This window comes from Canis lupus, chromosome 3, assembly GCF_011100685.1.
Source record: "Canis lupus familiaris isolate Mischka breed German Shepherd chromosome 3, alternate assembly UU_Cfam_GSD_1.0, whole genome shotgun sequence".
Lineage (NCBI taxonomy): Eukaryota > Metazoa > Chordata > Mammalia > Carnivora > Canidae > Canis > Canis lupus.
The window spans coordinates 73,995,201-74,133,167 of NC_049224.1; the positions used below are offsets into that span (position 1 = coordinate 73,995,201).

At 40.5% G+C, this 137,967-nt stretch overlaps 3 protein-coding genes and 1 non-coding gene across 14 annotated transcripts; 2 read left to right on the forward strand and 2 right to left on the reverse strand.

The window, feature by feature from the left end:
- Positions 1–2,489: 2,489 nt before the first annotated feature.
- On the reverse strand, positions 2,490–72,675 carry FAM114A1 (family with sequence similarity 114 member A1). Of its 4 annotated transcripts, none has more exons than XM_038533481.1 (14): positions 72,595–72,675; positions 63,105–63,460; positions 51,073–51,160; positions 38,883–38,996; positions 38,657–38,754; positions 36,024–36,158; positions 30,282–30,434; positions 23,800–23,920; positions 18,241–18,332; positions 16,376–16,537; positions 14,870–15,009; positions 12,177–12,249; positions 7,863–7,916; positions 2,490–6,144 (listed from the first exon to the last, which is right to left on the reverse strand). In XM_038533481.1, exons 2-14 carry the CDS (start codon positions 63,450–63,452, stop codon positions 6,043–6,045), a joined length of 1,680 nt encoding a protein of 559 aa, XP_038389409.1. In that variant the 5' UTR covers positions 63,453–63,460; positions 72,595–72,675; the 3' UTR covers positions 2,490–6,042. The 4 variants fall into 4 exon arrangements, with proteins under 4 accessions (XP_038389409.1, XP_038389407.1, XP_038389408.1 ...); XM_038533479.1 differs by having other exon boundaries at positions 38,657–38,757; XM_038533480.1 differs by lacking the exon at positions 72,595–72,675 and adding an exon at positions 71,549–71,862 and having other exon boundaries at positions 38,657–38,757.
- Positions 72,314–72,371, reverse strand: MIR574 (microRNA mir-574). Its single transcript, NR_049307.1, has one exon. It is a non-coding gene; the product is annotated as a microRNA mir-574 (primary transcript).
- Positions 72,676–82,570: 9,895 nt separating the features above from the next.
- Positions 82,571–101,790, forward strand: LOC119876150 (toll-like receptor 6). 8 transcript variants are annotated; one of them, XM_038533484.1, is made up of 3 exons: positions 82,571–82,673; positions 88,376–88,433; positions 98,454–101,790. In XM_038533484.1, the coding sequence occupies exon 3, from the start codon at positions 98,523–98,525 to the stop codon at positions 100,914–100,916; it is 2,394 nt and encodes a 797-aa protein (XP_038389412.1). In that variant the 5' UTR covers positions 82,571–82,673; positions 88,376–88,433; positions 98,454–98,522; the 3' UTR covers positions 100,917–101,790. The 8 variants fall into 8 exon arrangements, with proteins under 8 accessions (XP_038389412.1, XP_038389417.1, XP_038389414.1 ...); XM_038533489.1 differs by having other exon boundaries at positions 82,583–82,673; positions 99,860–101,790; XM_038533483.1 differs by having other exon boundaries at positions 82,625–82,762.
- Positions 101,791–120,077: 18,287 nt separating this feature from the next.
- Positions 120,078–122,447, forward strand: TLR1 (toll like receptor 1). Its single transcript, NM_001146143.1, is given in 1 exon segment — positions 120,078–122,447. A coding segment is annotated over 1 exon segment (2,370 nt).
- The last annotated feature ends 15,520 nt before the right edge of the window (positions 122,448–137,967 follow it).

The window sequence follows — 137,967 nt, forward strand, 5'->3', positions numbered from 1 at the left end:
ATATCCTAGTGCAAGAGGCAGATAATAGACAAGTAAGATACAAAGGATGTTAGCTAGTGATACATCTGAAGGAGAAAAAGACAAAGCCAGGAAAGGGAATATGAAATATTGGGAAGGTTGCAATTTGACCTGGAGAGACCTCACTGACAAGGTGGCTTTTGAATGAAGACCCAGGAGAAGTGAGGGAGGGAGCTGTGAGTCTGCCAGGAACAAAACTATCCCACACACCGGTGACAGAGGTGCCCTCTAGGACTAAATCATTCTTTCTGACAGAAATGGCCAAAGTCTTTCAGCCCTGCAGTTCATCATTTGGTTTCTTGTCCTTTATCACATTTCCTAGCCATGGGATTTTTTTTGCAAAGATGGCGGACTAGAGTTTTCCTGCAGAGGTGTCAAAAAAGGCAATCAGTGTTTTCAGTGAGAAATGGATCATCCAATGTGAGGTTTATAACATGAGGGAGAATGGGATGTATAGGTTGCCCACCTTCTCTTGGGATTGGAGGTGTCTGCAGGAAAAATGTGGTTAGACTTCTGACAAGGAGATTTGTGGAACAATTTCTCTCTGCCTGAAGCCACAGGATAGGAAGAGGAGAACCCAGATATTAGCTGGAGGAGGACTCAACCCAAATGAAAATGTCCTTTTTAGGACCAGGTCTTTGCTTGTCTGTGGGCTCTATTATTTTACTGCCTGGACATAAATCCTAGCTCTTCCAATTATTAGTTGGATAAACATAGAGATTATTCGATCTGAGCTTCATTTTTCACCTGTAAAATGGGTATAATAAAAGCTATCTCATAAAATTGACATTGGGGATTAAATGAGATCCTGGAGATAAAGAGTCTGGAACATAGTAAGTACTCAATAACTAAGAATGCCGCCGCCACCACCACCACTACCACCACCATCATTTCTTGGGCTTCCTAGGGAACAGCACCAAGGCCAAGACAAGAAGGTATGATGTAGCACATCTTTAAAACATTTATGAGGATCTCACAGCACCTGGTACTGAAGATCCAGCTAAACGGCTGCCTAGATAAACCGATAATCTTCAAGACAACAGGAAAACATCCTGGTGCTCCAGGCAGGCAGGAGAGGGTTAAGGATTTTCAGGAAGGTGGTGATTTACAAATGGGTTTCCCTGGCACCTGGGAAGGGGATTGGTGAGGAGAAGGAAATGAAGCCATTTTAGGCATTTCAAAGGCACCCGTGAGACAGGATGCTGTGTTGATGGCCAGGAAGCTGCTTGACGTAAATGTCTGTGAAGCAGTGTTGTGGCCAGCCTGGAGTGAGAATAATCCAGGGGTGACCTTGCATGGCTTCATTTTGTGTCTCTTTAGTCCCCAGTTTGTTCTCAGTTGCATGGAAACAACCAAAGCTGACAACAGAGTCTTTCAGCTACAAATCCACCTCATGGTGTAAAAGAGAGCTAAACATATAAGGTTCAGATGTCTCTAAAAATAGCATTACGTTTCTTTTTGTTTGGAGGCTGTGTATGGTGCATTAAAATGCTAGCTTGTCCGGTCAAACTGCCCTGGGTTTGAATCCTGGCTCTGTTTTACTAGTTGTGTAATGTTGGATGAATTATATAATTTCTCTGGGTCTCGGTGTTCTCATTTGGGCAGTGGAGATTGTAATAATAATTATCCAATAGAGTAATTACGGAGATGAGATGGGACAATGCTTATAAAACACTCAGCCCGGTGTCCGGCACATAGTAAACACGTATTAATTATTATTATTATTGAAATCTTTTGGATGGATTGTTTTCTGATGAGATCAACAGGGAAAGGGTCATATAATCTTAAAGAAAGGGGAAGGAGTGATGCGGAACACAGAAGCAGGACTGTACAAGCTGATCCCGGGAAGGAGGCACTTATTGTCAAAAAAAAGAAAAAAATCCTGAGAGAGAAAAAGGATAAAGATGGCAGAGGCTCAAAGGCAGAGGCTTAGCTTTGCTTTTTGCCAAGGTTCCATCCATCTGGCCTTGGCTTCAACGCGGGCTTTTTGCTCCAAATGACAGCTCTAGAAGCCCAGTGGTGAAACCCAGGGCAGGGAGATAGATCATCTCTGAAGCACCCTAAATTCTGTAGTCAGGAAAGGCATATAAAAATGTACATATTATTCTTTTGAAGTATAGAAGTCCCCTGAGACCAATAGGAGAGACAGGCCTGTCAAGTGAGTCAGCAGTGACCACAGGCAGACATAATCCCATTGCTTTCTGGTTGACAGCTCATGCAGAGGAAAATATTCTCTGATCCACACAAAGGTAAATGTGGCTTCAATCCCAACACAAAATTCTAACTGTAATCATCTTCTATGCCCAGTCGATGATGAATGAACCCAGATGCCAGAAATATCAGGACCACCACCAATACATTTCTTACCATTGGGTTGTAATAGCTTAATCATCGCTAATGGTAAGATGCTCAAAGGGCAGGATAACTCAGGTTACCTTCAGATCTAAGCAAAACAAAACAAAACAACAGAATGACATCTTTCCTCACATTTGTTTAATAGTGGATATTGCAGCAGAGCATCTATTATGGGTGAACATACAGAAAATGAGAACCAACCCGAATAAGTCATAAGAGATCTAGAAAAATAAAACACATGGTGAGCCACATGATTTTTTCTTCTTTAATGTGAAAGAAGGGTGGCTGGTCTGAACCCACTCCTCTAGCTTTTTGAATTCTAATCAACTGTAAAAACAAGGAAAAGCTGCAGCTCTAAAACGGATTTTCGGTATGATCTCTTCTGATGTGTCTTCACAAACACAATAATTTAAGAAACCGAGTTGAAGCCTGGATCTGAGTTTTCAGAATGTGGGGCATGCTTCAGAGGAAGATCAAAGGGCAATTTTTACATTACAAAAATTAGCTTGATGCAGAAGAATAACTGCTCTTATAAAATGAAACATGGATTGAAAACATGTATTATGATCCTCACCATCTGTTCAGCATATACTTTATCATCTGTCTGTCTATCTATCATCTTTCTCTCTATATATGTATATTTTTTAAGGAGAGAAATCTGTTTATTTTACTTTTTTGCTAAATTACTTCTCTAAGCCATTATTCCTAGACCTCTGGGATGGCTTTGATTGAAATCTGCCTGCTTTCATTTCTGATTTAAGTGCAGCATGGCCAGTCTACGCAGAAGGTGACTTTCCAGACAGGTGAGCTCCTGGGTCAGCTGATTTCTACAAAGCACAGGAAATGCTCTCATTTCTGTGTTCAGACTTCCACCCTATAGTTAGCACTTTCCTTTAGCCCACCCGAGGCCAGCGCTTCTCCAGCCCCTTGGAGCCCTGCTGCCAGAGGTCCATGGCTCCTTAGCTGGTGTTGCTGAGGCTCCTGCATCCTGCACCCCCACCCCCACTCCTGCCACCACCTCAGCTCATCCCACTATTCATTTAATCATGAGCTTGATGTGCAGCCCAGTGTGAGACCCAGAGAGAAGATGGAATTCTGTTCTCGGTGGGATAGAATATTTAAGCCTAGGCCTCTGCTTTAAGATTTGGGACTCAATTTTACCCTTTAGAGCTGTATGTATCAATACCCCAAAGCAATTTTTCTTGGATGCATTTTGCTTTGAATTGGAAATATGCTTTTGATGTTTTTATATTTAATAAGGCACAGGCATAGGACTACATTCATTATTTAGACTAGAACTTATTTTGCACTTGATGTAAGAGAAAAAACTGGTACATTTGTTCAGGGTAATTGCATAGAGTGAAATGAACCCAATTTATGTAAAGGATTATTGAAGGGATACAAAACATCCCAAGTAAGCCTGCTAAATCATTCATTCAGAAACTGATTGACGTTTGCCCAGACCTGGATCCCGCACTTTGCTAGGTTTTAAAGCAAAGCAAAGAAGCAATTATTTAAAAGTGATGATGAGAAACAGCATTCTTGAAAGAGCAGTCCTGGAGGGTGGATATATTTTAAGTGATTATTCTCTCTTAAATAATGTAATTCATAGACCATTGAGGAAGGCCCCTGGAATCAGCTCTCAGCCTATGTTTCTACCTGGCAACCTTTGATATTCTATCATTGAAAGATATGTAAGTGCAATGTAAATAATGTCAACTACGTTTTTAAAGGATAATTATCTCTTTTATTCTGCAGATTACTGTTTCATTTTGTGATTTAAAATGTTGCTATAAACTAAATGGGTGCAGTTGGGCTTAAAGTCTATTTTTGGGATTCTAGCTCCTTTGAAACTACTTGGTCCTATTACATTTCCAGTTAACATCTATAAATTCGTCTGATGCTAAAAAATCTCATGTGAAGAAACTGTAAATCTAAGTAAGTTCTTTCGTCTGCTCTATACACGTTACGTCCAAAATTTACAGAGGTAAAATCAACATTTTCATTAGTTAATTGTTCTCTCGACTTACTATCAGAAACATTTCAGGCAATCAGGAAGCAAGAGGGGGGAAGAAAGAATCTTTAATTGATTCCTCAGAGAATTCTTTTCCAAATTGTAAATAATTGTTTTTATGTTTTCTATTTGGCTGGTTCAGGAGATACACAAACAAATGCAGACAAATAAAATGCTAATAAGACACAGGAAAATATTAAAATAGTCCCACCTTGCCTATATGGGAAAAAGGCTGTCCACTCCATCAGGAGAATTAAAGCAAATGTGAATGAAGGATTTTTACCCTTCTAAGAGTACAAGCTTCCTCTGCCTTGGAGAGAGCCATGGAGCAAAACATCTTGTGATGATTGATTCCTGTAGGGTTGCTGATGGGGCTCTGAAATAGGAGGAGTATATGAACCCCCACTGGCAATGAACTTAGGGAGCTCAGGAGAAGTGGCCACTGACAGTCAATGCCTCCCCTGGCTGCAGGGTCTTCTGGGCAGCCTTTCATGGATCAATACACCAGTCAGTCAGTCCATGCATTGGTATTTTCTGCCCTTTAGAAACAATGATGGTATTTACCATTGGTGAGTGTGATCTGTGTATTTATAGAATATCTTGCCTCAGATTTAAAAAATGCAGTCTAAGGGTCTCCTGTGTTGAAATCTCTTTAATTTTCTATTTGGATATTTCCAAGCTTTGTAATTATGCTATCATGCACTTATGCTCATAAAAAGTCAAGTTTAAATGGAATACTCTTTAGTACCCCTTTTTTCAGATATATTTTCACCCCAAATCTAAAGTTTGGGATCAAAAAGTCAAGGCAATGTGGAAAAATTCAATAATACGCTGAAAGAACATTAAAAAAAAAAACCACTAGTTTACTTTGTTCTTCAAATTTTTTTAAGGTTTAGAATATACATTAGTATTTTTAAGCATTTTAAGAATTATTAAAAACCCTCTTTTAGAGCATCTATCTAGAGGTCCCTGGCTGGCTCAGTCTGTAGAGCATGCAACTCTTGATCTCAGAGTTGTAAGTCTGAGCCCCAGGTTCGGTGTAGAGATACTTACAGTGTTTGTCTCTACTGGGTTGAGATCATGATCCTCTATTATGAGCACACAGTAGGAGCTCAAAGAAAGCTTGTTTTCAGAATGAGTTACTATAAAGAGATACTTACTGTTTTTCTTTTACCATAATAGGTAATATCTATAAGTAGTGTTATCTTTGCCTATGATATTTATGTGACAAAACTAGGTTCAGTATAATTGATTTAAAATAATACTATCAGAATGGGAAATTGAGAGGCGGGTATTTAAAGGATTAAAAAAAAAGTCTAAGATCTGCTCACGAATTTCAAAACATAGCATGCTTGACCAGGAAAATGGAAATGAATACTGGCGACCGAACTCCAAATCAAAGGAAATTATTAAGATAAAGCCATGTACATTTAAATTAATATAAAGAAAACACAATTATTTGTGAAAACCGCCATATACATTAAGAGAAATGATATTCCCTCTATTGCATTCTTCATACTGTCCGTGCAAAAATTGCGTGTAGAGTCCTCAATGGGGCGTGTGGGGCCAGAGGTGTCGAAAACATCCCCTGAAATGGTATGTATCAAAGCACTGTGACCTGCCTGCTTTTTTAACTAGACGGAGTCTAGGCCAGGTTACGGCTGTGCTTCTGAACAACTGGTCTGGATGTGTGACACCTGCAGGACAGGCAGCAGCAGCTGGAAGGCGTCCTGTATGTACGTGGTGCTGTTGCAGCCCTGGGGAGAGGGAGAAAGGTGGTTGAAGGGTTGTTTCACAGGTCAGTCTTGACAGTTCTTCCAATTTGATAACGGCCCCTCTCTTCAAACTTCACAACATCTCGCCCTTAATGCTGGTGCTTAAACCAAATGTAAACCCGCTCCTTTGGATGGACTGATTGTACTTAGCTCTTAATTATCTATATTAACGAGGGGAAGAATGCACTCAACACGAGGCAAGTCCTTCCCATAGACACAGGGGCCACATCGATAGGCGTATTTTCATGACCCAATAGGTCTGGTCTTCCCCATCCTTCTCCCAGACCAAACCCACTGTCCTGAAATAACATGCAAGCCCAGGGTGAAGGCAACTCTAGTGTGTCCCAGCCTAGAGATGAGTAAACAAGAATGCGCCACATAAAGGTAACTGGAGGTATCATTCATTGTGCAGTTATCCGTGGCAAATCCTTGGGTGCTGTCATCCTCCTGTGCACACGTGTTGCTACCCTCTACTTGGTTTGGATATTTGATGTTGCCATTTGTGTTCTCGGGCAGAGAGAACAGTGGGCAGAGAGGCCATTTGATGTTCAGGTCACTAAATCATAAGAACCCCCCCATCCTGGGGAAATGAATAAACATTTGACCTCATATTCTTCATGACTGACATAGTAAATTAATCTGCTGATGCCTCCTGGGTGGCCAGGGAGACATTTTCTTATTCCACGTTCTGTCCTGACTACCTGGCTTTCTTTGTAGCTGTGGCCTCCAGACCTTACCCCTACTGCTCCTCACCCCTTCCAGGTGACTTCATCCCACCGTGCGGCTGTGTCCTAAACAGTAACCCTTGATGCCAACACTGTGTTACTTTCGTACCTTCATAGTTTTCCGTAACAGCAAGGCAAATTTCCCACAAACATATATATATGAATGAATTTGGTAAAATTTCCAAACCCTGCACTCAGCAGCTACTTTAGACAGCAAAAAACTACGGTGGATGTGTTGCCCATGTTCAAAACTTAACCTGTGGCTTCAGCTGCATGCCCCGGGGCTACAGATGTGCCAGTTCCTTATAGTTAGGCCCCCCATGGAAAGTTTTCCTCCACTGGCCACAGATAGAACACAGCAAGAATGAAGCCTCTCAGGCTTATTTTCTTCTCTCTTATGGCCCTGCTTCTGGCAAAATCACAGCAACAGGGGGAGGCTTCAAGCAGTGTTACAGAGTCCTGGTGAGCTAGCAGGCCAGAGAGTGAGTGGTCTCTGAGGACAGAGCCTCTGGTCATTGACCTGGCCGAGGCTAAACAGACAGCTTGTCACCATTGCTAGTCCTAAACTTAGACCCAGCAGAACCAAAGGTTATCGGGAATGGAGAGAAGCACCCATTTTTACAAAAATCACCACGGAGCAAGAATCCCTCATTGCAGCCAATAATCACAGTGTTAAATCTGGTGTCAAACTTGGCAGCAGAAATGTGCTTCTGCCGGAGGAAACAGCAACAGAAATAACGTGCAAGCTTAGCATTTCTCTTTATAATCAGGGATTCTTGAAAATTAGGTATTGTTGCTTCACGCAAGGGTTTACAGCTGGTTGGGCTATACAACTGTACTCAAAAAACACTGTTGATGATAAGATTTAGAATTGCAACAACACTTGCTGCCTGGGAAAGATACAAAAAAAAAAAAAAAAGTAGCTCTAAGATTTGCTTTGATTCAGAAGCACTTTCTCCCTTGGGGGCTACTTACCTCTAACAATACACTGTTGATCATGGGGTTAAGGACCTCAGCCTTCTTGTTGCTCTGTGGAATCAAAAGGATGAGATTGACTGATTAGGTGCTCATACTATAAGGCTTGTCACATAAAATGTCATGCTGGCTTTGAAAGAGGAGGGAGAGGAGTGGAGTGCTTATTATAGACCAGGTTTCACATTTGGTGCTTCTTCTATATAGTCTTATTTAATTTTGACAGCAATCCTGGTAGGTAGGTACCATGATAACCTTAATTTAAAGATGAGAAACTAGGAATCAGGAAGGTGGAGTAACTTGTTTAAGGTCACACAGCTAGACATTTAAACACAGACGTTTTTAACTATTGACAGCTTGTAGCATGTCTGGGATTATGGGGGCGGGGGAGTGTGAGGCTGAGTTGTACAAGTACAGGATTGAGTCCTGTCTCTACTTGAAATGTTGATGTTTTGTTCATCATGATCTTTTTGCGTTCATTTTCATTTTTAAAATTTTTACATTAAAATATCTATCTAGATGACTGATGTTTCTTTGTCTTTTTGGGGAGCCTGGGAGCAGCGTAAACTCTTAAATTTTGTGGGTGAGTTAAGTCCCTTACTTGCCCACCCTAGTTAGACCCAGCCCTGGTCAGTAGCCTTATTTTCTTTCTTGTTTTAAATGCAAATATAGGTACTTGGTTATAGGGCATGTCTTCTAGATTAGCAGCAGAAATAACACAGTCTTTTTTTTAAAGACCTTTTTAAATTCTTTTTTAAAGATTTAATTATTTATTTTAGAGACAGAGGGAGAGAAGCATGTGCTTTCTCTTGCATGCCAGGGGCAGGGAGGGGCAGAGGGAGTGGGAGAAAGAAAATCCTCAAACTGACTCCCTGCTGAGTGCAGAGCCAGTGTAGGGCTTAATCCCAGGACCCTGAGATCATGACCTGAGCCGAAATCAAGAGTCTGATGCCTAACCAAATGAATCAACCAGGTGTCCCCAAATCAACACATTCTTAAATAGAACTTATAGTCAGATCTGCAGATTCCAGTTTGTAACACATGAATATACGTAAAGCACAGAAATACAGAGCCTGATATTAAGTAGGTCTTCAAAAAGTGAGAGTTAGTGTTAGTATCATTATTATTATTTCCACTACTAGTCTATCAATCAACACTCTTCTCCAAGTGTTCACTTTACTCTTAGACAATAAATAATTAAAGGGACTGGAAAGAGAGAGGGCAAGTTTAATGGGCTGGTTTTCTTTACTGTACCCAGAAGACTTTATGGTAAACAGAAGTATATAGATGAAATACATCTTTCCCGAGCGGCACACTTTCAATGACACCACTCTACTGAGGGCAGAGTAATGTCTTATGAGGGAAACCATAATGGAGTCTTGGGGAAAAACTCTTTAAAAACCCAGTCATTTTAGTAACTAACCAGAAAATCCATTATGGTATTTGCTTTCATGTTTATTTGATTATCAAAAAACCTCTAAAATATAATCAATATGAGGGCAATAAAATGACATTGGTTTTCAGAATCAATGAGATGTGCAAGCAATTTAAATGGAGTCTGGAGAGTAATATGCACTCATTAACTTCAAGTTATGAATAATGGCTGTTTTAGAGAACAGCAACTCAACATAAATGATTCATCCTAGCACAGGATCAGGGGTATTGCTGTGATGGGACGGCATTTCAGTAAACTCTGTTCAGCTTTAGCTCTTTTTTTCTCCAACGTGGTAACTTGTGTCTTTTGGATTTTGTGTACACAAACATTTGCACACAATATATATGTGTGTACGCAAGTGTAAGTCCAAGTGTACACCCAATTGCTAGAACCTTGCTACTCAGAATGTACACCGTGGATCAGGAACATTGTTCTCATCTGGGAGCTTATTAGATATACAGAATCTCAGTCCTCATCTCCAGCCTACAGACTCAGAACCTGCCTTTAACAAGGTCTCCAGGAGATGTGCCTTCACATTGAGATTTGAGAAGCACTGCGCCAGAAGACAATATGTCAAAAGAAATGGGAAGCAATACTGTGAATATTACCCATGAATATAAATAAATGAATGTTCAACATGAATCATATATAACATATGACACACACACATCCTCATCACTAGATAGCCGTAGAGAAACAAAAAGTTGGCCATCTGTCTTCTGGGCAGCTGCCTGGGAGGTGAGAGATCAATGGAGAGGCCTGGGGGAGTCGGTCGCCCCTCTAGGTCTCAGTTTCCCACCTAGTGAACTGGGGAAAGAATGAGAAGAGGGTCCAGAGAGCCTTGGGCAGCTGGGTGGCTGAGGCTGTCTCATCCTGATTAAAATCTCACACCTCTCTGTAAACCTGGCAGTTACACCAAAGTCCACAGGGGTGGGTTACCCAGACAACACTGAGCACATAAATGTATTTTATCAAGCCTATCATATCAATGAACTTCTATCTCCCCCTTCACTCTGCCTACATATAGTGAAGCTCTTATTGCTGAAGCCCCCAAATTATACAAGTATGAAAGCTCATGCTTTACAAAATAGGAGAAGCAAACTAGATTCCTTGACAACAGAATGAGTAAGTGGTATGTAGTTCATCCCTAATTAATTGAGTCGCTTATCTGCTGACAGGCAGGTCTGCAATCATTTCCACTTCTTTTGAGAACTGCCCTTAGCGAGTGGGGGCGGGGGAAGTGCAGCCTCACAGTCAGGTAGGTCTGTATGATATGATCCTGTCCCCAAGTCACTACAGGTGACCCACACTGATGAGCCTTTCAACCTTCTCACCCAGGAACCCAGAATCTGAATGGAAAGACATGGGGTCCGGGAACTGCTACAACTGAGTCACATTAACGGTAACACTTTGGCGAGAGAGGGTATATGTATTCTGGTGCTGGGTCCCACAGCTTCTCCCATTCCTCCACTGCCTTTAGTAAAGTCCCTTTTCTGCATAGATTACATAGATTTCTCCATAGATTATGGGCTGAATGGTGTCATCCCAGAGAGATACACTGCAGTTCTCACCTCCATGACACCAGAATGTGACCTTACTTGGAGATAGGGTCAGTCATTGCACATGTGATTATAAGATGAGGTCACACTGGTCAGACCTGAATCCAATACAAATGGTGTCCTCAGAAGAGAAATATGGACACACATAGGCCTAGAGGGAGGATGATGTGAAGACAGATAAAGAGATTACAGTTAGGCTGCCACGAGCCAAAGAATGCCTGGAGCTCCAGTGGCCAGAAGAGGCGAGAAATGATCCTCCTCTAGAGGCTCCTTGGGAGAGTGTTGGCCTGCCCATGCCCTGACTTCAGACTTCCAGCCTCTAGAAGTTTCTGTTTCTGCTGCCAGTTCATGAGACCTGTCATGGCAGCCCCAGCAAACTAACACATTCGCAACCCCCAAAGGCCAGAACTCAAACAGGAAATAAAACCTGCTGTTCCTCATGGCAAGGATCATCTCTACCTGCCCTTGCATTGAGGGCCTTAAAAGAAAAAGTAGAAAGGTTAAAAAGGAATATTTTCCACTTGTCTTCCCGATCCCACTAAAGGGGACTTTCTGAAGAAACTGTGACTGGTTTCTGAAGAAAATAATAATCAGAAGTCACACCTCCAAACCAACGCGAAACCTTTCAAAGTTGTTCCCTTGAGAAGAGAGCCGCTTACGCTAATTGGTAAATTTTTTTCTTTTCGTTAAAGCTGAAGTGTAATAATCAAGGAAAGAAACCTCTCACCTCGGGGAGCCCACAGGACAGGCTCTGAGGGCAATAGTGAATGTGAATATTCAAAATTATTTTAATAGGGATTCTTGAATTATGTATCACAGATATTAAGTAACGAAAGGAACTTCTATTTGACTTTTTAAAATCACTTATTCAATATTTTGTAAAAGATTTTATTTATTTATTTTTGTGGGGGAGAAAAGGGGTAAAGAGCTGAGGGGAGAGGGAGAAGCAGATTCCTCTGCTGAGCAGAGCAGGGAGCCAGAGGGCAGGGCTCAATCCCAGGACCCTGGGATCACCACCTGCCCTGAAGGCAGACGCTTAACTGGCTGAGCCACCCAGGTATCCTTTACTTCTTTTTAAACAAATAAAATGAGGCCCAGAAATGTTCCAAAACCCACCTAATATCTTGTAAGTCAGAGATGGCAGTGTCAGAACTAGAACCCTCGGCTGTCCATCCTGACACAAAGCTCCTGGCCTGCTTTTAGTGGACATCATGGCACAGCTTCTGTTTATGGAGCCATCAAAGAAGGCATTGCATCCTGCCCTGCTCCTCACAGTTCCTCACAGACCCATCTTCCATAAAAGAATCAGTATTATAAACTTACCCCAACAGTGGTTAAAGAATTCATAAACTTCTTTGATAAGGAGGCCACTTCTTTACACATCGCAGTAGTTAATCTGAAAGGAAAAAAAAGGGGTTGGGAATTTTCCATCAGATCAAATAATTGAACCATCAAGACAATTACTGATATTGATACCATATTCCATTTAAAAGAACACACACAAGTTTTAGGATGCTCTGTAGAAATGTGTTCCTCAACAATCTTCCAAGATTCACAATCACAGTTGAATTGAATCCTCGTTTTCTCGGCATGTATAATTAACGAATAATCACCTAATTCACCCTACTTCCTTTTAGAATCAAAAGTGTATGCAGGAAAATTTGAGCCTTGAGCTCCATACATTTAGAGGTATAAGCCTCTTGCCAAGTAGCTTTTCTCTAGCTTTTGGTCATTTTGAAATAATAAGGAGCATTCACTGGGGTACTATGTTAAGTACTTTTATATGCACAATCATATATAATCCTCATAGTGACTTTATGGATTACATTAATATCTCCATTTTATAGATGATAAAACTGGCATTTAAGAAAGTTATGTAACTTTTTTTTTTTTTTAAGTAGGCCCCACACCCAACATGGGGCTTGAACTCATGACCATGAGATAGAGCCACATGTTTACTGACTGAACCATCCAGGCACCTTAAGAAGGTTAAGTAACTTGCTTAGGACACCCTGGGACAGAGCTGGGATTTAAACTCAGATGTCTCTTGATTTCTTGATTATGTTTTTATTAGATGCCTCGTAATAAAGATCCTGTAAAATCTGTTTGAAGACTTAAATCAAAACTTCAAGTTTATTCTAGCCATTTGACTTGTAGGACTTTACCCCAAGAAAAGAATGCAAGACCGGTACAAATATTTAACAAAGCAGTGTCTGTTATGACATCATAGGTGATGACAAAAACCAAAAACAACCCAGTTAATGTAACAATGTATTGTTTTCTTTTATAGTTAGTATATATGACTTTTATGAATAGTGGTTAAAATGCTACTAGAAAAACAGTAACTCCTAATCAAGAAAAAGATCTAGTAAAATCAGTAGAAGTAAGCTTTCTTTTGATAAATACGGGTTCTAAGTTATGTATTTAGATTTATTGAGTTCTATCTGTCCACCATTCCATCCATCCATCCAATCATGCACCTAAAACTTAGCTGTAGAAAGAGTCAGGAGTAAGGTCCAGGGATAGCCCAGAGCCATTTTTGTCTATGTCCTTGGGCAGGTGGGTGGAAAGGCACTTATTATACAGACAAATGTGAGGTCTTGTTACCTTTTGCTCGTGGCAACTTGGTAAGGTTGAGACAATCTGGACTGGAAATCAGAGGTGCTAAGAGTAAGGTCCTGCTATATACATGCTTAGAGACTTCTTAACATTCTCCCTTTACAAACAAGTGCCACATACATAAAAGAGCACTTAGGTGTTTTCCTCAATACTTTAAACTTTTCCTTCTTTTCCTTTTCTTCTTCCTTTTACACACTGAAGTAAGTACATATTCTTCCTAAGTCCATTAAGTGCAGGATTGTACGGTTTTTATAATACCTTTCATTTTGGGGATGCCTGGGTGGCTCAGCGATTGAGCACCTGCCTTTGGCTCAGGTCGTGATCCTGGGGTCCTGGGATCTAGTCTCACACCAGGCTCCCTGCAGGGAGCCTGCTTCTCTCTCTGTCTGTGTCTCTGCTTCACTCTTTGTCTCTCATGAATACATAAAATCTTTAAAAAAATATCTTTCATCTTCACATAGGGAAATCTAGACTTGTAAGACATCCTTACAAGTGAGGAGAAGTGCTACCAGTAGGACAAAGATGCTAACATTGACTTTTTGGAAGGTTCTTTGACTAAACATTTGCTCCCCAATCTACAAGGCCAAATGCAGTAATAAGCAAAGACTAGTTAGCTAGCAAAGCAAATGGGTGTATTGAGATGTGTGTGCCTGTACTCATATATTTTTAGGAGGCTCTATTTTGACTTCTGTGTCTGTGTAGTAACGAGAAGGTACTTGGATCTGTGCTAATTTTCTATACCACGGCATACAGTCATGCGCGTAAAGTTAACAGCTTGTTTTTCAGCTCCATACCAACTATTTTAATATATGCTTCATACCAACTATTTTCATGTATATAAGGTTACACTGATACACATGACTATTTCACTAGATAAACTAATAATAATGGCTACTATTTGTTGAAGAATATAACATATGACAGCACATATGCACACACATGCAATCCACAGGGAACTGGCTTACATCAACAACCATCACTGCCAGAATTCAGAATACGCAAAGCGGTATAAGTCGCATCCAGGTGTTCTTTCTCTATTCTTGTAGTACGTTAAAAATGCGATTTCCCTTAAAGGTCCGTGCTTCTAAGACTTCGATCTACGAAAATAAACACTTACCTTTGAAATGATGTAGTGTGTCTTTCCTTAAATCTCTTCATAAATCCTAGTTAATTATTATTATTCTTGCTAACATGATTCAGCTAAGAATCTTATGACTCCTAAGAGACTCTATTTCCTAAGATGACCACAGAACAACATTATGCAAATTCAGAACTTGTAATTTAAATCTTTAGTAGCCCCAGGTGTGTGGGTGCATGGGTGTGCTTGTGTGTGTGTGTGCATTTGAATGGCTTGTGTACATAAAACTGGAAAAATAAGAATTAAAAGTAACATTTACTTTATCAGCACTCTTGCTTGGTCCTGCGCTGGTTTTTCCTCTTCTTGTCCGTGAAGAATCAATTCTGCTACTTTATGAAGCTGCTCGATACAGCGTGCTGTTACTTCTGCCAGACTTTCGATGGATAGCATATATACTTCCTGAAATAGATAAATGCAAGTAAGACAATTATTCACCGAGCAGAAGCTTTTTTTAAAAGAAAAAAACCTGTGACGCAAGGCACCTGGCTGGTTCGGTCGGTAGAGCATGTGACTCTTGACCTCTGAGTTGTGAGTTCAAGTTCCACATTGGGGATAGAGTTTACTTAACAACAACAACAACAACAACAACAACCCTATAATGTCAAAAAAAAAAAAAAGATGTAATTCTTGAAAAAAATGTCCTGAAAAGTTTACCCAAAGATTAACTGAGTGTATCTGAGACTCTTCTAAGTAAAAATGCTGCCATCAAATGCCAGTGCTTCCAGGTCCCAGGTGACATGCAAGCCTTACAGCTGTGTCCCTACTTCTCAGAGCAGTTCTGCACACACTACAGGGAGGTGCTCAGAAGGGCAACCGAATAAATAAACCTCAATGGCCATTTGTCTTTAAAGTGACAGGATTTAAAAAGTTACTTTCATGGGGCACCGGGTGGCTCAGTCGGTTTAGCATCTGACTCCTAGTTTTGGCTCAGGTCATGATCTCACAGTTGTGGGACTGAACCCCTCATTGGGCTCTACGCTCAGCGCAGGGTCTCCTTCAGATTCTCTATCCCTCTCCCTCCACTCACTCTCTCTCACAAATACATAAATAAAATCTTAAAGAAAAAAAATAAAAAGTTACTTTCTCTAAAATGGAAATTCAATGTAGAGATGAAGTTATTGCAAACTCATTTGTGAACACAGGCAGGCTATAAATTATGCACACATAAATTTATTAAATTACAGATTAAAAACTACGGCCGTGAAATTTTTTGGAAAAAAGCTTCAATTACCTCATTAGTTTATGGGGCATAAAGACATTTTATAGTTACACATTTGCATATCAGATGGAATTTTATCCTAATGATAAATCAACTATGTTCTTAAAGATCTTTTTTTTTTTCCTTTCAATTATCATCGTGAAGCTCTGGAGAAAAACTACAATATCTATGCTAAGTCCCGAATTGTCTTGGCACTGAGAAATTTTAGTGTTTATCACGTTAATCCTCATATTTCTATACTGTTTGAAACAGGGTACAAACGAAAATGAAATGGTTTCTGCTCACTTGAAATTCAGCTAACAAAACTAAAGTAATATTACCGCTCTTTAGGGGCACCTTGGTGGCTCAGTGGTTGAGCGTCTACCTTTGGCTCTGGTCATGATCCCGGGGTCCTGGGATCAAGACCCACGTCGGGCTCCCCATAGGGAGCCTGCTTCTCCCTCTGCCTGTGTCTCTGCCTCTCTCTGTGTCTCTCGGGAATAAATAAATAAAATCTTTAAAAAACATATTAGTGCTCTTTAGGTGGCTAATCTCCAATAAATTTACCTCAACTGTCTTAGTTTTCGTTTCTTCTTTTTTATCTTCTTTGGGATTTTCTGGTCTCTCTTCCTTTTCTTCCTCTTTAGTGTTCTCCTCCGACTCTTCCATCATATCTACTGACACTGTAGCTTGATTTTCTTCCACCCAGTCATGAGCCTTCTTCATGGCCTGTGAAGCACCCCCAACCAAAGCAACTCATTTGTTATGCAAATTTGGAGACTAAGAAATTCCAATTCCCAGACTAGAATCCAGTTGCCCTACACCTTCCACAGTGGTTCTCTGTACATTCAAAAAGCGATGGGGCATTTCCCTAGGCTCCTTAAAAACACCATGTTGGTGCCTTCTGGTGAATCTAAAGTAAGGAAGGGGGACAGAAAAGAAAGGAAGTATGGAGAGAACCTTGCAGGACCTGTTTAAGGAGCACTGTAAAATGCTACACAGATAGGCATAAAAAATGACTGTCACCTTGAAAGAGCAATAGTATATTTTTCACTTTTCATGACCAACTATAAAAGAATAACAGTACTTTTTTTATATATATGGGTTAGAGATTTAGCCAGGGTCATTGCTAAAGCAAATTTCCTCATTTGATATGTCTCATGAAGCCCTTAATGTATCATGAACCTAATAATGTATCAAGCAGGGAAGATGAAGGATGGCTCTGCTCTTCCCCAGTCATGTCAGGGGAGGAGAGAGGCTGTTGGAAAGACCTGGAGCTGCTCTGTGACTAGTTTAATCTCACACAAGTGCCGCTGGAGACACCTGTAGCCGAAAAAATTATGGCTAACTTGAACAGGCATAGCAGCTTCTCTGTTATTCCCTGAATTTACAAAGGGCAGACTCCTCCAGCTTTGATCCTTGGAGTTTAAAGCTGTTTGCTTAAGTGCAAGTCGTATCTGAGCTTATGTTAGACTTTCTTCTCATCTTAGAGCTCACCTATATCAACAGGCCCATGGGATGTTGGAGGCACCACACACACACACACACACACACACACACACACACACTCTCTCGCGCTCTCTCTCTCTCCGCCCTGGAGCAGGGGCAGGTGCTGCACAGAGATGAATGAGGCAATTTCCCACTGTGTTCAAGTCACTGACCTGTCAGAATCAGTGACCTCTATCTGAGATAAAGAAATTACTCATGTCTCCCCCTCACTGCCTCATCCTGCCCTTTTCTCACCCACCTTGATAAGTGAGGGCCTGCGTCACCTACTGCTTGCTAAAGAGGAGGAGGAAAAAAGAGAGAGAGAATAGGGAAAAAAAATACACAGTTTTAAGTAATTAATAATGAGTGTCCTTATTAAGAATCTCCACCGCAAGACCATATACTAACTTGCAGAACATACAATTAGAAGCAGCCAGACCAACAGCTGGATCGTGCTTGGGCACCACGTGGCACCAGCATTGGGGTAGGGGTAGGGCTGGGATACGGGGCGTGTGGCTGACCTGCCCGATGGGCTTCTCTCTGCCGTATTCTCACATGGCACCCCAGGCAGGGAGTGGAGGTGGAATCTGAAAAAGCTCTTACAGTGATTCTGCACCCCTCTTCCTTCCCCTGCGCTGAAGATACCTACTGCTCTGATATACAGTCCTACTTCGAGGAGAAGTGACTTGTCCAAGGTCACAGAGTAATTACGAGGGGGCTGCAACTAAAATGCCTGGTTTGTGGCACAGTCTTGCACGTTCTCTCCTGTCACACCTCATTATGTTGCCTCCTGGGATCTTAATTACAGACCTCAGACTCTCCTCCCCTCCTGTGCCATTTGGGGTTTGGGGTTTTTCCATTTTGGGTGGATCACTTGAATTTTATAAGCAATACCTTTAAAAAGAACACCAACAAATAAAAACTCAGACTTGGACAGCGCTGACCTTATTGAGTTTGTCAGGTGTGGCTGCAACATGTAATTCAAAGAGAAGTTCTGTGAGCCTGCTAGCAAATTCTTCTCCCTTTTCTTCTAAGGCTGGAAATAGAAAATGACAGAAGTAAGAAGCATGATTTATTTTTCATCCTTCAAAATGTGGCAGCTGACCTGACCTGATGGCCTGCAGTCAGAGTAGAAGTGGGGGCTGCAGTGGCCTGCCCCCTAACCCCCATCCCCACCCCGGCTGCAGAGGGCAGCTTAGGAGCTGCCCACTTACAAGCGTGACAGTCAAGCAGGCAGCTGCTGCAGTGTGAGGGGCTGCCCTAGCCCTGTTGCTCGATGTTCTAGCTGGGGTGTCCCAGGCTGGCCTGAAGGCAGCATGAGGATGGGGAGGGGACTTATCTGTCTTATTTACAGCTATAGGTGATCAGCAGCTATTTGTTGAAGGAATGACTGAATGAACAAATGAATGCTGTATCTCGGGTCTAGAAGACCTGGACCACACTGTATTTACACCCTGGAGGATTGCTATGCTGAGCACTGCAACCCTAATAATACCCAGGGCACCCTTTTATGTCCACAGAGCCCCAGTGCTGGGCAAGCAGAACCAGTCTCCATGGGCCATACACTATCTGATGTAACTACACTGTGTCTCTGGAGAAACAAGGTTTCCGAGGACACCTGTTGGTCCTATAATATTTCTTAATAGCCTTCCCTCCAGAATGGGAGCTATCTAAGGATGGACATGGTATTTGTTTCTGCTTATTCTTGAATCCAGAGCATCTAACACAGTGCCTGGAACATAGTGGGTACTAACATGAGTATTTATTAAATAAATTGTTGATAAATTATAGAGAATAACATACAGACCCCATATATCATGTTATGCATAATATGTCATCAAATAAAAATAAGTTGATGTCATTGGTGGGCCGGAAAGAGGGATTTTTAAGTTACAATCTTACTTCTTTTCCTCATTTATATCTATGGGTTGAAGCCATTTTTAGAGTTTCAAAGTGCTAAAGAGTTGTTTCCACAATGGGTTAACCACCAGTTTGGGGGGAAATAAAAGCATCATTAATCTGCCCTGATTACACGATCTCAAAACACTCTGGCTCACATCAGTGGGTGAAGGCAGTAGCTTCAGCAAAAGCTAAGCCACGTGAGAAAAACTGTATCTAACACTTGTGTGCATGTGCTCTTTCCTGTTTTACAGACAAAAGGCTAATTAGCAGCCTGTGAAGATAGCCAGGGTAACCTGTAGGTCTTTGTTCAAAACATTTGGCTTAATCCGTTTATTATCACCTTGAATCCATATAACCTCAGGGGGGAAGGCAGATTAATAAATAGAATAGAGAAGTAAGACATATATGTCAGGTGATACGTTTTGTGGAGAAGCATAAGCCAAGGAAGAGGAACAGGGATGGGTTTGGAAAGCAAGTGGGCAACTGACAAGGTGCCATTTGAGTAATGACCTGATGAAGGAGAGAGGTGAGCAACACCGGATGGGGTGCAGGAAGAGATTTCCAGCCAGAGGCTTCACCAGTGCAAAGTCCAGGAGGCTGTGTTCCTGGGCTTGCTCAGGGGGGCAGTGGGGGGGAGAGAGGTGTGTGCCTTGGGGGTGGAGGGAGAGAGATGGCTGTCTTTGTTCAGGATGAAGGGGACACTAGCAAATCATTATAATCCAAAGAGGTAAGTGCACTGATTGAGGAGGCTTTTCCAGTATTGAATCTTGTCCTCAGAGGGGTGTTAAGAAGGCTTCCTGGAGACGATGATACCTGAACCTAGTCTTCAAGAATGAGAAGGCATTAGCTACTTGTAAAAGAAGTAGAGATGGAGGACTAGAGAGAGACACACACACACAAAGCTGAGACACTCTCTCTGCTGGGCAGAGGTCTTAGTCTCTTCCTCTCTAAGCAGGCAAAGTAAGAGGGGGCAGGGACATATCTGGGCAGCATGGCCTAGGTCTCATTCCCAAACTGCTTGGTCCTTCTCATTCTGTATGAGGCAACGCTGCAGGGCAGAAAGAGCCCTGGCTTAGGTGTGGGTTTTAACCCCAGCTCCTGTATTCAGAGACTCTGTGGCCTGGAGGGGCTACTCATGGGTCTTCGCAGCTTCCACACCCTCCTGTAAATTTAGGCTAATAAAACCCACCCATCTCAGTTGTAGCACTGTTGTAAGGATCAAATCATACAACAAATGTGAAAGTATTTTGTCAACACTAGTTTTATCTAACTATATTGTTATGTGCTACAAAGATATAAACACTGAGAGATTAAAAATATTGGGGAATCATCACCAATAAATTAGGATGCCAGGACTCTGTATAGCTCCAGCTTTTGAATGTGCATTTGGGGGGCACCTGGATGGCTCAATGGCTGAGTGTCTGCCTTCAGCGCAGACTGTGATCCCGGGGTCCTGGGATCGAATCTTGCATCGGGCTCGCCGCAGGGAGCCTGCTTCCCCCTCTGTCTATGTCTCTGCCTCTCTGTGTGTCTCTCATGAATAAATAAATATTTTAAAAATGTACATTCTATAAAACAGAAAGGTTTTAACTTTTAGCAAACTTTTAGCAAAGATTTTAGGGAAAAAAGTCACAGGAAAAAAATGGAAGTGGATAAGAACAGATGATAAACAAAGTTGCAATAAAGAATACCTATAACTACAGCTCTTGGTTCGTACATATGGTCCAGATCTTCACCAAGGCAATAAAAATAGAAAATAGCCTCTTAAAATCTCTTCACAACAGTGGTAAACCAAATTAGAGACCCATGGCAGTGTGATAAAATTACATGCTGCTGGAAAGACAAACCTGCAGATCATTAGCTAACGCTATCAAATGCAGAGGAGCCCGATATGGAGTTTATCTAAAAATGACAGTTTGTTGCATTTTTCCAACACTTGCAAATGAATTATTAAGGTGTTAAGAGGCTTTTAGAAAGGTAAATGCTTACAAGAAAAAACAATGGATGAAAATGCTCTGGTTTCTCCCCGAGTTTTCCTCCTGGCTTGTCTGCTCACCCCCACTGATGAGATTCCTCTTTATAGCTTTTAGATAATCCCTCCACCTCTGGAGTTGTCACACTATCCTAATTGGATTGATTTAATGACAACCCTGCTATTCTTCCCTCCCAGTTTTTCTTTACGTGTTTGACATTTATTTATTAAACTAAGCTAATTAAAATTAATAGTGTTTTGATAATCTGGAGATGCCCTTTGGGAAAATGGAAATGTTCTGGGAGATAACAGGGTACTGTCACTTAAGAAAAGACCAGTCTACCATTTAAGCATGCTGTTCACAACTTCAATTTTTTTTTTTTTGTCATATGAAAAAAAAAAATCCCAATTTACTGAGGCTCTATATTAAGACTGGAACACATCAGATGTAGTAACATTTTCTATTTAGAAGTATTGAATCAAGGTTCCTCTCTAAGAAATTGTGCTAGCTGGGGATGACTTGCACTGGCAACACTATTGCTTGGATGTTAGGAGAAATCTGGGATCTTTTTACCCTTTCTGAATGACACACCCTATAGGATCAAGGTCTCCCTTAAAAATCAGGAAACCAAAGAAAAATTACCTGGATCTTTTTGGGTGATCATTACTCTGGAAAACAGGCAGCTCTACTGGTTCACCATGGGCCCATAATAATACCTGTATGAACTCTGGTGGCTGGCGTCTTAGTTTCTCATTATTAAAACAGAGGCTGTCATCCGTTGTGACTCTTGTGAAACACACAAATGCCCCAAAACATTATTCTCCAACAGCCTCTTTGCTATTGGCCTCTGTCTATTCTTCAGTATAATTGAGTCTTCTATTTTGATGCAATGAGCATAAATCTCATTACACTGAAGGCACATAAGGTCAGTATGGGAGACTAAAGCCGGAGATGGTATTTAAATAACAGTTTGCAAATGCTTAGAATAATTTTGCCCTGAGCGTTGAGGCTGAAGCACTTGGCTCTCCAGGTTGAGCTTCGATTAAAGGGATGCAACACACCTGGACACAAAGACACTTCCAGCTACTCAACTGGGATGAATGAGCATGATCGGTACTCTGCGTGTGGTTAACAGCAAGTACAATCGTAAATAAAAGCTATGGTTTATCGTACTTTTGCTATTTTCCCCACCTTGTTTTAGCACTTGAAATAACAATACCAGCTCACATTTTTGAGCAGTTCTGTGTGCCAAGCTCTGTACAATATACCTTTACATACGTTATCTAATCTGAGCCCCACAATAGCCTTGGGGAATATGCATCAGTGTCTCTGTTTTATAGGTGCAGATAATGAGTTTCGGAAAGGTTATATAACTTGCTCTAGGCCAATGCAGCCAATTAGTGGTGAAAATGTTTCAAATGGACCTTTGAGACAGTCCTAGGAGAAGCCAGCCTTGTGTGTCCATGGTTGACCTGTGTGTCAGCATGATTCAAACAATTGTGGTTGCAGGGGTAGGTGATAATACCAGTAAGAAATCACTCTCCTTGTACACAGCAAAGGTTTTGCTATCTTCTGTTCCTAAATGGGCAACCTCAAATAACTCTTTTTTTGTAAAAATTTATTTATTCATAAGAGACAGAGAGAGAAGCATAGAGATAGGCAGAGGGAGAAGCAGGCTCCCTATAGGGAGCCTGATGCGGACCTCGATCCCAGGACCCCAGGATCATGATCTGCACTGAAGGCAGATGCTCAACCACTGAGCCAGCTAGGTGCCCAACCTCAAGTAAGTCTTAAGCATGTCTAACTTTGAAAACTCTTTTTCCCCTCTCAGGGAAGACAAAACAGGTCCTGGTCTCCTTGGGGTCCGGCCATTGGGTGGCTGGAGGATTCTCAGGGGCATGCACCTGGCTCAATGCAGTGTCTGACAATCTGACACATCACACCCCAAGGCCCTGGGTGCCATTGTCAGAACCCCACTTTCTAGGTGGACAGCAGGCCACTTACAAATACACCTTAATTCCTACGCATATAAGTGAAACATAGTAAGAAGAATGTAACAAGAAATCCATTGAGAGGGACGCCTGGGTGGCTCAGCGGTTGAGCAATGCCTTGGCCCGGGGTGTGATCCTGGAGTCCCAAGATCGAGTCCCGCATTGGGTTCCCTGCATGGAGCCTGCTTCTCCCTCTCCCTGTGTCCCTGCCTCTCTGTGTGTGTGTGTGTGTCTCTCATGAGTAAGTAAATAACATCTTTAAAAAAAAAAAAAAAAACATAAAAAGAAATCCATTGAGAGACCTGCTCACCGCATGCAGATAAAAAACTTAGATCTCAGAGCATAAGCTCTAGTCATCAGGGCCTGGCTCGGCCCACCGCAATCTCGGTTCGTTCGACCCTCTGTGTGTACTGCACGCCTGTGATGTGCCAGGAACTGTGCCACCCACCACAGCAATAAAGATGCTTCTGTCAGGAGAGAGGATGATAGATCTACGTGGCCTGCTCCTGTCACGAGAGCAGGTGCACAGAGTGTGGGGAGGAGAGGAGGAGGAGCACTTGAATGAAATCCTGCCCTGTTCAGAGGGCGATCTTTATTAACAGCTTGTTTGGCTGTTTCACTGCTTATTTTCCTTTACCTTGTTCTTGAGTGTCTTCATTCTCTAATTCTTTGGCTGCAAAGATGTCTTTAATGGAAATTAGGTCAGTTTTTAAGAGTTCCAGCTTCTCTCCATCGAGTGATGCTAAAAATGACTGAACCTGAAAAAAGAAATAGGTCAGCATCACTGTCATCATTTCTTCCTGTTAATCATGTTTACGTCCAGCTGTCCCCGGTTCTCCCAGGACTGAGGCGATCGGTGGGGGACGGTGGGGGGGCGGGGCGAGGCCGGGTTGAATGGGCTGAGTTCCATAAGCTCCCTGGGCCTCAGTTTTTAAAATTTTCAAGTGCGATCTACTCTTCATTGTGATCCTCTGTGAGGAAAATCAAACAGCGAACATGAGACACATTCCACAGGTGCACACAGCAGAGGCTGAATAAATAGTGGTGGTGGCCCTTCTGGCCTCGTGGTTAAAAACATGCGGGCTGTCAACTCTGAATTCAAATAGGAGCCCCTCACTTGTGACTTGTGTGCCCTCGGGTAATTTATTGACCTTTCCTTCCTTATCTGTAAAATGAGGACTAACAGCATAGCATCTACCCTGTAAGGTTATTTTGAGGGTTAAATGAAATAATGTACTTAAAAGTACTTGTAGGCATGCCTGGCCGGCTCAAGGGGAAGAGCATGAAACTCTTGATCTCGGGGTGGTGAGTTCAAGCCCCACGTTGGCTGCAGAGATTACTAAGAAAAAAATAAACTTAAAGAAAAGTGCTTGTAGTGAAGGTCAAGAAATTACATACATATTATGTATATATATAATAATGTGAACATATGCGTATATATAATACATATACGTGTAAACAAACACATAGAGAAATGTTTTATGTATACAGATACGCATACATATACACTTGCTACATGTGGGTTCTGGAACCGGGGTCACAAAAACACACGAGACACATTTTTCTCCTCAGAGATCTTGCAGGCGGGAGGTGGGAGGCCCAGGGTAGCTGCTAACCGCCGTGTCAGGGGTGAGTGGAGTGGTAACGGGGCACCAGGAGGGAACCTCAGTTCTCCTTAGGGGGGCGACAGGGCGGGCAGGGAGAGTCCTCAGAGGGTAAGGTGTGAACTGACATCCTTGCTGCTTATGGTCTTCAGAGCCCTTCTCTGGAAACTGTCCTCTGTAAACACTTAAAAATTACTTGCACGCCTGGCCAGTCATCCTCTGTGAATCTAAAGACTGATATGAATTTCCAAGGTGGCCAGAGCACATGGAGAACCATATAAAAAGTGAAGTTGGACTCTACATAGGAGTGCCAGGGTGGTTCACTCGGTTAAGCAGCTGCCTTTCGGCTCAGGTCATGATCCCCGGGTCCTGGGATCAAGTCCCGCCATTGGGCTCCCTGCTCAGCGGAGAGCCTGCTTCTCCCTCTCCCTCTGCCTGCCACTCCCTCTGCTTGTGCTCTCATGTACTCTCTGTCAAATAAATAAATAAACTCTTTAAAAAAATCCGTAAAGTAGTAAGGTTTTTATGTTTTCATTCTGCAGGTCAAACACCTGCTCTGGAGGGAGAGCCAGCAGAGGAGCCGCATGCTCTTTGGAATATGTTTTAATATTCATTATGGTACTAGATTCACACATCAGGACAAGGAGAGAGTCAGAGAGGGAATCAGGGATGCCAGGCACCATTTTCCTAAAAATTGTAATGAATATCACCAGGGCATAATGCAATCGGCAAGGAGGCTCAGGAGAAGCTTAGCAGGAAGTCATCAACACAAAACCCATTAGTTATAGAGTTCAGCAGATGCAAGCTAATGCTCTCAGCCTGATGGCTGCCACCGTGCCTTTTTGCTCTGACCCTTCCAGAACCTTCTTTTCAGCTCATATACTCATGATTAGGTCTCAGTGTCCTAGATAGGCCCACAGCAGAGTCCTACACTTTATTACTATTTTTAAACATTCATAATGACTAGTTTTTAAGATTTTATTTGACAGAGAGAGAACACAAGCAGGGGGAACAGCAGGCAGAGGGAGAGGGAGAAGCAGACTCCTCACCGAGCAGGGAGCCCAATGTGGGCTCAATCCCAGGACCTCGGGATCATGACTTGAGCTAAAAGCAGATGCTTAGGAACACCTGGGTGGCTCAGTGGTTGAGCGTCTGCCTTTGGCTCAGGGTGTGATCCTGGGGTCCTGGGATCCAGTCCCGCAGTGGGCTCCCCACGGAGAGCCTGCTTCTCCCTCTGCCTGTGTCTGTGTCTCTCATGAATAAATAAAATCTTTAAAAAAAAAGAACTTCTTAAAAAAAAAAAAGACTTAACTGACTGAGCCACCCAGGTGCTCAGATTCCAATACTTCAGATATATTTTCTAAACATTAGTTTTCTAAGAGTAAAATTAAAAGGTAATTATTGAACACATGCTTGAGCACAAAACTAGTGAAAATGTATATACACATGTGGGATATTATGATTTCCCCATGTCTTCTGGAGGGTAGCCACCCTCTGGGAGGGAATGCACTGGGGTTTTATGCTTTGGGCATCCACTGGGTGGGGTTCTTTTTAGCACAGGACTCTATTGTCAGCATCTTTCTGCCACAGTATCTCTTTTGCTTCCTTCTAGATCACTGCATTAATGCCAAGGTAATGAGCAATGAGTCTTTACTTCATCCAATAATAAATAATCATGCACTCCTCAATAAATATTCATAGAATGCTGACTAGATGCTTGGCACAGTGCTAAGTGTTGCCGGGAACACAAGGATAGACAGTCTGCCTTGTCAATCTTTTCCCTGAAATGGAGCATGGGGCGCCATTTTGAAGACTCTTGTTTACTTTTTTTGTTAGCTATTGAGTATAATAGCAATAAAAATTATCAGGTGTTTTCTTAAGAGTTATAGTGTACCACATTGCCATGCCTGTTCCTAGAATCAATCTCCTAGAATAGCAATGATAGTAATTCCTTATATTTCCATACAGTGTGTCAGTTTTAGCCAATGAAATGTCAACAGAGGTGATGTGTATCATTTTTGGGCCAAAGCTCTTAAAAACTGGGACTGAGCCCACATCGGGCTCCCTGCATGGAGCCTGCTTCTCCCTCTGCCTGTGTCTCTGCCTCTCTCTCTCTCTCTGTGTATCTCATGAATAAATAAATAAAAATTTAAAAAATGGGACTGAGGAGCACCTAGGTGGTGCATTGATTGAGTGTCCAACTCTTGGTAGGTCATGATCTCAAGGTTGTGAGATCGGGCCCCGCAACAGGCTTCACACTAGGTGGGGCATCTGCTTGGGATTCTCTCTCCCTCTCCCTTTGCCCCTCCTGCTCATGCTCTATTTCTTTCTAAAACTAAACAAATATTTTTAAAAAATGGGAGTGTACCCTCTACACTTTCTGTCCTTACGCTGGTAGGATAAAGATGAATAAAGATGACAAGGAGGCTCTAGAGGATGGTGACCCAGACATACGGGAGGCCACAGGCCCAAAGGGATGTGCCCAGTACTAATGTTACTAAAGTTACCCTTCCATAGCCTGTATGGATCTCTTGCCAGGCTGTGCTCCTTGTGTTGGGACCATCCACTGGAGGGTGCATCCCTAGGTCTAAAGGATGGCTAAGAGGTGGCTGTTTGCAGGGCTGCAGGTACAGCTTAAACCAGGGCATCCTCACATGTGCACATAAAGCTCCTTGAAGTGAGAGCAGCTGGAAATAAAGGGATAAGAGCAGGAGGAGGGTGGCATGGAAACGTGAGGAGTTTGAGAATTCTAGATGGGAATCTGATTTTCAAAGTCATTATAATATATTCTTTAACAGCTTGTTTCAAAAGTCCTCTTAACTTTTTTAAAAAAGATTTTTATTTAGTTATTTAACAGAGAGATTGAGAGAGAGAGAGAGAGAGAGAGAGAGAGAGAGAGAGAGCATGTGAGCACAAGCAGGGGGAGTGCCAGAGGGAGAGGGAGAAGCAGCAGACTCTTCCCTGAGCAGGGATCCAATGCAGGGTTTGATCCCAGGACCCCGGGATCATGACCTGAGCCGAAGGGACACTTAACTGAGTCACCCAGGTACCCCAAAAGTCCTTTAACTTGAAAGTATTTGGTATGTATAGGAGGTCTAGTTAAATTTTAATTCTAGATAAACAATTCTAGATAAAAAAATGAATATTATCTTAGTATGAGAGTGTGTCCCAAATATTGCACAGGACATATTTACACTAAAAAAGTATGTAATGTTTATAAATAGTTGAAGTTTCACTTGGCATCCTGTGTTTTTATTTGCTAAATCTGACAACCCCAGCAGGAGTCTCCATTTGTATTCTGGCCAGGAGCCTGTGAACATCTGGATGAGTCGAGGGGAGACATAAAATGGACAGAGCCTGGCCCCTGAATCCCTAAGGCAAGAAAGCCTTCTGATGACCAGGCAATCCCATCTTGGACTGTTACAGAACTGAGGATAACTCCTACTGGTTTTGACCCATACATTTTTAGGACTTGTTTATTATAGCACCCGGTAACTATCGTTACTAATCCAAGAAAACATTCTGCATTCCTTACCATGAATACTACAAAAATCTCCAGGCTGGGGGAAAGGAAGCAAAGCTTGCAGGAGCAGTGTGCAGACAGAGGGGAATGCATCCCTCCAGGGACCCAACCCCCTTCCTAGCAACATCAGTCCTTTGGGGCTCTTTTCCAGGAACCTGGAACTCTCCCAGATGAGACCTGTAACAGACCCCACCAGAGTGGAATCGCTCTACCAGCATGATAACTTCAAGGCACCATGCATGCCTGTCATGTTTTTAATAATAACAACACACACACACACATATAAAACATAAGGATGCATGTAAAAATAAGATGTCATCGACATTATTCATTGCATATACATATATGTATAAAAAGGTAGCTAACATTTGTTGAGAATTTATGTACTAAGCAAGCTGCAACTGGCTTCACATGGATTACCTCATTGAATTCTTTTAATATTCCTACGAGACAGGTTTTATTATTATTCCCATTTCCTGGATAAGGAGATTGAAGTGAGAGGGGTCCAAAATCATGCAGCTACTGAGGAATATTTGATCACATAATGTCTGACTCAAAACCCAGCTTTTGGAGGAACAATTTACGCTTCCGTGGAAAACTGCATTTTTTAGAGCATACGTTACCGATTATCTGAGTCTATGGGAGCAATTTCACAACTCTTTAGATTGTAGCTAGCTGATAGCAGTGCAAAATAATTCTTGTCCACAGACATGTGAATAGATTCCGGAGGCAGAGGGGCAACCTCACCTCCTGTGGAAAAACGAGGTTTATGCCCATTTGCACATGCACTGCAAAATTGCACTACTCCATACAAATGTGCGCATTGGCTTTTTCCCTTGAACCACTTGTAACATCTGCTTGGTTCCTTCATTTAATGAAGGGGCTAAACAAATTCTTTAATTCATGTGCATTTTGTATCTGTATATGAGGTATGATTTTGTTTTTAAAAAAATTACCCTTTAACAGTTTAACTGGAAGACTGTCACTGATGACTCCAGGATAACACGAGGAAATAAACACAGATAGTAACTCAGTAATCTGGAGGGAGGGGGATTTCCATCCTGTTTGGTTCTTAGTTGCCTGTTGCATGGCAGATGCCATTTTTCCCTGCCTAGGTGGGCATCAAGAATGTTTCAACCCTTTAAAGTCCAAACTTAGAGGATGTGGCCGAGAGAGAGTAAAAAATCACTTCTCTGTTCTAAAGCTCACTTCCAATTTCCTCTTCTCACCGGAGGGCTTGCTTCCCTCCAGCGATGTCACCAAGATGACCCAGAGCCTCTCCCAGAAGGCTCAGAGGGTGCTGGCCTGTGGTTTCTACTGGAAAAATACCCCAGAGTATAGTCAGCCTGACATTCACACAGAAGAGCTGTATATACAGGAATAATAGTTTTAAACTGCTTACAAGAGTGACTATATAAGTACCATGTGAGTATTTGCTAAATAACCCTCCCTCCCACATAGATACTTGAAAAAAAAAATCTCCAAACTCTGCTGATTTCTGTTATTTCTGTTCTGCTTCTTGAGATCCCAATGGGGGAATGTGAATGGTCAGGGCTGTTAGGAAATTCCCAGGTTTCTGTTTAGGAACAGTCTCAAAAAGAACTTTAACTCCCAGTAAGATGATCCTGCTCTTTGTGCAGGCAATTTAACAAACAGGTGAATAAATCATTACCTAGTCCATAAAACCCCAAAACTTTGCAGTCTGGAAGAAACCTCGATGCTTTGTTTTCACTGGGTGGAAGTGGTGACCTGGCCTGGGGGTAAGGATCACTCTTATTTTGCTGGCCCTCTTCGGGGCTGGGGCGGGGTCATAGCACAGGACAGAGAGGAAATAATATGGAGCATGTGGGAGTCATCAGGCTTTATAATATTTGTGACCCTAGCACAATACTCATGAGGTCCTAAAAATGAGATATTTTAATGGCAGATTTTCTTGTTTCTTTTGTGTGTAAGAAAACACATTGGTGAACATGGTATTTCAAGTGACCATACCTTGCTTTCACTTTCATTGGATAGAATTTCCAGGGCTTCCAGGTGTGACAAACCTTGATACTCATCAAACAGCATCCCATAGTGTGCAGTCCTCTCAGCCGTGAGCTGCTGGGCCAGTCTCTGTTTCTCTTTCTCTTTGGCTTCCCTTAACATCTGCAGAAATACACACAATGTTTGTGCACTAGATCGTGCTCGTAATGAGCGCTTACTCATTTCCTGTGTAAGACGTAGGAGGAGATGAGGGCTGGCTTTGTATTTGTGAAGAGTAGGTTTTAGTCGCTTGGGAATTTCTAACAAAATGACTCTTTCATTGACTCTACCGACAATTTTTACATAATATTCCACTTCAAATTTTACATGTTCATTATGTATGCAACAAAACAAAGCAAAAATTCTCTGCCTGGGAACAGGATTGGAAAGAAGCAACACAGAAGCTGAGCGAACAATGCTTTCCGCCAAAGTGTTTTCCATGTGTGTGATTTTCTTATCTTCTAAAATACCCAAATTTTCCATAATGAGCAAATTGATGTGCACCGGGAAAGTCTCATCTATTGTGACAGGGTTCATTGCAACTTCTGCACCCAGGACGACCTCAGAGCAGCCACATGCTGGTCTGCTTTGATCTGAGTTAACATTATTTTGAAAATTTTATGTGCGTGGTTATTAACCATCTTTGATGAAAAAAATTAATAAAATATAAACTCATCATGCATTCCTCATCAGGTACTGAGTATAAACAAGAATAGGAGCTTATCAGTTCTTGAGAAGGATGACTGTGAACGGCATCCCTCTCCATGCTGATCAAAATTTTTCTCCAGTTTTCTTTTTTGTTGATGACATAAAGAGAACAAAATGAACACGAGTCCCTCAGTCAATCCCAATTTCCTGCCTTTGCTTTCTGTGATTCTAAGCATCTTTTATTTGGTTCCTCATTAAGTTTACTGGGCATTGTGTTTATAGGGTTCTTTAGTATCTAAGGAGAACGCCATAAACACAGTGGCCGCCACAAGTTCACAAGGGAAAGATCAATGGGAGAACAGACTGTGGTTTTTACTGTGGGTCAATAAAACAATCAAGCTCCTTCTCCTTTTGGGTTCCTGAGGCTGGTAGCCAAAAACTCCCTGGGCTGCAGAAAGAATTCTCCCCTCTGTCGGTCTTTAAGACTAAATACGCACAAGCTCTGAATTTTAAAGTTTTCAAAACAACCTCGTCAAATTACCACTGGGGTTTTTTAACACTTAGCAATAAAACCCCACTGTTCCCACTGATCTTTCTGGCTCCGCGATGGTGGTAAAAACGAGACAACTGGACACTGAAATCGCTTCCTTTCCCTATGACAACTCCCATCTCTAAACCTGGGCTTTGGGACTGAGGGGAAGGGATGAAGCGAAGGGGGAAGAAAGGTCGCTCTGCAGTGATTCTGATGCCCTTGAAAAAGCTGCAGGGAAATTAAGGTTGCCTGGAGAAGAACCGTCTTTCCAGGGGAGATGGGCTGAGCACAGGAGCGGCTCTGGCGTGGGAGTCTTCCCGCCTCTGGGCAGCTCTGCAGACTTGCACCTGTGGGCCCCTCCGGGGGGGGCGGGGACCCTGTGCCACGGGGACAGGACAAGGGGCCAGTTCCGGGAGCTGGTGTAGGAACACCTCGGGTGCCCCTGGTTATGTCGTGTGGATGCGGAAAATCCCAGCAGAGCTCCCGAAGTCAGGGGTGACAGCTTCGTCCCGCCAGGGCTCGGGCTGATGACCCAGGAGGCGCTCTTGCTGCCTCCGTATGTCACACCCCGCGTTCCCTCCATTGGGCAGTCTGGGGGGACCTTCCAGAATCTCCCCGGAATTTGCATTCGCCACGGCTTCCTCCTGCTCAGGTAATAGCCCTGGCCCCGAGGATGCGGGGGGATGCCCGGGGTCTGGATGCTCCACCAGCACCAGGGCGCGCTCCCTGATCCAGTCCCAGGGCAGCGGGGACACTGCGGGGAGCCGTCCTGGCAGATGGGGACCCCTCTGTCAGCGCCTTCAGCTCACGGACTGTCCCAGGGCTCTGCTGGGCCTTCCTGAGGACACGGGCACCTTGGGCGCTTCCATCTCATCTCCTGCCCTCTGCCCCTCTCTGGGGCCAGGCTAGCATCTTGATCTGAGGGACCCCCCGACCTTCTTACCCCCCACCTCCATTTCCTTTCTTTGCATTTCCCCTAATGAAATCCTCACGCGTTAAGGCCACCTTGGCCTCTACTTCTGGGAGAGCCTGGGCTGGGACACCCTCTCTCCACCTGGTCTCCTTGCCCTGGGCCCTTCCCACACCCAGTCTGTCCTCAACACAGTAACTAGAATGATCCTGTTACAGTCAGAGCTCATCACTCCTCTTTCGGAAATGCTGTAACGTGTTCCCCATTTCATTAACAGCAAAACCCAAAGTCCCTACAAATGCCCTCCAGGATCTGCCATGACCTGTTCTCCATTACCACTCTAGCCTCATCTGTAACAGCTCTCCTCCCGGCTCACTCCTCTCCCACCATGTAGCGTCCTTGTTCCTTGTCCACACTAGACAGTCTTGCCTCAGGGCCTTTGCACAAGCTGTTCTCATGGCATGGAATGTGCATCACTCAGATTTCAACATGGTCAAGCCCCTGATCTCCTTCAATTATTTGCTCAAATGTTATCTCCATGACATCCTCTCACAATCCAATTTAATACTTAACCTGCCTCCTCACTCCCACATTCCTGCTCTAGTTTTTCTTTTTTTTTCCACAGCACTCAATCATGTTTTAAAATACTAGATAATGTTGATGGTCTGTTTGTCTCTCCTAGCTGTAATGAAAACTCCTTAAGGACAGGGATTTTAATCTATTTTGGCTCCTGATGTATCTCAAGTGCTTGGAACAGTGCCTGGCACGGAGTGGACATTCGAAATGCATCTGTGGAATGAATGAATGAATAAATGAATGAAAACTTACTGTTTGGAAGGAGAATGGAGTCAGTAGTATTGTGGTGATCCAGTTTCAGCAAGGCAGGGGAATTAGAGATGCCATGCTCAAGTGTGCCCCAGAATGTATATCATACTCGTTGCACTTTTCCAATGTGTGATGGGAATAAACACTGCAGATGGCTAGTGTGGATTCTCAGGTGACGTATTTACATGAGTGTTGCTACTTAGTTTTTAGCAATAGCCTGATAAAAATTGTGAAAGTGGCCCCAAACCTACAGTTATCTGGGAAGCTGACCACATCCAATTCTCCATTTTACAGGTGTATAGATTGAAACCAAAGAAGAGTACAGTTAGCCAGTCTCTGGACTAGGTCACATTTTTCCCATACAGCTTCTCAACTAGAATCAAATTTATACATATTCACATATACTTATTTATGTATACATATGAATGCTTATATGTTCATACATGTGATATATAATATATCGTATATATGTATATATAAATTTTATGTAAATATAAAGTCTGTGACAAAAAATATTCCTACAAGCTCACCAAATACCCTCTTCCTCCTAGACACATGGCTAAACTATATTTCTCAGCCCGCCTGAGTTGAATTAGGTAGATCATGTGATAAGTTTTGGCCAAAGGAATGAGGGTAAAGTCCTCCATTGTCCCATCTAGCCCTCTCCATCCTACCTTCCCCTCTTTGTGAGAGTAGAAGTAAAAAATTTTAGGATGGAGGAGCCACAGGATAGGAGTTCAGAAAAAAGGCTGCCTAGAGAGTCCCTGAATAGGAACACTCACATCGTAGGAGCAAAAGATAGACCTTTTTTTGGTCTCAGTCACACTGATCCTCGGGGGTTAGTTTTTTTGTTTTGCTTTTGGTTTTTTGCAACATCTACTATTAATGACCTGATTCATATAAATCTGTTTTCTTTTTAAGGATCAGTAGGGTAGTGGTTTAGATGATCCCGCCAAGTTCTGACCTGAGCTATAATATCAGAGTGGTTATGTGAGTGTTTTTCCGGAAGAGACAAGAGGAAACAGTTTAAGACCAAACCCTTTCAGGAACTGCCACTAACATGATGTCAGTGATAGCTCCTTAGTGGCTTCTTGGGACTGAGCCGTGAGAAGATGTGTTTGTCCGGCCTGTAAAATTTACAAAATCCAGGGCCATATCAGCTGCTCTTGATTTTAGGAAGGCAAGGACTGAGGTGTATCTGACCGCTAGGGAGGAAGGGGATGGGTGGTGTGCTTGTACTCTGGAATATGAACAGGGCATGTGCCGTCTATAAAAGTAAGTTCAGTATTAGGGTTTTATACTTAAAAAATAAGAGAAATACTATTTTTAATTTACTTGACTACTATAAGTAAGGAAAACACAGATTAAATCCTTTTCTATTTTTTTAAGTAAGCCCTACATTTGATGTAGGGCTTCAACTCATGACCCCAAGATCAAGAATCGCATGCTCTACTGACTGAGCCAGCCAGGCGCCCCATAGATTCAATTCCTCATATCATATTTCTCAAGGAGGGCTGGAAAACTTTAAAGCTGGACTTGTGAGAACCTCATCCTTGTACATAGTAAGAGGACTATGAATTAAAATTCCAATGAGATACCATTTCCAACTATTATATTGACGTGTAATGACAATAACAATAACAAGCACTCCTGAGTGTTTGCTAAGAGTCAGGTACTATGTGAACTTATTTAATCCTTACCTCAAAGCTATCAGTAGGTATTGATGTTATAACCACTGTATAGATGAACAAACCAGGACACAGAAGGGTTAAGTAACCAGCACAAGGTCATGTAACTAGAAAGTGGTAGAGTGGGAATACACACAATAGTGTTTTATATATATGTGTGTGTGTGTGTGTGTGTGTGTGTATTTAAGATTTAATTTATTTATTCATGATAGACACAGAGAGAGAGTCCGAAACATAGGCAGAGGAAGAAGCAGGTCCCCCACAAGAAGCCCAATGCAGGACTTGATCTCAGGACCTGGGGATCATGACCTGAGCCAAAGGCAGATGCTCAACCATTTAGCCACCCAGGTGTTCCTACAATAGTGTTATAAACTGAAGGCTTGTGTCTCCCCCGAAGTCTTATGTTGAGATCTAACCGCCATGATGGTATTTGGAGGTGGGGTCTTTGGGAGGGGATTAGGTCGAGAGTGAAGCCCTCATGAATGGGATTAGTGTCCTGATAAAAGAAACCCCCGCAGAGCTCCTTGCCCCTTCTACCATGTGAGGACATAGCAAGAAGACAGCTGTCTATGAACCAGAATGGGCCACCACCAGACACGGAATCGGCCAGTACCTTGATTTTGGGTTTCCCAGCCTCCAGAACTGTGAGAAATCAGTGTTTGTTGCTTGTAAGACACCCAGTCTATAGTACTCTGTTAAAGCAGCCTGGGTGGACTGAGACAAATGGCAAAAACGTAATAATCTTCAAGAAATCATTAAATAAATAAAGCAAGGTACAAAAGAGTGTGGTTAGTATGCTACCGTTTGTCTGAAAAGGTAGATATGTGTGTATCTGTACCTCTATTGCATGAACACACGTACGCATGCCCGTATCTATAGTTTTATGATAATTTCAACAGAATCCATAAGAAGCTCTTAACAGTGTTTATCTCCCATGAGAAACCAAGTGGCTGGGGAAAGAGGTGTATTAGAAACTCAATTTTCATTCTCTACTATCCTATGTTATTTGAATTTAAGTCATGTGCTTTAAAATACCTATTTAAAAAGATGAATAAAATATATTTATTTTACAGACTGAAAGAAAACGTTGCAAAAGTATATAATCCCACCTGTGATAAGGAAACGGTTCTCTCCATGAGTGTCTTGGTCCGCTTAAAGCCTGGGTCACTCTCCGCAAGGACATTCATGGTTTTCTTACCGATAAATTCCAAAGCGTCAAGACCGCCCGTTAAGACACTTTTACCCTGCAGATGAGATAATTGCAGGAGATTAGTTTTTGCCTTTTGCTATTCCACAGCAGTCAGCAACTCCTAAATGGCACCGTCTTCAAATATTAAAATCAATATAAAGTCACAATTTTTTCTTATCAGGGATTTAATATTCGCTTAATCCTATTTTCTTTTACTTGGAAAAGCATAAATCATATAATTTCTAGGATATATGATATTATTTAAAAAGGATGCTTAGGAAAAGCCAAAGCAAATTTGGGATTAATTTTGCTGGCTCTGTGTGTATGAGTAGATATGTATCTAAGACAAAAAATTAATAGGTGATCCCATTACTGTTTTTGTTTGAAAAAATGTTAACCCAAGTAACAGAATTATTTGGAGCAGTCTATTAAAATGTCAGATACTCTTGCCAATTACTGAATTTAATCTAGGGCCTCGGAGTGTAAGACCCTTAGGCTGTTTCAGATGGCTCTTGCATACTTTCAGAAAATAGTAATAACCGCCCATAATTAGTATATTCATGAAATAAGACAGGTTGATTTCCATATACCACTGGCTTTGGAAACTGTTCTATCATACAGTTATCCTGTTGCAAATCCTCTTGTCAGTCATTGTTTTTCTTAAAAAAGAAAGATTAAAACAACCAAGGTTTACTCACATAAACTGTTCATATAAATAGAACTGCTTACATTTCTTTGCAACTTCTGTCCAGATACTCCCACTGGACAACTACAATTATAGTATGTGTACATCTGTGTTTTTTCCACCTTACATGAATTGATATACATTATTATATCATTGCCTATATATATTTCTAATCTTCTTAATTAATGCTTCATTAGCAATATTAGACTTCACTGAATATGCTTTAGTAGTCATTTCCATCTCAGACACTTAGCCTTTGTTTTCAGATTTGGGAGCCAATCAATTAGTCACACTATAAAACAGATTTTAACACACACATATTGTAGAAGGACTATGGGATACATCAGCAATTTATATTTTTGCCTAATTTGGTTTATTTTAACATCCTATGAGGGAGTACGCTGGTAAAGCATAAAATGGGAGAAGGAAGGACATAGGGACTTTGATTAAGGGACTTTGGTGGGAGCGTCTGGAGCTTTGGAAAAGGAAGTATCGGAAGGTAGAAGGAAACACAGAAAGGAAATGAGGTACTAAAGACAAACTCAGAGGGCCCTGCCTTGTTGCTCAGGGAGACGATGAATGCATGTCTCACAACCAGGGATAAGGAAGGTGCTCCTCCCCATCCCTGACCATATCCACCCCACACTGTAGACATGTACTCCTGAAACATATTTGCTGCTTTTCATTCACCCTACTTAGTCTAGAGGACCTCAAGTTTCAAGAAGAGCAGGTATTTTCTAATTGTGGGTAAGATACCCTCACATGTGTGTCCACATCCTTCTCTTCTTCCTGCATTGCACTGTACTTGCCTGTTGAGTTGTCTCTGTCTTCCAGAATGTTATGCCGTCTTATTTGTCAACATATGCCCAGCATCTAGCATAGCTCCTGGTACACAGTGACAGCTGACCACTTTTCTTTTTAAATGAATGAATGAATAAGTTGGACATCAACTATATTTCTAGAAAAACTAGTTGGTTGGTCTTACACAGCAGAAAATAAACCTTTTCTTCTTGGCACTGAAGACCAGCTAGTTGTGTCATCTCAGTTGGAGTGACTCCCCCTTTCTGCATTATTCATCAGTGTGCTGTTTTTTTTTAAAGATTTATTCATTCATTCATTCATTCATTCATTCATGAGAGATACAGAGAGAGAGGTAGAGACATAGGCAGAGGGAGAAGCAGACTCCATGCTGGGAGCCAGATGCAGGACTTGATCCCAGGACCCCAGGATCACACCCTGAGCTGAAGGCAGATGCTCAACCGCTGAGCCACCCAGGCATCTCTGTTCATCAGTGTTATGTTGCTTCTTCAGGACGCAGGCAAGGGTCTGGGGTGGGGGATAAATTCAGGCTTACCTAAGGTAGGGGGAGAGTAGGAATTGGGAGGTAGGGGTGGGGTAAGAATGTTGGTCTTAGTTATCTGGAAACACTTCAGAAACATCTCAGGATGTTGTTCCCAATTCCCTACCAGCATTTTTAAAAAAAATTTGAATGGCTTTATCATTTTCAAATTGTTAAGAGACACAGACCACCTAGGAAAAACAGCTGTCTCAGCTCTAAGAAAGAGGCCTCCCTACTCCCCGAGCCGGGGGCTGTCCTTGCAGCTGTTGGAAAGGACACCGTCACATCAGACAGAAAACATTCCTTCTAAGCAGCTCTTTGCTTTGAAACATAAAATATTTTTTTTTGCCCTTATTCTTTTAGTGCCAAGGTTACGCCCACTCTGTAGGAGAAAGCAAAACAAAACCCTAATCCAAAGTTATGAGCAAGGCCATCTTCTCTCTGATGTTTCTAGGTCACTGGTAAATACAGATATCAAAAGGAGGCGCTGGGAGACGCAGGGCAAACAGAGAAGCAGCTAACAACTCACTGTGTTTTGAACCACGTTGGTGATGGTTGACAGCACACCCCGAGACCCGGAGGCAGAAGCGGGTGGGCTTTCTGCAGGGCTCTGATCTGCGGCCACATCTGCTGGTAAGGAGAAAAAAATCCTCATAGAGCTCATCCTGCTGGTCTGAAATCAGAAATCTCCCATTTGTGCACATAACACACTACAGCCCAAGCCCAACATGCCCCCAAATAAATGCACCACTCACTCCGAGGGCCTCCACTTCCAGCATCAGATTGGGCCCCTTCGGAAGAGCTGGAGTTTCCGCTATGAATCCGCAGGGTGGCCCCTGCTTTTTCCTTGACTGCTGTCAATCCGTGACCTGTCAGGAAACAAAAATATGGTTCACGAATACTCTAGAAATCTGCAGTCTGCCAATTCAATAGCTCATGTTCCAGAGCTGTTGCAGGCTGTAGGTGTACACCCCGGTTGTAAGAGTGTGGCGGTGAACAGCGTGGCCTTCTCCTCTTTCCTAAACTCCTCAAAACCCGGGCACGCATCATCCATTCTTGGATTCCTTGCAGGCCCAGCCTGTCACAGACACTCAGTTAATGTTTGTTGAATTGAAATCAGAGGCTCAATACGCTCTCTCAAACTGTTGGGTGCTCTTTTGGTGCAGAGGGTGCAAGGTCTGGAGCTGACAGGTCAAAATTAAAAGGCAGATCAATGAGAAGACCCGGAAGGGCACCCACTGGCTCTGACAGTCATCGGAAGCAGTCACAGTGGGGACACGAGCTCTAACTGGTCAGCCAGGATGAGGGACACTGGCTTTACCCCATCTGAGCAGGGCCAGTATACCCATATTCTCCACAGCCCAGCACAGTGGGTGTTTGATAACTATTTGGTAAACACAGAGCTGCCCTCCTCATCCCAGCACCCCCTGCCACTCACACAAGCAACCCCTGGCCTGACAGATAAATACTCTTGTCTGCATTTTATTCTGGAGCAATTCTTTTTTTCTCCTTAGAGTCCCCCATGATGAGCTGTAGCTTTTCTCAAGTTCCCAAACAGAACAGCAAAATTAATAGTCTACTGACAGTGCTAGGTGGCTGTGTGAGTTCTTGAAGGAGAAATAGCCCGGCATGCCATTGTCCCCTTAGCCTGCAGGGAGAAAGGAAAAGATTTCCTCGGGAACCCAGGCAACATCAGGTTGTTAAAACCCAAGACGGCAGCAATATTAATACATGGGGTGGGGGGAACCCCAAATCATGGCAGGGTTTGAGAGCCAAAGAGAACCACCTACTCTTAGAAAGCACTGCTAAAATGACCAATTATTCATCTCCTAAATAAGAGAAATGGATGAATCCCAAACCTAAATAGTAGTATTTTACCAGTTGTAACTTTATTTATCAGAGTGATCTTAATATAATCAGGGCACTGATATTTACCAAACAGAGGGCTAATTATATCCAGTGGAAATCACCTGTCATTACACACAATCTAGGAAAGAGGGAAATTTAAGAAACAGTATTTACAATGTTTACAACATTAATTTCATAGAGACGTAGGTCTATATTCATGTGTAGCTCATTAGATACAGTTCAAATTATTACTGAGTTACTTGGAAAAAACATGCCCTGTAACTGCTAAAACTGAGCCTTGAATTCATGTGCCCTACCTTCCAATAAATTCCAAGCATTTCAATGGAAACTTCCTGGAGTTTCAGTAACACACTGAAGTTATAGGATATCATCGCACTTATTTACACACCGAGTCCATACTCCTTGCCATATTTTAAAAACACATATATTTTTTAATTAAAACATTTTTTTGACATTTTTTGTTACATTTATTTTCCAAAAGGAAATAATGTATGTCCAAGCCACAACCCTGATTCTCATTGAGATTTCTGTGGGCTAAAATAAGGGAATAAATGAGTTTGAGAAGGCTGGGAGGTGTCTGCTACACTTTCTTTGTGAAAGCCATGCAGGAAAGATGATTCCACATCCTTCCTTGAGAACAGGCAGGGTTTAGCGAAGTTCACTGCCGTCATCATCTCCTCCTTCATCTTCTATATCCTTCTCATGTGAGGGCCACGTCTGATTCATTAACGAGGGAAAACCAGCTTCTCACCATCTCAGAACACAAATGATCAGAGTATGTCTGCATTCACTGCCTCTAGAAGTTACTTTGTTTTTGGAGGGAAATACTACCTCTGTGTTCATATAAATGGGATGTGCCTGTTTATTACACATGATACTATGTTGAAACTCCAGACACACAGACACGCACACACACTCACGGTTTTAGTGAGGCGTAACTGAGATTTAAACATTTTTGAAAAAAAGATAAATAAAAATAAAAAAATTTGTACATGTTTAAGTTTGCTCCACTTGGATCTTCTGATGAACAATTCTCTTTTCTGAATTCTTTTGCTAGTTAAAGTACATCTTCACTGCATTCTGCTAGAAAGAGAAAGCTAAAACCTTCACAGAGAAGGTTTAGAGGATACCACACCCTACTTTGAAGAATAACTTCTAAAACTTTACTAAGTGTGACATCTAGTGCCCAGAACAAGGAAGTAATAATATGGAGTCTGTTGCCTTTTGATTGTGATTCATGCTCAGAGATATTGATCAGATTTTACCAATAATAGGAAAAAAACCCAACCAACAAATACAAATAATGCTATAGTGTAGTATAGCATGGATTCTTCACATGTTATCCTGAACTCTTCCTCAAAGAAATGAAACTCCTCCAAATTCTATGGAGGAGTTTCAATATAGAATATCCTCTCTGCCTTGACTTACTGCAGCAAAAATTGGTGAATATTGCAAAGAAGATAAGGATGTTGTGCAAATGCTGTGATACTGTATCATTTTAAAGCAAACGTTCAATGACTGGCTGGCGTTTCTCACCTATACTCTAGTGGAAAGCATCCTAAACTTTGGAGTCAGGAGACTCGTGGAGGAATTTGGTTTCCATCACATACTAGGTGTGTGGTCTTCGGGAGTTACTTAACCTCTCTGAGTATCTACTGTTGTGTCTTCCCTGAAAGGAGGATGATAACATCTATTTCCCAGGGTTCTACAAGGTCGGGAAGGAGAAATACGTGAAATCCTTGGTCCTGGCCAACAGTTACTGATCACTTACTCTGTCCCAGGCACTGAACTAAGTATTTTTAGTATAGTGAATTATCTCATTTAGCCTTCTCCATATGAGGAAAGGGATATTATTATACTCATTTTACAACGGAGAAAACTGAGATCTGGTGACATGAAATCATTTGCCCAAGGTCCCAAAGCCAATAAGGGGCGGAGGCAGGATTTGAACCCAGTTCCAACTCTAGAACTTACATACTTAATCACTATATTATATTGAGAAAGTTTTATATGTCATTTACAGTTTATTAAATATCATTTTAGTCCCATTTCTTTTTTTTAAGATTTTATTTATTTATTCATGAGAGTCACAGAGAGAGGGGCAGAGACACAGGCATAGGGAGAAGCAGGCTCCCTGCAGGGAGCCCGATGTGGGACTCGATCCCAGGATCCCAGGATCATGCCCCGAGCCAAAGGCAGATGCTCAACCACTGAGCCATCCAGGCGTCCCTTAGTCCCATTTCTATAACTGCTTGGAAATCATATCCTTGATCAGGAGCTTTCTTATTTTGAAAACACTGGCTTAGGTTTAAATTACTTGACTTACCTAACTTTGACCAGACAGCAAGGTGAAGGTCACCTCTGGAATGGAACCTTTCTCTAATCCTGCCCCTTTCAGCCAGGTCTTGGGTTGACCTACAACCCTGGGTTGGTGATATTTTTAGAACCATCCTCTGCTGTACAGGCACAGATCCTAAGACATAATCACTTTCCTGATATATCTTATACATCCAGCTTATTTTTTTTTCTTAAAAGGCACTGTGCTATCACCAAGCCATTATCTTGTGAATTCCACCAAGATCAAAACAAATAAAAAAAAAAGTGTTGGGGTTGAGAGGGTCTCTCTGGCAAAGTGGTAACTTATGGAAGCAATAGCAGTTCCCTGCACCACCCTGGATGACCGACTAGCTCTAGGGGTACTTTCTAGTGGTTCCCTATAGTAAAGCACCTGTAAATAGGGCATCAACTAACTCATTCAGAGGGCTCCCTCCATGCTTTAATTTTTAATGTGATGTTTCTTTTTTTTTCCATTTCTTTTCCTTTAAAAATGGATACGTAAAAAATAAACTTTTTAAAAATCTCATAATCTCATTTTCCTGATATATCTGTTTGATTTTGATTTAAAAATTTTTTATTTATTTTTAAAGATTTTATCCATTTGTTTAGAGAGAGACAGAGAGAGTAGAAGCAGGGGGAAGGGCAGAAGAAGACAGAGAGAGCCCCAAACAGACTACAGGCTGAATATGGAGACTGAGGCAGGGCTTGATCCCATGACCCTGAGCCGAAATCAAGAGTCCGACGCTTAAAAGACTGAGCCACCTGGCACCCTTCTGGTTGGTTTTTAAAACAAAAAATGTACATATTATCAAATTCAAAGAGTTTAAAAACACAGACTACAGAGAGTGGACCAGTCTCTCTCTCCCTCAACCACTTCTGACTTACTAACATAATAGGCAATAGAGTCCATGAACTTATAAGGGCCTATGGGAGCTGAGCTGAGATCAAGAGTCAGACCCTCAACCTACTGAGCCACCCAGGCACACCCTATGGAAATACTTAAGCCCTGAAAAAAAAATATTGCTTCTAAAAGACAAAAAAAAAAAAAAAAAAAAAAAAAAGGAAAATTTGCCAATTGGAAATAGAAACTATTCAATATTTACTTCAATGTATTCAAAATGTGATATAAGGTCAACTGGATCAACTGTAGTTAAATGAATCCAACTCTTACATAGTTATATGTAAATTATGTATTTAATGAGGCATGTGGCTATATTTCATTGCATTTGCTGTGATATGAGGGACTTCAAATAGAAATGTGCTTGGCGCTCTTAAAAGACTGTGACTCTGCCTTCCTCCTCACCACCCCACCCCCCATTTCCCTCTAAAGATAACAGCTGTTTGTTTCTTGTTATTTCTTTCATAAAAAATCTTAAAAAGTATACCTACTTCGAAGTGTTCTGGACTTGGCTTCTCCCACTTCAAAATATACAGCAGAGGTCTCAGCACATGCAAGTGCTCCTCTGCATCAATGCAAGACATCTTTGAGGAGTCATCCTGACCCCCAACCCCCTCAGCTCCCTAGGGCTGAGGCAGGCAGAGGCCTCAGACACAACTGCATTATAGTTCAGCTTCTCCTATGGCCCAGTTCTGCTTCCCAATTCACTTTCCTACAAGGCTTCCTCCTGACAGCACTTCACACAGAAACTCCCACAGCCTAATTTCTGCTTGTGTCTCTCCTGGGCATCTGATCTAGAACACTGATCTATCTGCTTCCTTCTTTTTAATGGTTGCACAGATTATTCTTCCAAATGGCCATGTCACATTTTAACATTCTCTGTGGGTGCATACTTGGGGTGTTTCAAGTTTTTCACATCTGCTGGGTGAACGCCCTCACTTCCTTTAGGTCTGCTCAAATATCACTTCCTTGAGGACTATCCTTCACCATCATTTTAAAACCTTAACTCCATTTTATGTTTTTCGTGGACTTGCCAGTTTCTAGCCATCTTTGTTGTTTTACTGTTCACTCTAATGCATTGTTTATTGTCTGTCTCCTCCCACTTGTATGTAAGGCCTACAAGGGTGAGGATCTTTGTGTCATTTGTCACTGCTTATCTCAAGTGCCTACAATAGCATCTGGCACAGTAAGTATTTGCTGGGTGAATTCAACATTGAACATCTTTATATATATTAAAGAATTTTTGCAACAGATCAACAGAACTGTTGGGTTAGAAGTTATGTGCATATCAAATTTTAAGGACAGTGCTAACTGCTTTTCTGAAAGTTGCATCAATTTACACTCTGGGTGAGTTTTTGAGAAATACGATAGTTTGGAAATACCTGCTTCATCTCAGACTCCTATCAAGGAATTGAAGATAGTATAAAAAGTTGTGAGGAGTCATTGTTTAGAAAAACACACTGATGATGTTGCTTCACTCAGCTAAAGCAAACGTCAGTGCAGCAAAAAGAGGAGGCATTCAAACTTTCTTCTGGAAAAATCTTCTCTCTCCATAATGAGGGTTGGTGTCCACTCTGTAATCAGATAGTCACTTTTTTTTAGGTTCAAAATTGATGGGGTGCCTGGGTGGCTCAGCGGTTGAGCATCAGCCTTTGGCTCAGGGCATAATTCCGGAGTCCTGGGATCGAGTCCCATATTGGGCTCCCTGCAGGGAGCCTGCTTCTCCCTCTGCCTGTGTCTCTGCCTCTGTTTCATTGTGTCTCTCATGAATAAATAAATAAAATTTTAAAAAATTTGACAAGAGTCTCTGAACTGAGAGCGTATGCCTGGCCATCAGAGATTCATTAACTAAAAAAAAAAAAAAAAAAAAAAAAGAGAGAGAGAGATTCACTAACTCCTGGGTCTTATTCATAGATTATAAATGATCGTGAACAAATTCCATGCACCAACCTATAATCCTGTAATCTTTTGTATTGACAATTCTTGAGAATTTTCACATCATCAGTGATGTCACCTTCAAAAATGAATCCATAAAAAAAAAAATGAATCCATGTGATATCGATAGTGATTTGTCCCTTTAAGAGTTCTCATTGTAGTATGATTTTGACAAGTTTGCCATTCTCTGGAATAAAATGCTGTCATTATTTCTGACAGTGCTGGTAGAAGGGTTTCATTAAAATGTGCAGAAGGGGAAAACTGTGTAACTTGGAAGAGGGTGGGAAACAGGAAGACTGGTAATTTTGAAAAGATAAATATAGACATCAGATACACCTCTCCCCTCTCAGGTAGTCCTATATAGGGTGTTTAGACTTATAAAACTGTCAAAACTAGAATTAAAAACAACAAACAAACTGGGATGCCTGGGTGGCTCAGCAGTTGAGCGTCTGCCTTCAGGCCCAGGGTGTGATCCTGGAGTCCCGGGATCGAGTCCCACCATCAGGTTCCCTGATGGAGCCTGCTTCTCCCTCTGCTTGTGTCTGCCCCACCCCCCCTCTGTCTCTCATGAATAAATAAAATCTTTACAAAAGAAATTTAAAAATTAAAAAAAAACTAAACATTCAGGACATTTGTGGTATCTAGAAAGAACTTGCTCTATTCTTCTATAGAAGAATCTTTACCTTGGTATATTCATGTATGTTTCAGCATTGTCGACTTTCACGTTGATTGTCAGGTTATCTATCCCTTAGCTTAGCAATATAGTCTAGGAATAAGTCAGGTCTCTAAGATGCTGGCAGGAAATCACATCTGGTTCTCACAGTATCATTTTGAAATGATTGTGAAAATAATAATTTTTTTTACGCTTTCTGCCTGGATCTAAAATAATAACCATTTTAATTTCATTTTATGAACTTGTCTAAAGGCAGGGGTGGCAGGTGATCAAGTTTTCTTAGAATGTGATGACAGTGTAGCTGCAGATGAAGCTAATGCAAGAGTTACAGTATCTCCAAAAATAGTTGTTGGCTGAGAACTCTTTGATTTTATATAAGCATTGGGGAGGTCACTTTTTCTTGTTTTTCCCTTAACCTTTGGGTCAAAGTAGTGAGGCAAAAGACAAAATATAAAAGGAGTAGCAAGAAGTCAATCAGCTTCTTGTATTTTCCCACTTAGTATGGGGTTATAAATATCTTTCTCCTCCTATATATAGCCATAGACTATGGAATCATCACATTACGGAAATTGGAAGGAATCTTAGAATTTCTCAAGTTCCCCCACCCACACTTTTCCAAATAAGGAATCTGAGTCTGAGAGAGGTTAGGTGCATGGTGTTGCTAGTTAGTGACCAACCTCTGTGATCACAGGTTAGTAGCAGTGAGGACCGGGGCTCAGGTCTTTGTGACTCCTTGGGTCCAGTGCCCTTTCCAAGAGAGAACCACTCTCCAAATGTTTCAATTCCAAGTACTCTCTTGCTAACTATGCACAGTTCAAACTACTGTGACTGCAGTTTTTCAACAAGTGTAAGAAGTATTGGTTTCTGTTTCTAGTGTTCAATGACAGCTCTGTGTTTTGTTACCGACTATGTGTTTTGCACTCCTGTCTGCAACTGGATTTACCCTGGGGGTGACAAGAGGTTTCCAAGTGGGAATCAATTGCAATGGAATATGCAGTTATTTTCTTTCTTTACTTTCCACAGGCAATTTATAAACTTTCAAGAGCTCATCTATCGCTGTGAGTGCTCTGTTTTCCAATATGTTTCTTTGCCCTGTGATAATAACCTATTAGCACTGCAAAGTCTTAGGCAGATATTATGGTTGTACATAAAAGTGTGTCTGGCTTGCTTCTCTCAATCCCTAGGCAGCAGCTTGATGTAGATGACAATCCAGGATGGCACCCATAGCTTTTTAAGCCCTATTCCGACCCTCTGTTTCAGACCGTGAGCCTAGCTATGGCACCCCTCCATTTGTGGGATGCTAGTGATCCCTATTATGTTTTGGGAGTCAAATTCCCAGCCATTACGATTGCCCATTTCCAGCCTCGGAACCCATAACTTCAGCCTTTCCCGATGCTACATGTTGTAGTTCTCTCTCATGTCCACAGAGAAATACTTACCCAGTGTTAAAGTACATATTACTATTAATTTAGTTACTGTTACCATGGATAGGCATGATACCATGTCTTTACCAGAAATCTCCAAAATATGCCTTCAGAGCAACTTAGGGATGGTATTCAGGATTATTGCTTTGGCATTCATTGGGGTTGTGACAACCAGGAACAGGTTTCAGCTCTGCTTTTCTATTTTTCTTTTTTAAAAAAATATTTTATTTACTTATTCATGAGAGACACAGAGAGAGGCAGAGACATAAGCAGAGGTAGAAGCAGGTTCCCCGCAGGGAGTGTGATGTGGGACTCGATCCCAGGACCCCGGGATCACAACGACCCGAGCCAAAGGCAGACACTCAACCACTGAGCCACCCAGGTGCCCCCTGGCTCTGCTTTTCTAAAGATAGCTCCAATTTGTCTAATAGGATTCTTAGAATAGGCATCAGCATTTCAAAATGTCTTTGAGCCCCTTTATGTGACCTTTGTACCTTGTGGATGCAAACAAGATTTAAATGCATCTAAACACCCCAGCATGTAGCTAGAGCCATAAAAAATAATAGGTTTCCGGACTTAGTCATATAACTGAGGAAGACTTCGAACAGAAAACAGAAGTGTGCTAGGTAGTTTCAAGAGAGTGACCTACAGTTTCTGGGTCATTCCCCTCCCTCTTTGAGCATGGGCAAAACTGTGGAAAAGATGAGATTTCACTCCCGGGATTAGGTGACGTTATATGGCAAAGGTGAAGGGACTTTTCAGTTAAGTAAGGTCCTTAATCCGTTGAATTTGAGTTCATCAAAGGAGATCATCCTAGGTGGGGCTGATTTATCAAACAATCTTTCAAAGGGCTGAGGCTCTTCCTGAAGGGAGAGATTGGAAACCTGGGTGACATTACCCTGTTGGCTTTGAATAAGGCAGCTTGTAGGAGCTGAGAGTGACCCCTGGCCAATAACCAGCAAGAAAATGGGGGTGTCAACCCTACAACCTCAAGGAATTGAATTTCGCCAACAACTTGGATAACTTCAAAAGATAACCCTGGATATCACACGAGGACACAGCCAGCTGACTGATTTCAGCCCGGCAAGGTCACTCAGCAAACAGCCCAGCTACCCCCTCCCTGAGCTCCTGACCCACAGAAACTGAGATAATCAACGCATATCATTTTAAGCCTCTTAATTTGTGGCAATTAATACTGTGTACAGCAGTAGCAATGAATATAAGAGGTTATATTGAACTTCATTCTGATAGTTTATGGGGTGATGTGCAAATGTCATATAGTCTCAGAAAAACTGTATCTGCACCAACCACAGAAGGGAAAGTGGCAACAGTGAGCGGCACAAGGATCCTGCTGGTCCACGACAATTCTCTCTCTCTAGGCTTTTCCAGATCAATTACTGCACAAAGCCAGAAGAGAATCACCAGAGATTTTAAGCGGCTGCAACATTAACAAGGTCCAAGCATTTCTCATCTTCATGGTGCCTTAGACACAGGGAAACTTCAAGAGTAACAGCAAATACAAGCCCAGGCTACAGGTTAAATACACTGACTTCAGATCAGATTAAAAGATGAAATGTCCCACCAGTATGAGGTGGGACCTGCCACAGGAATCACAGCCTGCTTTTTAAGCACTAAAGCAAGCATCATCTACTGGTTGCACTTGAACCAGGTAACAAAACCCAGAGGCCCTGGAACGCAGTCCACTGGACCACAGCTGCACTCAGCTCTATTTGTGCAAAGGTCAGATTACAACAGGACACCTAAGAAGATAATGGACGGTAAATTTAACAGGCAAGCTGTCCATCGGTGGGTGGAAAACTCTGTAAGGATCCAGTGAAGCTCAAAGTCAAAGGAGTAGACATAGCTGCTGACTGGCAAGACACAACAGCAAACACACCAGCTGGCAGCAGAACAGGTACAGGTAGGGGCACCTGTACGCGTAGCAAAAACACCCGAACTGCTACCCACGGGGCAGCTGGTTTCAGAGTCTACTGTGGAAGGAGCTTATATTTAAAATTTTAATGAGAAAGTAAATCCTTCCTATAATAGAAACTTTCAAAGCACCGAATTCATTATAAGGGCAGGGCAGCTCTGGACATGATTTGTACTGCTAGAAGCCCCCAGAATACTTGATGTTTTATGACCTAAACCATGAGGAGAGCTGTATAATTTGGTAACCATATTATTTACTGTTCTATGGCTTATCAAGTGTCAAAAACTTTTGGAACCCCGCAGTTTTAGCTTTGGGGTCAGAAAGCATGTCACTTTTATATGCCGTCCTGGGGCAAGATCCATGTGAGAGCCATTAAAAGCTCAAATGTTTTCCTTAGGAAGCAAGATGCCTCCAGGCACCTGTCTTCAGTCTCCTGAAGAGACTCTATCCTGATCAGAAAACAAAACAGGCCCCTCTACTTTAACTTGGCTGGTTTTTCCATCTGCGTATGTAGTATCCACAGCACACCTGGCCCCTTCAATAAGCAACAGAAAGAATCTGCTCTCCAGGGTCTCCTCAAAGACCAACATTTATCTGACCACCATCTCCTTCTTGCCAGAGTTCCCTGATATTCCAGTCATGAGGTAGAGGAATGTAGTCTACCTATTCTTGTAGGCAGTCTAAGTTCTATCAGATTAGACATCTGGCCCTTAAACTGGAACCACAGTCCATTGGAGTGGGGCAAAGGACCTTTGGCTTCCTATCCCTTCCGCTTTTAGGACTAACAGCCATGGGCTACACCGTGAGAACACCTGACTCAGATGACCTGACAGCTATGTTACCCGGGGCTTCCCCTGTCCTGCTCCTTGCTCTCCACCTTCAAGATGAAATGCCTTTGCTAAATTAGCTTAGACATGTTGATGTTACACCTTCAGTTCTTAAAAAGAATGCACATGAGAAATCGTCACACGATGAATATTTTGACAAACCCATACCGATGAAGACATTGTCCAATATATTTTCTCTTTGTATATACAGAGACAATACAAGAAATGACTCCAAAAATTTAACACCAGGAAAAGCAATTTATCTAGATAAACTAAGTTTTGGGCTATCATTCCATGAAAAATTGATTATCTACTGGCAGCCAAGAAGCTCAGAGTCAAGGTCAATGCTCAATTATAGTAACTCTATCGGCCTTGGGATATATATGCTATATCCTTCATACCTGCATATGTTATTGAAATACCTCAAATCCTTTCAAGAAGTGGGTTAGTTGTATATTTTTAAACATTCAGGGGGGGAGGATAAATACAAAACTTTAAGGATAGAAGAGCCCAAATCTTATATTTTAAGATGCAATATAATATAGTGGTTAAATCTATATTACTTGGTTCAAATCTCAGCCCAGCTACTTTTTTTTTTAATATTTTATTTATTCATGAGACAGAGAGAGAGGGAGAGAGGCAGAGACACAGGAGAGGGAAAAGCAGGCTCCATGCAGGGAGCCTGACGTGGGACTGGATCCCTGGTCTCCAGGATCTGGCCCCAAGCTGAAGGCGGCGCTAAACCGCTAAGCTACCGGGGCTGCCCAGCCCAGCTACTTCTGACTTTGGACAAAGTCTTACCCTCTCTGTGATTCACCTTCTTTACCTCTAAAATGGACAAAACAAAAATACCTCTTTCTAGGGATATTTTGAGGAACAAATGTATCAATATATGTGAAGCACTTGGAATGGCAAGCACTAAAAATGATTGCTCTTCTTATCTCACAGGCTAATGGTAAGCTCTATCAGTACATGGTATGATCAAAATGTCAAATGCTATTATTAGGCTTTTGAACTTCATCCACTCAAATGCAACATATAATTCTTACCGACTGTAGCAGATGCTGATGAGAGCAGAGATTTGCCCCAGGAGCCCCAGCCTGCCCATCCCCCTCCAGGTGAAGGTGAATCCACAGTCTGTAGGAAAACAGATTAGCAGAAGGTTAGCAATTCAGTACATGCAGGAATGAAAAAACACTCATTGGTTCGAAACAAAAAGGTTTTTAAAGAAGTTACCAGTAACCATATCTCCCTGGCTTAAAGTTTATAAGGGCCATAAAAGAATACACCAACCCACGTTTCAATGTGTACTTTGGAACAAAATTGTTTAGTAGTGGTGTTGGCTTCAACTGGCTCAGCTTGAAGTGAGAGGAAGGGAGTTTGATGTTAAAAAGACCCATATGTCCCCTTGTCTGGAAGAGAGGGACCAGGCTCCAGGGGGAAACCATTTAATACATTAGGGCACAAAGTGATTTGAAGAAGTTCAAAACTCTGGCAACTCTGACACAACTAAACAAATATTCTCTTCCAGGTAGAGGTAACTTTCAGATCTCTGAGGTGATAGGAGGGAGCTCTGGGATGTCAGGTAAAGAAGTGTCTAGAAAAGCACCAATGAGCTGGGGGATGGGGAGAGCAAAACAGGTACACTTTTGAGGTAGACATTTTTTTTTAAGGTTTATTTACTTCTTTGAGAGGGGTTGGGGAGGGAGCAGAGGGATAGTTTTAAACAGACTCCACGCTGAGTGTGGAGCCTGACACTGGGCTTCATCTCATGACCCTGAGATCATGACCTGAGCCGAAATCAAGAGTCAGATGCTCAACCGACTGAGCCACCCAGGTGCCCTGAGGCAGACACCGTTCAAGGTGTCCACTCCACTCACAATGACCCCTGTAACTGTCTCTCTCACTGTCCCTGGGCTCCGTGGATTCAAATTCTTCTGCCTAAGTATTTGGATGGAGATTGAGAGACCAGTTCAGCTTAAGCTGGTTGCCTGACTAGAAGATGAAAACTCAGGCAATGTAGGGTGACCATATTCAATCCAACATGCCAACTAAGGATGAAGAGAAATCAGAGTGAGTAGAATGAAAGGTGTACGCTCAGAGAAGCTGCTAAATCCCTGACAGCTTCTCAGCCCCTGCTTCCTGTCCTTCTTAAGGCCCTACTGCCTTCCTATCTTTGGGTTCCATAAGATTGCTGCAGAGTCTGTTTCTTTTTTAAATATTTTGTTCCCTGATGTATCTCCAGAGCCTAGACAAGGACATGGCACATAATGAGTGCTTAGTACATTTATTTGTTGAATAAATGATTGAAATTCATCCATTTTCTTAAGTATATAATAGTTTCTGTTACTTGCAACTGCTGAGCCCTGACTCAGTTAGTGGAACTATAGCTTTCCCTTATTATCTAGGAATATAGTCTAGAAAATGAGGCAACCCGATGTTTCTAGCAGCAATGTCCACAATAGCCAAACTGTGGAAGGAGCCTCGGTGTCCATCAAAAGATGAAAGGATAAAGAAGATGTGGTCTATGTATACAATGGAATATTCCTCAGCCATTAGAAATGACAAATACCCACCATTTGCTTCGACATGGATGGAACTGGAGGGTATTATGCTGAGTGAAATAAGTCAATCGGAGAAGGACAAACATATGGTCTCATTCATTTGGGGAATATAAAAAATAGTGAAAGGGAATAAAGGGGAAAGGAGAAAAAATGAGTGGGAAATATCAGAAAGGGAGACAGAACATGAAAGACTCTTAACTCTGGGAAGCTAACTAGGGGTGGTGGAAGGGGAGGTGGGCGGGGTTTGGGGGTGACTAGGTGACAGGCACTGAGGTGGGCACTTGACGGGATGAGCACTGGGTGTTATTCTATATGTTGGCAGATTGAATACCAATAAAAAAAATTATAAAAATAAAAAAAGAAAGAAAATGAGGCAAGATTACATTAGGAGTAATACATTAGGTACTGGAAAATCACAGCTCTTTCCTCCAAAAACAGAAAGAAGTTCAGTGAAATATTCCTACAGAGTTTGTAGCTTCTATAACTTTTGACCCAAGGTTGTCTATCAGTCAGACCCCCCCCTACTCCCTGCTGCCTTCTGCCTTTGCAGATGAGGGTGGTCATGTCAAAGAGTTTGGGCCAATGAGAAATAAATGAGAAGGCTTTTGCTTTCATGATAAACTATACACTTATGGCCAGTACCAACTCTTCCCACCATCCTTTTTTTCTGCCCTGAATGTGAATATGATGCTTGAAAATGAAGCAGCCATTTTTGTGGCCATGAGGGAAAGGCCAAGGAAGCATAGAGTCACTGGTCCTGCTACTGTTGAGCTACTAAAGCAATGTTTGAGTAGTTGACTGTCTTCATTCTTTCTGTTAAGTGAGAAAAAATAAGTTGCTATTTGGTAAGCTAGTCTATGTTGGATTCTAGTTATTTGTGCCCAAATTCTTAACTGATTCACCTATTAAATATCAAACACCAACCATCAGTGTAGAATACTGTCAAGAGAAAAGGTTATGGAATTAAATCACCTGGGCTTGACTCCAGGCTCTGTCATTTGGGGTAAGTTATTTAAGTCTTTCAAGCCATCATTTACTCATTACAAAATGAGACAAATGGTAGTATAAGAACCATAAATTTAAGAACCAATAACTTCACACAATTATTGTGAATTTAAAAAAAAATAATTCATATAAAGCTTTGAGCATAGTGTCTGGCACATAATAAATACTTCACCAATGTTAACTAGTACTAATAATAATTATTAATATTAATAATAAAACTTTTTTTAACACTAAGAAGCAAAAAGCTTTGAAAGTTGGCTGACATTTATTTCTATCTGGAAACAATGAGGAGCTTGTTAACATGAATGGAAATACTCATGATTCATGACTGTCTGCTTTCATTTTTGGTGTCTACGTTGATTTACTTCACTTCTGCAATGGAAGCCAGTGGCAATTTTATACCATCATGAAGACAGATGTAAGTTGGTGATTAATATCATTCTTTCACAGGACAAATCACTACCTATGTGACTAGGGAAAGTTAATACACTTAGGGGTGACAGCTTCTGACTCAAATTTATAATACTTAATATGCTCTGACAGCTGGTAATTGACTAGCAAATGAAAATAAATGTTAAATGAGTCTAGAACTTTTCTGCAGTATAAATGACTACTTCAATTGCTTTATTAATAAAACTCCTTTGACATTGAGCTGTGACCTCGTGATCAGCTGCAAAGAATATTTGCTATCAATGGCAAATACTCAAATGACTAAATGTGTACATTTAATATAAAAACCATCTAAACTGTTCAACATGAATTCTCATCTTGAGTAGTCTCCACTTTATTTTTTTAAAAGGTTTTATTTATTTTTTAGAGGGAGAGAGAAAGTGTACAAGTAGGGGGAGCAGTAGGCAGAGGGAGAGATGTGGGGCTCAAACCTAGGACTCCAGGATCATGACCTGAGCTGTGAACAGACACTTAACTGACTGAGCCACCCAGGATCCCCTTATCTCCACTTTAAATGGCTTTAATGTCACACACTTATGAGTCTATAAAGTAGGCAGCATGATCTATTCAGATCTTTCATGATCAAGTATGATTATTTTAAAACTTTTTTTCTCATCCTCATCCCATGTAACCCCCACCGCCTTTAACAGCTTCACATACTAATTTGCAGAGAAAACAGGGGCCACTGGATGGGAACTCTCTTAACTTCCCATCCCCCCTCATAAACTCTCAGAAGGATGAACTCATTTCACAAGAGTGAATCAGACTTGGGTTGATGAAGAAGGGTAGCCAGAACTCAATTGAAGATCATAAACATCTGCAATTGTTGTGTGGTCCCAAGAATATGAAGAATGCAGGATTCCATAAAGTTCAAATTTCTTTAAATAGAAAATATATGTACGTATCTGGCATCCCATTTAAAGGTCTTTAACATTAGATGGAAAATACATTTATTTTAGCCTATCGTCTTTACATGTATCATTAGATAGAAAAGGAATGTACAAATGTTAGCATTCCATAGAATTTGAAGGTCTTTAACATTCAAATGGAAACATAAGTACCTGTTGTAAAAGAGCAAAGATCCACCTGGTTGTCTTATTTTCTTGAGTAGATCAAGAAACAGGTACTGTCCATTGCTCATATCTGTGAGATCAAACTCATTTTTAAGTTTTGTTACTCATGACAGAGCTGCTCTAAAAAGGGGCTCAGTGTGATGTTCAAGAAGATGGAAATTGCTCTGGCTGCCTGCAGTTCTGTCAAAATACTTGCTTGAAAATAGCTTCAGTTATTTCCCAGTAATTTTCTCCTTGGTGAAGTATGCATTATTCCATTCTGGGAATATTTAAAATTAAATGTACAAAGATTTAAAGCGTCAAAATCATGCTATTAATATTTTAATGCATATTTTGTCTTTTCTGCACTAAGAGAGTGAAACTTTAAAAAAAAAACTAAGTGAATAATTGAATGATTAGATTTCTGATTTTAAGTTGAAATCATCCTATGTTTATACATTGTATTATAACATCCAACAGGTCCTCAGTTTCACTCTATAATTTAATTTAATAGGTTTATAATACTTCCTATACACTCAGCAAGGTTTTGTTTGAGTAGACAAATGAGGTGCTTAAAAAAGAAAACAGAATATATTGCATTTATATAGACACAGTTTTAAAATATTTGAACATATTTATGTTGGTAAAAAGGACCGACCATCCATCAAAAACCTCTTGAAAGTGCCTGTTCAATTTTGCTAGACTCAAATAGAGTAAGATTTGTGAAATGGATATAAAGTCTAGGAAATTGCATTTTTGAATTTATAACCTTAATACATTGAACAGTAATTATTTAAACCGAATTAAAAGTCTGAGTAGTCCTTTTTATTTTTAATATTTTTAAAGATTTATCTATTTATTTATTTGAGACAGATACAGAGTGAGAGAGAGAGAGAGAGAATAAGCAGGGGGAGAGACAGAGACAGAGAAGGGAGAAGTAGGCTCCCCACTGAGCCAGGAGCCCACTGTAGGGCTCCATCTCAGGACCAGGAGATTACAACCTGAGATGAAGGTAGATGCTTAACCATCTGAGCCACCCGGGTGCCCCTGTATCTAAATTTTTTATAAAAGATTTATTTATTTTAGAGAGAGCGAGAAGGAGAGAGAGATGGAGGGAGGGGCAAAAGGAGAGAGAGAGAATCTAGAGCAGACTCCCACTGAGTATGAAGCCTCATGCGGGGCTTGATCCCAGGACCCCAAGATCACAACCTGAACTGAAATCAAGAGTCAGATGCTCAACCAACCGAGCCACCCAGGCACCTTACGAGTAATCCCTTTTATGTCCAAAACACACACTAGCCTATACCAAAAACCCATCTAAACACAAATTTAACATAATTGCACCACCACTCACAATTATCTCCTTCCCTTCTAAAGCATTATGGAAGTGATATCTTCCTCTTAGTTAAAATTATCACCTCCACCAGAACCCTCCTGGGCCTGAATAGGTTGGTCTTCCCTTCTCTCCTGGCTTTTCAACCTTTCTCTATCTGCTACTTCCCAATTTAATCATGCACATGATTCCTCCACCTTAAAAATCAACAAGTGAAAATCACAATGACAAAATATTTCTTTAAAACCAGTCTGGTTTCTGCTCTACATCCTGCTTCTTCACCTCTTACAAAAAGTGCCCACTGTCCATACCCGCCCCCCTCCATTCTCCCACCTGCCACAGTACTCTCCCATGGCCATCAGTACTGCATAAAACCATTCTCATCAACGTCACAGCAGCTTCCTTTAGTAATTTTATTTCATGACCTTTCACTAGCATCTGAAGCTTAACCACTTCTATATATATATATATATATATATATATATATATATATATATTTTTTTTTTTTTATTCATGAGAGACACACACAGAGAGAGGCAGAGACACAGGCAGAAGGAGAAGCAGGTTCCTTGAGGGGAGCCCGATGCAGGACTTGAACCCAGGACCCCAGGATCATAACCTGAGTCACAGGCAGATGCTCAACCACTGAATCACCTAAGTGCCCCTTACCTGTGTTTAAAAAAAAAAAATTCAACTGAGTAGATTTTAAAGATCTTCTTGACTTTATTCACTGATTTATGAACTGACCAGCATAACTGCCCCCACTTCATATTCTTAAACTACTCTATTTTCATGGCTCTGTCTTCTGACTCTTACTTTTTTGGCCCAACTTTTATCTTTATGATTTCAGTTTACTTTAGAAGTTTCTAAATGCATATTTAGATATTATGGGGAGTGCTTAATTAAGCTATATAATCCAAGTGCTTCCAGCATTCCAATAAAATATGCATAGTTCAGGGTGGTCAGCTGATATCCTAATCAGGAAAGCCATATTCCAGAGGCATCTATAATGAGCATTTCTATTATCTGTCACTTAATTAACACTGGATGCTTTGCTAATTAGCATACTAAATTGCAGAAGTGGGTTTTAACTGGGAGACATGGTGAACTATTAACAAGCATTCTGAATATCTGAAAGGGGGTCTATCTGGTGAAATTAAACATATTCAAGAGTTACTGATGGCTAAATTTATTTTAGAGCCTCTTTCGATCTTTTTATTTTAAAAAATATTTATTTATTTACGAGAGACACACAGAAAGAGAAAGAGGCAGAGACACAGGCAGAGGGAGAAGCAGGCTCCATGCAGGGAACCCGATGCGGGACTCGATCCTGGGTCTCCAGGATCAGGCCCTGGACTGTAGGCAGCACTAAACTGCTGAGCCACCCAGGCTGCCCTTGATTTTTTTATGATCAGGGCATAAGAATGTTTTTGCCCTGTGCTAAACGGGGTTCTATCCAGCTCTGAACTCTGGGGAATTCCAGTTTTTGCTGCCAGCTCAAAAGGAAGAAAACCCTGCCTCTAGAATCCTAGGCATTTGTCTCGAGTGAAACTCATTCTGGGTAGTGGTCAAAGCACCTAAAAGGACAAATCACTGGGACATTCTCAAGCCTCCATGAAAAACAGTAATCATGAACTGTTTTTAATTTTCTGGTTAATTAATGTTCAATTTTAAAATATCAGCATGGTACAGTGTGATTTGTGGTTTGATTTCCCTTGTAGAACGTGACGATAAGATAGTGCAGAGAAGAGGTAACCCTCACCATCTCAGCTTCTGGCTGCCACAACTTATCAAAAAGAATCTAAGAGCCAAATTGGCCTGGAGACAGGAACCTTCCAGGGCCCACGCCTTGGCCTCTGTGCTTCTTTAATAAACATATAACACTGGAGGTAATCTCAACCACTCCCATTTCTTAAATAACACCCAAGTATTAACAACCTCCAAATCTCCCTCCTGGACTTTAGGCTATTATAACTAAGTGCCCACAAAATGCCTTCACTTGGACCCATGGCATGTTCAATACTGAATTCACCATCTTCTTAGTCTCATCTGATGCCCTGATTATCTCTTTCTGTGTCCTAGTATTAGTAGTTCCCAAACACCAGCCCATAGATTGACTGCAAGAGTATTACTTATGGGAACTTATTAAAAATACAGAGTCTTAGCTCCCATTGTGATCTTTTTGAAAAAGAATCTCAATGTAGAGTTTAGGAATCTGAATTTTTAACAATCTCCCTGGGTTAGTCCAATACACCACCAGATTTAGGAAGTACTGCCCTATATGGCCAAATTGCACCAGTATCCACCAAAGCCAAACACCGAGTGCCATCATGTAGAGTAGGCTTGAAGGGGGAAATACTCCAAAAGAAGAGGAGCAAACGCTACTTATTCATTTAAGAGGCAAAAATCTGCCATCGTGTATCCTGGTCTACATTCGCTCTTTTTCGTCTCCCTTAACAGCAATTTCATGGCTCTTATCCATTCTGATTTTCTTTTTCTAGGGAGAGAACTAACCAGTGGTAGTCTATGTTTTCCTTTGTGAGTACCTTTAGTGAAAACGTTGAAATTCTCTACTTTCATAATTGGCCTTGTATATTGGTGTTGAACAGTAGAGATGACTTTTTTCCCCACTCTGGGTAACATTTCTTGGTATTAAGAACTTAAGAGAAATTTGATTTAGATTGGATCTTGTAGGGTCTGAAATTCCGTATATAATGAAGTCCCAAGAAATCTCTGGAAATAAATGTCACTCCTGCCTAGCACTTAAGACAAACATCTCTAAATTGAGGCTGAAGATGTCCCCGACTCCTGAAGATTGATCTAATTGCCCTATCTAAGGCTTCCCTTGTGTCTGCCCTGTCTAGTACTATAGGATATGCTATCATTACTTTTATACAACACTCCCTTCTCCAACTAGACTGTAGGCATCCTGAAGATAGTTCCACCGCTTAGATTCCTGGGCACGACACATGGTGTCATGGGGCATGTAGAGGCCCTTGAGAGTCTAATCTAACCTCCAATGTTCAAATGAGTTTGAGGGTCATCTCTCATGGATGTTGTAGAGTAGATCCTGCACGAAGTCTCAACTCAATGGCCTCTAGTCTGTACATCATAATGGATGAGAAAAAAAAGGAGCACCAAAGACAGAGGTAGCTTCTTGAGAGCATAAACTGTGAGTGGTATGATCCTTCAAAGCAGAGGTGCCAGCTGAGCAGCTGCCAGAACCACTGGCCTCTTTCTCTTCTCCAGGCCTCTCCTAGTCACACCCCTATACCTGCCAGGTTACAGCCACTGGGCTGACTCAGGCAAAGCGTAGCTAATAAAGTGGATTTTGAGGGGACCCAGACCCAAAGTCACCATGCAGATTCAAGTCACTTAAAGAAAAAATATATATATATATACATCTAAGCACATTATCACAAAATGTAGTGTATCCTCGAAGATACCGGTTTATACTTTCTCAAAGGCTACTTGGCCAGTTTGTTGTTATTTACAAAACAGGCATTTTCCCCACAGAAGCTTGTTTAAAAGGATAATGAGGTACTTTTAGGCTCAGACAGACCTGGGATCAAGTAGGCTTTTGAGCTTGGCTGTTTTTCTATTGGACCTGCCACTCCTTAGGGAACCTATGTTCAAGTTCCAAACAGACAATGTGTCAATGAACTTTTGATTCAAGGTTTTCTGTAGAATTAATTCTCTTCTGGACCAAGAGAAAAATAGTTGTTTTCATCATTGCAAAAGGATTTTTCATAAGTATCCAGCAAGGCAATAACACAGAGCAAATGAACAATGCTTGAAGACAAGGCACAAAATTGATTTCTTGCATTAACTTAAAAGGATAAGTTACCAAGAGAGAAAGTAGAACCCCCTTCTCTGGGTAATCCTTAAAAAAAAAAAAAAAAAAAAAAAAGGACAAAATTTGCATCTACTTAGAAGGGTTTAAATATGACCTGGGTGGAAGAGATATCCTCCTCCTGCAAGGCCCTTCCACCAGCCGTATCGGTTTTCTATCTTCTTAGAACAAACATACAGATGGGCACTCCTCCCACATCTTGGTTTCATCTGAGCTCCTGGTGCAATGCCACACACATACACCCAGAGCCACAGTCCCAACCCTGTGGCCAATATTTGTACTTCAATCCAGATAGTTTTGTGATACTTCATTATGAAGAAATACTCCTTTTCAAGTCCTTGAAAACTCTCAGTGTTATGCAGGGAGAAGAGGGAAGTATCTGTCTACTAATTGGCTCTAACCCTGTAGCATTAAGGTGTGTGTGTGTGTGTGTGTGTGTGTGTGTGTTTAAAGATTTATTTATTTATTTATTCATGAGAGACAGAAAGAGAGGCAGAGACATAGGTAGAAGGAGAAGCAGGCTCCCCAAGGGGACCCCGATGCAGGACTTGATCCCAGGATCGTGAGATCAGGACCTGAGCCAAAGGCGGATGCTCAATCACTGAGCAAACCAGGCAACCTGCGTTAAGGAAGTTTATTTATTTTTTTTATCTGTATATTTTTTTATTGGAGTTCGATTTGCCAATATATAGTGTAACACCCAGTGCTCATCCCATCAAGTGCCCCCTCAGTGCCCGTCACCCTATCACCCTGTCCCCCTTCCCCTTCCACTACCCCTTGATCATTTCCCAGAGTTAGGAGTCTCTCATGTTTTGTCACCCTCTCTAATTTTTCCCACTCATTTTCTCTGCTTTCCCCTGTAATCCCTTTCACTATTTTTTATATTCCCCATATGAGTGAAACCATATAATGATTGTTTAAGGAGATTTATAAAGAGCTTTAAAGGCAGGATTCATTCAGTTTGCTCAAAAAATTAAGAAGGCAGATATGTAGGAGCATACTAACTTTCTGTAGTGCTATCTTTATTAGAAATCTCATTTTCATTACTAGAAATCTGGAATTGGAATGTATAACCTATCTATCAGGAGCATATATATTTTGAATTAGTGGAGCTTGTGTAGTTTCTTTAGGTCACAATGCTGTAGTCAAACTATGGTTTTCTTAATGTACAAAGATATTTATTAACAGTAGCACTTATAATAAGAATTGAGAATCAATGATTCTCACAATAGAAAGATAGTGTGCAGGGCAAACAGGTTCCAGTGTCATGTATCTGGGTATGAATAGCGATAGGATTTTTAAATATATAACCTATTGGCTCTGTTTCTCTACAGAACTGACTAATACAGTATCAGCATTTTCTAAAGCTTTCCCAGTGGTTGAAATGTTCAGCTCGAGTTGAGAACCTCCGGTCTAAAAGTGCTTAATCCCTTAGGGGGTGCATAGATGGCTTTGAAGAGTCCGTGAACCCTTGGAACTCACACATGACATTTTGCCTGTATGTTTACCATATCTCATTCCAACTCTCAGCTGGTCCTCAGAGCCGCTCCCTGACATCGCTGCAAAACCACTGTTTGCTTTTGTTTAAACATCTCTGGTCATGAGGAACACCCTCCTCCCTGAGGCAGTCCATCTCCTCTCAGAACAGTTCTAAAAGTCAAACCCCTTGAGGAAACTGAGGCACAAAGAGCCTAATTTCAAATGAAAGAACCACAAAACATTAGTCAGACGACTACCTAGTGCAAACTCTTCATTTTATAAAGGGAAAAATTAAGGCTCGGAGAAATTAGGTGCCTTGCCCGAATTAATAGTGTTACTATTGGGTATGAGGGGGAAAGCTAGGCCCCCTGGTTCCCTGATAAGTTTCCTCCCTTCATTACATGCAGTAGAGTCCCTTCAAGTAGGTAACCTGTGGTGGTACACTTCAGATGAGTCAGGGCTGGGGCCTGACTGAGGGGAAACCCCGATTCTCCATCTGGTGCCATCACTCTGGAAGGCAGGATTAGAAGGGAGTGGCCTGCTTCCTTCTTTCATGCTGAGCGCCTCTCCATCTCCACCAGCCCCCACATGACTGAAGGTGAAGATCCCAAGAAAACCCAGCTCAATGGTCATACTGATGTTGTACCAGGTACCAACTGGGAGACACTGGCCTATCTTATCCCCCAGAAAGATAGGTACAGGTATCAAAGGGAAAGGGCAATGAACCTGCTCTGCCTCTGGTTCTCTGGAAGGTGGTGTGTGATGATAAAATAGTGATCTGAAGGTTTGAGATCCCCACAGTGGATTTGTAAATATGTGTTAAAACGTAAGTGATACTAAAGAAACACTGACTTGTTTAGGGTAGAATCAGGTTCATTAATAACCTGGACTCGTTATATTCAATATTTCAATATCTTCCATTTGTTACCAGTGGTGTAATATCTTACTAGGTTGCTTACTATCTCTGAGCCGGATTGCCTTGTCTATAAATTAAGATTAATAATATCCAGCTTAGAACCGCAAAGAACTGTTGTATGGAGGGAATTACATCACATATAAAGTGGCTAGTGGGGTGCCTGGCATACAGGACGTAGCCAGTCAGTCAGTGGTGGCTGTTACTATTATTAGAACTATCAAAATGCAAATATTATAATAACCAGTTATTCTCATGTACGCCTTTTCTCACCACACAGCACCCTTTTGATGACAGAGGTGATGTCACAGTATCTGAATCCCCACCCCCTGCTGCCCCCAGTCCCTGTAAGCATAGAAAATACCCCAAACTGTGCCCATGGGGGCTATCCATAAGAATGTAGTTAAACTGAATCGAATGAACCACACCTACCGGATTACTCTGGTCTTTCAGGGGTATTTCAGATCCAAGTTCTGCCTCAAAGCTGACAGAGTCAATGCATTCAACAAGTGCATCCTCAGTCACTTCTCCATTGAGGGGGAGCTCCATGGCACTGGTGTGTTGGGGCTGCTCATGCTGCCCAGTGTCAGTAGTCTCTGCACCCTGAACAGTGGCATTTTCATGCCCATCTTCTCTGCCATCAGCTGTTGTCGGCTCATCTGAAATCATAGCTGAATCACAGTGTGCTTCTGTGTCTTCGGGCACAAACTCATTCTTGGGCATCTTGGCAATTTCTGCTTTGTCTCCAGTGGCTGAAGGGTCACCAGCATCGTCAGACATTTTAATATCTGTCAACATGATTACAAACAAACACTTTCTGCTTTAATCTGAGTTGTTAAACTTAAATCCAAAGCCCCAAGTACTTAAATATGGTAGGGGAAAACTTTCTTCTACCAGTAAGAAACTTTATGTAACCTTGGGGTAGGCTGAAATACGGCCCCCAAAGGGATTTCCTGAATCCTAGGAATCTGTGAATGTTACCTTTTACAGCAAAAAGGATTTTGCATATATGGTTGAATCAAGGCTCTTGGGATGGGGAGATTATCCTGGATTATCTGGGTGGGTCTTAAATGAAACTGTAGGTGATTTGACAGAAAGGCAGAAGATTTGTTGGGTTTTAAAAAAGACTTTCATTTATTTACTCATGAGAGACACAGACAGAGGCAGAGACATAGGCAGAAGGAGAAGCAGGCTCCCTTGGGGGAGCCTGATGCGGAACTCAATCCTAGGACCCCAGAATCATGACCTAAGCCAAAGGCAGATGCTCAAACACTGAGCGACCCCGGTGCCCAGGAGAATTGATTACAAAGAGGGGAAGGGGATAAGAAGACAAGAGTAGAGCTTGGGGTGATGAAGATGAAGGAGGGGCCATGAGTAAGGGAATATGGGTGGCCACTAGAAGCTACAAAAGTCAAGGAAACCATTCTCCCCTCAGAGATGCCCAAGGAACCAGACCTACTAACACCTTGACTTTAGCTCAGTGAAACTGGTTTTGGACTTCTGACCTCCATAACTATAAGAGAGTAACTTTGTGTAGTTAGAAGCCACTAAGTTTGTTGTAATTTGTTATAGCAGCCATAGGAAACTAATACAACCCTACAGTGCTATCTCTAAACTCTCATTGATCTCTTACTTGGTATTCAGGGATATGTGTGTGGAAACTAAGAGTAAGAGTATTAGCTATATCTGTGAAGTTATTTAACATCACTTTATTAGTTATAATCATAGCAATAATGAGAATAAGCATAGAAAATACCTGAGAGCTTATCAAAAACTACTTGACATTTAGCTTCACATCGCTATCAGAGATTCACATGGAGAAAGAGACACATATACACATAAATGTGCTTTGTTGGACACCAGCTGGTGAAGGCCTGTTGGACCACAGTTTACACAGGGAAACACAGGAGGAGTTGGAAGGGAAAGAAGCAGTATTAAGTCAGATGAGGAATGTCACCATTATGAAATTACCTGTAAAGCTGAAAGCTCTTTACAAAGCTTGCAAGTTATTGTATTATGTAAGACAGAATGATTCAATAGAAGTTTCTGTGATCATGAAAATGTTCTATGTCCATACTGTCCAATGTTGTAGTTAATAGCCACACGTGCCCCTTGAGCATGTGCAGTGTGGCTGGTGCAACAAGCAACTACATTTTTTGTTAAAGATTTTATTAATTTATTCGTGAGAGACAGAGAGAGAGAGAGAGAGAGAGAGAGAGGCAGAGACACAGGCAGAGGGAGAAGCAGGCTCCATGCAGGGAGCCCGATGTGGAACTCGATCCCAGGACTCCAGGATCACACCCTGGGCCGAAGGCAGGCACCAAACCGCTGAACCTCCCAGGGATCCCCAGCAACTACATTTTTTGAAAAAAGATTTATTTGAGAGAGAGAGAAAGCAGGGGTGAGGGGAGAGGGACAGAGAGGGAATCTCAAATAGACTGCCTGCAGAGCATGGAGCCTGATGTGGGGCTTGATACCATGACTCTGAGATCACGACCTGAGGCAAAATCAAGAGTCGGATGCTTAATTGACTGAGCAACTCAGCCTCCCTCCACCCCACTTTTTACAAGTAGGTTCCACACTCAGCGTGGTACCCAATGTGGGGCTTAAATTCATGACCCTGAGATCAAGACCTGAGGGTCAGATGATTATTCGACTGAGCCACCCAGGTGCCCCAGAAACTACATTTTAAATTTTATGTAATTTTATGTAATCATTTTTATGTAATCATTTGATTTAAGTTTACATTTTACATAGGCATGTGTAGCTACTGGCTACCTTACTGGATAGCACTGATCTAGAAGGCTTGTTTGAGGTGATAATTTTCTTAGGCTAACATGAAAACAGTGTTCTCACTATAACAGAAGCCAAGTCTCAGTGAAATCAGCTGGTATTTTTGTTGAGCTGTGTTTACTAGTTGGTCAAACATCAAGTTGCCATTAGAGCCATGGTAGGTAAGTAGCCACTTAACATATTGGCTACATGGAATCCAGGCTTAGAATCACATGCACATGAAACTCTCTGGTCCCCTCATGTAGCCATCCCCAAGGTCCTCTGGCTATTGTCTCTGCTCATGCAACATTCTCTCCCTTGGTGAATCACATCCCTTTCTCAGGGTTTCATACACCACTCTCATGTTGTGAGTTTTGAATATCTATCTCATTCCATTGAGATGGAAGGTGAATTAGTCGTTTCCAGGAGCTGAAGGGAATAAGGAGGGACGACTAATGGGTACAGACTCCTTTCTTTGGTGTATGATGAAAACGTTCTAAAGTTAGATAGTGATAATGGGTGCACAACTGTGCAAATATTTTGAAGACCACTGAACTGCACACAAAGAGTAAATTTTGAGGCACGTGAATTATATCTCAATATATTAAGAGTATCTGTAACACATATAACCTAGTGCTTCATGTTAATAATGCTGTTATTAGAAAAAATTCTACTTCTGTATAAGTAGTTCCAATGGCCAGTTGGTCATCTGTTCCCATCCAAAATGGAGTCTGTTGTTTTATTGTTAATACTAGTTCTTCTTCTTGACTTTTGAGTTTCCTTTAATGGTGCCTAGATTTCCCCTCAATAACCCAGGCTTAACACCTCAGGGCTGTCATTAACTAAACCTTCACCCTCTCAAGAATATATAACATCAATAGCTATCATTTATGGAGTGCCTGTCAAGTGCAGGCTCCTTAAATGTATTATCTCCTATTAGATATTATGAGCTCCATTTTACAGGTGAGACAACTGAAGCTCAGAAGTCACACTTTCAGCAAGTTGTTAGATTTGAGATTTGTACCCACATCTAACTTTGAAATTGAACCATATCAGAACTGTATCTGCAATGCCACCAGCCTCTGCTCTCACATTCAACCAGTGGCCAAATCCTAGAAGCTCTTTATTCAGAATTCATGTCTTTTTTTTTTTTTTTTTTTTTTTTTTTTTTTTTTTTACCTCTTCTCACTGCCACCACTCCAGCTCAGGCTCTCATTATGGTTCACACTGATGATTTCAACATTGGATTCAGCCCTTCCCTGTTGCTCTCCCTTTCACTTCCCCATACCTCCCCATCCTGTTCATACATCCCCAGGGTTTTCCCATTTACTATGGAGATGAGGCCACCAGCTTTAGTTGGCATTCAAGCACCTCTGCACATCGATGCCACTAGCTTTACTCCACAGGTCCCTCCCAAAACCTAGAATGAGACCATGTAAGCATGTGTGCAATGTCTGACATTCACAGAAGATCCTCACATGGCTGTTGGTTCAAAATGTTGTCTTTCACACATTTAAAACCCAGTTAAAATAACCACTGCCTCCACTGTTTGTTCTTCCCAACTGGATATATTTTTTCTTCCTCTGAAGTGCCGAGTGCTTTGTGTCTGTCTCACCTTGGTGAGAGCTGCTTCAGTGTTTTCCTTGTACAGTATGTTGGAAATACTATGAAGACAAGGATCTTCCTTGTCTAGTTTTCATGTTTTATGTGGCACTTAACCTGGTTTCTTGAACATATTGGGGAGCTCAACAAATATGTGTGTTGTTATATTAATATATTTGGAGACTTAAAATTAAAATGTAATTTGGATTACTGTTTTTGTATTTCTTGGGTAAATACTCAGTAGTACAATTACTGGATTGTAGGCACACCTCTGTTTATAGCAGTGTTATTTACAATAGCCAAACTGAGGAAGCAGCCCATGTCCATCAGATCAACGGAAAAAGAAGATGTGAAATATATATATATATTTAAGTATATATATAAAAATATATAAGTATATATATATTATTCAGCCAGCAAAAAAGAATGAAATCTTGTCATCTGCAATGATGCGTGGAACTAGAGTATAATGCTAAATAAGTCAGCGAGATAAAGACAAATATCACATGATTTCATTCATATGTAGAATTTAAGAAATATAACCAACAAGCAAATTAAAAAAAAAAAAAACAGAGAGCAAGAGCAAGAGAGCGAGACACACCAAGAAACAGGCTCTTGACTATAGAGAACAAACTGATGGTTACCAGAGGGGAGGAGGGTGCGGGTTGGGGGAGACAGGTGATAGGGATTAAGGAATACACTTGTGATAATCACCAGTGGATGTATAGAACTGTTGAATCACTATATTGTACACCTAAAACTAATATAACCCTGTATGCTAATTATATTGGAGTTAAAAAAATTTTTAATGTAATTTGAAATGAAAACTAGCAGAAAATGCCTTTACCCTATTTACTACTCAAGAGCTACTTTACAGCAAATGGTTCCAAATGATCCATATTGTCTTTCCTTGGTTCCTTCAACGTCTAACGTCTCCTTTTAAATAAAAATCCTTGAATTTAGTAATAACACTCCTGTAAACAAGTCTATGAGTGGGAAAGGCAAAAAATGCATACTTCCTTTTAGCTGGCATATAAAGAAAATCTCTGAGTCAGAACCAGGTTAGGACAGGGGGTTGGCAAATTGCAGCCTTCTGGCCAGATCTTGCCCTCTGCCTGCTTCGGTAAATAAGATTTTGTTGGGACACAAACACATTCATTTGTTGATGTACTGTCTATGGCTTTTCTAGCACTGCAGCACCTGAGTTGGGTATTAGAAAAGACCATATGGCTCACGAAGTCGCAAAGCCTAAAATGTTTACTATCTGGCCCTTGACAAAAATGTTTGCTGACCCATGGTCTAGAAGATTGCCTGGTTGCCATGACCTAAATATTGTTTTAATTTATCCTATGAGTCCTAGGGGCATAAGGAGAATGGGTTTGTGAATAAATGATGCTTTGACATCACTTTTGTTCCCAGTTTTTATTCATCAATAGCTGGTTCCTGGTATTGTCTGATATTTTTGTGTAAGGTAATTTGAAAATCGTATTATTAATCTGATTTAGGCACTTAATCAGTGCCAAACTATTTCACTTTTCTGTAAGTAGGGACATGGGACTAAACCTGGCTATAATAAACATTCATGGGCAAATAAAAAACATTTTGGACACTTTGTCGATTATGCTTTGCCCTAAATGTGTCGCCAGGCTATTCATCATGTACTCTAAAATCCTTCAGCATATATCGTGGGACATACATGCCGGTTAGTTGTAATTTACAGCCTGGGGTGGTTGGTTAACATCCCAAGTGCCCTATTCAGGAATATACTCTCTGGAGGACTTCAGTTGGCATTCAAAATCTATAGTTGTCCACCTCTAGAGAGGGTTTCCCAATCACCCTTTTGAGTCAGTACCCCCAAGATGTGCTAATTAGAAATTCCACTGGTGAAACGGAAAATGCTGAAGATATGTGGACTGGCAAGCAATAATGGACAGGTCAGTCTGCCCTTCTATCACCAGGGCAGAAGATATTATTGGATATTATTGAGTTCAGCAGCTTAGCCCTCTTTGAGATATTTTCTAGTTGCGCTTGAATTGCAGGAGAACCCCAAAGCCTGATTGGGTTAGCTGAGCCCTGCCTCTAGAGCAGTCCTCACCAAAGGCCAGAGAGGACGGAGAACACAGGTTTCATCAAGCTTGTAAAAACAAGCTGAGGGCCAACCTGCCTTAGGTCCGTTCACCTCAATTGCAGAGAAATGGCTGTGACAAAAACCTCCTTCCCTGCAACTGCTCTGCATGTTCAACCAGCAGTAGGAAGCCACCCCTTCAGAAATACCCCACATCAGCTGTAAGGTGTTGAACCCACACCGTTAAAAATATTTACGGATGACTTCTATGTTTCAAGACATTTTCACATCAGTTTGGATAATAAAAATGGTCACTATAGTTTTCAGCCCTACTTTAATTTCTTATATATATCTTTAATCTCTATTTCCTTCTACCTGCTACAGGTCTGTATTTTCTCTAAACCAAAACCAAAACCAGAAATCTTTTTCCTTTGTTCTCGTAGATCTTTATCTCCTCTGGGTGTTATGACAGGAAAGACGGAGTTAGTTTTAGACTGTGCCCTTTTCTCTGAGGCCATCAGAAAGTATCGCATCCTAAAGACACAGCTGCTTGGGGCCAGTGACTGTCGGAGTCCACCAGGACTACAGCTGTGACACATGCTGTTTCCTAGGACAGTCCCCATCTCGGCCTGGGTGCCCCAGAAGCAGTCAGACTTATAAATCTCTCCTGATTTATGGTTTGGAACGTTGATCACTGCAGCCATGTCTTGTGGCTTTGATGCTAGTGAAACTCAACCCACAGAAACAAGGAGGCTTCTTTAGAAAAACTCAAGGAGAGGAAGAGTAGCATATAAAGGAGCCTTTGTGGGCTGGGAATAAGTTAGTTTTTCATGAGTAAATTCATTCATCACCTAAAACGCTCCCAGAACTATGCTAGGTATTGGAGCAGCAACATCATAGGCTCCAAAAATAAGTTTAAAACGGAAGACACGGCTACTATCCTTCAGAAAATGAATAATCTGTTTTCATTTTAGCTCTGGTCAATGAAGGTCCACGAAACTACTTCAGCAAACATGAGATGGTTAAACGATGATACAAAACAGCACACCGAATGAGGGAAAGATGTGCCTGAATTAGACTGACCTTGTGCAAAGGAGAACCTTGAAAATAGCTTTGATAGGATTACTTGGGCCTGATGGGAAAAGAGTATGTGCAAATGCCCTGCATCAGGAACGAATTCTAGATAATCAGGATGAACATCTGTGTGGCCCAACCAGGAGGCAGTCTAGAGGAACAGTGAGGGCAGGTCAGTGGTAGGAGTGGAGGGGGGGTGGGTACTCTGAGGCAGAAAGAGTGTTCTCTGGTCCCACCATCTCTTTGTGGGCACACAACTCACTCCTGTTGGGCTTCCTCACTTCCTCCTCTGTAAAGACTGGACAAAATGACCTGGATATTTGGTTCCCAAACACCAAAGACTGCGGGACTGGGACCAGTCCATGATGATAGAGAAAAATGAGGACAAGATAGCAAGTTTTTCATCCATCTAAATTTATTAAAGGGCTGCCTTCATCTTGCAAGTTTAGCCTTCATGCTTTTCTTGGTATTAAATGTCTTTAATTTTACCGCATAGTAGTGCAGTGGATGGATTTTTTTTAAAAGGCCACTTTCGGCAAAATATGAATTTGGTAATGCAATACCCTGGATAAGATCACTGCCCCCAATTTTAAAAAGGGCTGGTCAATGAGGACCAGGAACAAAAACTCTGGGTGAGAGGTTAATCAGCAGCTAAGGTTCCCTCCTATGAAGCTCAACATGTGCCCCAGCCCAAGCTCCCCCTGCACCCAGCCTGTTTCCTCCCCTCTCCACCTGTCTCCTATGTTTTTTTTTCTGAAACACAGATGGGACCTATTTGCTCCCCTGTTTAAAACCACCAGGATTAAACACCTTTGCATGACACCTGTGGCCCCACACGGTTCTGCTCCGATCTCTTCATCCACCTCTTGTAACTCTTGGTACACCGAGCACTGTCGCCTGGCCAGACTCCCTCAGTGACCGCAGCCTGCAAATGTGCCCCCCTTGCCTTTGCCTCCCTGCTTTCTCCGCCCCTGGGGCTGCCCTGCCTGTAACTGCCGGGCAAACTCCCATTTGTCTCTTTCCACATCTAGCATCACTTTTTACTCTATCATTGTCCTTAATTTCCTCCACCCTTTTCTCGCATTAACTGCTTTCCCTTCCACGTCCTGTGTGTGTCCGTGTGATCCTCTGCACTGACTTCTATGGCATTTATAAGGAGTCTGCATCTGTGTCATTTCCTCCTCCTGGACTGTGACCAACACGCACTCAGCTCGGGTTCTGATCCTCAGATGTTTACAGAACTGAACTATATAATTGTCTGATATTGATCCAAGAGAAAGAATATTTGACATAAGTCAGACCTATAAATACACGGCTACTTATATGGGCTGAATCCTTGGTATTCTAGAAGGCTCCCTCTCACCCTCCAATTCCTTCTGCACTGGCTCCGTTGTGCTTCTGACACCACCCTGGAAGTTTCATGCCTTCGCTTAAAGCTTACAGGGTCAGGAGCTGTCAGTCTTCCCTGAGCTCGGGTTCTGAGGGAGGAAAGGGAGGAGGGCGCAGGGGGTGAATATGGGTGAGGTTGGGAGGGGCCTCCGAGGAGAGAGACTGTCTCTCCGGTGACCTCGGGGTGGAGGTCGAGAGACGCGGATTTCAGAAGCCACCTGCTCGTACCCTTAATGTTCGGGATGGGATGGGATGGCGTGAATGGGGCCAGATCCTGCCCTGAGCCCACACTGAGAGGTCTCCGGACTCTAGGAGAGGGCAGCGCAGCTCAGGCGCCCGAGCGGAGGCGGCGGGAAATACTCACCCGATTCCGGGGCCCAAAGGGAGACAGTGGGTGAGCGGGTGGGGCCTGGGAGCTGGGGGGCTTGCAGCCAGGGCGCGCTGGCTCTTCGGGCGCTGGCTGGGGCGCTGGCTGGGGCGCACGCGAGGCCGCCGAGGGAGGGAGGACCCAGGCGGGTGGGGGTCACGGCCAGAGCCCCCCGGCTCTCCCACGGCGGGCCAGCCGGGGAGGGAGGCCTCTGCCTTACGGGGACCCGCTCCCCCTGTGTCGCCGGCGGACCCGGGACACCGGGGAAACTTCTCCAGCCTCGCTCGGGGCCGGGACCCGAGACCTGGAGAGCTCGGGGCAGGCTCCGCGGGGGCTGACGGCGGCCGAGGGCGCAGACCCCGAGCGCGGGCGTGTGGGTGTGTGCATGAGCGTGGACCCGGAGCGACACACACTCACACACACACACTCACACGCCCGCACCCACGCAGGGCCCTGGGCCGCGCCGCCCGCGCCCCCCGGACCTCCAGCCCTGAGCCCGCTCCTCCCGGTCCCGGCCGACGGCTTCCCCGGAACGCGCCGGGCGGGATGCGGGCCCAGGACGAGGAGCGCCGGCAGGGCCCCCCCGCGCCCCCCCGCGCCCCCCCGCGCCCGCCCGGGGAAGGGGATGCGGAGACGGCGCCCCGGGCTCTTACCGCTCCGGCGGCCGAGTGCGCGCGGGAGCGCCCGGCGGGTCCCGCCCCGCCACGTCGGCAGGGCCGGCGGGGACGCGGCCGGAGGGCGGGCCGGGGGGCGGGGGGGACCGCGCGGCCGGCCCAGGAGGAGCCCCGCCCCGCCCCGCCCCGCCCCCGAACCCGAACCCGAACCCGCCCCGCGCCCCGCGCCCCGCACCGAGGGGGCCCACTGGGAGCCTCCCGCGCCGGCCGGCGCCACCCCACCTGGGGAGGACCTCGGGGTTCCCCGCCACCGTTCCCTTCCTCTCAAGGCGCCCGGAAAACCCCGCAGCGTCCCCGGGAAAGGCTCGCTTCGACTTGAGCAAGAGTTTTCCATGCGCCGATTGTGCGTTCAGCAGCTTTCCCTTCCTTCCCTGGCTTCAGGGAGCGCCATCCGATGCAAAACCAACTAAACACGAGCACTCTCTACAAGGCCAGTTCGGAAATGTAGGTCAGGATGCAAAAGCCCTGGGGCGCCCCGGTGGCTCCGCGGGGCAGCGGCTGCGCGGCTCAGGTCAGGAGCCCGGGGTCCCGGGATCGAGTCCCACAGGAGGCTCCCCGCGGGGAGCCTGCTTCTCCCTCTGCCCGCGTCTCTGCCTCTCTCTGTGTGTCTCTCATGAATGAATAAATAAAATCTTAAAAAAAAAAAGATTCAAAAACATTAGCTGTGGCCTGGGAATTCCACATTTGCAAGTTTGTCTCAAATAGTCAAATGTAAGAATATGTATGTACAAGGATATTTACTGTGGTTGTTTATGCCCGGGAAGACGCATACATAGTCCATCCCACAATAAAGGATTGTTTTTTTAAGATTTTATTTATTTATTCATGAGAGACACAGAGAGAGAGGCAGAGACACAGGCAGAGGGAGAAGCAGGCCCCATGCAGGGAGCCTGACGTGGGACTCGACCCTGGGTCTCCGCCGAGCCACCGGGGCTGCCCCAAAGGATTGTTTAAAGAGTAGCAGCTTCGAACAGTCTCATATGCTGTGGCCATTAAAAATTATAACTATCCATCCGACTTGTTGACATGCAAAGAAAGCAGGCCGTAGCCAAATTTCAAGTCGAGGCCTGGGGAAGTTTACCAAAGTGTATGTACGGTGTAACTCTTTTCCTGTAAATACATCTATATGTGTATATATTTTATATGAGTTAGGGAAAATACAATTTTAAAAAACAGTGATTCTTTCCGAGTTCTGTAATTCTGAGTGTTGGCAAATTTTGTTCAAAAGGCGTGACAGGTGTGTTTTGGTGTTACCATGGACACAAACACTGTGCCTGTGACTTCTGCACCCGCCTACTAGGGACAGCAGGTACTTTTGCCACACCTGTCCTCCCTCTGCACTGAACGGCAAGAGCACAATCAGACCTGCCTTGTAAGGGCTGGCTGGTTTCCTTTTCTCCTTTGACCCAAACCACACCTTTCCAATAAAAGAATATCACACAAGGAACCCTAGCCACAAGGGTTTTGTTGATGACTGCAGATTATGCCCTGCTACTCAACTGCTGCTGCTTCCAAGCCCACCAGGTTTTAGTTCAAAACCTGTTATTTTTTGCAACTTAGAAATTCTTTATTCATTTAAAAAATTCCAGAGTCTTAAAACATATTGAAAAGCAGAGAATAATATGACAAATACTTATTTAAGAAAAAAAGTGGAGAATGACAATAGGTAGATTGAACAACTTTTTTGTCATATTTATTTTAGAACCTTCTTTTAAAAGAAAATAATGTTAAAGATATTTGGAAATCCTTTCCCTTCCATTCTCCACCTTCCCTGGAGGTAACCATTGTCCTGAGGTGGTTGTAAACTCTTCCCACCCTTATTTCTATATTTTACGGCACATACCTTTATCCACAGATACTATATAGGATTCTTTTTCCAGCAGCCTGGGTGGCTCAGCGGTTTAGCGCCGCCTTCAGCCCAGGGGTGATCCTGGAGATCCGGGATCCAGTCCCACATCGGGCTCCCTGCATGGAGCCTGCTTCTCCCTCTGCCTGTGTCTCTGACTTTCTCTCTGTTGTCTCTCATGAATAAATAAATAAAATCTCTCTAAAAAAAAAAAAAAAAAGAATTATTTTTCAATGTTTTAAAATTTTATTTTTTTTAAAGATTTTATTTATTTATTTATTCATGATAGTCACACAGAGAGAGACAGAGAGGCAGAGACACAGGCAGAGGGAGAAGCAGGCTCCATGCAGGAAGCCCGATGTGGGATTTGATCCCGAGTCTCCAGGATCGTGCCCCGGGCCAAAGGCAGGCGCCAAACCGCTGTGCCACCCAGGGATCCCCCTGTTTTAAAATTTTATAAGTAACATCCTATACATTTGTTTACTCAACATTATATTTTTGAGAATCATTTATGTTCATATGTGTAGATCTAATACATTAATTTCGGTCTTTATAGGATTCCACTGTATGAATATCCACAATTTATCTATTTCCCAGTTGATGGAAATTTGGGGCATTTCATGTTTCACTATTACACATAGTGCTGCAATGGCCATCTTTGTATATGCTTTCTGGTATCCCAGGCTAGACATGGAATAGCCAGGCCGCCTTTCCTAGATTTTTGAAACTGTCCTTCAGTGTGGTCCAACTGAGATGAGGAAACTGAAGGGACTCCATAAAAATCTACTTTTTGTTCCCTTTCCTACTTCTATTCATGCTATGACCTGCACCCCCACCTTACACATGCCTCATAGTACAAATAATACATGTCCTCCTGTTAAGGGACAAGGAGTTAATGACTTCTTTATTTTTCCAGTACAATAGATAACATCTAAGAAAGGACTGGTTGAGAATGACCAGACAAACCATATTCCGGATCATAGGCTCTAGACATCTCAGTGCCAAGACCCCCTGGCTCCAAGGAATAAATGACTTATAGAGGATACCTGGACCCTTGTCTTTGTTCTGACCAGTTCTTGGATGCCTGAGAGGACACATATACTAGACCACAATCTTCAATAAAAACTCCAGACCCCAAACAAAAACCACAGTAGGGACTTTGGCTTATACTTTGAATGAGAAGAGGATCTTTACAGATTTTGAGTAGGCATGTGTGATGATTCTAGTGTCTGATTCTCACTGGGTTGGAGTGGGATAGGGTGAAGGTGGGTGGGTGGAGGAAAGAGCAGAGGCAAACAGACCAGTTTGGAGGCCATTGCAATTATCCATGTAAGAGATGACTATGGTTTGGCCACCATGGGAGCAGTGGAGGGCATGAGAGGTATTTTGCTTTTGGAGATATTTCCAAGAAAAACCCAATGAAATTTGCTCAAGGATTGGATGTGAGGTTTGAGGAAAAGAAAGAAGTCACACATTAGTCCAAGGATTTTGACCCGAATGACTACAAGAATAGAAGTATCATGGGGCACCTGGGTGGCATAGTCAGTTAAGCCGCGGACTCTTGGTTTCTGCTCAGGTTATGATCTCGGGGTCACGCGATCCAGCCCCATGTCAGGTACTGTGCTAAGTGCAGAGTCTGCTTGAGATTCTTTCTCCTTCTCCCTCTGCCCCTCCCTCTTGTGCTCACTCTCTCTTTCTCTTTCTTTTTCTCTCTCTCTAAAAATCAATAAATAAATCTTAAAAAAAGAATAGAAATATCACTTATTGAAATTAGGAAGAATGCAAAAGGGACAGGTTTGGGGTCTGAGGTAGTAAGGATTCAGGCATTTGATTTTCAACAAGAAATGTTTAGCAAATGCTTAGCAGGCAGTTGGATATAAGAATCTGGGGTTCGGGGGAGAAGTCTAGGCTAGAGATAGTAACTGGGGAATCTTCAGCAAATTGATTGTTTTTTTTTTTTAAAGATTTAATTTATTTATTCATGAGACAGAGAGAGAGAGGCAGAGACATAGGCAGAGGGAGAAGCAGGCTCCATGCAGGGAGCCCGATGTGGGGCTTGATCCTAGGTCTCCAGGATCAGGCCCTGGGCTGAAGGCTGAGCTAAACCGCTGAGCCACCCGGGCTGCCCAAATTGATTGTTTTGAAGCCACAAACCATGATGAGAATTCATGAATTGCAGAAGAGGTCCAAGACTGAGTTTTAGCTGTGCCAAATCAGATAAGGAGGACCCAGAAGAAGACTGGGAAGGAATGTAGTGATATAGTACGAAGTTGGGAGGGAGGTGTGTGTGTGGAGGGGTGGGAATGCAGTATGGGGTTCCAGAAGCCAAGTAAGGAAACTTTTCAAAGACTTTTAACTGTGTTAAATCCTGCTGATAGTTCTGATGAACATTGAGAATTGACCCTTGGATTTGTCAATGTGGAGGTCATTGGTGACTTTAACAAGAATGATTTCTCTGGAGTGGTGGAGAAAGAAACCTGATTGGAGTGGGTTTGAGAGAATAGAAGAATATTTAGAGACAGTGAGTAAGATGACTTTTTCAAGGAGTTCTGGCATAAAGAGGAGCAGAGATTAAGAGATTGGGGGTTCAAATATGAGAGAAGTTGTAGCATCATATGCTATTTAGGACCATACATTAGAGCAAAAAATGACGATGTAGTAGAAAAAAAGATAATTGCTAGAGTGAGAGAGTGCTTTTCTTGAGTAGACAAGCAGGAATGGTGTTCAGTACTCAATGGGGAGGAATTGGCTCTGGACAGAGTTCATTCAGGAGAACAGAGGGAAGTACAGCTAGACAGCTACAAGTAGGCTAGGGAGTTTTGGGGGGAGGATGTGGAAATGCTCTTCTGGTCACATTTATTGTCTGCATGAAAAATGAAGCATCATTAGCTGAGAGAGAGTAAGGAAGAAGGTATTGGAAGCACAAGAGAGGGAAAGAGGTATAAGAATGAATGGGCTTGGGAAGGGGAGTAGAAGGGGTAGTAGAATTGCAGTTCTGTCTTGAGGTTGGGATCCAGCCATGGATTTCAAGTAAAACAAGTCAACATGGATGTGTATTTTCTCCAATTGCAACCAGCGGCTCAGGCTTAGTATAGTCAGTCCAGTAGTAATCAGTGGGATTTAACCTGGGAAGAGGAGACAGGAGGAAGGGAGCTGAGGGTGAATGCAGAGGGATGATCAAAAGGATAGATCATGACCTTTCAGTCCAGTGCAGTGGAGCTGAGGAATTGTTGGCAGCAGAGGGAAAGAGTGGGAGGTGATAGCTGGAGAGTGAGATGTCGGCAACCGAGATTACGGAAAGGGTGCAGCCATTGGTAGTAATAATATCCAGGATGTCATGAGGGAATACATGGCTGAGGTAGGTTGCAGTGTGAGATCATTAAAGGAGAGACTATCAAAGAACTAAGAAGCTGCCGGAATGAAAGAATCTCTACATAGCTATTAAAACCACTAGATTTAAAAAAATAATCAAAAAATAAAATCATTAGACTTATGGCAGGGATAGTGTTGCACTGGGACGGTGAGCAGAGCTGAAATACTCAGTGAGTAAGGAAGTGACTGCCACCGGGAGGGGTGGGTTTCAAGGGCTGATGGGAGGATGGGTGACCTGGAAGTAGCAGCAAGAGTTAGGACGCCTCCACCACCTCCAGGCACTGAGAGGTGAGGGGTGCAGTTGAGGGAGTCTAGTGACCACTAGAGGGGGATGTGTTCAGGATGGTGTTTAGATCTCAGAGTGTCCTGGTCCTTTGGAACTAGATCACCTGAAGAGCTTTTATTTTCATTTCATTTCATTTTTTTAAGAGATTTTAAAATAATACAGATGTCTGGTGCCATCCCAGACCATTTAAGTAGGAATCTCTGAACATGTACGAGAGTCCCTGTTTCCTCACATCTGTCCAACGTTTGGTGTTATTAGATGTTTTGATTTTTGTACATCCCAGGTGTGGACAATGGTATCTCCTGGTTGTCTAAATCTGTATTTTCCCATATCCTAATGAGGATCCATTCCTTATATGTTTGATATATTTACTTTCCTGTTGTCCATCTCTTTATATCCTTTGCTAATCTCCCCGCATTGAGTTTGTTAGTCATTTTCCTATTGATTTGTAAGAACTCATTATATACTTTAGATATTAATCCTTTTGTAGTTATATGTGTTGCAAATATCTTTTCCCTGAATGCAGCTAGTCTTTTTTTTTGTTCAGCAGATTTAGATTTTAATATAAATATTTAAGTTATCAATTTTATTTCTAGCAGTTTGTATATTTTATGATATAATTTTCATATAAATTGTTTTAAAGCTCTTGCTAGACACAAATATTTATTGATTGATTTTCCAGGGAAAGAGAAAGGCAGTATGTTAAAAAGTAAAAAGCATCAAAATAATGTTTTGCTTCTGTCTGTATTGGGATGGTACATTTGCCATCCTTAGACTGTTATTTTACTTACCCCACTATGACATTTTTAAAAAGATTTTATTTATTTATTTGAGAGAGGGAGAGAAAGAGAGAGAGCAGGGGAAGAAGCAGAGGGAGAGGGATAAGCAGATTCTGCATGGAACATAGAGCCTGATGTGGGGCTCAATCCCACAACTCTGAGATCATGACCTGAGCAGAAATCACGAGTCAGATGCTTAACCAACTGTGCCACCCAGGCACCTCGACACTGTTATATTTTTTAAAAATAAGACCAATGCATATACACATTAAAAAATTAAAGGACATTAAAAAGGACAAAAGAGCATAAAATGGTGCAAAAAATTTCTCTCTTTTGGTTCTGCTCAAAGTATACATAATAAAAAACTATGCATATAGCAGCATACTATGTAGACCCTTGTGTCAGTGTCCTGTGGCTGTCATAACAAATTCCCATAAACTGGTGGCTTACAATAACAGAGAGAGATTCATTCTCTCACAGTTCTGGAGGCCAGATGTCCAAAATCAAGGTGCTGGCAGGGCTGTTGGCCTCTGATGGTCCCAGACATTCCTTGGCTTGTAGCTGCTGTGCTCCAATCTCTGCTGGTTTCCCAGCCTGTCCTCTCTCTCTCTGTCTCTCCTGCGGGTGTGTGTCTTGTAGAGACACACGGTGTCTTCCAAGGTGGCCTGGTGGAGTGCTGAAGCACACAGATGCTGGGGACAGATCTTATCTGGGTTAAGGCCCCAGGCCTGGTACGCACAACCTAGGGCACTTACCTGTTGCTCCTTCTGCAGTTTAAGTGGAGATAATGATAGTACATATCTCACAGCACCTTTATGAGGGTTAAGTGAATTAATATTTGTAAAGTACTCAGAACAATGCCTGGCAAGAAGATAACCTAAGTAAATATCTCACAGATATTTACACAGATATTTATTGATTTACAATCAATTATATTGATTTTATGCAAATAATATCATGCTTTCCACACATTTCTGCTCTTTTTTTTTTTTTCCACTTAAAAGTACATTTTGGGACCCCTGGGTGGCTCAGCGGTTGAGCATCTGCCTTTGGCTCAGGTCAGGATCCCGGGGTCCTGGGATCGAGTCCCACATCGGGCTCCTGTGGGGAGCCTGCTTCTCCCTCTGCCTATGTCTCTGCCTCTCTCTCTGTGTGTCTCTCATGAATGAATGAATGAATGAATGAATGAATAAATAAAATCTTTTTTAAAAAAAGGACACCCTGACATCTTTCTACCTCAACATGTAAAAATGTAAGGCTTGTCTAGAATTCCAAAGCTCCTCACTATAATAACTTCTCTTCTGTGTCAAGCACTATTTTAGTCACTTTATATTCATCATCTTCCCTAAAAGTCACAAGTACTCCCAGTTTGGAGAAACGGAGACTCTCTGAGGTTAAGCAATTTGCCCAAGACCGCACAGCTGGAACTTGGTATTGTGAGTTCAGTCTAGTACTGTCTGTTCCACTGCCATCCTGTCTCTGTATAACCTGAATCCTGTGGGTTTTATCACCTCCCTAAGGACATTTCTCAGAATTATAACAGCCTCAACAGGAATAGTCAGTCGCCTTGTTCTCGAAAGCCAGCATTATGAAATGTCCTTATGAGCAGTTGTTAAATCATTCTACGATGTGACCAAATCTGCAGTGATGTGTCTGTGTGTGTGTGTGTGTGTGTGCACGTGTGTTGTGTATGTAAATATGTGTGCGTGTTGTCTTAAAGACTTCGGTCCAGTGTTGCTGAGATTCCCTTAAAACCCCAGCTGGCCCCTTTCTCCTCTGCCTGGTTCACAAAGCTGGTTTCCCAGAGTCACAGATACCTGCTGCTCCCTAGCTGTTGCTTTTGCTGGCCCACCAGATCCCTCCACCCCTTGCTGGCCCTCCCCAGGCCGGAGAAGACTTCCTGTTATGGTCAATGAGTAAGAATGAATAGTAAGAAAGCTAGCCTTTCCCTTCCTCCAGAAAGCAGAAGTGATTCTTACCCAAACATCTCACTTTATTACAGGCCAAAGTATAGGTTTTTTTTTTTTTAAGATTTTATTTATTCATGAGAGACACAGAGGGAGAGGCAGAGACATAGGCAGAGGGAGAAGCAGGCTCCCCAAAGGGAGCCTGATGCAGGACTCAATCTTGGGACCCCAGGATCATGACCTGAGCCAAAGGCAGATGTTCAGCCGCTGAGCCACCCAGGTGCCCCCAAACTGCAAGGTCTTAACTTGTTTTTTGGAAAGATGAGGTAATGCTAGACAGCAGGATTGATTATAGAATGATTGTTCAACTAATATGTTCAGTTCTTTACAGGCTCTTGATTAAGTGGAAAGTCTTGGGTATCCTGGCTGCCTGAAGTGTCTGGTTAGCTGGACACTTTCTTTTTGTATCAACCTTTGTTGATTGTTCTAAAATTATTCTAAATGGCCTTTAGAAAATTGATTTTCATTTAGTCCTGCAGCATGTCAGTGTCATTTATTATTCTAGAATTAAGAATTAATGCATCTCAGGGTCCCTGAGTGGCTCAGTCAGTTAAGCATCAGCCTTCAACTCAGGTCATGATCTCAGGGTCCTGGGATCGAGTCCCACACTGGGCTTTCTGCTCAGCAGGGAGTCTGCTTCTGCCTCTCCATCTGCCCCCTATTCATGCTCGCTCTCTCTTTCTCATATAAATCAACAAAAATCTTCTTAAAAACAAAAAAAGAATTAATGCATCTCTTGACCCTTACTAGCTCTGTGACTTTGGGCAAATTCTGCAGCCTTTAATGCTTTGTTTCCTCATCTACAAAATGGGCACAATCATAATATCTACTTCGAAGACTCGTTATCACCATCAAATGCAATAATGGCATATAAAGCCAATAACACAGTGTGTGACACACAATGAAAGCCCAATCAACGTGATTAATAGTAAATAATAATAATAATAATAATAATAATTATTATTATTATTATTATTAGTGGATCTGGGCTGCTGAAGTGGCTCAGTGGTTGAGTGTCTGCCTTTGGCTCAGGGCATGATCCTGGGGTCCAGGGATCGAGTCCTGCATTGGGCTCCCTGCAGGCAGCCTGCTTCTCCCCCTGCTTGTGTCTCTGCCTCTGTCTCTGTGTCTCTCATGAATAAATAAATAAAATCTTTTTTAAAAAAAAAGAATTAATGGATCTAATAATACCAAACGTTGGTCAGAACATGGGGGGGGGGAAGAACATGGGGAAAGAGGATGCAACTTCCCCCAGGTGTGGCTATGTACACACATATCAACTACTAAAATCTCCTTGAAAGTTGATTTTTCCAAAAAACAAATCCTGGACCTAAGCTTATTTTACTTGGAGGCATGGCACCTCATCCAGCTAAAAGCATGCTCCAAAATTGCTTGATAGGGGTGGTTGCAATTCTTTTGGAAATGTTAAATCCGCTGCCAATAGAAAACAGGCAATGTTCATTCAATAACTACCCTGGTGACAATGTAACATTCCTGCTGCAAACTCTTACAGATCAGTCTCACCTTAGAAAAACCATTTTTCTTCACCTGGTCCTAACCTGTGCGCTCCTACGAGTTTAAAAACTGGTCCGCAGCCGCTCAAACCTTGCTGACCCACCTGCGTTTCAGGGGACCTTTGAAAAGGAAATCCCTACGCAGGGGTAATTCCAGGAAGGCTCAACAGATGGCACAAAACCATCTCTGTGGTGTCACTTCCCCGAAACCCAGGACTTGGCCTTTTGTCATGCACTTACTTCCCCGGGGGCCTGTGGCTTACTTTCTCTTTCTTCTAAGCAGGAGACGTCTAGGTAAGTAAACTGGCTTTTGTGGCCCTTCCAGATTACGGCTCCCACACTTCAACTATGCGAGAAAATGCCAAAGGCGACACCGGAGGCAGGTAACGCTTCTTTGACATTTTTGCCGGATGAGTTTAAGTGCCCTTTTAGAGGGGCCGTGGATGTCCTTTGCAATTACAAGGACAAAAAAGCAGGTGGCTCGGGGCTGTCTTGAGAAGACGGTAAAGAGACGGAGCCCTTGCAGCCGCAGCTCCGCGGAAACCCCGAGCGGTGTTCCTGCCTGGGTTTGGGGCTGCGCTCCCCAGCCCCCTGCAGCGCCGCGGCTGGGCGGCCGCCCCGGGGCAGCCAGCACCCGGCGTGGGGGTCCCAGCAGACGCGAGCGGGAGATCGCCCCCGTCTCAGGGGACCCTAAGTTGTCCTTGGATAGCTGTCGCTAATGCAGAAGCATCCTGGAGATGCTGTGGGCGCTGTTCCTCTCGCTGTGCCCGGCTCCCCACGCGGGGACAAGCCCGTCCTAAGCCGAGGGAGTGGCGGGGAAGGGTCTCGAACCGCCTGCTTCCAGGTCTGGCCCTGGCCTCGGACCAACACGGCAGAGCCTTTCTTGCACAGCGGGTGACCTGACTGTGCCCTCGCGCTCCCTCACCTCAGTGTTTTGTCCATCGTGTCTTTTTGGTGGTTTTTAATTTTCATAGATCCTATCCACCCAAGGTTTTTTTTTTTTTTTTTTTTTTCTCCTCCCCCTTGAAGTAGAGCCTCTTCTGTCTTTTTCTCCCTCCCTTTCTTTGATGCAATAAAGGAAAAAAAAAAACAAAAACACCTTTTACCTTTTATCTCTGCTTACTTCCTTTGAAAACAAATTATGAACTCTCTGGCCGACTGCTTCCCCCCCCCACCCCCCTTTTTTCCCCTGCTACTTTCTTTTGCTTAAATAGAAAAGCTCCTGGCCGGCTTGTTAAGAGGAGACACTAGGGACTGCTTGAGGATATAAAAGCCCTTGGAGGAGTATTGTGTGTGTGTGTGTGTGTGTGTGTGTGCATGTGTGTGCACGTGTGTGCGTGTGTGTGCATGTGTTGGGGGGGCAGGCTGTTCTCAGGCACCTGGTCAGCCTTCCTACACGGTGGCTACGTTTCAGTCCCCCATCACCGCACCGTGGAGGGACCTCGCGGGGCTTCTCATCCACGAGTGTCAACTACCTAGTACCCCGGGGAAGCAGTGCTCCGGAGTTATCAATATTCCAAATGATATAGACATGTTTCTTTAAATATAAAATATTTTTGCATTAGCTATATTTTGAGACAAATCTTTCGAGTTAAAAAAATGTTCAAGGGACGCCTGGGTGGCTCAGCGGTTGGGCGCCTGCCTTGGGCTCAGGTCGTGATCCTGGTCCTGGGATCGAGTCCCGCATCGGGCTCCTGCATGGAGCCCACTTCTCCTCCTTCTGCGTCTCTGCCTCTCTGTGTCTCTCATGAAGAAATTAATAAAATCTTTTTTAAAAAAGTTCAAAATTAGAAATTTTGCAAATACATATAAAAATGTAAGAAAGAAAATGAAATTTATTTATGATTCAGAGATAACCACGATTAGCATTTGGTGTATTTATTTCTTCCCGTTCTCTTTTTCCCGAGGCTTGTGTATTTTGTCAGGTTTTAATCATATTTTACAAAATTACAGTTCAACTACATATACGATTTTGTGTTCTTTTACTCATTATATTAGTTATAAATTACAAATATAAATTAATATAAATATAAATTATATTTACATAACATTATATTACTTCAAAAGTACAATATTTGAGGCTGCATGCTATCCCTTGTTATAGGTATATAATAGCTGACTAAACCATTTTCTACACTAGATATTATCATTTTTTTCAATTTTTCTTCATGTCACAAGCATTTTTCATAGTAATATTTTTATGTGTATTTCTGATAATTCCTTTTGGATAGAATCCTGAGAAATGGAATTGTTAAAATAAGGATAAGCATGTTTTTTAAGGAATTTACATTTTGTACTAATTTTTCATTTCTGCCAGTAGTAAACAAGAGTTCTTATTTTACTCACACCTACCAATACTATATTTTTTAATTCTTCCAACTTAGTAGGTAAAAATAATCATACTTTGGGATCCCTGGGTGGCGCAGTGGTTTAGCGCCTGCCTTTGGCCCAGGGCGCAATCCTGGAGACCTGGGATCGAATCCCACGTCGGGCTCCCGGTGCATGGAGCCTGCTTCTCCCTCTGCCTATGTCTCTGCCTCTCTCTCTCTCTCTCTCTCTCTCTGTGTGTGTGACTATCATAAATAAATAAAAATTAAAAAAAATCATACTTTTTTTAATCTTTAAGAAACAATTCCCATTTGATTCACTTTCTTTTATGCTTAAATATATTAAATTATAGCCATCCTAATATTCCCTTTGTAAATGCTTCATCCTATATCTCCAAAAGAAGTATGTTTTCCTACATGGCCAAAGAACATTATCAAAAATTAACATTTATAATTTTTTAATAGAACCTAATGCTAATCCATCTTTTTTTTTTTTTTTTTTTTTAATTCATGAGAGATACACACAGAGAGAGGCAGAGACATAGGCAGAGGGAGACTGATACAGGACTTGATCCCAGGATCTGGGATCACCACCTGAGCCAAAGGCAGACAGTCAACTACTGAGCTACCCAGAGCCCCCTGGTGGGTCCATCTTAAAATTCCTTCTCCCCTTATTATTCAAGTAACTTCTTTGCTGGGTCTGTCTAAACTGAGATCCAATCCAAAAACATGATTTATCTAGATGCTATGTCCTGTTTTATTTTAATATGCATTTTTAAAAATTCAAGTATGGTTGACATGCAATGTTACATTAGTTTTAATACGTTAGTATCAGTTCACAACATAATGATTCAACACGTCTAAATGTTATGCTGTGCTCACCACAAGTGTTGTTACCATCTGTCACCATATGACACTATTACAATAACATTGACTATATTCCCTTTGATATACCTTTTATCACCTTGACCTATTCATTCCATAACTGGAAGCCTGTACCTCCCACTCCCCTTTACCCATTTTGCCCATCTTCTCAACCCTTCTCCCTTCGGCAACCTCCAGGTTGTTCTCTGTATTTATGGGTCTGTTTTCTACTTTTTTTTTGTTTATTGATTTATTTTGCTTTTTGAATTCCACATATAAGTGAAATCATATGGTATTTGTCATTCTCTGACTTAACTTCACTTAACATTATAGGTCTGTGCCTGTTGTTGCAAATGGCAAGTAATAATTATGGTTGAGTAACATTCTATTGTATAGCTATACCACATCTTCTTTCTCCATTCACCTATGGATAGACTCTTGAGTTGCTTCTATAATCTTGACTTTTATAAATAATGCTGCAGTAAACATAGGGAGCATTTTTATTTTATGTGATATTGGACATAATTCATATTATTAACTATTGATTTTTATTAAGCTCATAATGTGCTCTTCGTTTAAATATTTATTGTTATTTTTTAATTAATTAATTGCTTTTTTATAGACAGCAAGCACGAGTAGGGGGAGGGGCAGAGGGAAAAAGAGAGAATCTTAAGCAGGCTTCACATCTAGTGTAGAGCCCAATGGGAGGGCTCTGTCTCATGACTCTGAAATCAGGACCTGAGCTGAAATCAAGAGTCAGATGTTTAAGTGACTGAGCACCCAGGCACCCCAATAATGTGATCTTCTTAATTTTGAATCTAGAAATTTGAAGAATACAGATAACAGCTAAGAGGAAAATAAAACTCCCTTATAATCTTACCAGGTAGAGATAATTACTTAGTATCTTGATATGTATCTTAATTTTCCCACATATATCTATACATATTTATTGCTGTACATTCAAAAAATAAACTTTTTGTCACTTACACATAGTGTACAGTTTCCCATGGAATTAGGTTTTCACTATTTCTAAAGGCCACACTGTAATATTTACTTATATGGAGATAATTATAATTTGCTTGACAACCCAGTAATTTTCGATGATTAGATTTCTTTTTCAAAAATTTTGTGCTGACCACTTTATTGTACTCTTTTACTGGTCCTAACAGTTTTTCCCTTACTTCTCTTGGATCTCCCACACTAACAATCATATAATCTAAAAATAGTGATAATTTTATTTTCTGCATTCCAATATTTCTGTCTCTCATTCCCCTCCTACATCTTAATTATAATGGCTAGAACTTCTAGAACAATGTTAAATAATAGTGGACATTCTTGACATTGAATTTAACAGAAATGCCTTGGGAGTGTGATATTTAAGTTAGACACTTTATATATTTTATATGAAGCTTTCAAAGTATCTTTTCAATATCTACTTTATTTAAAGTCGTATTTTTAGTCAAAGGTGAATGCTGGAATCTAGCGAGTGAATTTTTAGCATCTGTGGAGATGCTCATCTGTTTTTCTTAGTTTATCTATTGATGTATTATCATCATAGATTTGCTAATAATAACAAGCCATTCTTACAATATAAAAACATCCTAATCAATCATTACATGTTATCCCTTCAGTAAAGAGCTAGATGGATTTCTTCATTCTGAGCTTTTCCCCACCACCAAATGATTGGAATTTATCTCTTTTATTTGTATTTTCAAGTAACTATTCTTAATTTTATAATATACGTACTTAAAGTTGCATTTTTCTAATATCTTCAATTAATTGGTATCTATCTGTAGATTCTCCCCAGTCAGGCAAGGATCATAGCATGCTTTTTGTTCACTCTGTCCATCTCCCCCACTGTCTACTAATTTCCCTTGTGATTGTTGGCAATTTTAATTCCACGTTGTTATTAAAATTTTTGTCATCAATATTTATTGGAATTTAGCACTGAATTTTCCTACCTTTTTTTGCAAAGTATTGCTTCTTGCATTCTCTTTATTGCTTTTTTTTGTTAGGGAGTCAGTTTATTTTTCAGAGGATAGTCTATCCTCTGGTAATTCAGACAGTGGATCTGTCTTCCATATCTTTTAGGATTTCTTTTATGTATTTCATCACTTTGGGCTCATGTGCTGTGCTTTGGTCGTCTATCTCACTAATTCTCACATCATCAGCATTGCCACTCTGCAATTCAACTCACACAAAGTGTTTTCCATCTTAGTTATTAGGTTTTTAATTTCCATGATTCCTGCTCCATTCTTTTTTAAGATTCTTATCTCTCTCTAAGGATATCTATCTATTACCAATGGCTATTCTATCCTTTTACCTCTGTTTCCTTGGGTGTTAACTTCTATCTTGAGTTTGGTTCCTTTCTATTCTGGTGCTTGTTTTGTAAGTGTCATACTTTTTGATTGTACAACCCAAATTGTGGTTGAAGCTCCATGTCAAACTGCTTGTTGATCTCTTTTCACAGCCTATTCATCAGAAAGGTGGAACAAACTAGTCTGTATTAATTTTATATTGCTGTTGTAGCAAATTACCACAAATTTAGTGGCTTAAAAAACACATCTGGTATCTTACAATTCTGTAAATTAGTATTCCAACATAGGCCTTGTTGGGCTTATATAAAGGTGCTGGCAAAGCTGCATTCCTTCTGTAGGCTCAAGGGGAGAATCTATTTACTTGCCTTTTTGAGTTTCTAAATGCTACCTGCCTTTCTTGGCGGATGATCTCTTCCTCATGACAACTCAAGTTCTCACATCACAGCACTCTGACCTCCTCTTCTGTCTCCCTTTTTTTGTTTTTAAGGACCCTTGTGATTACATTGATTCCATTTGAATAATCCAGGACAACCCTCTTATTTAAGGTCAGTGGATTGGGAAATTTTATTCCATTTTCACCTTGAATTCCTTTTCCATGTAATAGCATATTCACAAGTTCTGGGATTAGGAGGTGGACATCTTTTAGAAGCTAGTACTCCATCATAGTCCAATCTATTTGTGATTCTCAGAGACTTCTCTTGGGGTCAGTTCCCGTAAAGACTTCTCTTCCTGACTTTAAATGTGTGTGTGTGTGTGTGTGTGTGTGTGTGTGTATTTTCTCCCCCAGCATTTAGGGGATTTAGGGTGAGAAGAGGAGACTAGAGTATGTGCACAACACATTGTTGACACTAAGAAATTTTAATGTTTGTAATTGAAAACGTGATTTTCTTGATCGAGAAAATGTTTAGAACATATAAAACAGTGGTTTAAAGAATTTATTCTGGGGATGCCTGGGTGGCTCAGTGGTTAAGCATCTGCCTTCAGCTCAGGACATGATCCTGGAGTCCTGGGATCAAGTCCCACATTGGGCTCCCTGCATGGAGCCTGCTTCTCCCTCTGCCTATGTCTCTGCCTCTCTCTCTCTGTATCTCTCATAAATAAGTAAAATCTTAAAAAAATAAAAAATAAAAACATTTATTCTATAGTCTGAAAAATGACTTATGAATTTCTGCTTTGTGGTATTTATTTAAAAATTTATTTGACTAAAGAGTAAATATTAACAAGTGCTCCATGAAACCTGGGGACTTAGATATACAATATTCTTTTTATATAGGTTCAGTATTTCTATTCAATCCTTTATTATTTTATTCAAATCCTCTTATGCTTATCTTATGCTGCTTGATCTAATTGTGACCGAGGAATGCACCGTCTTCACTATCAATATCTCCTTGTGTTTTTAGCATTTTTACTTTGTAAATTTTGATGCAGTTATTCATTGTGTAAGTGTCCTTATCTGTTATATTTTCATTGTGAGCTAGCTATTTGTTTTAACCAGTATGAAGGAGTAGCTTCTCTTATTCTCATTGCCCAATTCTTTGATACTTTGACCTAATGGAGTATTACATATACAAACTGCAACTCTTGATGAATAGCGCCCCCTAGCGTTCTTATCTTTGCACTCTTTACAAGTATTGTATGGCTTACACATCTCAGAATGCAATAGGTACCCACTCTCAAGTCCCTCCCTACCTCTTGTTTAGTTCTTTTTCCCTCTCTGGATTTGAAATATAATTAACACATAACACTGTGTAAATTTAAGATCTACAGTGTGATAATTATATATATATCTTATTTATAAATATATATATATTTATTACAAAATGGTTACCACAGTTAACACATCCATGACCTCACATAATGACCTTTTATTTTAGGTTGTGAGAATCTGCTCTCTTAGCAATTCTTGAGTATATAATATGCTACTGTTAACTATAGTTACCAGGCTGCATATTAAATTTCCAGAACTCATTCATATTATATCTGGAAGTTTTAACCTTTAACCAACATCTCCTTATCTCTCCCTGTCTTTGAGCCCTTGGGATCCCTTTTCTACTCTATTGGTTTGGCTTTTTTAAGATTTTCATACAAGTGAGTTCATAGTATTTATTTTTCTCAGCCTGACATTATTTCACTTAGCATAATGCTCTCAAGTTTCATCCATGTTTTCACAAGTGGCAGGCTTTCCTTCTGTCTATGGCAAAGTAATATTCCTTCGCCATATATATATATGTGTGTGTGTGTGTGTGTATTTTTTTTCACATTTTCTTTACCCTTTCATCTGTCATTGGACACCTATGTTGTTTCCATGTCTTGGCTATTGTGAATAATGCTGCAAAGAGTATGGCGATGTATGGTTTTGAGACAGTGATTTCATTGCCTTTGGATATATGCCCAGAAGTGGGATTGCTGGATATATGGTAATTCTATTTTTGATTTTTTGAGGAAACTACTGTTTTCCACAATGGATGCACCAATTTACATTCCTACCAATGGTGCACAAGCTTCCCTTTTCTCCACATCCTTGTCAACACAAGTTATCTTTTATCTTTTTGATATCCATTCTAACAAACATGAGGTAACAGCTCATTGTGGCTTTGATTTGCATTTCCCTAATGACCAGTGATGTTGAGCATCTTCTGATGTACTAGTTGGCTATTTGTATGTCTTCTTTCAAAAAATGTCTTTTCAGGTCTTCTGTCCATTTTTAAGTCAAAAAAATTTTTAATGTATTATTATTATTTGCTATCGAGTTGTCTGAGTTCCTTATATATTTTGGATATTAATCCTTTATCAGATAATATGACTGAAAAAATTTCTCCAATTTTATAGGCTGACTTTGCATTTTGCTGCTTGTTTCTTTGGTTGTACAGATGCCTTTTAGTTTGATGAAGTCTCATTTGTTTATTTTTGGTTTTATTGCCTAAGTTTTTGGTATCAGGTCCAAAAAATTATTGCCAAGACCAATGTCTGGGAGCTTTCTCTCTATATTTTCTTCTAGGAACTTTATGATTTCAGGTCTTATAATTAAGTTTTTAATCCATTTGGAATAAGTTTTTTGACAGTAGAATAAGATAGGGGTTCTATCTTACATGTATATATCCAGTTTTCCCAACACCATTCACTGAAGAGACTACACTTGCCTTATCAAATATTTTTTACTCCACTGTCAAATATTAGTTGACTATATATATGCATGGGTTTATTTTTGGGCTCTTGATTATGTTGCATTCATCTGTGTGTCTGTTTTTATGCCAATACCATACTGTTTTGATTACTACAATTTTGTAGTATAGTTTGAAATCAGGAAGTGTGATTCCTCTAGCTTTGTTCTGTCTTAGGATTGCTTTGGCTAGTTGGAGTCTTTTGTAATTTCATATGAACTTTAGAATTTTTTTTCACTTTTCTGAAAAATGCCATTGGAATTTTAATAGAAATTGCACAAAATCCATGGCTTTGGATACTGTGAAAAATTTAACAATATAATTCTTCTGATCCATGAATACAGGATATCTTTCTATTTATTTGTGTCTTCTTCCACTTCTTTCATCAATGTCTTAAAGTTTTCAGGATATAGGTCTTTTACCTCCTTGGTTAAAATAATTCCCAGGTATTTAATCTTTTTGATGCATTTGTAAATGAGATTCTTCTTTCATTTCTTTTTCAGAGAGTTTGTTGTTAATACATAAATATGCAACTATTTTTATGTTGGTTTTGTATCCTGCAGACTTACTGAGTTTAATAGTTCTGACGGTTTTTTAATGAAGTCTTTCAGACTCTCTACATATAAGATCATAGATCTGCAAACAGAGATGCAAACAGAGAGAGAGAGAGACAAAATTCCTTCCCATCTTTTGTCAGGGAGTCTATTTTCCTGAGGCAAAGCTTGAGTATGCCAGGGTTTTTTAAATTTGGCTCCTGATACCTTTTCATGCGTGTAGATGCTTTTGGATCCCACCATTAATTTTCCATCCTTCTTTGTTTTTGGTTGCAAGGTGGGTTTTAAAAGTTTCTGTGTTTTCATGGGCGTTTTGGTGGCAATTGGAAGAGGCTCTAGAAGAGGAGTAGTGAGGGATGTTTAAAGATTTTATTTATTTATTTATTTATTTATTTATTTATTTATTTATTTATTTATTTTAGAGAGAGAGAGTGTTGTGTGTGTGAGTGGTGGAGGGGGAGGAAAGAGGGTGAGGGAGAGGAAAGGGCAAAGAATCTAAAGCAGACTCTGCACTGAGCCAAGGTGGAGCTTGATCTCATGACCTTGAGATCATGACCTAAGTCGAAACTAAGAGTTCGATGCTTAATCAACTGAACCACCCAGACACCCCTAGGGACTTTTAGCCATATGCCATTATTTTTTAAAGATTTATTTATTTGTTTGTTTATTTATTTATTTATTTATTTATTTATTTATTTATTTATTTATTTATGATAGACAGAGAGAGAGAGAGGCAGAGACACAGGAGGAGGGAGAAGCAGGCTCCATGCTGGGAGCCTGTCGCGGGACTTGATTCCGGGACTCCAGGATCACGCCCTGGGCCAAAGGCAGGTGCTAAACCACTGAGCCACCCAGGATCCCCCCATATGCCATTTTGTAATGAAATTCTCTAGACAGAAGAGTTTTACTCTTCCAAAGAATGGTTGATTGAGACCCTATTTATCTCTTAACTATTTACTATTTCCAATGTGCCCTCAGGTAATGAATAGTGGATCCTTTTGTTAATAAAACTGAACAAGTAGTCAAAATCTGCTTTCAATTTTTTCTGCTCCACAAGGCCCTACTTAAGTAATGTTGTCTACTCTTATCTCCTGGGAGCTTCTAGATGTTTACATGTGTAGATCAGTCCCTGAATAGGGTAGAATGAACCTCATATTCCAACCCTTTGTACCGGTCCCAAGTATGGCATCTGTTCTTGCACCTGCCTCCACCCGTCAGACAGGTAATCTTTTCTCATTCACTAAGCATCAGTATCATGAACATCGATGACTATAATCTGTTGTACAGTGAGACTTTCTGGGCTCTGGGAAAACTGTTATCTCTTACACATGGCAGCTTCAAATTGACATGCTTTCTGATTTCTTCAATGTACTTTTTAATATTTCACTCTTTTCCTGTTTTATCAGCATGTCAACTGTAGGAACTTGATGTTTTCAGATTATCCAATGCCAGATCTTGTCACGTTCAATTTGTTGCTTTTGGTCTAATGTGAATTGGAAAAAAACACATATCCATTTTTATGGGAATTGTGTCAAAGATCCTGTGACTAAAAAGATTTCCTGTGACCACAAAGGGTGGAGTACAAATGTGATCTCATCTGCCTCTTCCCACTCTGTAAGAGTACCTCTAATATCTACCTGTAGGTGGTTCTAGGTAGGTGTGGCTGTAAAGACTCTGGTGTAGGTGCAGGATGCTGCCCTGTGAACATCACAGCTGCCATTGCTGCTCTTAGGATGCTGCGGAGGGAGTAAGGCAGCTGTGGGGCCTGTCTGTCCTGCTAGCTTTTGTTCCCTACAAGGGCTTTTAAGTGCTTTTCCATGCAGATCAGAGCTGGAATGGTATAGACTCATGAGTGTATGTCTTAGTTTCTGGGATTAGCTTCTTCTTTTTTTTTAAGATTTTACTTATTTATTCATGACAGACAGAGACATAGGCAGAGGGAGAAGCAGGCTCCCTGTAGGGAGTCTGATGTAGGACTCAATCCCAGGACCCTGGGATCACCAACTGAGCCAAAGGCAAACACTCAACCACTGAGCCAGCCAGGTACCCCCGGGACTAGCTTCTGCTTGACCTTTTGCAAAATTATAGTCCCACTGTTTTGTCTCAGTCACAAACATGGGATCCATGGGCTGGTGTGCCCTCAGCCAGTCATTAATGCCCAGTTTGGCATATATTAATCATACCTACTCAGATGGCTCCATGAACAGTGGTATCATCTCTGCTAGCCCAGCTACAACTGGTTTTAGTGAGGTCCAATTCATGGAAGTGGAGATGGTTCTTCATTGTGACACAAATTTGGCCTTATTCCAGTCTTCACCTTCACAAAAGGATTTATCCTGTCATGTACCAAAGAGATTTAGGCATCAAGCCACAGGTGGATGCACCTTCCAATCCTTCACCATTCCTTTTTTAAAAAGATTTGTTTTTATTTGAGGGAGAAAGTGTGTGAGCATGAGCTGGGGGAGGAGCAGAGGGAGAGAGAGAATCCTCAGGCAGACTCCCTACTGAGTATGGAACCCCTTAGCATGGACCCTGAGATCAAGACCTGAGCCAAAATCAGAAACTGGATGCTCAATCAATTGAGCCACCCAGGTGCCCCTCCCCCAATCCTTTTAACTCATGTTGCCTTGACTGATCTTAGCTGAGGACCTGAAAGTCTGGCCAAATGAGTGCATGGTTTCTCAATGACCACCAGGAGTTTATCTCAGGTTCATCTAATCATTCACACCAACAAGCCCTAATAGGCCACACTGTTCACTTTCTTGGAAAGATGTAGGAGAGGAAATATAGCATAGGTTTCTTACTTTGTACTTACAGTTCATATATAGTCCTTTTAACATGGATACTATTTACCATTCAAGAGTCATTTTTACCAAAAAGTAGTGTTTTCTGGTAACATAGTGGACATTCTACATGTGTCAGATTATCAGAAAAGAGCTAGAAAGTTAATCGTAGGTCAGATTAATCACTGGAGCAAGAGATAGATAGATAGATTGTTAACCCTTTACCCATGAGAAGTCACTGGTTGCAACAGATGGCTGAGTTTAGTGCCAAATTGAATACTGGTGTAAACTCTTGAGAATGTCTTATAGTTTCTGGGAATAACTCCTTGATTGCCCTTTTGTAAAATTTTAAATTATCACACTGAGTGATATAACATTTTGGAGGGATAAAGGAGTGCCTTTTAAAAGAGAATAAAATATCCTCTAAGTCCAATGAAAACAGACCATAGTCATGTAGTTAACTTTTAAGACAATTGACTTAATACCATTGTCCAGTAAGTGAATGCCTGTGCTTCTTCAGAAACCATTTCTATTAATACCTTCTTCTTCTCCTTCTCCCCCCTACTTTTTAAAATCCATTTTGATTTTATTTTTGTGTATGGTATTATAAGTGGCCCAGTTTTCCTAAAACCATTCGTTGAAGAGACTGCCTTTTCCCTATCGTATAATCTTACCTCTGTTATTGTAGATGAATGGACCATATAAATGTGGGTTTATTTCCGGGCTCTCTATTCTGTTCTATTGATCTATGTGTCCATTTTTGTGCCAGGATCATTTTTTTTTTATTACTACAGCTTTGTAGTATATCTTGAAATCTGAGACTGTGATACCTCTGCTTTGTTCTTCTTTCTCAAGGTTGCTTTGGCTATTCAGGGTCTTTTGTTGTTCCAAACAAAGTTTATTTGTTCTAGGTCTGTGAAAAATGATGTTGGTATACTGATAGAGATCTCATTAAATCTATAGATTGCCTTGGGTGAAATGGACATTTTAATAATATTGATTCTTCCAATTCCTGAGCATGGAATATTTTAAAATTTTTGTGTCATCTTCAATTTCTTTCATCAATGTTTTATAGTTTTTGGAGTACAGATCTTTCACCTCCTTCGTTAAGTTTATTCCTGGGTATTTTATTATTTTTGGTGCAATTGTAAATGGGATTGTATCTCTTAAATTCAAATTGGACAACATAGAAGAAATGGGTAAAATCCATTTGTAACCTTCCAAAACTAAATCAGAAAGAAATAGAAAATTTGAACAGACTGATTACTAGTAATAAAATTGGATCAGTAATAATAAAAAAAAACTCCCAAAAAACAAAAGTCCAAGAGCAGATGGGTTCACAGACAAATTCTACCAAACTTTAAAGAAACGTTAATATCTGGTCTTCTTAAACTATTCCAAAAAATGAAAGACGAAGAAAAGCTTCCAAGTTCTTTCTGTGAGGCCAGCATTACCCTGAAACCAAAACCAAAAAAAGACACCACACACAGAAAAAGAACTACAAGCCAATATCTCTGATGAATATAGATGCAAAAATCCTCATCAAATATAAGCACGCTGAATCTAATAATCATTTTTTAAAAATCATTCACCACTATCAAGTGGGATTTATTCCAAGGATGTAAGGATGGTTCAGTATTTGCAAAGTAATCAACGTGATACAGCACATCAAGAGAAAGGATAAAACCATATGATCATCTCAATAGATGCAGAGAAAGCATTTGAAAAGTATAACATCCATTCATGATAAAAATCTCAGTCAAAGTAGGTTTACAGAGAACAAACCTCAACATAATAAAGACCTTATATGCAAAACCCACAGCTAGCATCATACTCAATGGTAAAAAACTGAGAGCTTTTTCTGTAAAATCAGAAACAAGACATGATGTCCATTCTCACCATTCTTATTCAACATGGTACTGGAAATCCTAGCCATAGTAATCAGATAAGAAAAAGAAATATAAGGCATCCAAATTGGCAAGGAAGAAGTACAATTTTCACTATTTACATAAGGCATGATACTGTATATAGAAAACCCTAAAGAGTCCCCCCAAAACTACTAGAGTTATTAAATAAAGTCAGTAAAATTGCAGCATAAAAAATTAATATACAAAAAAACTTGCATTTCTATATACTTCTCTTTTTAATGGACCCCATTTTTAAAGAGAAGTTTTAGTTTTATAAAAAAATTGAGCAAATAGTCCAGGAGAGTTCCCATGTACCCCTTCTCCACAGTATACAGCTTTTCCTATTACAAAATTTTGCATCAGTTAGGCACATTATAATTGATATATTATTGTTAACTAAAGTCTATGATTTACACTTAGATTCAGGCTTTGTGCTGTATAGTTCTATGGGCTTTGACAAATGCAGAAGTTCATATATCCACAATTGCAATATCATATAGAATAGTTTTACTGTCCTAAAAAATCCTCTTTGTCCTGGTTATTCATCTCTCTCTTCTCCCAAACACTAGCAACCATTGATCTTTGTATTTTATCTTTAGTTCTGCCTTTATAAAAATGAATGCCATAGAGTTGGGATAGAAGGCATGCAAATAAATTAGAAACTATTATCCATTTATAGAAGAAAAAAAGAAAAGAAGAAAGAGAAGTAACACTACCCAACTTCAAGACTTCCTGTATACAAGACAGTATGGTATTGGTGAAAGAATGGACAGAGAAGTCAATGAACCAGAATGAAAAACTCAGAAACAGGCTGACACAAATATAGCCAACTGGTCTTTGACAAAGAAGCAAAGCAATTCAGTAAAGAAGATAGTCTTTTCAATAAGTGGTGCTGGAACTATTAGACATCCACATGCAACAACAACAACAACAACAACAACAACAACAAAGAGGGAAGGATCTAGACACAGACCTTACACTTTTCACAAAAAATAGCCCCACATGGATCATAAATCTAAATGTAAAATATAAAACTAGAAAATTTCTAGTGGATAATATAGGAGAAAATCTAGGCGACCTTGGTATAGAGATGATCTACATCAAAAGCATAATCCATGAAAGAAAACATTGTTAAGTTGAACTTCATTAAAATTAAAACTTTCTACTTTAAAAGATGCCATTAAGACATGAAAAGATAAGACTCTAGCTTGGAGAAAATATTTACACAACACAATCTGGTAAAGGACTTGTGTTCAAAATATATAATGAACTCTTAAGTTCAGCAATAAGAAAATAACACAGTTTAAAAATGGAGAAAAGAAAAAAAACAAAAACAAAAACAATAAAATAAAAATGGAGAAAAGATCTGAACAGAGACTTCACCAAATAGCAAATTAGCATATGAAAAGATACTCAATATCATACGTCATAAGAGAATTGCTAATTAAAACAATGGGATACCATTAGCTCTCTGTTGATGCATTGCCTCAATGTTTAACCAGGCTATTTGCAACTTTGCCCTAGCCTTCACTTTCTGTTTTCACAAAGCCAAGGTCAGCCAGGGGTGAAAGTTTAGGATTTTCTTAGGTCTTTTGAGCATGCAGATAGCCCTGGACACATGTGTGGCTTTCTAGATTTCCTGGTATACGTGGAGCTTTCCAAATACTTTTTTCTCTCCTGTGTTTCTTTTCCAGCCTCTTCCTTCCCTGGCTTTTGGGTGTGTGTGCTGTTTGTCCCATTTGTTATTCCTTGTTCCAGGTGCCTGTGGCTGGTACGTTTGCCTTTAAAGATTTTCAATAAACATTACCCAGGAGACTGTTCCAGTCCTGAGAAAGTTCTGAAGAGGGTTAAACAAAGCTAAGCCCCTGAGTGGATCCCTCAGAGAGTGCCCAGACAGGATAAAACCCAGAACCATAAATATTCGGTAACAAGGTCTGTATTGCCTCCCCTGGAACCAGCAAGCTGCATAACTGGGAAAAATATCACACTAATTATGTGGACAGAAATGACTCTGATAGTGAATGAAAAGATCATTGAGATTTTGTGTTTAGAAAGTGGAGGTTTGAGGAGCAATCATTCAAAATTTATACATCTTAATGTGTGTTATATATTTTATTTATTTATTTATTATTTTTTTTTAAATGTGTGTTATATTTTTAGAATTTGGATACATATCAAGATGCTCTGAAGAACAGCAACAACCCTTTGGGGAATAGTCATTTCAACATCATGATCAAAGACAAAGACTCTATCACTGGAAGCTTCCATTTTGTGTACATTGTGACCTTAATAGTTGGAACCATAATCCAATTCTCTGATGAAAGTGAATTTACAGTAGACATGTCAAATATGAACCTTACTCATGTCCCAGAAGACCTGCCACCAAAAACCAAAATCTTAGATATGTCTCAGAACAATATATCTGAGCTTCACCTCTCTGACATGAGCTATCTCTCAGGACTAAAAATATTGAGAATTTCTCATAATAGAATCTGGTGGCTTGATTTTAGCATTTTCAAGTTCAACCAGGATTTGGAATATTTGGATTTATCTTACAATCAGTTACGGAACATGTCCTGCCATCTTATCAGGAGTCTCAAGCATTTAGACCTCTCATTCAATGACTTTCATGTCCTGCCCATCTGTAAGGAATTTGGCAACTTGACACAACTACAATTCTTAGGTTTAAGTGCTACAAAGTTACGGCAATTAGATCTGCTACCAATTGCTCATTTGCATCTAAGTTATATCCTTCTGGATTTACAAGGTTATTATGCAAAAGAAAGTGAAAAAGGAAGTCTTCAAATTCTAGATACAAAAACACTTCATCTTGTTTTTCATCCAAATCAGTTATTCTCTGTCCAAGCAAACATGTTAGTTAATAATTTAGGGTGCTTACAACTGACTAATATTAAGTTGAATAATGACAACTGTCAAGTTTTAATTCAATTTTTATCAGAACTCACCAGAGGTCCAACTTTACTGAATTTTACTCTCCAACATGTGAAAACAACTTGGAAATGCTTGGTTAGAATTTTTAAATTTCTTTGGCCCAAACCTGTACAATATCTCAATATTTATAATTTAACAATAGTTGAAAGCATTAATAAGGAATATATTCATTATCCTAAAACAGCACTGAAAGCATTGACAATAGAGCATGTTAAAAATGAAGTTTTTCTTTTTTCACAGACAGCGTTATACACAATTTTTTCTGAGATGAACATTATGATGTTAACCATATCAGACACACCTTTTATACACATGCTTTGTCCTCCACCATCAAACACATTTAAGTTTTTGAACTTTACCCAGAATGTTTTCACAGATAGTGTTTTTCAAAGTTGTTCCCACCTAGTTAGATTGGAAACACTTATCTTACGAAAGAATAAATTGAAAGACCTTTACAAAGTAGGTCTCATGACGAAGCATATGACATCTTTGGAAATATTGGATGTTAGTGTGAATTCTTTGGAATATGATAGATATGATGGAAATTGCACTTGGGTTGGGAGTATAGTGGTGTTAAATTTGTCTTCAAATATACTTACTGACTCTGTTTTCAGATGTTTACCTCCCAAGGTCAAGGTGCTTGATCTTCACGATAACAGAATAAGGAGCATTCCTAAACCAATCATGAAGCTAGAAGATTTGCAAGAACTCAATGTTGCTTCCAATTCTTTAGCCCACTTTCCTGACTGTGGTACTTTTAATAGGCTTTCTGTACTGATCATTGACTCTAATTCAATTTCCAATCCATCAGCTAATTTCCTCCAGAGCTGCCATAACATTAGGTCCATGAGCGCAGGGAATAATCCATTCCAATGTACATGTGAGCTGAGAGAATTTGTCCAAAGTCTAGGCCAGGTAGCAAGCAAAGTAGTAGAGGGTTGGCCTGATTCTTATAAGTGTGACTCTCCAGAAAACTATAAGGGAACCCTACTGAAGGACTTTCACGTGTCTCCGTTATCCTGCAACACAACTCTGCTGCTTGTCACCATTGGGGTCGCTGTGCTAGTGTTCACTGTTACTGTGACTGCGCTCTGTATCTACTTTGATCTGCCCTGGTATCTTAGGATGGTGTTTCAGTGGACCCAGACCCGGCGCAGGGCAAGAAACACACCCTTAGAAGAACTCCAAAGAACCATCCAGTTCCATGCTTTTATTTCATACAGTGAACATGATTCTGCCTGGGTGAAGAATGAACTGGTACCCTGCCTAGAAAAAGAAGAACTAAGGATTTGTCTCCATGAGAGAAACTTTATTCCTGGCAAGAGCATTGTGGAAAATATCATAAACTGCATTGAGAAAAGTTACAAGTCCATCTTTGTTCTGTCTCCCAACTTTGTTCAGAGTGAGTGGTGCCATTATGAACTGTACTTTGCCCACCACAATCTCTTTCATGAAGGATCTAATAACTTAATCTTGATCTTGCTGGAACCCATTCCACAGAACTGCATTCCCAGCAAGTATCACAAGCTGAGGGCTCTCATGACGCAGCGGACTTACTTGGAATGGCCCAAGGAGAAGAGCAAACATGGACTTTTTTGGGCTAATATTAGAGCTGCTTTTAATATGAAGTTAACACTAATTGCTGAAAACAATAACGCAGAAGCTTCTTAAAAATCAGGAAATCCCATTTAAGAAACCATCATTAACTTGGATTCTGATGAACATGATGGTTTTTTTTTTTTTTAATTTATTTATGATAGTCACACAGAGAGAGAGAGAGAGAGAGAGAGGCAGAGACACAGGCAGAGGGAGAAGCAGGCTCCATGCACCGGGAGCCCGACGTGGGATTCGATCCCGGGTCTCCAGGATCGCGCCCTGGGCCAAAGGCAGGCGCTAAACCGCAGCGCCACCCAGGGATCCCGAACATGATGGTTTTAAGTTGCTGTCTAGATGGTGCCCCTAGTCTCTCTACACATTCAGTGAAGACTTCATGAAAACTGTTTCAGCTCATCTGGGGAGCAAGGCTGGAGGCTGAGGTGGTGCTCAAACCTGTGTATTACAGGTAGCTCAGTGGCTTCTGGTTCAACCATTCTGTTTCAAATGCAAACACCCTTGAGTAAATGCTTGTTAGAGGACCTTTGCTCTCCCTTCTCCTTTCCCAAATGGATTCTGTGTGAGCAGGAGTTTATGGGACTTCATGGTGACAAGGAAAGGCTCAACCTCAGAAATGTACACAATGGCCCTTGGAGTGTCTTATGGAGCCTCATTGGCCTCTAGGTGAACTTTGTCATCCTGTTCAACTTTGGAGTTTGGGAAAAAATTAGACCAGTTATAAAAAATAAAGATTTTTTTCTGAGTATATTATTAAATTTTTGATCCTGGCACACAAATATGTAGTTAACCAGTGGGGACTCATGATTTAATAATTTATATATATAAAGGGAAACACAGTTGACCCTTGAACAACATGGGTTTGAACTGCATGGATCCACTTGTACGTGAACTTTTTACAGTACAGTAGAATAAATATATTTTGTCTTCCTTGTGATTTTCTTAATGTTTTCTTTTTTCTAGTTTATTTCATTGTGAGGATACAATATATAACACATATAAAATATGTGTTAATTGACTGTTTATGTTATTAGTAAGGGCTCTGGTCAACAGGAGGCTATTGGTAATTAAATTTGGGGGTGTTAAAAGTTATACATGGATTTTTGAGTGCACAGGGGGTGAGTACGCTTTACTTCCACATTGTTCAAGGGTCAGCTGTACAGCCTTCAGTAACAGATTGTTGAGAGCAAAGATATGGATTTATTTGCTTGCAAAGGAAACTCAGAGCCAAATTTATTTATAACTCGTTATTGAATAGGACTTTTCTGGTTGTTTTAGAATTTTAGCAAATGGCTGCCTTCTTGCTGTGTCCTCAGATGGCCTTTCCTCTGTGTGCACACATTCCGGTGTCTTTTCCTCTTCTGATAGGGAAAATCACACTGGATTAGGGTCCCACCCTTATGACCTCATTTAACCTCAACCTCAAAATTTGTATCTCCAAACATAGCCATATTCTAAGGTACTGGGGGTGAGGACTTCGACATGTATATTTTGGAGGGGACACAATTTAGTCCATAACAGATGACTATGCAGATAAATTAAAAAACATTGTGAGAGAGGTTATTAGTTGTCACCAATATTCCTTCACCTTTAATTTAATTAATGTGTGAATTTTCTCGGAGCACTGGACAACTCAGCTAGAGAGTACATTTCTCAGCCTCCCTTGCAGCTTGATGTAGACATGTGACTGAATTCTGAGTGTGGGATGTAGCTGGAAACTGTGTGCCACTCTGGGTCATATCTCTAAGAAAAATGAGCATGGATTCCTTTGCCCCTTCTACCTTTCTACTGGATAGGAGATACGAACTGGAGGATCCATCCAGAACCTGGAGATGATAGCCACATGTGGAGGATATGCTCCTCATTGTACCATTTTGAGCTTTTCAGGCCAGCCTCTCACCCAGTCCTGGAATGCTCACCTCTGTTATGTGAGACAGAAGTAAACCTGCACCTTATTTAAACCAGAATATGTTTGGGATCTTTTAACAGAGCATCTTCACCTGCACCCTCATAAATAGACATTAATGCCCCACAGGCAGTGGTACAGCCCATGACATTTTCCTCCCTATGTAAACATATTATGAGAGAAGAGTGTGTATAGTCCATCCTGAAACCTGCAGCAGAGTCCCTGACATCTCGACTAAGCCACCAATACTTGTCCCTTGTACAACCGCTGGCCTCCTAACTTACCTTACTTTTACTTTTTCCTCACATATTCTCCAAAAAGCAATTGGAGAGATTGTTTTTAAAGTGTAAGTTATATCAAGCTCTCCCCTTTTTAAAACTTTCCAATGAGCTCCTCTTACAATTAGAACAAAAGCTGAGCTCCTCATGACCTGTTATCATGGTCTGCTCTCCTCCTGCTCTGAACTCACCTGTGCATCTCTTTCCTCTCTCTCCCTGCCCACCACACTCCAGCTACAGCTGCCTCTGGCTCTTCCCCAAAGCTCCACACTGATTCCCACTTCTGTAGGATGAGCAACTTAAAATTCTATTCTAAATTTGGATTAAATAATCATAGAAACAATATATTATTCATAGTAATAGAAGATGCAGAGAATAATGACACAGATTTACATCCATTGGTTAAGAAAGTCCACTTCATGGAGTATATCCTTTTTTTTTTTTAAGGTTTTATTTATTTATTTGAGAGAGAGACAGAGAGGGAGAGTGCATGTATGTGCAGGTCGGGGAAGAGGCAGAGGGAAGGCAACAGAATATCAAGCAGACTCCCCACTGGGTGTGGAGCCCAAGGTGGGGTTCAATCCCATGACCCATGAGATCATGACCTAATCTGAAATCAAGAGTCAGACACTCAACCAACTGAGCCACCCAGGTGTCCCCCACCCACTGGAGTATATACTAAAGAAATAATTGTTCATACACATCCTAGGGAAATGTATGAATATGCATGAATATGCAGTTTATTGCAGTGTTGTTTATAATAGCAAAAATTGAAAGTAACTTGAATACTCAACAATAGATTGGTTAAATACATTGTTAATTAAAATATGCATTGTAAATAAAATAGAATATTATTTAGCCAATAATAAAGTTGTAGATGATGAGAAGAATAAAGGCAAAAAAGGTAGATAAAATTAAATTTCCTTACCACTTGCAGCCTATTGACAAATACTTGAAATAGGCAGAGTAAGGCACTCCTCGAGGAACTCACTACTGCCTTAATGTTAATTCTTTGCCACAGGCAAAATGCAGCCTTAGCTTGACGTTAGCCAGAACTCCAGGATCCTAGTAAGTCTTCTTTAGCATGTGAAAATCCTTTTGGGAATTTCCTTTGTCTTTACCACCCCCTCAACTTGAAAGTATATAATCAATCCTTCCTCACAATTCCAGTGCAGCTCTTCCTGCCCAAAGGTCCGGTCTCTGAGCTTTAAGAAAAACACCTTTCTGTACCAAAAACATCTCAACAATGCTTTCTTGAACTTTTGCTGCTGGCCCACATCACATCATCTTGGTGCCCAGTATGTAACCTGAGTCTTCTCATCTGGATTCTAAGCCTGGATACAAATTTAGTAAGTAGTTCCTCTTCTCTTCTTTTACTTTCATTTCAGGAGCTTTTTAAGGAGTGTGGTCTTATTGGAGCACTTTCATGTTGATCACTCAGGCTGCAATCCTCTATCCTGTGGCTACTCTATGGGAGGGAGCAAAAGACTGCCTTTCACCTGGAGGCTAGTACTCTGGCCAGAATGGTAATAAGACCCAGAAACTTGATGCTCTCCCTTTATTCTTACTGTTTTACAAAGTTGTCTTTCTTGAGCACAGGGCAGCTGTCTAAGTTACTAGGATGGCTGCTGACCTTGACTCCTGTGTGTGGTTTCCTCCTCACTGGTCTAAGGTGATCCCCTTCACATCTCTGGTCTAGCCACTTTTGACTATGAGACCTCCAGTAGGAGCTGGCCAAAAACTGTATCAGATGAATTAAAACCCAACTGGGGAACCTCTTCCTAGGGAAGTCGGCTGGAAAGACTACAAGTGTTGGAATGTCACTTAGACCATGAAGATTTTTTTCTTTATTTCTTAATTTTTTAAAAGATTTTATTTATTTATTTGACACACAGAGATAGAGATAAAGAGAGAGTAACACAAACAGGGGGAGCAGCAGGCAGAGGGAGACAGAGAAGGCAGGCTCCCCGATGAAAAAGGAGTCCAATGTGGGGCTCGATCCCAGAACCTTGGGATCATGACCTGAGCTGAAGGCAGCCACTTAACTGACTAAGCCACCCAGGTGCCCCCATGATGGATTTCTATTTTAACTGTTTTCTGTCAATGTTTTCTGTCTCTACTAACTACTTAAATCACAATATTGGGCTATTTACCCTTGTAAAGTTTTTCTAGTGATTTCCATGGGATAAAATGGTGGGTTTTTCTTTGGCCCATTCACCAGTGCCATTTGTAACCTAGCATGCGATGGGGAAGCAGGGGCAAAGGCCAGCATCTTTCCTACAGGACAAGGCAGTGTTCATAGTGATTTAGTTCAAAAGATGCCCCCAGTTGCTTTGACACTAGGAACCTCTGACGTATCCTGCATGGGACACCACCTGGGAGTTTGGGGGGATTTTCTTAGTAATGGTCCTTCCCTAACACTGTATGGCCCCAGTACTCCTTAGTCCTAAACAGGCCTCCCTCCTCCTAATAAACCCAAGCTGTTGGAGGAATCACAGGTGATCCCTCACAAAGAGGACATGACTCTCTCACTGTTCCTCCTCCTAATACACCCTGGTTACTCTTGTTGTGTGTGGGAGCTTCTCTCTCATTCATTTTCTGGGTAAAAGGCTATGATTGGAGCCATTTGTCTCTGGCTAGTCTACCTCAGGATGGGAAGTTTAAGGAATATTCCCAAGCAGCTGCCAAACTCCTTTTGTTTCAGGGAAGTCCCTCTGTCCTGTTGTGGACTCCTATTTTCACTTGGTAGAAAGAAAACATGTCTTTCACCTGTCCAAGCTGATAAGCTTTAGGATAGGGGGTCTACTTCCTCTGCCCTCTGGGCTTTTATCTACCTCCAACCTTGCTGGCAGCACCTCACCTCTTCTGTTCTCCCCTTTCCTCCCCTTCCTGATTCTGCTCTAGCTTGGTTATGACTTGCACAACTGGCTCCAGTATCATCCTGGGTGCCTCCAATGCCTTTGGCTCCTCCTTCTACCATTGCTATCAAGGAGCAGAGAGCACCCCCTTGGACTTAAACCACCCACTTCAGATTACCCCACTGGTGTCCCAAGTAAAAATTGACAATGGGGAACACATTGACTGACTTTTAAGTGGAGCCAAGTGGAAGGTATTTGGTATTTAAATTAATTTAAGTTTGTTAAGTTTAATTAAGATAGACCTATCTTTAGAGTTACCAGCATTATGTATGAAACTTTAATTCTACCAAGGTTTACTAAAGTCAAATAAGCTCCTGTTATTTCTTTTACAATTTGTCAGCAAAAAGATGACTTAAAATGATACTTAATTTTGTCTGTGTCATAGTTTTCATGGGTAATTGTTAAGATAGCTATCAAAGTCTTTGGTAACCTGAAACCTTAAAGTTTTGCTTGGATGGTGAATTGGATTGAATTTGTTGGACATTGAAGTCTTTTCCAAATAGGATAAAACACTAAAGCATTGATGATGGAATGTAGGTGTATGCTTTTGGCTTTGTATTGCAAAGAAGCTGAGGATATTTGCATCTGTTGGTAAAAGGCTTTGTGCTTTATTAAAAGATTGTACTATGGAAAAACATGTTTTTTAAAAATCATGAAATCTACTTGTTGGGGGAACACAGGGCTAGCTGAGGACAAGCATGAGCCAGGGGCAACACATTGACAAGTCCTTGAAACAGGCAAAGGGACATTCCTCTACGGACTTAACTGCCTCAATGTTCATACTTTGCTAAGGGCAGAAGGCAATCTTAGCCTAACCCCCAGGAGCCTGTAAGCCTACTTTAACATATAAAATTTCCTTTAGAAATTTCTTTTATCTCTAAGCCCCCAAGATACATGTTGGCAATCATCCTCCAAGCACATGTCCCACCAATATCCATCCGAAGGGTCTCATGACTCAGGTTTTATTAGACAGTAATAAATGACCTTTCCCAACATTAGCTAACCCCCTCAAGGTCCTAGAAACCTTGCTTCCAAAATTCCTTAGAGAGTACACTATCCTTAAACCCCTCCCAACTCCCAGGCATATAATCAGTCACCCCTCACAGGTGGGGACAGCCGCTCTTCCTGCCCACGGGTTCTGTCCCCATGCTTTAATAAAACCACCATTTTGCACCAAAGACATCTCAAGAATTCTTTGTTGGTTATCAACTCCGAACCTCAACTATATTCTAAAACTTCCAGTACACTGGTATATTGGGGTGCCTGGGTAACTCAGTTGGTTAAGTGTCTGACTCTTGATTTCAGCTCTGGTCATGATCTCAGGGTTGTGGAACTGAGCCTCCCGTTGGGCTCTGTAATCAGTGTGGGGTCTGGTGGAGTTCTCTCTCTCCCTCTGCCTCTACCCCTGCTTGTGGGTGCGCTCTCCTTCTAAATAAATAAATAAATAAATAAATAAAATCTTTTAAAAAGTACACTGGTATAATTGACACTCTTTTAAAAAGGAAAGGTTTTCTTGTATTTTTGGTCTGCTTTTGTTTTTGTTTTTTCTTGGTCTGCTTTTGATAAGAAAATGTAAACAAAGTTTTTTCCCCCTCTTTTGTCTGCCTGGAAAACCAAAACTTTTATATTTTGTCTTTATTAGACCTTTGATTACTTAAGATGGTTAAAACTTCTCAATATTAAGGGAGGTAAGTTTTGCTAACAACTATATAACTACATATTTGCTTTTGGAATCTTTTATTGCCACCTTGGTTAAATAAATAATTAAGTTTATAATGATCTGTAATCCTATTTAGGCATCTGCTTTGTAACTTTCTGAGGTTTTAAACAAACTTCCCCAAGATTTGAATTGTAAATGAAATCTTTGTGACTAATTAGGCCTTTTTTATTTCGTATGTTAAGTTACTTTAGAAGCAGTGTTAAACAAATAATGACAAACCTTAGGTTATATTGCTTGGGTAAATGCTACAGCTATTCTAGAGATTATCTGAAATTCCTGAAGTTTTCATATGTTTTGGTATAAGGCCAGTACTTGATATTCTGATTCTTGAAGTGTTATGTGTCATGGAAATAACGGAATTTCCTTATCAGCTTTATTATAATGAACTATCCTATCAGATTTTTTAACCGTGTCCATATTTAAGCCTTTGTCATATATAGTTATTGTTCTTATTCTCTTGTAAAACATGTTTCATCTTCCAGGAGATTCATTAAAAGGACTTTGACAAATACAGGTTTTTTTACATCTTTAAAATCATAAAACTAAAATGGGTAAGAATTTCCAAAACTAACTAAAAAAAACTGCAAACTGAATGAGAATGAGTAACAGGAAACTAAATAAATTGAGGAAGATATAGTTTTTGCGACTCTCGTTTGAAACATTGCTGGTTTGCTAGATTAAGGAAATTTTCTCTAAAATATCCCTGATATACAGAAATATGATAAAATATTCCTTTGTAAACAAATTTAACTTTTTTCTCTACCTGAGAGTTAAATGTGAAGCATTTAACTTTTCTCTCTACCTGAACCCTGAAATGCAAAACTCTCAGTGACTGTTTTTTCTTTCATGGCAATTACAATTATTTGCATTAGTAGAATCTGTTCATCAAGTAACAGGGCACCACTGGAAACATTTGTTATTTTACTAAGACTTTAACTGGAATGTCATATTTGAGAGAGGTGTGCATAGATCAGATATGATCATACAGCTTTAAGGAAGTAAGGTTGACTTTATAAAGCTTGAAGCCAACAGAGTCCCTTGGAAATGTTGGCTTGACACCTTACAGAGTTCTCAGAAGTCTTACCAAGTTAGTAAAGAATGTCACCTCCTGGCAGGTGCAGGAATGTCAGAATATTTGGAGGACCTCAAGAAGAGGAATTCACCTAAATCTACAGATATTGCAGGCATGTATGATGGTAAGGAGAACAAAGTCAAGAGAAATGTAGATAAAGTTGAATTTTCTTACAACTTGCAGCCCACTGATAAATACCTGATACAGGCACAGTATGACATTCTTCAAGGAACTCACAACTGCCTTAATATTAACGCTTTGCTAGAGGCAAAATACAACCTTACCTTGACAATAGGCAGATTTCCGGGATCCTAGGGAGTCTCCTTTAACATAGGAAAATCCTTTTGGAAACTTCCTGTTTCTTTACCCCCCAATTAAAAGGATAAAATCAATCTTTCCTTACAATCCCAGTACAGCTCTTCCTGCCCAGGGTGTCTTGCCCCTGTGCTTTAATAAAAACACCTTCTGCACCAAAAGTGTCTCAAGAATTCTTTCTTGACCATTTGCTCCTGGCCCACATCACATCAGTAGACAGATATTTACTGACATGATATTTATGATGTGTTTATGATGTGTTATAAATTAAGAAGAGCTGATAACAAAACAGCATTCATAGTCTTATGACTTCTGAGTGTGTGTGTGTGTAAATTGGTACAAACTTTCTGAACAACAATTTGGCAGCAGGCATCAAGAGACTAAATCATGTTCATTTACATAAAAAAAAGAATGGGGATCCCTGGGTGGCGCAGCGGTTTGGCGCCTGCCTTTGGCCCAGGGCGCGATCCTGGAGACCCGGGATCGAGTCCCACGTCGGGCTCCCGGTGCTTGGAGCCTGCTTCTCCCTCTGCCTGTGTCTCTGCCTCTCTCTCTCTCTCCGTGTGACTATCATGAATAAATAAATTTAAAAAGAAAAAAAAATTAAAAAAAAAAAAAAAAAAAGAATGCATGGTTGCTATAAAAATGACCCTGGTGTATCTCTATATGGTACATTATTGTTGATTTAAATTTTTTTCTTTTTATTGATTTATATTTTCTGATTTCTTCTCAGTAAACATTAATTACTTGGATAATAAAAATTAAAGTAATTGAAAAGTTATGCTTGAGAAGAATGCATTCACATATATTTGTTTGACCTTGTTATAGAGAAGAATTTTTAATCCAAAAAACAATGTAGCAGTGGTCCACTGGAGTTTGTATAGATTGTGAGAGCTAATTGTTAAATATTCAGGAATTTTGCAAGCAGGTCAATTGGCAGCTAGAAGTCATCATGGAAATATTTACAGGGCAGATACTGGCAAGTGCTAGAAATCAGGCTTTTTTTGAGTGGTGGTGGTGGTGGTGAGTAATCTCGTTTACCAGCGCACAACTGAATGATCATGATAGCAAAGAAAAAGTCAACTTACTTGTTTATAGAAATATGTACGCATTTATTGGTACAAAAGATCATGAAATGAAAAATAAACAATGGGGGAAGATGTTTCCAAAAAGTTTAACAGAGGGTTGGTGTCAGTAACATAAAAGAGAATGTATAATTAAAAAGTAAAAACATAACCCTGATGAGAAATGGGCAAATAATGTGAACAGGTAATTCACTAAAAGATACAGATTGCAAATAAACATGAAACACCATCGGAGACACTTATAATAAAAGAAAATAAAAATGAAACAATAATGAGATATCACTCTTCATGTATGAAATTGTCTCCAAAATGCCACTTTTGTGGAGAATGTGAGTACTCTGATATCCGTGGAGGCAGGCAGATTGGCACAAACTGACTGGAGAGCAGTTATGCATCAAGAACATAAAGTTCTATGCCCTTTAACCTATTCATTCCTTTCAAAAGTTTATCCTAAGACAACAGTAAAAAAAACTCCAACCAAGACAGTGTACAAAGGTCTTGTTGATATTTTATGAAACTGAAAGAGGGAACCTCCCATCAGGTAAATAGCTAAAGGCAAGGCTGGCCTTGGCCTATAATTTTCTCAGGTGGCAGTTTCAAAACTTTGGCTGGAAAACTTTAAGCAATTAAGGCAGAATTAATTATAAGGCAAATGTCCAAATGATGCCATTTTTCATTCCCAGCTGGCTTGATGGGACATGATTTGAGCTCTAGGGTCAGATCGGTAGGAAGAATGGTGGTATGAGAAAAGTAGGAAGGGCAGGAAGGAAGAAGAGGCACCCCTTCTAAAGCAGGGCACTGTGGTCATAGCACTGTCCTCTTCCTTATTGATTAAGAAACCATACTCTCTACCCCTTCTTGATAAAAGCACTCAACAAACAAGGACTGGGCGGGGGGGGACTTCTTCAACCTGGTAAAAAGCATCAATTAAGTATTCATAGTTAACATCATACTTAATGGTGAAATACTCAAAGCTTTCCCCAAACATCAGGAACAAGATGAGGATGTCTGGTCTCACCACTTCTATTCAACATTGTCCTGGGAATATGCTAGCCATGACAATTAAGCAAGAACACGCTATACAAGGCAGCTATATTGGAAAGAAAGATACTTTGCAGATGATATGATCTTGCTTGTAGAAAATATTTAGGAATCTGCTAAAAAACTAATTAGAACTAAGAAACAAGTTCAGCAAGGTTGCAGAGAAGATATACAAAAGGCCAATATCTACACATAAAAAGATGCTCCACATCATTAGGCATTAGGGAAATGCAAAATAAAACTGTAATGAGATACCATTTCATTCCCACTAAGAAGCTATAATAAAAGTCAGATAATAACAAGTGTTAGCAAGGATGTGGAGAAATTAGAAGACTTACATACCACTGGTGGGTATGTGATATGGTACAGCTTCTTTGGCAACAGCCTAGAACTTTCCAAAAGACTAAACATAGTTGCCATATGATGCAGCAATTCTACCCCTAAGTATATACCCGAGAGAAAATACATCTATAGGAAAACCTGTACACAAATGTTCACAGCATTATTCATAAAAGTCATTTAGTGTAGGCAACCCAATTGTCCATCAACTAACAGATAATAAAATGTAGTGTATCCATACAATGGGAAATTAGTTAGCAATAAAAAAATGAAACACTGATACCAGCCTAACATGGATAAGCCTTGAAAACATCAAACTAAGTGAAAGAAACCAATTACAAAGAAGCACATTTGGATTCCATTTACATGAAATGTCCTACAAATCTACAGGGATTAGTAGAATGTATTTTGGTTTTCTAAGGCTGGGGCATATGCAGTAGAGAGTGACAGTGAGGGAGTACGGTCTACCTCTTTAGGATGATGAAGTTTCTCAATTGATTGCATTAATGGTTGCACAATTCTGCGAATATACCTAAAGCCATTGAATTATATACTTTCAGTAGGTGAACTTTTTTGTGGTATGTGAATTATATCTCAATAAAGCTTTTGTTTAAGAAAAGAAGAAAACAACTATAGGTCATATCTAATTGGCAGGATATTTATAATGCCCTAGGTCCAAAAAGAAATGCCTGGGTGTGGGGTGGGCAAGAACTGCTATTGAGAGTAGGTGAGGAGTGCCTAGAGTCTAAGACATGGAAGCTCTATTTGGAGTTAGTTCTCTGGGCTGATATTAACTAGACTTAGGCGTGTCCTCATTTGCATGACTCCATCTAGAACTGGGCTCTCTCATATGGTAGCCACCAAACCAGTGTGACCATTGGCTACCTGAAATGTGGGTATTCCAAATGAAATGTGCTGTAGGTGTAAAACACACACTGGATTTTGAAGACTTAGGATAAAGCACATACAAAATACCTCATTAGTAATTTTTACATTGATTGCATGTTGAAATAATATCTTGGACCTATTAAGTTAAATAAAATATTTAAAATTTTGCAAGGAAACCATATTCTCTGAGAATTAAAGTTTTTTTAGGACATGTAGATCAAAGTATGATTACAAGTATACAGGATTACAAGTGTGTGTTCATCCAATGACAATAGAGAAGAAAGAGGCAGGTGTGTAACTCAGAGTGGTGGGGAGGAGTCTAAAGGGAAGCACAGAACTTCTGAGCTCTCAAATGCTTTATTTACTGCCCTGTGGGCTTCCCTCTCTAGACCTGGTTCACAAAGTCAAATACCTTTGGAAGCCAGGAGCTGAATTTCTTAGTCAAAGATGACCTTGGGACACCTGGGTGGCTCAGTGGTTGAGCGTCTGCCTTTGGCTCAGGGCATGATCCCTGGGTTGGGATTGAGTCCCACATCAAGCTCCTTGTGGAGAGCCTGCTTCTCCATCTGCCTATGTCTCTGCCTCTCTGTGTGTCTCTCATGAATAAGTAAATAAAAAAATCTTTGAAGAAAAAAAAAGATGACCCTCATTAGGGGTCTGAGGGAAGGAATGGTTGACATGGAGGAGAAGGAAGTTCATGCTTTCAGTTTCAGAAATATATTTATAGACACATTTCCCCTATTAAACAAATTATGAGGGGATGGGGGGAAACAGAGCAACAGAGAGGGAAGCTGGCCTTGCTGACTGTGGAAGAAAAAGCTGATTACAGAAAAAAAAAATGTATCCAATCTATTACTGCACATCATGTAATACTAGGCTAGGGACAAATTTTTGGCACAGTTGGCATTGCTTAGCTTTGTTTGCCTGTTTGTTGTTGCTTTTTGTTATTTTAAGAGTGGAGCTGTCAGAATGTATTTCTTGAGTGTGCAGCTAACTAACCCAAAGGAGATGTTACAGACCTTATCGCACAAAAGAGATTGTTCGATAGCATGTTTTTTCAAATGGAATCTTGAAAAATCACTTTTTGAAGAAAGTTTGAAAATATCAATGGAAAAAACTTTGAGCACCATATTTTCTCTGAAAACCAACTTGTCTAAAAAAGGAGACATGATTAGCATCCATTCTATATCAACACATGAATAAGCTTCCCTCTTTATGAGTCTTAGCAGAACTTTGATCTTGAACCCCACCCTCTTTCCTCTCTTGGTCACTCTTAATAGTGGACTGATCAAGAGGCAAGAAGAAAAGTAAAGGTAAAGCACTTGGGATACGTCTGGACCTGTACTTCTACCTCCATCAGCACAGCTGCAACCATATGCATTTTGAATTCAGCCAATAGTCATCTGTGGTTTGTTAACATCACCTCCCTCGCTTCCTTAGTGGACAATAGTGAGCTGACTATAGTGAAATACAGAGCCCCCCCAAATTCTATGTAAATATAAGTCTGTCGATTAACACACCAGACCTTATTCTAATATGTGACTAGAAGAAAATACGTCTATATTTACTATGTAATTTCAGTGGGATTCAGTAGATGGCATAAAAGAGCTTTTCTCTCCATCCCCCAACATTTAAATGCAGTTACCACTGAAATAAATGCTTGAGGAAGTACTTAGAGTTTCCTACAGACTGCCAACGCGACAGACGGGCAGGTTGTGTTGGTAAGCAACATTTTTTTTGAATTCTACAAAGAAAATAATGGTTTAACTAGTTAGTCTCAAAAGTCTCTATGACTAAGAGAAGTGGGTTAATTCTGATATATGCTTACCGAGTATGAACTAGAATTTGTTTATCAGCTTCTCATCCCACGTCAGTGAAAGGATTTTTTGGGGTGTGTGTGTGTGTATTTGTTGGTTTTTCTCTGTGTGTATTTGTTTTTCTTTGGATGGCACCTCATCTCATGCATGGCTCGCTTTCAGGAGCTGTCTTTGAGTCGGGAGATGAATATTTGGGTCGCAAAATCTCAAGGTTTTCTACAGAGCTGCTAATACTGGTTTCAGACACTGCTCTTCATCCCATCATTCCTATTTCACCCTTTGCAGTGAGAATGCTGAGGAAGAAGGGGATGTAGGTAAATTACTTGTGGAGGCTGTAAATTACAACCCCTCTATTTTTTTTTTAAGATTTCATTTATTTATTTGTGAGAGACACAGAGGGGCAGAGACATAGGCAGAAGGTGAGGGAGAAGCAGGCTTCCTGAGGAAAGCCTGATCCCAGGGGATCAGGGACTCGATCCCAAGACCCCTGGATCATGCCCTGGGCTGAAGGCAGACGCTCAACCCCTGAGCCACCCAGGCATCCCAACCCCTCTGTTTTTATGGGCAGGTTTATTTTAATTTTTTTTCTCTGTGCTGTTCCCACTAGATATTCTTTTCTATTTTCTCAAGCCACTGAAACTATTCTGAGTGCTACTAGTCAGGTGGAATTGTAGATTTTGAAAATGTTTCGCAGGCTGCACCCAATTTGATCAAAAGAATTGAAAGTAAGTACACCTTTACAATAAAAAGCAAAAGTTTACAGATCCACATGGAAAATAAAACCAAAATGCTCTTGAACTGGTTCCTATCCTTTTAAACTAATAGCTAGTTGGCCTTGTGTAGGGAAGGTTCTCAATTACTATTTGTGCTACAGAACTTAATAGGCCAGGTTGATGTATGGATTTTATCCATGAAGTCAAGTCAAAGTCCTGATTTAATTACTCTAAAGACAACTCAAATGTATTGATGTATTATATCATATAAAGTGAGGCCAAATCATAATCATTAAAATTGACACAAGAGATACTTTTATTTTTTAATTAAAAATTCCTTTTACTGATCAAGTTAGCAAATAATCATCTTATTTGGTAGTAAAATAGTTTGAAGATTCAGTGCTGGCCATCAGGACTGTGATTAAAAATTTTTTTGATTTTTGCTGATTTAGCAAGTTTGGTAAATGAAATGTAAAGGTCCTGTAAGTACCTAAAAAACAGTCTCTCTTGTTTCCAATACTTTGACTTCTTAATCACAGAAATAAAAGTGGTTTCATCAACTGAGCACTTTAAACTGATGATTATAAAGGCAAGGAAGGACAAAATGGAGGCTGGAAAAATAGAGGATATTTAAGTCAATTAATTGAGTGAGACATAAAACTGAAGCCATGCTCTCATTAAATGCTGGAGATAGGCAGTTTTATAAATTTATATCCCTTGTGGTAGTTGCTGTTTCTAAGAAAACAAGGACAACTTTTTAAATTTGTTTGTGGTGGGTTCACTGTGTGCAAAGCACTCACATCTATACATGGAGCCCTGTCTCTGCTCTTCCTTGTCTCTCCTGTCACTTGTGTACCATGCTTGATCATGCTGACCACTGCTACCTTGACCTCTGGAGTTGGCCAGAAGTTAGAAAGATCCCCAGATTTGGATTCAGGCTAAGGAACAAGTTAAGGAATTCCACCTCAATTTTTTTTTTAATATTTTATTTATTTATTCAGAGAGAGAGAGAGAGAGAGGAGCAGAGTCACAGGCAGAGGGAGAAGCAGGCTCTATGCAGGGAACTGGATGTGGGACTCGATCCCGGGTCCCCAGGATCACACCCTGGGCCACAGGCAGCACTAAACCGCTGTACCACCGGGCCACCGGGCCTGCCCCCACTTGAATCTTAAACCCAAGATCCTTTTACTTTGACCTGGCTTTTACTAGGTGGTTCTATTTTGAGAGATTAGGCACTGACCCAGATAGTAATTGGGTATAATTTTGATTCTCACTTAACTATTTTTACTTGTATGAGTAACTCTTTCAGGAAGCTGGAGAGGAAAAATTGGGAAATTTCTGGGTCTTTCAGCCAAATACAATCAATGCCATAAAAATGCCATCTTTAATTTTTTTTTAAATTTAGACATTCTTTTAGTTGACATACAATGTTATATTAATTTCAGATATACGATCTAGTGATTCAGCAATTCTATACAATAAGCTGTGTTCACAATAAGTATAGTTACCATCTGTCACCATATAATACTATACTATTAGTGACTGTAGTTCTAATGCTGTACTTTTCATCCCAGTGACTTATTTATTTTATAACTAGAATTTGGTCTCTCTTATTCCCCTTCAGCTATTTTGCCCATCCTCCTATCCCCTTCCCTTTGGCAACTACCAGTTTTCTCTCTGTATTTATGATTGTTTTTGTTTTTTTCTTTGTTTTGTTTTTAGATTCACAGTAAGTGAAATCATATGGTATTTGTTTTTTTTCTCACTTATTTTAATTAGCATAATATCCTTTAGGTTCATCCATGTTGTTGCAAATGGCAAGATCTCCTTCTGTTTAATGGCTGAGTAATATTCCATTGTATGTATATATTATTCCGTGTGTGTGTGTGTGCGTGTGTTTGTTTATGTGTGTGTGTATCTTCTTTATCCATTCATCTATCACTGGACACTTAAGTTGGTTCTATATCTTGGCAATTATAAATAATGCTGCAATAAATAAAGGGCTGTGTTTATTGTTTTGGAATAATATTTTCATTTCCTTTGGGTAAATACCCAATAGTGGATTACTTGATCATTTGGTATTTCTTCCTTTTTTAAAAAATATTTTATTTATTTATTTGAGGGACAGGGAGAGAAAAAGAGCACGAGCAGGGGAAGGGACAGAGGGAGAAGCAGACTCCCCACTGAGCATGGAACCCATTGTGGGGCTTGATCCCAGGACCCTGAGATCATGACCTGAACCAAAGTCAGACACTTAACTGACTGAGCCACCCAGGCGCTCCTTGATCATATGGTATTTCTATCTTTAATTCTTTGAGAAACCTCCATACTGTTTTCCACAGTGGCTGCACCAGTGTGCATTCCCATCAACAATGCACAAAGGCTATCTTTTCTCCACATCTTTGCCAACACTTCTTATTTCTTGTCTTTCTGGTATTAGCCATTCTGACATGTGGAAAGTGATATCTCATGGTTTTGATTTGTAGTTCCCTGATGATTAGTGATGTTAAGCATCTTTTTGTGTGTCTTTTGGGTGCCACCTTTCCTTTTAACATGCATTTTAATGGCTGGGTTCCTTTCTTTACACAGAGTTTATATGAATGGTGATGAAAGGGGTATATTGGGCCCTCTTACATGTTTAAAGAAATCAAGATAACCAAGGCATCATTTGGATACCTCTACAAAAGGGTAAGTCCAAACAGTGCTCCAAATACTAGACAAGTTTGCATGTGTACCTTAAGGAAGTTTTATGACAGGGTTTTTTCTGGGACTTTTATTATTTAGGTCTTTTTGTGTCCATTGAGAGGTGTGAAGAGATATGTAAAGAATTTGACTCTTTGCTGATACAGATGGCTTGCCTGTCTAATTCAGCTCCAAAAGATTGAATAAGTTCCCTGAAAGATCTGTGTAGCTATGTAGCCCCAGATGAAAGGGTCTCAGGGGTAGGAGTATGCAGATCATACTCTAGGGTTCATCCAACTCCCTCCAGTCTCCTATGTCATTGGAATCTTGGTAACAAAATAGTGTCTGGGCTATAGTGGGTTGATAACTAAAGCAATAAGCATAATCTAGTACTTCATAGGGAATAAATACATATTTGATGAATGAAAAAAATCTTTCCCCTAGAGGAAACTAGATCTAGAACTAGAAGAGGAAACTAATCCTATCCTTGAAACCTTTCAGTGCTCACCACTCCCTCATGACTTTCAGACTAGAATCCCAACTTCTTGTAATGATCTGCACCTTGTACAATATTGGCTCTACTACCTTTCATCCTCACTCATTCTATACTAACATTTACCACCTTACTATTCCTCAGATAAACCAACCTCAGTCCCATCTCAGGACCTTTGCACTTGCCTTTTTCTTTGTCAGAAATGCTTTCCCCCCAGATCTTCCCATAGATTACTCATTCACTCCATTCTGGTTTACACTATAATGGCATCTTCTCAGAAAAGTCCTCTCTGACCTAATCTTAAAAAGTCATTAGCCACTGTTACATACCTACCATTATTTTTGATTCATTTACTCTGCTTAATTTTTCTTTGTTTTTTTTTCTTTTGAGGGAGAAAGAGAGATAGCATGTGCAAATAGAGGTTGGGTGCAGATGGAGAGGAGAAAGCGAATCTTTTTTTTTTTTTTTTTTTTTTTTATGATAGTCACACACAGAGAGAGAAAGAGGCAGAGACATAGGCAGAGGGAGAAGCAGGCTCCATGCACCGGGAGCCCGATGTGGGATTCGATCCCGGGTCTCCAGGATCGCGCCCTGGGCCAAAGGCAGGCGCTAAACCGCTGTGCCACCCAGGGATCCCAAGAGGAGAGAGAGAATCTTAAGTAGGCTCACTTCCCACACAGGACCTGACAGGTGGCTTGATCCCACAACTATGAGATCATGACCTGAGTCAAAACCAAGAGCTGGGTGCTCAACTGACTGAATCACCTGACTCTACTTAATTTTTCTGTATAACATTTAATACTACATGAAATTACATTTAGTCATGTATTTTCTGTCTTCCCAATAGATAATAAGCTCTTTGAGAGTTAGGATTTTATTTTGTTCACTGCTTTATCTCTAGTTCCTAAAATATGGCCAGTAGGTTATTAATAAATAGTGGTTGAATAGATAAATGGATGAGTAAATGGATTTTCTGAGACACCTTTTATCATGATCTAGTTACCTTTTGAGTAAGATCAAGGTTAGGCAGGAAATCATGTGTAGGTAATAGAAAGTAAAGCAAGAAGAGTCCAAATTCATTCCCCATGGGAAAAGAACTCTTAAGAAAGCCATGAGGTGATATATGTCAAAGGTAGAAAATACACCAGCTGTGAATTCTAGTTTGAGTTCTATATGATCTTTGGAGGGTTGAGGTTAGTGGGCTTTCCATAAATATGTAAAACCATCTGTACTAGTTTCCTGTGGCTGCTGTAGCAAGTTACCATAAACTTGGTAGCTAAAAACAACAAAAATTTATTCTCTCATGGTTCTGGAGACCAGAAGTCTAAAACCAAGGTGTTGGTAGCACTAAACTTTCCTTAAAACCTCTTCCAGCTTCCAGTAACTATCAGTACTCCTTGGTTTGTGGCTATATCCACTTCAATCTCTGCCTCCGTCTTCAGATGGCCTTCTCTGTGTCTCTGTTGTCTCCATCAAATATCCCTCTGTCTTTTTCTTATAAAAACACGTATCACTGGATTATCCAATTGGATAATCCAAGATGATCCCCTTACCTAAAGATCCTTAACCTAATGATCTCTACAAAGACCCTTTTTTGGAATTAGGTAATGTTCACAGTTTCTGGTGATTAGGATAGGGTTAGAAGGTTGGATATATCTTTTGGATGAAGTCACTATTCAGCCTGTTACACCTTCCATATTAAAAGTTATTTAATTAGAGGTAGTATAATTGTCTACAATGTATATATTTCCCTCGTTTCAGGTTATGTGACTCTAAAGAACACAGTCTTTATTTTATAAATCTCTAGAAAAAAATGTTTAATGTCAGCCATGCCTAGTTTAATAATATCATTTAAAGTGGTTTTCTTTTCTTTCTTTTTTTAAGGATCTTTACCCGAATTGCGATATTCTGAGGAACAGCAACTACACTTAGGGATGTCTAGTGTTACAAAATGATGAAAACTAATCCTAGCATCTTCCAATTTGCCATCATCTTCATATTAATACTTGAGATCAGAATACAATTGTCTGAAGAAAGTGATTTTCTAGTTAACAGATCAAAAGCAGGTCTCTTTCACATTCCCAAAGACCTATCCCTGAAAACAACAATCTTAGATATATCACAAAACTATATATCTGAGCTTCAGACTTCTGACATCCTATCACTATCAAAGCTGAGGATTTTGATTGTTTCTTATAATAGAATTCAATATCTTGATATCAGTGTTTTCAAATTCAACCAGGAATTGGAATACTTGGATCTGTCCCACAATGAGTTGGGGAGGATTTCTTGCCATCCTACCGTGAACCTCAAGCACTTAGACCTTTCATTTAATGCATTTGATGATCTACCCATATGCAAAGAGTTTGGCAACATGTCTCAACTAGAGTTTCTGGGGTTGAGTGCCACACAGTTACAGAAATCTAGCATGCTACCAATTGCTTCTTTGCATATCAGAAAGGTTTTACTGGTCTTAGGAGACACTTATGGGAAAAAAGAAGACCCTGAGAGCCTTCAAAAGCTTAACACAGAAAGTCTTCACATTGTTTTCCCTATAAGAAAGGAATTCAGTTTTACTCTGGATGTATCAGTCAGCACTGCAGTAAGTCTCGAATTGTCTAATATCAAATGTGTGCCAGATGGTCATGGATGGTCTTATTTCCAAAATGTTCTGTCAAAACTTCAAAAGAATTCAAGGTTATCAAGTCTTACTTTAAACAACATTGAAACAACTTGGAATTTTTTCATTATGCTCCTTCAGTTGGTTTGGCATACAAGCATAGAGTATTTCTCAATTTCAAATGTAAAACTACAAGGTTACCCTGACTTCAGAGATTTTGATTATTCTGACACTTCACTGAAGGCCTTATCTATACACCAAGTCGTTAGTAATGCATTCAATTTGCCACAAAGTTATATCTATAAAATCTTTTCAAATATGAACATCCAAAATTTCACAGTGTCTGGTACGCACATGGTCCACATGGTTTGCCCATCTCAAATTAGTCCATTTCTGCATTTGGATTTTTCTAATAATCTCTTAACAGACATTGTTTTTAAAAATTGTAGAAACTTGATTAAACTGGAGACACTTAGTTTACAAATGAATCAATTAAAAGAACTTGCAAGTATAGCTCAAATGACCAACGAGATGAAGTCTCTACAACAATTGGATATTAGCCAGAATTCTCTAAGGTATGATGAAAATGAAGGAAACTGCTCTTGGACTAGAAGTTTATTAAGTTTAAATATGTCTTCAAATATACTTACTGACTCTGTTTTCAGATGTTTACCTCCCAAGGTCAAGGTGCTTGATCTTCACGATAACAGAATAAGGAGCATTCCTAAACCAATCATGAAGCTAGAAGATTTGCAAGAACTCAATGTTGCTTCCAATTCTTTAGCCCACTTTCCTGACTGTGGTACTTTTAATAGGCTTTCTGTACTGATCATTGACTCTAATTCAATTTCCAATCCATCAGCTGATTTCCTCCAGAGCTGCCATAACATTAGGTCCATAAGCGCAGGGAATAATCCATTCCAGTGTACATGTGAGCTGAGAGAATTTGTCCAAAGTCTAGGCCAGGTAGCAAGCAAAGTAGTAGAGGGTTGGCCCGATTCTTATAAGTGTGACTCTCCAGAAAACTATAAGGGAACCCTACTGAAGGACTTTCACGTGTCTCCGTTATCCTGCAACACAACTCTGCTGCTTGTCACCATTGGGGTTGCTGTGCTAGTGTTCACTGTTACTGTGACTGCGCTCTGTATCTACTTTGATCTGCCCTGGTATCTTAGGATGGTGTTTCAGTGGACCCAGACCCGGCGCAGGGCAAGAAACACACCCTTAGAAAATCTCCAAAGAACCATCCAGTTCCATGCTTTTATTTCATATAGCGGGCATGATTCTGCCTGGGTGAAGAGTGAATTACTACCAAACCTAGAAAAAGAAGAACTAAGGATTTGTCTCCATGAGAGAAACTTTATTCCTGGCAAGAGCATTGTGGAAAATATCATAAACTGCATTGAGAAAAGTTACAAGTCCATCTTTGTTCTGTCTCCCAACTTTGTTCAGAGTGAGTGGTGCCATTATGAACTGTACTTTGCCCACCACAATCTCTTTCATGAAGGATCTAATAACTTAATCTTGATCTTGCTGGAACCTATTCCACAGTATTCCATTCCTAGCAGCTATCACAAGCTCAAAAATCTCATGGCACAAAGGACTTATTTGGAATGGCCCAAGGAGAAGAGCAAACATGGACTTTTTTGGGCTAACCTAAGAGCGTCTATTAATATTAAATTGAGGGAGCAAGCAAAAAAATAGATCACACATAGGTCTAAAAATATTCTCTTGCTGCTTTTGGAAAAATGTTCCTGTTTTTGGAAGCTCTATTGTAATTGATTATTTTGTATCAGCACAAATATAAATGCAATTTTGAATCTATGATGTAGATAAAAATGCATACTTTCAGGCTCTCCAGTTCACCATTTATATGTGGTAATAAAAATTAATGAAATGATATAATTTGGATTTAAATAGTTAATTTCGGGAACCCTGGGTGGCGCAGCAGTTTAGTGCCTGCCTTTGGCCCAGGGCTCGATCCTGGAGACCCGGGATCGAATCCCACGTCGGGCTCCGGGTGCATGGAGCCTGCTTCTCCCTCTGCCTATGTCTCTGCCTCTCTCTGTCTCTCTCTCTGTGTGACTATCATAAATAAATAAAAAATTAAAAAAAAATAGTTAATTTCTAACACATGAGAATTTTTGTGGGGAGGGAGGCCTAGGGCTGAATTCATTGAATTTTTCATGTAATCAAGAGAAGAACCTGTTAAACAACTTCAGTTCCTATAGCAGATATCTATAGCTATTGGTGCCCTTCTCGTTTCTACTCAGCATTTGTTTCTGCATGTTGAAGGCCACCTATTGCTAATGTTGCAGACTCTGCCTGGAGGGTTTTCTCCGCGTGTGAGAACTTACAGGGCTCACACAAAGGGCAACTTAAAAGTGCTGGAGAATTTTTTTTTTTAAGATTTTTTTATTTGAGAGAGAGAGAGAGTATGAACAGGAGGGGCAGAGAGAGAGAGAAACTCCAACAGATTCTATGCTGAGTGAAGAGCCCAATTTGGGGCTTGATCTCATGACTGTGAGATCACAGCCTGAGCCTAAATCAAGAGTTGGATTCTAAACTGACTGCACCACCCAGGTGCCCCAAAAAGTGTTAGAGATTTTTCTTGGAAGGAGCTCTCAACAAATATCAGGAAGAGAATTGGTTGATAAATGACCCAAATTTCTCATTTTGGAGATAAATCTGGAGTGTGCTTTACATTATGCCTGAGTTGCCCAGTAGAATGGATTTTAATTCTCTATGGTGGAAACAGCTTGGTAAATATTTTTTTTATTGGCTTCCTTTCTATCCTTATCTTCTACCTTCATTCTTCTAAGGGTGTCTCCTGGGATCACTTCTGCAATAAACTACTTGTAGTTGAATAATTATCTCAGGGTCTGTATCTGGGGGACCCCAAACCAAGAGTGAGCTAAATCTCAGGCCAAATGAAAATTCTGAGTCTGGTTTTCTGTGGCTGGAAATCTTGCTGAAATTCTAGTTGCCTGATCCAGCATGCATGAGAGACTTTGCTCTTTTTTTTTTTTTTAAGATTTTATTTATTTATTTGTGAGAGACACGGGGGGAGAGGGGGAGAGAAGGAAAGAGAGAGAGAGAGAGGCAGACACAGGCAGAGGGAGAAGCAGACTCCGTGCAAGGAGCCTGACTTGGGACTGGATTTCAGGTCTCCAGGATCACATCCTGGGCTGAAGGCGGCGCTAAACCGCTGAGCCACCCAGGCGGCCCGACTTTGCTCTTTTGATCAGAAGGAAGAATATAGTTCATTGTGTACTGTTTCTACACATAGTATTCTTGTCTTTGGGAACTATTCAACATGACTAGGGCACGAGCAGGGCACAAGCAGTTTGGAATAGTGTAAGGAATGGGCTATATTATTTTTTCCTAGTGTTATTTTATCAGATTTTTAAAATAATCCTCATTCATTCAGTTTATCCTTTTAGTCTAACTGCCAGCTCTGGAAAGATGCCATTAGATAGCTTCTCGTCGTAGCTGCACCATGTATGTCTCACTTTATGCCCTGTGGCTTTATTAATACCACTTCACATCATGTTCATAGAAGCCTGTTCAACCATTTTGGTATATGCACAAACCTGGAATTGCCAGAGATAACCCCTAAGGAGATCCTTGACCACTTAAGGGAAGGGATCCAGCAGATAAATATTGCTCTTTTTAATTCTTGGGTTAACAAATGAGTTATGTTCTATATCATTCCTCAATGAATCCCCAGTAAGACTTAGCTTTACTCACACTCTGAGATTGGCTTTTCCTTCTTCCTCATTCATTCTTCCTAGTCCCCTTGCTCTCGACCCCTGAGATAACTTCTCCAAACAACCTGCACACAAAGATTTTGTCTCAGGTTCCACTTTTGGAAGAGGAAACCCAAATAATGTTTACATGTATTAGTTGCTTCTTGCCCTAAGAAACTTAAAGTCAATCAGAGGATATTACATGAATCCAGGTAACTAAAATAAAAATCAATGAAATAAAAATATGCAATGGAAGTTCAGAACCATCTAGACTGAATGAAAAATAGTCTTAAAAGTGTTGGGTTTTCTACTGGGCACAGAAGGAAAATATTAACTTTGGATTTTTCAATGTGTGATGATGAGGAATGGAAAGGCCATTCTAAGTAGAGAGATGAAGAGAACAAAGACAGGAATATCCAGGCCTATTTTGGTATTGGTGTCCCAGTTTGACTGAGCCATGTAATTTATGAAAAATGACAGTGAGATATAAGAATGAAAGTTAGATTAAGATCATATTGTCAGGGATCTGGAAAAGTTAAGCTATGTAATTAGAATTTAGGGATATAGGTAAATCATCATTTAAACTTTTATGAGGTATTATACTGGAGAGGAAATTAAAACCATGAAATATATGCTAAAAAAATATAAAAGTTCTTGTTTTGGGGCTCCTGGGTGGCTCAGTCAGTTGAGCATCCAACTCTTGATTTTGGCTCATGTCATGATCTCAGGGTCATGAGATTGAGCTCTGCATCAGACTTAGTGTGGAATCTGCTTGAGATTCTTTCTCCCTCTCTCTCTCTGCCCCTCCTGCTTCTCACATCTAAATGCATAAATGAATGAATAAATAAATAAATAAATGCAATCTTTTTTTAAAAGTTCTTGTTCTGTAAATGAACAGTAGTTGTTAGGACTGGATTTTCCTGTTTTCTCTAGGATGATTGTACTTCTTATACTGAACTTCAAGATTTCATAACCAGGCTTCAATGTTCAGCACTAATTGTGTATTAGTTTGCTAGGGTTAATGTAAAAAAGTAGTACAAACTGAGTGGCCTAACCACCGGAAATGTATTGGCTCATAGTTCTGGAGGCTTAAAGTCCAATATTAAGGTGTTGGAAGGGTTGGTGCCTTTTAAAGGGTAGAAAGGAAGGATCTGTTTTAGGCCTCTTCTCCTTGGCTTATAGATGATCACTTATTTGTCTCTGTACATTGTCTTCCCTCTATGCCTGTCTGTGTCCAAATCCAACCACCCCCCTTTTAAAAGATTTTATTTTTAAATTATCTCTACACCCAATGTGGGGCTCAAACTTACCACCCCAAGATCAAGAGTTGCATCCTCTACTGACTGAGCCAGCCAGGTGCTCCAAATTTCCCTTGTTTTAAATAAGGATGCCAATAATATTGGATTAGGGGTCATCCTAGTGACCTCATCTTAACTAATAATATCTACAATAACCCTACATCCAAATAAAGTCACATTTTGAGGTATGGAGTGAGAGGGGTGGTTTAGGATTTCAACAAATGAATTTTGGGGAACACAATTCAATCCATTGCATCTTGCAAGTCTAAAAAAATTCTTAAAGGGAGTAATAGAGTCAGTTAAAGTTTATCCCTGAATCTCATAAATGTTTTTAAGGGGGCTACTAGAAGGTTGAAATTCTACTAGTAGAATCCAAAGAAATCCAAGTGGAAGATGAAGAATTCAGGTCAAAGTATGGACAAATATATAGTAATGAAAATAAAAAAAGATTTCACAGGTAAATGAGAAGAAATATTGCAGAATGGGTAAATATGCAAGCCCTGATTCAGAACATCTGGGTTTCAATTCTAGCTCCATTACTTCTATTGCTTACTTACAAATGACCTTGAAGAATTTACTCAAATTTCTAGGCCTAAATTCCTTTATTTGTAAAACATACCCTTAGAGTACCTGTAGCCAAGAACTTTAGGTTTCCAGGAATGAATTAAAGACTGGTTATAATATGTCCTCCCAAATGCAGAGTTCACATGGTGAGGTTTCCAAATGGTTCTGCTGAAGCCCTTTTTCCTAGGATTTAGGTAAGAGGGAACACATCTGATGCTTCCATCTTGAGGGTAAATGGAAATCATAATATACCAAAAACTCTCCAAAATCCTCTTCTAATCTTTAACTCCTCTCAGACTCTCTAACCTCACTTATTGGCTGGAAGTCAGCAAATGGTTGCAAAACCAGTTATCTAGTCTCACACTTCATTCCAGAGACCTTAATCAAATTGAGATTAAAACAGTCTCGTTAAAAAAAAATTTTTTTAAAGTCTCATTTTTATCAGCCTGTTATACTAGTAAGACTGCAGTGAAATGGGCATTTTAATAGTGATAATAGAAGGTCAGAGTAATTTGGCAGTATATACTAAGGGCTTTAAAATAATAATATTCTTTGACCTATAATTCTACTTCCAGAAATCCAGCCTGAGAAAATAAGTTGAAATACGGACAAATATTTCTTACAAGTATGTTAGTTGCACAGTCATTGTTAACAGTGAAAAATTTGAAGCATTCCAAATTTCCAATAATGGAGGAATGTGCTGTGCTTGTTTAATAAAATATTTTGTAATCATAATCATTAAAAATAGTGAATAGGATTAAGATAATAAATTTTGTGTTATGTGTTTTTTATCACAATCTTTAAAAAAAAGTACAGGAAGTCTTTTTTATTAACATAAGAGAATGCTTGTATTACAATATAGATGAAAAACATAGGATACAAAAGTTTATGTACAGGGTGGTTTCATATGTTAAAACTATGCAGAATAAAAGGTCTAGATGAAAATATACAAAAAGATTACCACTGCTTTGCCTGTGGCTGGTGCTAGCTTTTGCTTTTATACTTTTCTGTACTTAAAAAATTTACAACCAACAAAAGGAAATGATATCAAAACTAAGTTTTCATCAGCTCCTGGTGAGAAGGCAAGCAAACACCCTGGGGGCAGACAGTGTGGAAACAGGAATCTGAAAAATGCCTGGGGCACACAAAGAGGAGGTTATTGGCTATTCTAAGAGTGCTTCCCTGAAAGGCAGCATTGGGTGAGCACCTCTTGGAGAATAAAGGAGCTGACTGGCGTCATTCCCCATCCCCTATTCTGCACCCCTCCTCCCTCCACCCCCCAACATAAGGACAGAGCCACCTGGGGGAAGCAGCTTAGAGAAGACACTGGCTGTTTACTTACAACAAGCCCCACTCTCCTGTGCTCTGGTGGTACTAACCTTCTCAGTCCCAGTGCACTGGCCTCTCTCCAGAAAACCGCACAAACCTTTCCCCCACCATGTCTCCTGACCAGAGTTCTGTACAGATCTCACTTCACAAGCAGACCAGAGCACATCAAGTTAAAATTTGTCACATTCAGGCCAAGGATCAAAAACGGCCCATAGCAGGCAAGGAGAGCCTCTGCAGACAAGTAGCCTGAAGGATAGAGCAGTCAAATCACAACAGCAGAGCACATTCAGCACACACCAGAGAGATTCCCTGAAGCACCAGGCCCTGGGCACCACATGATGTCTTCTTCCTGAGGCCATTACTTTCAGAAGCAGGAGACAACAAGAGAAGAAGGCAGAGACTTAGACATAATGCCAAGACAGAAATTTATCCCAAATAAAAACAAGATAAGGCCATGGCCAGAGATCTAAGTGAAACAGGAATAAGTAACACACTTGATGGAGAATTTAAAGCAATAATCATAAGGCTACTCACTGGGCTTGAGAGAAGAATAGAAGACATCAATGAGACCTTTATCACAGAGATAAAGCAGTTAAAAAGGAATGAATCAGAGATGAAGAGTGCAATAAGCAAGATCGGAAACCGGCTTGATGCAATAAACAGCAGGCTAGAGGAAGAGAGGAATGAATTAGTGACATAGAAGACAAAATAATGGAAAACAGTGAAGCTGAACAAAAGAGAGAGAGAAGAATTGTGCAACATGAGAATAGATTTGGGGAACTCAGTGACTCCATCAAAGGAAATAATATTTATATTATAGGAGTACCAAAAGAAAAATAGAGAGAAAAGAGGGCAGAAAATTTACTGGGGAAAATAATAGCTGAAAACTTCTCTAATCTGGGAAGGAAGCAGTCATCTAGATCCAGGAGGCACAGAGAACTCCTACCAAAATCAATAAAAGCACGCCTACACCAAGATATATTGTAATTAAGTTTGCAAAATATAGTGATAAACAATTTTAAAAGCAGCAAGACAAAAGAAGCCCATAACTTAAAAGGGAAAACCTATAAGGCTACCTGGATATTTCTCAACAGAAACTGGCAAGCCAGCCGAGAAAGCCATGATATATTCAATGTACTGAATGGGAAAAGTCTGCAGACAAGAATACTCTATCCAGCAAGGCTAGCATTCAAAATAGAAGGAGAGATAGTTTCGCAAAGGAAAACTGAAAGGTTTGTGACCACTAAACACCAGCCTTGCAAGAAATACTAAAAGGGCCTTTGAATGCAAAGGAGAGACCAAAAGTGACAAAGACAAAAAAAGATCAGAGGAAAACCTCCAAAAACAACTACAAATCAAGCAATAAAATCACAATAAATACATATCTATCAATAATTACTTTGAACATAAATGGACTAACTGCTCCAATCAAAAGACACAGTGTCAGAATGGATAAAAACAAAACAAAACAAAACAAGCCCCATCTATATGCCACCTACAAGAGACTCATTTTATACCTAAGGACATCTACATATTGAAAGTGGGCGGGTAGGGGATGGAGAAATATTTATCACTTGAATGGATGTCAAAAGAAAGCCAGAGTAGCAATACTTATATTGGACAAACTATACTTTAAAACAAAGACTGTAATAAGAGACAAAGAAGGGCACTATATAATAAAGGGGACAAACCGACAAGAAGATATAACAATCGTAGATATTTGAGCACCCAACATGGGAGCACCCAAATATATAAAACAAGAGCAAACATAAAGGAACTAATTAATAATAACATAATAATTGTAGGGGAATTTAACATCCTACTTACATCAATAGATCCTCTGTACAGAAAACCAACAAAGAAACAATGGCTTTAAACAGCACGCTGGATCAGATGGACCTAACAGATATATGCAGAACATTCCATCCTAAAACAGCAGAATACACATTATTTCAAGTGCACATGAAACATTCTCCAGAATAGGTCACATATTAGGCCTCAAAACAGGTCTCCACTAATAAAGGAAGATTGAAGTCATAATATGCACACTATGCATCTTTCCTGACCACTAGAGATCAATCAAAAGAAGAAAATCTGGAAAGACCACAAATATGTACTATGTTGAACAGTGGTGGTGATAATGGACATCCCTGCCATGTTCATGACCTTAGGGGAAAAGCTTTTAGTTTTTCCCCCATTGATAATGATATTCTTTGTGGGCTTTTCATATATGGCTTTTTATGATATCGAGGTATGTTCCTTTTATCCCTACACTGTGAAGAGTTTTAATCAAGAAAGGATGCTGTACTTTGTCAAATGCTTTGTCTGTATCTATTGAGAGGATTACATGGTTTTTGAACTTTCTTTTTATTAATGTAGTGTATCACATTGATTGGTTTGTGGATGTTGAACCACCCTTGCAGCCCAGGAATTAAAAAATTTATGGAAACAAATGGAAATGAAAGCACAACTGTTCAAAAACCTTTGGGATGTAGCAAAGGTGGTCCTAAGAAGGAAGTACATAGCAATACAAAACTTTCTCAAAAAATAAGAAAGATTTCAAATACACAGCCTAACTTTACACCTAAAGGAGCTGGAGAAAGAATAGCAAATAAGGCCTAAACCCAGCAGGAGAAAAGAAATAATAAAGATTAGAGCAGAAATCAATGAAATAGAAACCAAAAGAATAGTAGTACAGATCAATGAAACTAAGAGCTGGTTCTTAGAAAGAATTAACAAGATTGATAAACCCCTGGCCAGACTTATCCAAAAGAAAAGAGGAAGAAGGGACGCCTGGGTGGCTCAGCAGTTGAGCATCTGCCTTCACCTCAGGGCTTGATCTCAGGATCCGGGATCTGGGATCCAGGATCAAGTCTTACATTGGGCTCCTGTGAGGAGCCTGCATCTCCCTCTGCCTATGTCTCTGCCTCCCTCTCTCTGTGTCTCTCATGAATAAATAAATAAATCTTTCAAAAAAGAAAAGAAATGAGGAAGAACCCAAATAAAATTATTTTATTTTATTATTTATTATTTATTATGATTTATTTATTAAGAGAAGCTATCACAACCAACACCAAAGAAATACAAACAATTATAAGAACATGTTATGAGCAACTATATGCCAACAATTTAGGCAATCTGGAAGAAATAGATGTATTCCCAGAGACATATAAACTACCAAAACTGAAACCAGAAGAAATAAAAAAATCTGAACAGACCCACAACCAGCAAAGAAGTTGAAGCAGTAATAAAAAATCTCCCAACAAATAGAGTCCAGGGCCAGATGGCTTCCTAGGGGAATCCTACCAATCATTTAAAGAAGAATTAATACCTATTCTTCTGAAGCTGTTTCAAAAAATAGAAATGGAAGGAAAATCTACAAGCTCTTTCTATGAGGTCAGCATTACCTTGATCTCCAAACCAGACAAAGGAGAATTACAGACCAATATCCCTGATGAACACAGATGCCAAAATTCTTACCAAAATACTAGCCAGTAGTATCCAACAGTACTTTTAAAGAATTATTAAAATATTAAAAGAATTATTCACCATGAACAGGTGGGATTTATTCTGGGGCTGCAAAAAAAAAAAAAAAGTAAACATAAACTTTTAAAAACCCCACAAAACAACTAAGTTTTCATCAAAGCTAGGAGTAGTAAAATTAAAAACAAAAAAGCTAGGAGTAGTAGAAAATAGAGGTTATAAAGCTGGCTTCTATACACAAACATTCTGGAATTAAGTCCTGGCTCATTTTCTCTGTAGCTCTGTGCCCTTGGATGAATTCTTTAACCTCTTCCAACCCCCTGTTTCACATCTATAAAATTAGCATAAGAATGGTCCTTCCCCCATATGACTGTTATAAGAAATTGGTGGTATAATGTATGGAAAACCAGGGTGTGGCTATTCGCTCTAAAGCTGGCAGGATGAAGTTAGCCAGAAGACACTCCAGAGACAGACCACCCGTGCCTGAATTCTGCTGCCCCTCCCACCTTTTTCTAGTGACCTGAGTAGTTATGCATTTCCTCTCCGCTTTATTACCATGAATGTAAATGAGAATAATCATACTTGTCTCATACTATTGTAAGGCGCCTTAAATGAGTTAAAACATGTAATATGCATAAAATAGCACCTGGTGCAGAGCAGAAGCTCTGTAAATGTTCGCTCTTATAATGATACTGTGATTATTATTATTGGTATCTTTGTTATCTCATGCCACTACGTGGAACTGGAGCTGAGCTGCTAATCGTGTGCAGTCCAGACAGTCCTAGGCTGTCTCTAAGATTAAATAAAATCAGAAAAGATACAGAATTTGACTACATAAAAACTAGAAACAACTGCCTGTTAGACAAACAAGCAAATGAATCAGCAAACAAACACAAACAGCTAAACACAGCCAATAGAAAAATGATAAATTGGGAAGTAAACCAGTAGTAAATATCACAGATAAAACTGACTTTTTTAATATAAAGAACTAGCAGAATAAAATAGAAAAGCGCTAAATCCCAATTGGTATATTGGCAACGAGGTAGAGAGCTCGAAACAGGTTTCAGTCAGAAAACAAACACATGGAAACTTCAACCTCACTCATGCAACCCAAATATCACCGAAGTTTCTAGTTTTTCCTTTTATTTTCAAGTAAAACCACTCAAATCCCCAACCTGCATGGTTGTAGGAAAGCAGTCCCTCCTGAGGATTTCAGAGGCATGCTGAATTTCTGGCTACCTTTCATGTTCTCTCTTTCTGGACTATATCTGGTCCGAAATGTTGGGGAGCCAACACATCCCTGCCTTCCTTCATTTTTCCAGAACTCTGATGGACTTCATCCTCTTTCTAGGACACAGCCAACTCTTGAATTCCACAAATAAATACCCACACAAGTGGATGCCCACCCTTAATAAAAATCCATTATCAAAGTTAACTAACTAGGTCCTGGGCACTATGTCTCTGAGAGTCAGGGGAAGGAGTGCCCCGTTGATGATGTGGTCTATGAGGATGTTAACCTGTCTTCCAAGACAACTTGAAGATACTTCTTGGAATTCAAATAAATAGCCCCTCTCCCAAAGAAATTGAAGCACTGGAAAATATGCTAAGGGAAGTTTTTTTTTTTTTTAAGATTTTATTTATTTGTTCATGAGAAACACACACAGAGAGAGAGAGAGAGAGAGAGAGAGGCACAGAGACACAGGCAGAGGGAGAAGCAGGCTCCATGCAAGAAGCCCGATGTGGGACTCGATCCCAGATCTCCAGGATCACACCCTGGGTTGAAGGTGGCACTAAACTGCTGAACCACCTGGGCTGCCTGTTAAGGGGGGTTTTAAGGACTTAGAACAGCAAGATTAATTGCCAATGTAAGGGGAAAAAATAAGAAGCAAAAGCCTAAATCTGGGAGGTCCACCTGCATTTAATAAGTGTTCCCAACAGAAAATGGAAGGGAAGACATTGTCAAAGTAATAAAGCAAAGAAATTCCACTGCAAGACATGAATCTCTTTACTCTGTGCAGCAAAATAAATGGTACAAAGCACCTCCTCTTGAAATGTTTGAATGATTTTAGAATAATGTTAGATAAGGATCCTAAAAGTTTCCAGAGAGAAAGAGAAAAGCATGTACAATCAGATATCAAGAGGGCATTGCACTTCTCAGTACCAGGAGCTAGAAACGAAACTTGTGTGGGGAAAATTATTTGGAACTTCAGCTAAGCAATCAACCAAATACGAAGCAGGACATTTAAGTTCCTGCTCTAAATTAACCCTCAAAAACACGTTCTTAGGAAATTACTGGAGGATGTGTCCCCCTAGAGAGGTAAAAACCAGGAAAGACATTGCTATGCATTCTTTATAGTGTTTCCGCCATATAGATACAAAACACATGGGTAACTTGGGTAAGAGCATAACAATAAATATCTAGTAAAATAATTAGGAAGAGATGAGTATTGAGCACCTATTACTCTTGATTTTAATATAGTTTTATTTAATTGCAAGCATATACAGTTTAATTTTTAATAATAGTTGTTTTTAACAACTGGCTCACAAAATTCTTGAAAATTAAAAATTAGCCCTCATAAGTGGGTATAACCCAGTCCTAGCACACCACTGGATATGTTGGAAGATATCTTAGCATGATTCAGTGTATAATTTTTTCATATTCAGTCAAAACATTGCACATATTTGGTTGTATACAAGGAAATCTAGGGAGATTCCTCATGCTGATGTGTCTTACAAGATGTTTGCTACATGATTGCATTTTTCTATTACTTGGTCTAAAACAAACATGAAACAACTTATTAATAAAACTATAATAATAACTGACACCTGGATGAGAAATCCAGACGTTCCTCCTTTCCTTCCCTACTCTTTTCCCTTTGTCATTCTCCTGTTTAGCCTATAAATTTAATTTTGTCCCCCTTTTTTTGGGGTCTCCATTCCTATCCCATCTCTTCTTTTTCATCCTGATGATCCTCATTTTGTTGTCCCTTCTTTCCCCTATCTTTTTGCTTCCTCCTTTAGATCTGCTATGCCTTCTGCTTTTTTCAAACCCTCCATTTTCTCTGTTTTCTTTAATCTTTCTTTAGTATTTGTTTATCTTCACCCTTCTCTCCCCCATTCCACCTCTAATTTATGACTATCTTCCTCTTTCTTAATCTTCTTCTCTTTGTACTGCCAGCTTTTCTTGATTGCTGCCTTTGTTTCTATGTCTTCTGACAGCCTTTTCTCAGTGTCATAGTTTATGGGCTGGACAGAGACTCATGTGGGGGTACTTTCTGAAGATAAGAAATCTGATCATATATAATATTTTATATATGTTCTTATATGTATATCCCTATATTTTGATATAGTGACTAATATATTACTAAAACTAATTTAACCTGTTTCTTTTTATATCTTTAAATATAGTTACTAGATAACTTAAAGTTACTTGTGTGGCTTGCATTATTTTTATATACTATTGGATAGTGCTGCTCTAGTCCTTGATAATGAAGTATTTACCAAATCTCTGCAAAGTCTTTCTTTAGGTTTCCAATACACATTTAGGATCATTCAGCTTATTTGTTCAAACTAAAATGTTCTCCCCTCCTTATATTTGTCAAGTATAGTAAATTTTAGTATCTGTGCTGTCAAAGCAAGCGCTCAAGTTTAGTAAGTGCATACATTATCAGAATTTCCTAATCATGTGAGAATCTTGTTACCTTTTATCTTTCAGAAATATAATTCAGAAAAAAGAAACTGTGTCACTCTTTTCTCCTACTGATATTTATAAGTAAACTAGAGGAGCTTTACTCAATTAACACATGCTTCATACTAGACTATGAGCTAGCCCGCAATGGCTTCAAGGGAAAGCAGCCCAGTCCCTTCCTACCACCGCTGGAAAGACTTGAGTTGTGTGATTTTCCTCCTGGCCCAGATCAGGGGCCTAGGCCCCTTCAAAGGCAAGATGTAAAATAGGCCAGTAGACCTATGTGTCCCTGTGTCCTCTGCTCAATAGAGATGCTCCATTTTGGAGCTCCCTGGATACAAGGATCCAATCAGATTTCTTCTCTTCAGAAAGTACCCTCAGCATGAGTCTCTTTCCTGCCCATAAGCTATGACATTGAAAAAAGGATCTCAGAAGACACAGAAGCAAAGGCAGTAATAAAGAGAAGCTGGCAGTAGGAAGAGAAGGAGATTAAGAAAGAGGAAGAGTCAAAGAGAAGCTGACTCATTACCAGAGTAAAAAACAGCCTTTGCCCACTTTGGAGAGTACAGTAAGATGGCCCCACTATCAGGGCCACTGTGGGAGCCGTTTGGCTAGTTCTTTGTGGTGTCTGACAGTGTGTGGCTGTGCTTCCTTCCTTCCTCGAGTATCTTTAAAATAAACCTCCATTCACCTGTTACACAGGTTCTTTGTTCATTGCAATTTATATATTAAGGAAGAAATACGACAAGCAGAATTCTGAAATCAGGAAAGTTATAAGAGGGGGAAAGTATGTGAGAGTGGGTGTGTGTTTGTGTGTATGTGTAAGTAGTTACCATGGCAGATATCTCTGAAGCTCACAGTAAGGGGAGAGGAGAAAAAGGGACAGAAAAAGGAGAAAGATTTTGAAGCGAATAAAAAAAAAATTACATCCTGAAAGTATCAGCACATATGGTTCTAAGCTTACTATTCCTATTGCTAATTGCAAATAAGGATTTAAATATGTAGAAATTCCAGGTGAAGGCAGAGAGAGTAGTAGTACATGAACTTTTGGGCACCTGGAACAGTGAAAATGCTGTGGACTTTGGAGCCAGACAGGCTCAGTTTTGAATCCTGACTCCAACTCTTACTAGATGATGACATTGGGCACGTTTCTTATTCTCTCTGAACTAGTTTCATCATGTGTCACATGGGAATTATATATGACTTTGGTGGAGTTTCTGGTGAGGATTAGCCATTATCTTGTATATTATACTTCCTATAATACTTCCTGTATTTGGGAAGTAAATATAAGCTGTTGTGATGATGATTGATGATGATGATGATGGTGACATAGAATACTACTCTTTACCTGGGCTTGACTTGTTTTTCGTAAGTAAATTAAAAAGTAAGTAAACAAAACTTCTCCATTCACTGACAGGGTGAAGTGTTCAAACATTTTGGGCTCTGGGAAAAGGAATAATACGTTTTTGGACACCCAAAAAGCCAAGTGATTTTTTTTTCTTGAGAAGACAATGGAGATTGTGAATGTGCTGATCATAGTAGTCTGAGAATTTCTGAGATGAAAGAGATTTTAGAGCCTAGTTCATCCAACAAGCTAGGAGTATCTTCCTCCACACTTCTGATGGGTGTGCATCTAGCGCCTATTTTTACATGTACGGATATATAGACATGTTTGCATATGCTTAGGTGTGCAGTAGACTGTTCATTTTCTGTTGTTTTTCTTTATACTGTTTTTATTGTATGATTCCCCCCTAAATTATGTGTAGAAATACATGCATTACATCTTTATTAAAAACCCCAATATTATTGTTAAAAAATTTCTTGTTTTAAGAATGTACCCCCTTCCCATTTTCACATTTACGTAAACCTATTATAAGCATTCATTTTTTTATTGGTCTTCCCTTCTGTGGACAATCCATTCGGAAGTTATTATCTTCACTAGTGATGTCCAGCAGTGTCACTTGAATTTTGAGTATAAATAAAATCTCAAAAACTGTTCCTTAAAAAAAAACAAACAAAAACAAAACTGTTCCTTTGAAAAAATTGATGTGCACTCTGCAATCTATATAAATAGTACCATGCTTGTTTTATCACATTACTACAAAACAAGGCCTCTAGCCCCCTTCCCACTATTTTCTAGTCAGATTGCTGAAATTATGGAGTCACCATTCCTGTTCCTTCTTATCACCACTTAGCCACCTCACCAATTTGATGGGTGGGATAACTCATCTGAACCTTGAAGGAAGGCACCAACGAAGTGCTCTAAAATGTTTTGGGAAACAATATTGCAGTTCTACAAAAAATTAAACATAAAATTGCCATATGATCCAGCAATTCCACTTTGAGGTATAAACCCAAAAGAATGGAAAGCAGGGACTTGAAAAGGTATTTGTACACCATGGTTTATAGCAACAATATTCACAGTAGCCAAAAGGTGAAAACAACCCAAATACCTATTGATGGATGAATGGATAAACAAAATACGGCATATACACAAAATAAATTATTATTGAGGTTTAAAAAAGAAGGAAATTCTAATACACACTACAACATGGAAGAATAAAGTCCTGCTTTACCATTCTTTTTTTAAAAAAAAAAGATTTTATTTTTATTTATTTATTTGAGACAGAGCATGTGCATTTGTGAGAAACGGTAAAGGAGGAGGGGAAGAGGGGGAGGGAGAGGCAGACTCTGTACTGAAAGCAGAGCCTAATTCAGGGCTCTTTTCACAACCCTGAGAGTTAGGTGCTTAATTGACTGAGCCATCCAAGTGTCCCTGCCTTATCATTCTTTAATTTTTTTAAATTTATTTATGATAGTCACACAGAGAGAGAGAGAGAGAGAGAGGCAGAGACATAGGCAGAGGGAGAAGCAGGCTCCATGCACCGGGAGCCCGATGTGGGATTCGATCCCAGGTCTCCAGGATCGCGCCCTGGGCCAAAGGCAGGCGCCAAACCGCTGCGCCACCCAGGGATCCCTGCCTTATCATTCTTTAACAAGAGTTATAAATAATTTTTTCTCTAACAAAACTTTGACCTTGAAGTTAGAATGGGAGCAGTTAGAGATGGAAAGATAGATAAAGGAACCAGAATAATGGAGGGTATGGCACTGGG

Bases quoted from the DNA above. Each gene is read 5' to 3' on its own strand.
- FAM114A1 (XM_038533479.1), bottom strand. From the start codon at position 63,452: ATGTCTGACGATGCTGGTGACCCTTCAGCCACTGGAGACAAAGCAGAA. The intron at 23,921-30,281 runs GTATGGTCACTT...TTCTTTTTTCAG, and splicing joins CCAATGAAAGTGAAAGCAAG to GTTCAGTCATTTTTAGCATC. The intron at 15,010-16,375 runs GTAAATTTATTG...TATCTATTTCAG, and splicing joins CGAAAACTAAGACAGTTGAG to GAAGTATATATGCTATCCAT.
- LOC119876150 (XM_038533484.1), top strand. From the start codon at position 98,523: ATGATCAAAGACAAAGACTCTATCACTGGAAGCTTCCATTTTGTGTAC.